Here is a 144,179-nt window from a genome sequence, read left to right as displayed (position 1 = left end):
AGTGATGTTATGCTCAACACAGTATCCATCTTTTGAAGCCAAAGCCAAGCTGCTGATCTCTGGATCAGCAGCTCCTCCATCCTGCACAACACACAAAGAAACACACACTCAACATTAGCCACAGGTGCTAGGCAAGTCAAACATCTTACAACATTTCCACATGCAGCAGGGGGCGTACCTGGGCTCCACACTGGCCATGGCCTCATCCAAGCTGGAGTCCCACTCAGACAGATGCAGCTACCTGCTAAACACACACAGACAAATACATGTTTAAATGTAGAAACACTGAGCAAGGATCAAGGATCAAGGAACTTTATTGTCATACCAGGACATTTGCATGTTATGGTACGAAATTGGTACTCAGGTCCCAGTTTTAAGCCATCAACAAGAGCGAAATATAAACATAAGGGCATTAGAATAGAAGAAATAAATATAAACATTAGAGAAATACAATAAACAGAGCAATGTTGACTTATGTGCTTTCTCTTACCCTCTGGTGATTCCCTAGAGCAGCTCATCCTTCCTGCCGAGAAGGCACATGCACACACACACTTTTGATATTAAAACTAGAATTTTCAACATTCAGCAACACTTCAAAGTGCAGCTGAGGGCCCACACTGGCCATGGCCTCATCCACACTGCTGAACACGCACCCTATACCCAACCCAGGGCCATCCACACCAAGTTACCCACAATTAAGCCTGACAACAGGACCCCCAACTCAACTCAACCCAACACTATCTGCTGATAGGCTTCCACATATACACAGTTGTGTCCAGATCTCAACTGCATATATGCTTCCACTTACAGACAACACCGACGCAACTGCCCAGCAAAAGCAAACACGCTCCAAAACTATGGAGGCCCGAGTTCCTTCCACACACTGAATCCATCCACAACTAAGCCTTGCAAACACTTGGCCAGTCCCAAACTCCTAAGCGCCTATACTGGTTACAAAGCCCATCTCAACCGAGCTAAAGACACAAGCCTGCACTTGCAACACTCAGATCACACACATGCATAAGCGTAAGGCCGATGAGCGACGCCAAGCGCGGCGCATTCTCCCGCCAAGCGCGGCGATTTCTCCCGCCAAGCGCGGCGCTTTCTCCCGCCAAGCGCAGCACATAAACAAACATGTTAGCCTCTGGTCACAAATCAACTCAAGCTCTGCATTTTAAACGTTCTGTGTGGGCCTTACCTGGCCTCCACGTCCGCCATTTTTCCTCTGGACTGCTCCGGACATGTGAACCTCATGTCTCGGGCTCACGCCTAAGTTCCAGCTCCACTAGGCCTGAATCGTCTCTCTTCTCTCAGCCACAGCTTTCACTGTGCACCAGGAAGCACAATAACAAATAACCTGCTAAACATGAACACACAGGCTTCTTCTGTCTACTGGTAATGAGTTCAGTTCGGTCCACTAACCAGAAAAAGAGCTTCGACAAAACAGAGCGTCACGAACGTATCGCGTATTCACCCGAGAAACTCGAGCAAGTGTTACCCCAACGCCTTTTAAGCCCCACTACATAAAATTCTGCCCTGCTATTGGCTGAGCCCTCTCCTCCCCGGTCACATGGGTGTGATTTGCGCATGGGCATCAGGTGCAACGGATTTTTGGCGCGGCTCAAACTGGACTCTGATTGGACGGAAGTAATGGCGGAAGTGGTAGGAGGGACCTGCGGTGACTGCCCTCTTAAAGCAGCAGTAACGTCTGAATGGGGGTCCAACACAGAACAGGTGTTTGAAATGGTCACAGGTTGCCAGGGGTTCACTTTCAGTCTGACTCCATGGCTTTATGTATTAAAGACTTCAACCAGAATCAGTTTTATTGGCCAGATTTATGCATACACACAAAAACAAAAAAGGAATTGGACTTCGACTTTCCTTTGCTCTCTGGAACTACAGAACAACACAAACAACAGAACAACTTCTTTTTTTCCCCACAAATACCAATAGTGTAGTGGGTCAGTCTGAATCTGGATAATGCAAACTATATATATATATATATATATATATATATATATATATATATATATATGTGTGTGTGTGTGTGTGTGTGTGTGTGTGTGTGTGTGTATATGTGTATGTATGTATGTATATCATATATATCATATATCATATAAGGTATGTTCAAAAGCAAACAACGTCAACCAGTGAATCTTCTGTCAATTGTCTTCCAACATGGTCATTATAACCATGTTACAATATGAAGTAGTATCAACAGTTTACCAAAAGCTCCCTACTTAAATTTCTTTCAAAGGTGTGTGTCACCTGTGGCCTTCCCATCACAACTACTCAGCAAAATCTCCAGTTATGTTTTTGCTCCACACATACACACAGAGTGAGCTCTCAGTAGGAAGAGCTCACTTGATTTTACTTTTATTAGTGTTTAAGGTTCATGAGGCATGTCTTATTGTTTCACTTCATGCACAGTAAAACTGTCAAATCCATTCAACAGTCCTCATTGGGAAATGTGTCTGCAAAAGAGTTAAGAAATATCAAAAGAGGCAACACAACAGAGTTTATTTGGACTTTTACACACATAATAAAGACCTCAAAACAAATAGTCTCATTAAAAGACATCATACAATCACAATCTAAAGAAAAAAATAAGTAAACTTACAAAAAACCAGTACACAAAATACAAAAACAGTAAAAAATATACAATATACAAATTTACATGATGTTGGAGGGGTGAAGAGTAGGATCCTGTGGGAGAGAGAAAAAACATGGACAAATGAAATGTTAGACCAGACCAGTCCACAACTAAACAGTAACTGTCACACTAAAGAATACAAATTGATCATATGATCAGTGACGACATCAGACACATCATTAGCTGATATATGTGAAAATATGCATTTAGCTGTTTTTGTAGGACACAGACGTCCTTAGGTTGATAGCAAGCTGGGGGAAAATACAAAAACTCAAAACCTAAACATCATCATCATCATCATCATCATCATCATCATAAAGAGGAGGAATCCAATCAGTAAATAAATCAGTTGGGTTTTCAACATCTGACAGAAGACGAGTCTCAGCCAGAGAGGCCATCTGGTGTGTGATTGACCTATAGACCTTACAATGAGACTTCTAATGCAGGGAATAATACAACATCCAATCAAACTGAACGCGCTCGCACCAATAAGGATACCAGTGATTCCTTGCAGTAGCGATAAATGGGCATAAAATGGCATCTGTAGCACGACGAGGTCCAAACCTCAGCTACGACTTTTCACCACCTCCAACTCCAACTGCATGTCGGGCAGTCCCATTAAACTGCAGCACAAAGTTTTCAGATATTTCTTGCAGAAAATCCTCTTCTGGTCCTGCTTTCTAGTGAAATTCGTGCAGAGATTTCTGTAGAAGAAAGGCCTTGTTTAGCTGTGGCTAAAATAATCTGTGAGGTTCCATTTTGGTTTGGTTGTGAAAAAGAAGATGAAAACAAATGGATGCCAATAATTATGTCCATCATATGTTTTATGTATGTAAATTTTATTTCACTATATGGAAGCATTTTTGTTGTTGTTCAATAACTCTGGACATTTTATTAAATATTCTGATTCTACAAAACCGCTTGATTTCCATTTATTTCTGAAGCTATTCTAAACTCTACTTAAAATTCAGCAGTGCCAATAACTTTGAGCAGGACTGTAAATAAAAGAACATATTTATTAACATGACATAATCAATACACAAACAAATTTGTCAAAAGTCCTGAACATAGACACTTTCAAAAAATCCAAAATATACATTTCTTGTATCTTGTGAACAGCTATATCACAGTCCATCAGCCAACAGCCCACCATACAAATCAAGTGACAATTAACGAGGCATCAGCTCCGAGCCTATGCATGGTAATGTTATCAGGATGTTAGCATGGACTCTGCAGGCTGTACCAGAGGCACATGCTTTAACACACAGTGTGAAGTATCCATGCTGTGTAGTGAATAAAACAGTAGAACTATAGATAACAAGTACACTGATTAAGACAGAGCATTCACCTGGGTCTTCTTCATGCAGCATAGCACATATGTTTGTCATGATGTAAACCAATAAAGAAGAAAACAGGGCAAAGAAAAAATGAAATGAGAAATGTTCTCTTGCATTGTAATGTTTGTCTAAGAACCATCTTCAGTAGTTTCAGCCACAAAGTGATCATGAGTACTTCAGTGCTGTAAAAGCAGAAAATCTAATAGTACCTATTCACATACAGCCCCACTTTAAAGGTGTGACTGTAGAGAGCGTTTGTAGCCGTGGAATAACTGAAGCAGGCACACACACACACAAAAGCCAGCACACAGGCTAAACAGGGCTGAGGTCAGAAGTCCAAGTCTCCCCACCACAAACCGTTAAAAAAAAAAGAAAAAAATTAAAAATAAAAAAAAAGAAAAAAATTGAAAATTAAAAAAAAAGAAAAAAATTAAAAATTACAAAAAAATAAATACATGGAGTTAACCATTCACTTATATTGTCTGTAAATTTGAATGTTGCAACAAGCATTTGGATTTAGTTCCAAAACCTCCACACTACCAGAGATTCAATTCTGCTGGGGAAATGCTGAACCCTGGAATCACCCTGTAAAATATCAATGAAGAGTTTGTTTTTAGTTGTGAAATCCACAGAGGTTAGACCCTCCAAATCCCCAGCAAAAACAATAGAGAAAACAGTCCAGGCTGGACAGACCTCAGAACTTCAGCGTCCCCCAAATGCCCAGGTTCATGGTGTCGATCACTTGATGGACTACAGGTTTGTTTAGAAACAGCTGTGAGTGATATGGAGAAAATCCACACTGACAATTATTTCTTTTAGGGGGGAAATATTTTAAAACCTCAGGTAAACTTACGACATGTAATATGTGAACGTCATTTGATGCCAGCGTAATAAAAGTAAAAAAAAAAAAAAAAGAATAACATTACAATATATATATAATTTTATATTTCAATGAGGTTATATATTGGGATGTAAAACATTTTTTGGAAATAAATAAAATGAATCACTTGGGGCCCCAAGGCTCATTTTTGCCCCACAAGGCTAATCCAGCACTGACAACAATGACTTTCCATATGTGTAAAAACAGCTGGTATTTAGTTCTAAATGAATGCACTACCAAGAAATACCACCAACCCACATGTACACAGGAGCAATGTTCAATTCATGTCCATCTGAAATAATGACAGCACCACACAGACGGCTGGTCTGATTGAAAAAACAGTGATACAGACGTCTGCTGCTGAGGGTCCACGTTAACTGTGTGAACCAATCACCGTCGGAAATCCAACGTATATGTGGTGGAAAAATACTTTCCTCCTTTTGAGAAGTGAAATAGAATTCTTTAGACAGTTATTGTCTTTTGATGCTTTATTATAAAATAAGGTTTACAGAGTAATCCATTTGTGCAGAAAGGACAGAGCTCACGCAGCATCAAATGCTACAGAGGTCTGACCCCAGGTTACAAGTTCCAAGAGTACTTATGCCTGTTTCTCACATACCAGCATGGCAAGGATGGCAGGGAGACAAAATAATCTGAAGGTCAACAAATAGAGATAAGTTGTGCTCGGAGACACCGGAGACATAACAGGTGTCCTCACAAAGTACAGTAAACAAAGTACATTAGGCCACTACAGGTCAAGTTATATGTACTTCACCCAGAATTGAATATACGAGTTCATGAGAATATACGAATACTTGATAAAAGAGTATATGGTTATATGATAAATTGACATTACAATTCCCCCTTTGGCCATAAAATGGCCACACCAAAGTATATACAAATTGATCATATGATCAGTGACTACATTCCTTTGGGTTTAAGTAAACACATCATTAGCTTATAAATGTTAAAATATGCATTTAGCTGTTTTTGTAGGACACAGACGTCCTTAGGTTGATAGCAAGCTGGGAAAAATACAAACAGTCAAAACATCAATATCATCATCATCACAAGTCTCAGCCAGAGAGGCCATCTGGTGTGTGACTGACCTATCAATAGACCTTACATTGTTGCTCTTGTTGGTGACACAGAGCTTTACTCTGTAGTCACTTGGTTGGAGCTTGGCATGCTACTGGTGGAGGAGGGCGCTCTTTCACCCCTCACTCTTATATTGCAGATGGTTCCACCGCAGCTGCAGGTTAGGGGCAGCGCACGGCGTGCACCCCAGTTGTCTTCCTCAGCGTCTGGATGAGTCAGTTTTCCCTAGACCGTTATTCTGGGTCTAAAGAATTTATGTGGCCTCCTTTGCTTTGATTCTCTGGTGGCTGGTTGTCGGCCTTTGGTTCAGGAACCCGTTTGCAGTGGCTGGCGTGTACCCATGCGGCCTTCTCCGCAACCTTTACAGCTGTCTCAGTGGTCAGCAGAACCTGGAACGGGCCCTGGAATCGCCTTGGTTTCCAGTGACGGCGTCTGTGGTCTTTGATGAGAACCCAATCTCCAGGCTGTAAGTTGTGGAGGACTGCTGTGGCTGCAGATGGCAGGGCACTTTTCACCTGTGAATGTAATGCTGATAAGGTTGTAGACAAGTTGGCACAGTATCTCAACATAGCATCATCACATGCACCTGTGGTAAGGGGAGGGCGCCTAACTGGACCTACTGGATGATATGAACAATGATGACGTCTGTCAAACCCAAGATAGTCTGACACTTCTTTCAGGGCTTGGTTGACAAAACCTGGTCCATTGTCACTGCTGATGACTGAAGGAATTCCCCACCTAGGAATAATTTCAGTTAGCAGTGCTTTAGCCACAGCTCCAGCATCCTGTTTGGAAGAGGGGAAAACTTCAACCCATTTGCTGAACATGTCAACAATTACAAGACAGTATCTTTTCCCTTCACTTGGTGTTAGTTCAATGAACTCCATCATTAAATGATCAAAGGGTTTGTCAGGAGGTGGATGACCAGCAGGTGGCATATGAAGAGCCCCTGATGCATTGTTGGCTGCACAAATGATGCATTTCCTGCAAAAGTCCTGTGTAAAAGTTGAAAAAGCACGTGTGTACCATGATGAATTAACAGCAGCACACATTCCCCCTTTGCCCACGTGGTCTCTCCCATGGGACAGTTTAGCATAACAGTGGAAAAGAGCACGTGGCAAACAAGGTTTGTTATCTGGACCCATCCACACTGAGTCTTTAAATGTGGCACCTGATTTTGACCACATGGTGGAAAGAGACTGCAGAACAGAAACATCAGCAGGTGAGCAGGTGTCAGGAGTGTTAGACAACATCAAACAGTTAACCGTGAAAGGTGAAGCAGACAATGCAGCAGCTTTAGCGGCTGCATCTGCTGCAGCATTTCCTGTAGAAATAGAGTCAGAACTGTTAGTGTGAGCTTCACATTTGATCACAGAGATGGATGCTGGAAGGAGGATGGCATCCAGCAATGCAGACACAAGTTTATGGTGTGAGATGGGCTTGCCAGAAGATGTAAGAAATCCTCTATGTGGCCAGAGGGCCCCAAAATTGTGCACCACTCCAAACGCATAACGCGAGTCTGTGTAAATATTCACAGTTTTACCTGAAGCCAGTTTACAGGCTTCAGTCAGAGCTACAAGTTCTGCAGCTTGTGCTGAAAAGTGTGGTGGCAGTTTGCCACTGAGCAAAATGTCATGTGGTGTCACTATTGCAAAACCCACTGGAGCAGCACCTGTGTCCACGTTGCGAGACGCCGAACCGTCCACAAACAGCTCCATGTCTGCATTTGGTATGGGCTGAGTGGAAAGATCAGGTGTGGGTGTGCAAACTTCATCAAGAATATGAAGACAGTCATGTGCTTCTCCATCTGCTGCAGTTGGGAGGAGAGTTGCTGGATTAAGTACACTGTACATCTTTTAACAGTAATGTTAGGCATATCAAGCAAAGTAGTGTGATATCTTAACCAGCGCTGTGCAGAGAGATGAGAGGTCTTCTGTGTGTGCAGAATGTGAGCAACAGCATGAGGAACCATAAGAGTCAAATCTCCATAACCCACAATATCACGTGATGCAACCACAGCCTTCTCTGCTGCAGCTACAGCACACAGACAGAGAGGGAGACCAGCGGCAACAGCATCAAGCTTGGTGGAAAAATAAGCTACAGCTCTCAGTCTACCCCCATGTTCCTGTGTCAAAACAGAGGACATGTATCCGTCCTTCTGGACAACAAATTGAGTAAAGGGAAGGTCAGGGTTTGGCAGTCCCAGTGTGGGAGCAGCCTTTGTCAGTTTGGTCAGTCCAGGTCAGTTTGTCATGTGCACAAAGATTGTTTCCATGAATCATGGAAGAGAGAGGTGCCTCTCTCTGAATAATTTAGTATCCACTGTCTGCCATATGACGTCATGCCTAAGAAACTCATTTGCTTTTTGGTGATTGGTTTTGGTACAGATTGAACTGCTTCAATATGTTTGGGAGAGAGAGATTTGCCCTCTGCTGTGATCACATGTCCCAAATATGTAACACAAGTCTGAACAAACTGCAGTTTTGACAAGCTAGCTTTATGGCCATTGTTTGCTAGGTGTTTTAGCAATGCTATTGTATCTGTTTTACATGCTTCCTGTGATGGACTACAAATCATCAACATACTGTAACAAGACAGAACCTAAAGGCAAATGGAGGCTCTGTAAACTGTCACGCAGTGCACTGTGGAATACTCCAGGACTTTCTGAATATCCCTGTGGACAGCGAGTCCAAGTGTAGCCCTTACCATCAAAAGAAAACGCAAAGCAGAATTGACTGTCTGGATGAACGGGAACGGAGAAAAAAGCATTTGTGAGATCAATGACAGAGAAATGAGCAGCATTAGGTGGAATTAATGACAGAATTGTATGTGGATTTGAAACTTGAGGCGCGTGTGCATGTATTGCAGCATTTACTGCTTGCAAATCTTGCACAAGTCGCCACTCAGTGGGTTGATCTGCGTCTGGGATTTTCTTAACCGGAAAAATTGGTGTTCTGACAGGGGAGTCATCGCACGGAACTATAACTCCAGCCTTTAAAAGTGAATCAAAAACAGACCTGATACCTTTTAGTGCTTCTGGTTTCAATGGATATTGTCTCATGCATGGTCTGTACTCTGATTTTGGGTGAACTACAAGAGGTGTGGCTCCCTCAATAAGCCCCACGTCATATTTGTGACACGCCCACAAACAGGGCGGCACCTCAGATAGTTCAGCCATGTCAACTGATGTGTCATGTAAAAGCATGCAAGGTGTGGTGTGTGTATTAGGAATCAAGCAAATGGTTCTGTCGACAAAGGCAGTAGATGGAAGTTTTGTTTTCTATACATCAGCCCTTTCACTGTACAGTGTTCTGGGATCCCCATTCATGGGCCTGAAATCAGAGAGGGTCTGTTGTCTGCGGAGCCATGGTCCCATATCCTGCCATGTCCAGTGGGCAGGTTTTGCCAGCGACACGTGTGGAGACGCACCATCAAACAGTTCATCTTGTGAACGAGAGACAGAGACAGAGACAGAGACAGCAGCAGCCTTCTTTGTCCAATAAATACATGTCATATTCAATTTCTGCACTTCTAGTGGCTTTCTGTTCCAAACTTTCTCAAACCTTTCACCTGGCCCTTCTGAAACATGTGCTGTGCAGTGTAGTGAATCAGGTGATATGTCCTGTAGTGTGTGAGCAAAGCTGGTCTTCATTGCAAGCAGTGTGTGAGTGTGTGTTAATGTGTGTGTGTTACCTCCTGTAGTCTGTGAGTCAGTGTCGCTGTGGTCAGATTGCTCCTCTCCTCCCGCCCTCACTTTGCAGCAGTTGTAGTCTGCACAGAGCCATTCTTCTGAGGACAGTCTTTAGCCCAGTGTCCTTGCTGATGACAGTCAAAACAGATGTTGGGGTCATATCGCCAGTGTCCATCTCCACCGTATTCACGTTCTCGTCCCCGACCTCCATGTGGCCGGCCGTGGCCACATCCTTGTCCGCCAGCCACAGGTTGAACACCCCTGTACATGGTCAAGGCTGCTGTGTGTAGGTCCTTGTTGACTTTGTCTGTCTTTCTCCTCTGTTGATAGTGGTCTCAGCATGTACAGCGTGTTGTCTGAGATCATTTAATCAAGCTTTGTCCCTTATTGCCAGATGTGTTCTCACCCAGCTGTGGGAGTTCTTCTCTCTGCTGTGACACAGTCCTGGTCTGTAAAGCATCAGGTTTAGATGTGGTTGAATCAGGGGATGAGGATGATGTTGGTGGAGGTGATGAAGTTTCTGTTAGACGTCTGGAGGATCCTTCCTGTTCCCAGATCCCCACCAGGCTCATGTGGCAGTGGAGGTGCGGTCGGAGGGCAGGAGTTGAGGTCACAATCCACCTTGACATATTGACTCACAGAGAACAGAAGGACAAGGTGTATTTTTTTTTTTTTTCCATAAGGAATGTCATGTACTTTTGTGTTTGTTTCTTTTCCCTACTGCTTCCTCTATCCACACTTTCATTGCTTTTTTGTTCTTTTCAATCTCCAAAGAAGTATACAACGTGCTAGTGTGTCCGGATTGTTTTTTGTCCTTTTTTCGTGTTTGTGCTCTTAATCTTCTCCTTCTTTCCCTCTCCTCTGCTTCTTTTCTCCACATGCTATATGTCTTCCAGTCTGCTTTAAACTGTTCATGCTTCTCTGGTTTACGTTTGGACAACGCTGCATGCTGCTCTGCACTTTTTTTTTCCTTTTGCCTCCAAACATGTCTTCAATTGATTCAATTGTCTCAGGCTAAAGCTGCCATTTCCTGGAAACCCCAAATCAACCCATTGTTTGAACTGATTCATGCTTCCAGGATTTTTCTCCATCATCAGTTTTATTATTGGTGGGAGGATTTTGGGAGTTGGCTCCACTTTGGACTTCACCTTACTCTGACTTTTACCCATCCTTTATCTCTGATTATTTTGTCTCTTGTATTCACAGAATAAACTGATCTCTGGATCAGCAGCTCCTCCATCCTGCACAACACACAAAGAAACACACTCAACATTAGCCACAGGTGCTAGGCAAGTCAAACATCTTACAACATTTCCACATGCAGCAGGGGGCGTACCTGGGCTCCACACTGGCCATGGCCTCATCCAAGCTGGAGTCCCACTCAGACAGATGCAGCTACCTGCTAAACACACACAGACAAATACATGTTTAAATGTAGAAACACTGAGCAATGTTGACTTATGTGCTTTCTCTTACCCTCTGGTGATTCTCTAGAGCAGCTCATCCTTCCTGCAGAGAAGGCACATGCACACACACACTTTTGATATTAAAACTAGAATTTTCAACATTCAGCAACACTTCAAGGTGCAGCTGAGGGCCCACACTGGCCATGGCCTCATCCACACTGCTGAACACGCACCCTATACCCAACCCAGGGCCATCCACACCAAGTTACCCACAATTAAGCCTGACAACAGGACCCCCAACTCAACCCATGCTGCCAACACTATCTGCTGATAGGCTTCCATATATACACAGTTGTGTCCAGATCTCAACTGCATATATGCTTCCACTTACAGACAACACCGACGCAACAGCCCAGCAAAAGCAAACGCGCGCTCCAAAACTACGGATGCCCGAGTTTCTTCCACACACTGAATCCATCCACAACTAAGCCTTGCCAACACTTGGCCAGTCCCAAACTCCAAAGCGGCTATACTGGTTACAAAGTAGTGCTGCACAATTAATCTAATCGCAATCGCGATGTCACGCTGTGCGATTACGTAACCGCATAAAAGACTGCGATTTGCGATTTAATGTCATGTTCAATGTAAAGCAAGGTGGAGTAATTGACGGCACATCCACACGCTGTGGGCAGCCGCAGGTATGGTCACGTGACTACCCGGCTTTCGGCAAACCGTAGTGAACGACATGGACGCTGAGGAGGAACATGAGGGACAAGCAGAGTTGGTAGGGAAAAAAAATGCTACTTCTGTTGTATGGCGATACTTTGGATTCAGGTATCACGACCCTGAACAGCAAGACGTGCTGTGTAAAACCTGCAAAGCTAAAGTCGCTACGTCTCCAGGTAATACGACCAATCTCTATCAACATTTGAGACAACAGAAAAATTCGATGAGCGCATGCAAATAAAAGCCCAACCAAGTAACGTGAAAGATAAAAGTGAAAACCGCCTGAAAGAACCACAACGTACTATCACGGATACATTTTGAAAATATCTTTATTTTCAAACTTTTTTTTATTTTTTGATATTAAGTTATTTGGAACAAACAGTCTGTAATCTTCAGGTTTTGTATTTTTGTGTGTGTCATGTGTGTGTTTTGAGTTGAGTAATACACAAACTATCATTATTCTGTGTTGTCCCTGATATTCAAGCAAGTGGACTCATGACACCATTCATTTAGAATATCGTAATCGCAATATTGTCCACAATAATCGCAATCGCACATTTTCATCAAATCGTGCAGCACTATTACAAAGCCCATCTCAACCGAGCTAAAGACACAAGCCTGCACTTCAACACTCAGATCTCTCTCACACATACATAAGTGTATGCTTAAGTTCTAGCTCCACTAGGCCTGAATCGTCTGAATATATATATATATATAGTTATCTTTTTGCACTACCCACATTCAGACTGACCCATTGCACCATTAGTAACTGGGGAAAATAAATAAATAAATAAATAAAATGAAATAAAATTGTTGATCCGTTGGTTGTGTGTTGTTGTTTTGTTGTTGTACTGCATGAGAGCAAGAAAAACCGGAGTCAAATTCCTTGTTTGTATGTACAAACTTGGCCAACAAATCTGATTCTGATTCTGAATCGACTCTCTGCTCTCAGCCACAGCTTTCACTGTACACCAGAACGTACAATAACAAATAACCCGTTAAACATGAACACACAGGCTTCTTCTGTCTACAGGTAACGAGTTCAGTTCGCTCCACTAACCAGAAAAAGAGCCAGCGTCACCCCTCACCTGCAAAAAAAAAAAAAAAAAATCATTCTGCCCTGCTATTGGCTGAGCCCTCTCCTTCCCGGTCACATGGGTTTGTTTAGCGCATGGGCAACAGGTACGACTGATTTTTGGCGTGGCTCAAACTGGACTCTGATTGGACGGGACTAATGGGTGAAGTGGTAGGAGGGACCTGCGGTGACTGCCCTCATAAAGCAGCAGCAACGTCTGAATGGGGGTCCAACACAGAACAGGTGTTTGGAATGAGCACAGATTACCAGGGGTTCACTTTCAGTCTGACTCCATGGCTTTATGCATTAAAGACTTCAATCAGAATCAGTTTTATTGACCAGATTTATGCATACACACAAGGAATCTGACTTTGGTTTTCCTTTGCTCTCAGGCACTACAGAACAACAACACAACTACTTTTTTTCCACAAATACCAAAAGTGCAGTGGGTCAGTCTGAATCTGGATAATGCAAACTACATACATATATATATATATATGTGTGTGTGTCATTTAAGGTATGTTCAAACAAAGTCAACCAGTGAATCTGCTGTTAATTGTCTTCCAACATGGTCATTATAACCATGTTACAATATGAAGTAGTATCAACAGTTTACCAAAAGCTTCCTACTTAAATTTCCTTCAAAGGTGTGTGTCACCTGTGGCCTTCCCATCACAACTACTCAGCAAAATCTCCAGTTATGTTTTTGTTCCACACATACACACAGAGTGAGCTCTCAGTAGGAAGAGCTCACTTGATTTTACTTTTATTAGTCAGTCACTGAACTGTGAAACAAGCTACATGAAGATGTCTTTCTTCTGATGATCACTCTAGAACTTTCTACTTAGCGACTCTGTGTGGTGCTGCAGTGGGTGATATCTGACACAGAGTTCTAAATTAAAATCTCTTACAGTTACAGCAGGACCGTTGAGGATGTAAGAGCTAAACTGGCTTAAGCACAGATGAACCATAGAGCATACAAATGATGTGCTAACTTACACCACAGGAACAGTGAGACACCACCAGGTATTGCTGAACGGACTCTTTCTCCACAGAGGCTGAGAGCGGTGGACGTAGCTGAGGGAGATCACCACTGGAAAATAAGGTCAGCAACAAGAGAATGTGAACAACAATGTGAACAACAGAAGAAAGGGATTGGTTTGAATCATATAAAAAGACACGAGTAAGCTTGACCACAGCTTACAGTACAGTATTCAATATGACAGAGAGAGTTCCTACCTGTGTGTAAGACGAGGAACCCTGCCATGACCTTCTGAGTCAGCAGCAGGCCATTAGACAGCTCACTGAACCACTGAGGAGCCTCGTCTGAAGAGCTGCAGTCACACAGGAAAACTGTTACTTCATTCATCAGCTCATCGATTCTAGTGTGTCTGTTCTCACAGCTGGTACAGCTGGTGTACTTAGGACAGTGGGACAGTTAGAGACAGTGCTTCTCTTTACCTGGCTGTGAGTATGTGGCAGGTGATGGTGGTGTTGTTGCCTCTGCTTAGGCAGACCTCCTGCAGCGTAAACCCAAAGGCCAACAGGTAGGCACACACTGTCAGAGCAAACTTCAACAGGAAACAGCCAAGGAAGTAGTTCTGGGTCTGGTCAAAGAGGAGTAACAGTTTAAAGGAGATTAAAAAGCACACAGAAGTACATGTATACATAACTAGTCATTCATGTTTGATCAATGGCCCCAAGTGTAGATGCAGTAAATACACAAGGTGCAGAAAGAGCAGCTGTTTGTTGTCTGTGGTATTTATCATTATCATTACTGCTTTTATGAAAGTTTTCTCCTGGAATATTTTTCTAGAGACTTCATTTGACTGGAAGAAGTTTCCACGATATCACTACACAGTATGTACACTAAATGCTACTAATTAATATTATATAAATGTTTGTCTAAGCTTTAGCAGTAATAATCCAGTAAGTGAGGCTTCTAGGTTCAGTAGATGTGGAAGATCTGAGAGGCAGGATCTCACCTTTCTTGGAATGAAATCTAGGTTCTTCCCTGTGGCAACTGCCATGACTGAACTGTCTGGAGGCTTCCCCAGAAGTGACACACTGAGAACACAAATGGGCCATTACTATAATGTATAAACACAGTGAAATAACACAGTGTTTTATTATGTGTGTACCTTAGAAGTGGGCAGCTGAAGCAGGACAGCCAGAGGATGTCAGTGGTGTTCATTGGAGGAGGAAGCTGAGCCAGACAGGCTAAGAACTACGGACAAACACCAGAAGCACTTCCTTCATTTATTTATTCAGAAATGTACATCACAATATTAATTAGGTCTTTAGCCTTTTAGCCTGTTAGCAATGATACACACAGAGAAATGTATTTGTACATATAAATCCATATAAATCCACATGCTGTGAGTTTGTGAAGTGCTCTCTCACCTGGATGATGACCAGACTGAGCTGACACTGCAGCAGGAAGAGGAAGCATTTGCGGATGCCATAGGTCGTGTGTCGCGCCTGGAAAAGATTCACCCAAAAAGCAAATGAATTCATATATAAGTGTCTCGTTCTGACTTAGTGTATCTGTGTGTGTGTGTGTGTGTCCAACCTGCTCTATGAGCTTGACCATGCTGACGCTCTCTCCTTGGTGGAAGGTGACAGAGCAGCCCAGACTGTTGAGCTGTCCTGAGAGCCTCAGAGGAGACAGACCCTCAGCGTCTCCGTTGAAGCCTCCTCCGGTGGCATAGCCAAATGTCTCCCACAAACACTGAGACGGGTACAGAGGGTCCAGAGCGATGCTGTGGAGAGAGGACGATGAAAAATCATGTGGATTGAGAATGAGAAGTACATAATTATTGTATAATCAGTCAAAACAATGTTGCTGGACTATGGCAAGCTGTTAAAGGGTCAGTACACACAAACTAGAAAATATTTTCCCATTTACCTCTAGTAGTGAGGTATCTGTCTTCATCTAGTACAATGGAGGTGAAAGGAATTGCATTTGTACTTGTTAGAATGGCCGTTCTGACAACAGAGACTTCAGAAAGAAGAAAATGCCAAGGCGAAGATGGAATATGCATAGACATATATTTATTTTCTAACAGCAGCACAGGTACGGCAGCAAACCATAGGTGAAACCTAACCAGCAACAACAGCAGATTTAAAATTGGCGCCCTTTTATACTGTGTTCTGGTAGGTGTGATTGGGTACATACATTCACAGGTGTTCCTAAACATACATTCATAAGCATAATTGACTTATATAAAAAATGTGAATACTATATTTAACCACAATATTTAAAATAACCTTCCTGCTGTAAACTAAACCCCAAAACAAACACCATAAATATAATTACAATAAATATATACATTTTACAATACAATACAATTTCCAGACTCCCCCCTTTCTTGTCCTGCCACTTGGTCGTACCCGGAACGTTCTTAACACGGTCCGCTGACCTAGGGGACTCTTTTCAGCAACGCACCCCAGAGCGAACACCAGACAGGTAAAGGTAAGTGTTAACCATAACTTAAACAATGTCTGTTCCAGCACTTGCACTATTTGCATCATCTTTCACAAAACTGCTTGAATATATGTTTCACAAAACTGCATTTACTCCGGAGTCCATCAATTTTGGACAGTCCGCTGCCAACGGAGTCTAAAGGACCTCTTCTCCTTTTCAGACAGAGCCGGACGGCCACCACGGTTTATTTGAATGAGATGTAGGAATCTCAGTGACAGGTATCCCTGAACCCTGACAAACAAGACTACAACTCTCTGCATGGCTAGATAGTATTACTATGAGTTTTCATTTTTTTAATAGCAGAAATATTGCTTCAGAATTTTTACTGGTTTTAATTGTGATAAAAATGAAAATCTAGTCTCATTAACATTGATTTTCAAATTTGAAAAAACAGGATGTACTTCATTAATGAGTGTATACCTGATGTCACTCTGTAGGAACAGGCGGCTGTTGCAGAAATTGGCGGAGCTTCCCAGACAGCATGTAACCTCCCTGTTCTCCTGCATGATCTTCATCATCTCACACATGGCTGTGAAGAGAACTCCACTGTAAGTAAATGTCTACAGTACTCTAAAGCAAACACTGAGTATATCGAAGACACAGATCTTTCATTCTTTCCTTGAAATAAGCCTCGTTGGTTATTAATCATCGCTTTTCCTTATTAGAATCTGTTTCACCATTGACGAGCAGAGGAAGACAATGGAGTCAGAGGACATCTTTAAAAAGTAAGATGAAAAAGTTTTCCAAAAAAGTGGAATTACCCATAAGCAGAGTGATTCATTCTATAAAACACATAAAGAATACTGACTGTCAGGGGTGCAGTCAGTGAAGAGTGGCACCAAAAGAGGCACATTATCAATGTTCTTCAGATGAGGACGGACCTGGTGGATCCCACGAGGTAGCTTGGCCTGACAAAGGGCAGGGAGAGAAAATGATTCAGACTAATGTAAAATAATTTCAAAACAAAGCACAATTTCCTGCTGGTTACCAAAGCATAAGACAGAGGAATCTGTCTGTATTATACAGCTGCATGAAAAACAGATACTGATATTTCTCCATTGTAGCTTCAGTGGTTTTAATAAAAGGTATTGTTACCCTGTTGCAGTTCACCCAGTGTGGACTAGAAAAAACAATGTGCTGTCAGCAGAGACACAGAGAGACATCAGATTAAGGAGTCCATTTATTGTCCAAATGAAAGAGTACTATACCTTGATCACTTCATCCAACATAAACTAGATACTATCAAATGTTTATTGGAGCTTGTGTGTGTTCACCTTGCTGCGGAGCTCATCCTCCATAGAAAAGTAAACAAAGCGGATGCAAGCTGTGACCAGGGCATCGATAAGCCGGACTGTGTCCAGCCTCGCCTGGAACTGAGACAACACCATTCCCATGAAGATCTGCCCACTCAGGGCCTGGACGCAGTCCTCACGCTCCACCCCCTCACCTATACCCTCTGCACACATGACAAGGGAAGACAGTCAAAGGAAAAGAGACAGGAAAATGAGTTGTGTTATTACTGTTTTATTACTTGAATTAATCCGTCCCTCCGTCACGAACTCTTACCATCTGAGCTCCAGCTGTTCCTACAGGAGTTGTATTTGGTGGAGGGCAGCTCCACTCCAGAGAAGAGGCTGGGACCGGGGGCCAGTTCTACACACTTCCCATTGAGTTGGCTTGACAGTGACACTTGCATGGGTTTGTAGGCAAAGGCTGAGCAGTAACCTGACAGACAGGCCCGCTGGTAGAAGTCCAGGACCTTCTTTCTGTAACACAAGAGCAGAGTGTAGAAATAAACACTCAGGTGGCAGCTTCTATTATTTTGTCCACCCTATTGATATCAGTGAGGGCAGGTTAAATAACAGAAACACCTCTGTATATACTGTACAGTTCAACAGCATCACAAACTGCAGCCTCCAAAATGATCAGAACGTTGAAGCAACGTCTCTAAAACAGTTTGAAGAAAACCTGAACATGATGAGCTTCATGGATAATAAAGTGGCAGCTGAGTGTAGATATGGATGATATCACCTGTGCTGTGCTTATGAAACTTTGATACTTGTGTCTGACTCAAGATTTACAGCCACAGAAGAGCGATCAGTGTGACGGCACCTGTCTGAGCCCGACAGGGGGTAGATATCAGTTCCATCCCAGAAGTCAGTGCAGGCTTCCAGGATGAGGTCAGCCGAGCCATGTGACAGCATCTGGATGTTATCTACAACAGAGAGGTTAGAGAAAGACAGTGAGAATAACATTAGCAGACATGAAAATACACAAGCACCTTTTTTTTTTTTTTTTTTTTAACTTGCTCATCTATTTGGTGAAGAGACAGACAAAGGACAAGTAACAGCAAAATACACCAAGTACATATAAGAAAAAAATCAGCTCTTTTCATTAAAAACTGTAAAATAAAAGAAAACAGAGCAGTAGAACGACACAGGTTGACTGAAGTGTGTATAGACTTACTGGAGGAGGAGTCTCGTACGAACAGAGAGATGAGGTGGGACATGGGAGGCTGGCGTTTGGTGAAGTAATGAAGGTGGCGGGAGGTTAACTCCTTGGTTTTCTCTCCAGATGGCAGCTGGTACAGAGTCAAGTGGTTCTCCTGTTTGAACAGTTCCCTGCACCGGGAGTGAATCCTGACACACAAACACAAACAAACACACAAAGGAAAAGATGAGGGTAATAGATAATAAGACATGATCTAATTTGGTTCTGAAAACTTCTCTTTCTTCCCACAAACAGCACATCATCTGATACTGATGATCAGTTTAAATGATGTTTCACACCAACCCGGAGCCTCTGCCTACAGTGAAACACCTAAACATTGGGAAATGGATGAATGTCTTTACTGGCCAACAACAACTCTGCACATCACTGCCATCATCTGGTGAGGAGTGGGACAGACGCTGAGTCTCAGCTGTTTAAACCTATGATTGTGATTGCTACAACCTGCTGCTTACAGCCACTGCTGACGGGAGCTCCACAGGGGACTGTCCTGTCCCCTTTACCCTGTCCACCTTGGACTTCAGGTACAGCATTCTGACCTGCCACCTACAGAAGCTCTCAGATCTCTGCAGCTGCTGGATGCATCAGGGGGGAGGATGTGTCACCAGAGGGCGGTGGCTGGTTTTGTGGACTGGTGTGAGCTGAACCACCTGCAGCTCAGCATCAGCAAAACAAAGCAGCTGGTGGAGGACTTCAGGAGACCCAGGACTCCTGCTACTCCTCTTTTCATTAGGGGACAGATGGTGGAGGTGGTACAGGAGAACAAAAACCTGGGTGTCCACTAGGACAGCAAACTGGATTTGAGCAGGAACTCAGGAATTCGCAGCTCTCTATAGGAAGGGCCCTTCAGGGCCATTTTTTAATTATGGTTCACTCTCAGTTCAGCCAGGTGCAGTACTCCCACTCCAGTCCATCAATCCATCATAGCAGCAACTTGCTTGTAGCCTTAATTTATCATGAAGACCATGTGAGAAATAGATCTTCTCACAGTGCTCGGAAATGTAATCTATGCAAGGACTTTATTCTGGGGTAAAATGTAATCTGGAGTTCATGCTGAGTGGGATGAAAGCCAGATCAGCTTTTACCTCTGAAGAAAAATCCTCTGAACCTCTGATCACTGTGTTTTCACATGACCTAACAAAAAGCCAAACTATGAGACAAACCAGGTCATGGTATTAACAGGTGGCTCTAAACCAACCAGATGTCAAAGCAGCACCATCATTCCAAGCTCACCTATGAGCCTGGAGAGCTCACAGAGCCCCCAGGGTACGTAGACAGGCAGTACAGAGCCGTGGCTCTCCTGCAGAGCCAGGTTGGACAGGTGGTCAGAGAAGCGGCAGAGCTGCTGGGTGACGCTGGCGTTGCAGAGGTTCAGCATGATGTTGAGGCCCAGTGGCTTGAGGGAGGGCAGGTGGCACTGCCAGGAGAGATGATCAAACTGGATGCTGGTTGGGTTCTGCTGGTCCTGTGACAGGCTCAGCATCTCCAGGTGGTAGTCACACACAAAGTCCTCTGCCTCCGCTTCTGGGCAGCCCATTGCAAAGTCCTGGAGACAAATGGGACAGAAATGAAAAGACCAACAACATCACAACATAGCAGGAATAGTAAAGTTACATCAGCTTACTGAATCAATAGCATGTTTCCTATTTTCACAACGGCTGGTACAGTTTCAGGTCTAAGCTTTACCTGGGCCTGGTCGTCCTCGCCTCCCTCAGTGTCGTGGCTGAAGCTCACGTTGGATCCAGAGTGGTGTTTGGTGCGACTGTGTGCGGGCTGGCAGGAACGCCGAAGCCGGGCCGTGTCAGATGAGCGAATGCTGTCGTGTGAGGTCTCGCTCGGCTCGGGCCCCTCCCCCAGCTGGGTGGAGGACTCTGCCGGTAGACAGAGCAGAGCCTGCCCCTCCTGGGCCTGTACAGCAGTCACAGTTAGTCAGGAGTGGATACAAGACTGTGCCTTATCAGGTGGTGAATTGGGGCTGCTGGTGAGGCTAAAAGGTGCCAGAGAAAACACAAACACACACCTCATCTAACTAACTATACATCTAACACCTACATCGAACTATGTGCAATTTTCCTCTTCATTTTCAACTGGGAGTTAAGTAACAGTAAGAATTTCCCTACGGGGATCAATAAAGTTATTCTGATCTGATTCTGATTCTGATCCCTGTCGTCATCCGTCTCCATTCGGCAGTAGGAGTTGACGGACAGGTCGTCTCTGAGATCATCCTGGCTGTTGTGAGGTGGTTCGACCCGTCCTCTGAAGAACAGCACGGTCTCTGGACTGGGGTTAGGCCACGACAGGATACCCTGTTTGTCCACACAACACAACACAGCACCTACACATACACACACAATATCTGCAAATTAGACACATACTGTCCACTCAGCAACAAGTCTATAAAATGGTTTCCATATCTATGGGCATAATGAGGGTTTCTGGCTTTTTATGGCCCAAATGTTGCCGTGGGCTACACCAGTCAATGGTAGAGTGTGTAAAAGGCTGGAAGTGTAGCACAGTGTCTGAGACTGTCCCTTTAAGACGCCAACCAGGTGTCTCCACACACAACGTAGCATCTCCTGCATAAATGAGTGCATATACACACTCAGATATATATAGTAAGCAAGAGAGCCGCTTAATACAATATACTAGAGAGGATAAACATGTCTGAATAAATAAATGCATAAAATTCATACCTATTAGTCATAAGTCATTGGTCATAAATAAAGTGACAATAATTAAAATGTAAAAAAAAAAAGCTTTAAGTAATAAGGAAGAAGCTGAATTTATAGCTCTGCCTAAAAAGCCCAAACCAGCTCTAAAACAGATAAATGTCTGTATGTTTCCACCTACAGACGACACTGACACAAACAAAGACTCTAAACTTACACTGACCTCAATGCTTTTCACACACACTGAATCCATCCACAACTGAGCCCTGACAATACTCAGCCAGACCCAAACTCCAATGCACCTGGATACAGAACAAAGCCCATCTAAACTGAGCTGAAGACAGGCCTGCACTTCCAACACTCACCCTAGCACTCTCTCTCTCTCACACACACACACACACACACACACACACAGAAATGAATGCATGCATGTGTAGAAACACTAAACAATGTTAACCAACATGCAACGTCTCACCTGGTCTCTCATGACCCTCCAAATAAGCTCTGCCATCCTGCAAGAGAAACACAAACAGGAAGCATCAGCACACAAACCACCTTTGAAACAGTCCTTGATTTTCTTTTTTTTTAATCCACTTACCACAAAGAGCTCTGACAACACACAAATGCAATGGTGTGTCCCTCACTCCCACAGGATGGCGCTCTATCCTCACCAGCAGCACCTTCACTGGCTCCACCTCACATACACCTACAACACACACTCTCTCTCGCTCACTCACACACACTAAAATTAGTGCAGGTCATAATCCGCTCTACGTACCCTCTCCTTTTCCTGTGCTTCCAGCTGGAGACGAGCGATTGTGACCTTGATCCCTGCATCTGAACTGGAGCCAGACGACCCTGGGGAAAAAGGGTCAAAGCGAGGAAAAGTGGCTGGAACAGCTTCACTCTCAATCCAAGCACCTCGGGGTGTATCATGTACAGCCTGTTCCCTTTTACCATCAGAAAGAGAGGAAACACTTGGACCAACAACTTCCTCCCCTAACTCAGCTGAAACAGGGTTAATAGGAACAAGCAGAACCTTCAACTCAGCAAGTTTTTCCACTATTGTGTTTTGAATTTCCTTTTTAAGACTAGTTTTCTGGACAGGGATGCCATAATGAGCTGTTATACAAAGCAAATCATCTTTACCACATGAATGAACTTTTTCAATGCAAGGATTATCAATGAAGTCCTGCAAGTCAAACATCCTTCTTACACAAATACCAAACTACAAGGACTCTTCAAAATTCTTTGGTTGGTTTATACTGACCCTGGGAAAAAGTATCCCTGAGGAGACCCCACTTGTGTTCCAACCTTAGTTGGTGGAAGCTCGGGATTTCAGCTCTGTAACACAAGCAACCAAAGCAAATGAACAGAGTCAGTGTAGGTGGCATCATTACAGTTAGTTTATTTGAAAACATCAAAATGGAACAAAATGGACAAAGTGGGGGAGATGTGGACCAGTGGTTGTGCCAAACAAAACCAAAAAAGTTCCAATAAAACCAGGCCTAGATTACTGACTACCTGAGAAAACAAAGGAAACAAAAGACCTGGCTGAGCTCGCTAAAAAGATAAAGAGAACAAAATACAGGGGGGTGGCACCAACCAATAACCCTAGTGTGTTTATACAACAATAATTCCTACATGCTGCTAAATGTACAGGGTCCCCCAAACTCACCTCTCCACAAACACCCACCACACTTACTCTACTGCCTGATGCCACCAGAGGAAAAAGGCAATCTGCACCTGGAACACTGTGAAGCAGGGCAGGGGAGGAGAAAGAGGAAAAAAAGCACACAGGCCATCCAGGCACATAACAGCTGTATGTGTTGTGTATGCTCACACACTCAGACACACACAGAGAAATGAATGCATGCATATCTGTAGAAACACTGACCAACATGCTCTCTCTCACCTTGTTTCTCATGGTCCTCTGGATCAGCTCCTCCATCCTGCACAGGACAAACACACAATACATCAGATCCAGGTACAAACAGTCAAACCTATTTGAAACATTCTGCTACACTTCCACATTCAGCAGGGGGCGTACCTGAGCTCCACCCTGGATATGGCCTCATCCAAGTTGGAGCCCCACTCAGCCACATACACCTGGAAAGAGAGAGACATTAATGGATATGTGTAAAAACACTGAACATCTGTCACTCTATCACATCTGGGTTTAAACTCAGCCTGGCGTCCACACACCACAGTCTAAAAGTCACAGTGCCAAACTCTAACATACATGTGGTCATACCAAACAAGTCAGACATATAAAGCCAACTATTACACACATCTACTTATTTAATTCATGTCTAAAGTCAAAGTGGTACAGCTAATGGTTACCTATAAGTCTTACTATTGCATCCAACACCTCACAGTTTAAACTCTTACACTATGGCACCCAGACACCACAGGCCAACAGCCAAAACATACAGCTCTCTAACATAGGTTTGGTCTGTTTAAACAAGAAAAGGACAGAGTTTTTAAAACTCTATCAAATCTAAGTGGTGCATCTAACACCTCACAGTTTAAAGCCTGAGAATCTGACATCCACACAGCACAGCCTGCACTGTTTCATCTACATATTAACTATTTGTCTAAAAATTGACCTAAAACTCAAATTATTACAACTACATTTACTCTCTGGCAGTCCTCACAGATGACTCCAAACAAAGAAAAGTCCTATACCTTGCAGAAAGGATGGACAGTGGAAAAGTTGCAGAAAGTTGATTTTTCTGATGAATTATCCTTTAACTGCATCCCAATAGCTGCAAATACTGCAGAAGATCTGATGGAACCCACATGGACCCAAGATTCAACCAGAAAACAGTCAAGTTTTGAACATTATTGAGCATGTCTGGGGTAAGATGAAGGAGGAGGCTTGGAGGATGAACTGTGGGAGTCCTGCAAGACAGTTTTCTTTGCCATTCCAGATGACTTTATCAATAAGCTATCTGAGTCATTGCCGAGACGTATGGATGCAGTCCTCCAAGCTCATGGGAGCCATACACGATATTAATTCTTTTTTCCAAGGCACCATGACTTTATGTTCTGATGTTATTGTAGCATGTTTGTGTATTCAAAATAAAGAATAATTTGTAAAGCACATTATTTTTGTATGCGACAAGACTTTTGTCCAAGCACAATCTGACCTTTCTGTCCTAATTAAATGGTAAAACTCAATGAATGATACAAAACTTTATTTTGGTATAACAGGCATAATCTAAAGAGCTTTGCCTTTCATATAAGCTATTTCTGATTCCAGTCAAGTTATTATTTGTTTTTTCTACAACTTGGATGAGTGACAAGACCTTTGTCATGGACTGTATATGCTTCCACCTACAGACAATACTGACACAAGAACAAACACTCTAAACCTACACTGACCCCAATGCTTTTCACACACACTGAATCCATCCACAACTGAGCCTTGACAATACTCAGCCAGACCCAAACTCCAATGCACCTGGATACAGAACAAAGCCCATCTAAACTGAGCTGAAGACAGGCCTGCACTTCCAACACTCACCCTAGCTCTCTCTCTCTCAGTAACACACACACACACACACACACAAATGAATGCATGCATGAGTAGAAATACTAAACAATGTTAACCAACATGCAATGTCTCACCTGGTCTCTCATGACCCTCCAAATAAGCTCTGCCATCCTGCAAGAGAAACACAAACAGGAAGCATCAGCACACAAACCACCTTTGAAACAGCCCTTGATTTTCTTTTCTAATCCACTTACCACAAAGAGCTCTGACAACACACAACAGCCACGGTTTGTCCCTCACTCCCACAGGATGGCGCTCTATCCTCACCAGCAGCACCTTCACTGGCTCCACCCCACATACACCTACAACACACACGGACTAAAATTAGTGCATGTATAAGTGTAGAAACACTACAATGTGGCTCTTGCTCACCTGGTCTCAAATGGTCCTCTCACTCAGCTCCTCCCTCCTGCTGAAAAACACAAAGACATTGGTTTTGGATACTAATCAAGTCAGTCCTTGAACTTGTAATATTTTGCTTGACTTCCAGCTGCAGCAGGGGCCTTACCTGAGCTCCACATTGCCCATGGCCTCAAAGTTGGATGGCCACTCAGCCAGAAGCAGCTGCACACAGAAAGAAAGGAGGAGACATTAATGCATGCATAAGTTTTATTCTCCATCAAGCAGCAACTATGTCTCACACACACTAAACCCACACTGACCCCAGTGCCATCCATATAGTGACAAATAGCCACAACTAAGCCTGACAACACTAAACTACACAACACAGCCTGTGTTTCTACACACACTGGTTCCATCCCTGCTTCAGCAGGCCGACAGTCACATGACCACTCTGACTGATGAGTCCTTGAAGTTTTTTTCTCCAGGTCTTCCACTCAGATGCAGTACACACACGGTTGCTGGGGAGTGTACACAAATGAATCCTTCAGTGTAGAAACACTGAGCAGTATTGGCCAACATGCATCCTCATGACTCTCTGGATCAGCAGCTCCTCCATCCTGCACAACACACAAAGAAACACACTCAACATTAGCCACAGGTGCTAGGCAAGTCAAACTCTGGAAGTTAAAACATATTACAACACTTCCACAGGCAGCAGGGGGCGTACCTGGGCTCCACACACAAACAAATACATGTTTAAATGTAGAAACACTGAGCAATGTTGACTTATGTGCTTTCTCTTACCCTCTGATGATTCTCTAGAGCAGCTCATCCTTCCTGCAGAGAAGGCACATGCACACACAGGCTTTGGATATTTAACCTGGAATTTTCAACATTCAGCAACACTTCAAGGTGCAGCTGAGGACCCACACTGGCCATGGCCTCATCCACACTGCTGAACACACACCCTACACCTAACCCAGGGCCATCCACACCAACAGTTACCCACAATTAAGCCTGGCAACAAGACATGCAACTCAACCCATGCTGCCAACACTATCTGCTAGTGATGGGTAGATGAGGCGTCATGACACATTGCCAAACTGTATTGATACTGTGTCACTGAATACTGACACCTGCTGGACCTTAAAAATCCCTACAGGCAACCTAGTTGACAGACTCAACTGACACTGATTTGATGACCTAGTATATACAATGATATAACTTAAGTTATTGTATTATATTTTGTATTATTTCATATCTTCATTTAAATTAAAAATCTTTGATATTTTTAGATACAGTCAATAAATAATGTGAACATGTATCATAACATGAAAATCTAAGTGAACGTGTTGTGAATGAGGATGCTTGTGGACTGGGATTTTCTTTTTTTTAAACAAATTTTTATTTAAAAAAAACCGTTTTGAAATTCAGTCTGTTACGCTTTTTTGATACAACTTCTCCAGCTGTAGAAAACACCCGCTCACACGGAACAGATGAGGATCCGATATGAGATCAAAATGGTCCCACACGGTGGAAACCTTTCTTTTGGCTTGAGGCTGCTCCATAATTATTGATTAATTTGACAATGAACAGCAAAAGATCAGAGATTCTTTTGGCAGATGCATCCCGTTAACATATGCGCTTCTTTATAAACAGTTTTGCGCGTCAGTGTCAGTTCCTATATCAGTCATGTGACTTTCTTTAAACGACAAGCGCAAGCGGGTTTTGGACTATGAGCTCGACGCATCGCTGTTGCCGGAGCCATCACTACTATCTGCCAATAGGCTTCCATATATACACAATTATGTCCAGACCACAACTGCATATATGCTTCCACCTACCGACAACACCGACGCAACGGCCCAGCAACAGCAAACGCGCGCTCCAAACCTATGCAGGCCGAGTTTCTTCCACACACTGAATCCATCCACAACTAAGCCTTGCCAACACTTGGCCTGTCCCAAACTCCAAAGCAGCTATACTGGTTACAAAGCCCATCTCAACCGAGCTAAAGACACAAGCCTGCACTTCAACACTCAGATCTCTCTCACATACACATACGCGCGCATAAGTGTAGAGCCGATGAGCGACGCCAAGCGCGGTGCTTTCTCCCAAATGGTCTCGGCTGCTCCGCTGGATCCCTTCGTCTGTCCTGCGGAAACCCGGCACATAAAAAAACATGTTAGCCTCTGGTCACAAATCAACTCAAGCTCTGCATTTTAAACGTTCCACTAGGCCTGAATCGTCTCTCTGCTCTCAGCCACAGCTTTCACTGTGCACCAGGAAGCACAATAACAAATAACCTGCTAAACATGAACACACAGGCTTCTTCTGTCTACAGGTAACGAGTTCAGTTCGATCCACTAACCAGAAAAAGAGCTTCAACAAAACAGAACGTCACGGATGTATCCTGTATTCCACAGCAAAATCGAGCAAGTGTTACCCCAACGCCTTATAAGCTGCACTACATAAGATTCTGCCCTGCTATTGGCTGAGCCCTCTCCTCCCCGGTCACATGGGTTTGATTAGCGCAGGGGCAACAGGTGCGACTGGTTTTTGGCGCGGCTCAAACTGGACTCTGATTGGACGGGACTAATGGGTGAAGTGGTAGGAGGGACCTGCGGTGACTGCCCTCATAAAGCAGCAGTAACGTCTGAATGGGGGTCCAACACAGAACAGGTGTTTGGAATGATCACAGGTTGCCAGGGGTTCACTTTCAGTCTGACTCCATGGCTTTATGCATTAAAGACTTCAATCAGAATCAGTTTTATTGGCCAGATTTATGCATACACACAAAAACATATATATAGATATAGATATAGATAGATATATAGGTATAGATAGATAGATATACATATAGATGTTATATAAGGTATGTTCAAAAGCAAAGTCAACCAGTGAATCTTCTGTCAATTGTCTTCCAACATGGTCATTATAACCATGTTACAATATGAAGTAGTATCAACAGTTTACCAAAAGCTCCCTACTTAAATTTCTTTCAAAGGTGTGTGACACCTGTGGCCTTCCCATCACAACTACTCAGCAAAATCTCCAGTTATGTTTTTGCTCCTCAGTAGGAAGAGCTCACTTGATTTTACTTAGTGTTTAAGGTTCATGAGGCATGTCTTATTGTTTCAGTTCATGCACAGTAAAACTGTCAAATCCATTCAACAGTCCTCATTGGGAAATGTGTCTGCAAAACAGTTAAGAAATATCAAACACAACAGAGTTTATTTAGACTTTTACACACATAATAAAGACCTCAAAACAAATAAAGTCTCATTAAAAGACATCATACAATCACAATCTAAAGAAAAAATGAAGTAAACTTACAAAAAACCAGTACACAAAATACAAAAACAGTAAAAACTATACAATATGCTAATTTACATGATGTTGGAGGGGTGAAGAGTAGGATCCTGTGGGAGAGAGAAAAAACATGGACAAATGAAATGTTAGACCAGACCAGTCCACAACTAAACAGTAATTGTCACACTAAAGAATACAAATTGATCATATGATCAGTGACGACATCAGACACATCATTAGCTGATATATGTGAAAATATGCATTTAGCTGTTTTTGTAGGACACAGACGTCCTTAGGTTGATAGCAAGCTGGGGGAAAATACAAAAACTCAAAACCTAAACATCAACATCATCATCATCATAAAGAGGAGGAATCCAATCAGTAAATAAATCAGTTGGGTTTTCAACATCTGACAGAAGACAAGTCTCAGCCAGAGAGGCCATCTGGTGTGTGATTGACCTATAGACCTTACAATGACACTTCTAATGCAGGGAATAATACAACATCCAATCAGACTGAACACGCTCGCACCAATAAGGATACCAGTGATTCCTTGCAGTAGCGATGAATGGGCATAAAATGACATCTGTAGCACGACGAGGTTCAAACCTCAGCTACGACTTTTCACCACCTCCAACTCCAACTGCGTGTCGGACAGTCCCATTAAACTGCAGCACAAACTTTTCAGATATTTCTTGCAGAAAATCCTCTTCTGGTCCCGCTTTCTTGTTAAATTTCAGAGATTTCTGTAGAAGAAAGGCCTTGTTTAGCCGTGGCTAAAATAATCTGGCTGTAAGGTTCCAGGGACATTTTGGTTGGGCGCGCCGCTCTGACAGGAACCAGGCTATCTCCTTCTTCCTGGCCGCTGGATTCTGCCGTTCGCCCAAACGCGAGATTATTATAAATAAAGAACAGTAGGTGGCGAAAATCCTGCAGCCGGTAGCAGCAGCAGGTCTCCGTTAAACAAAAGAAGAAGAAAACAATGACAACATCCGGTCTGTGGGCACGAGAAAATGGTCATTTTTTGTTTCTGCTTCTTTGTGATTTTGTATTTTGTTACGCTAAGTAGAGAAAGAAAATCTAAGTTATTTTTCAATTTCAAGGATTCCCTTAAGACCCACAAAAAAGTAAAATGTTTTTTGTATTTTAAAACGAAAATCAAATAAGCACTCTTTTTTATTTTTTTAAATATCAGCGTTTGAAGGAAAATTCAAATCCCAAAAGATACACGGACCCTTTTGTCTCTGTATGTTAATATTGTAGAGTCATAGAGTTTTGATATTTGTAATTTAAACTGAAACATTATCATCTAAATTTACACCAACCACGTGTTACGAACACGCTCCTCTTCTTAGCTGCGTGAAGAACTGATCGATTATATTCAGATGCGTAAGGTCATGAATGCAAATAAACTCCGCCAGGACAAGGAGGTGATTGGACAACTGCACCAAACGTAGCGGTGATTGGCTCCTGCCAGACCACATGTCAAACATGAAGCGCCGGTGGAAAAGCTCAGTTCTGAAGGTGCAGGCTTCTCCCTTTTGGCCCAAAAGGCCACACTACTGCCTGAATATACAAGACAGAACAAAATGATGGAGTCTACACTGTGTTAAAATTATTATGCGAGTGATCTTTTCTTGAAAATCTGGACGGCTGCTGTTCAGAAACAAATGCTGTTTTAGTGTGATGTATCTAAGACCTTGAGCTTTAATAAAACCCTTTTGTTGGAATCTACAAAGCTTTCTCATATCCTTTATCACAGACGACATGTATGTAAGCGTGGTGGAAATATACTTTCTTCCTGATGAGAAGTGAAATAAAATTCTTTAGACAGTAACTGTCCGTCACACTAAAGTATACAAATTGATCATATGGTCAGTGACTACATTCCTTTAGGTTTAAGTAGACACATCATTCGCTGATATATGCGAAAATATGCATTTAGCTGTTTTTGTAGGACACAGACGTCCTTAGGTTGATAGCAAGCTGGGGGAAAATACAAAAACTCAAAACCTAAACATCATCATCATCATCATAAAGAGGAGGAATCCAATCAGTAAATAAATCAGTTGGGTTTTCAACATCTGACAGAAGACGAGTCTCAGCCAGAGAGGCCATCTGGTGTGTGATTGACCTATAGACCTTACAGTGAGACTTCTAATGCAGGGAATAATACAACATCCAATCAGACTGAACACGCTCGCACCAATAAGGATACCAGTGATTCCTTGCAGTAGCAATGAATGGGCATAAAATGACATCTGTAGCACGACGAGGTTCAAACCTCAGCTATGACTTTTCACCACCTCCAACTCCAAATGCGTGTCGGACAGTCCCATTAAACTGCAGCACAAAGTTTTCAGATATTTCTTGCAGAAAATCCTCTTCTGGTCCTGCTTTCTAGTGAAATTCGTGCAGAGATTTCTGTAGAAGAAAGGCCTTGTTTAGCCGTGGCTAACATAATCTGTGAGGTTCCAAAGACATTTTGGTTTGGTTGTGAAAAAGAAGATGAAAACAAATGGATGCCAATAATTATGTCCATCATATGTTTTATGTATGTAAATTTGATTTGACTATATGGAAGCATTTTTGTTGTTGTTCAATAACTCTGGACATTTTATTAAATATTCTGATTCTACAAAACTGCTTGATTTCCATTTATTTCTGAAGCTATTCTAAACTCTACTTAAAATTCAGCAGTGCCAATAACTTTGAGCAGGACTGTAAATAAAAGAAGATATTTATTAACATGACATAATCAATACACAAACAAATTTGTCAAAAGTCCTGAACATAGACACTTTCAAAAAATCCCAAATATACATTTCTTGTATCTTGTGAACAGCTATATCACAGTCCATCAGCCAACAGCCCACCATACAAATCAAGTGACAATTAACGAGGCATCAGCTCCGAGCCTATGCATGGTAATGTTATCAGGATGTTAGCATGGACTCTGCAGGCTGTACCAGAGGCACATGCTTTAACACACAGTGTGAAGTATCCATGCTGTGTAGTGAATAAAACAGTAGAACTATAGATAACAAGTACACTGATTAAGACAGAGCATTCACCTGGGTCTTCTTCATGCAGCATAGCACATATGTTTGTCATGATGTAAACCAATAAAGAAGAAAACAGGGCAAAGAAAAAATGAAATGAGAAATGCTCTCTTGCATTGTAATGTTTGTCTAACAACCATCTTCAGTAGTTTCAGCCACAAAGTGATCATGAGTACTTCAGTGCTGTAAAAGCAGAAAATCTAATAGTACCTATTCACGTACAGCCCCACTTTAAAGGTGTGACTGTAGAGAGCGTTTGTAGCCGTGGAATAACTGAAGCAGGCGCGCACACACACACACACACACACGCACACACACACAAAAGCCAGCACACAGGCTAAACAGGGCTGAGGTCAGAAGTCCAAGTCTCCCCACCACAAACCGCACCAAAAAAAAAAAAAAAAAAAAAAAAAAATACATGGAGTTAACCATTCACTTATATTGTCTGTAAATTGTAATGTTGCAACAAGCATTTGGATTTAGTTCCAAAACCTCCACACTACCAGAGATTCAATTCTGCTGGGGAAATGCTGAACCCTGGAATCACCCTGTAAAATATCAATGAAGAGTTTGTTTTTAGTTGTGAAATCCACAGAGGTTAGACCCTCCAAATCCCCAGCAAAAACAATAGAGAAAACAGTCCAGGCTGGACAGACCTCAGAACTTCAGCGTCCCCCAAATGCTCCAGGTTCATGGTGTCGATCACTTGATGGACTACAGGTTTGTTTAGAAACAGCTGTGAGTGATATGGAGAAAATCCACAGTGACAATTATTTCTTTTAGGGGGGAAATATTTTAAAACCTCAGGTAAACTTACGACATGTAATATGTGAACGTCATTTGATGCCAGCGTAATAAAAGTTAAAAAAAAAAAAAAAAAGAATAACATTACAATATATATATAAATTTATATTTCAATGTGGTTATATATTGGGATGTAAAACATTTTTTGGAAATAAATAAAATGAATCACTTGGGGCCCCAAGGCTCATTTTTGCCCCACAAGGCTAATCCAGCACTGACAACAATGACTTTCCATATGTGTAAAAACAGCTGGTATTTAGTTCTAAATGAATGCACTACCAAGAAATACCACCAACCCACATGTACACAGGAGCAATGTTCAATTCATGTCCATCTGAAATAATGACAGCACCACACAGACGGCTGGTCTGATTGAAAAAACAGTGATACAGACGTCTGCTGCTGAGGGTCCACGTTAACTGTGTGAACCAATCACCGTCGGAAATCCAACGTATATGTGGTGGAAAAATACTTAAAAAAAGTTAAAATAAGGTTTACAGAGTAATCCATTTCTGCAGAAAGGACAGAGCTCACGCAGCATCAAATGCTACAGAGGTCTGACCCCAGGTTACAAGTTCCAAGAGTACTTATGCCTGTTTCTCACATACCAGCATGGCAAGGATGGCAGGGAGACAAAATAATCTGAAGGTCAAATAATAGAGATAAGTTGTGCTCGGAGACACCGGAGACATAACAGGTGTCTTCACAAAGTACAGTAAACAAAGTACATTAGGCCACTACAGGTCATGTTATATGTACTTCACCCAGAATTGAATATACGAGTTCATGAGAATATACGAATGCTTGATAAAAGAGTATATGGTTATATGATAAATTGGCATTACAATTCCCCCTTTGGCCATAAAATGGCCACACCAAAGTATATACAAATTGATCATATGATCAGTGACTACATTCCTTTGGGTTTAAGTAAACACATCATTAGCTGATAAATGTTAAAATATGCATTTAGCTGTTTTTGTAGGACACAGACGTCCTTAGGTTGATAGCAAGCTGGGAAAAATACAAACAGTCAAAACATCAATATCATCATCATCACAAGTCTCAGCCAGAGAGGCCATCTGGTGTGTGACTGACCTATCAATAGACCTTACATTGTTGCTCTTGTTGGTGACACAGAGCTTTACTCTGTAGTCACTTGGTTGGAGCTTGGCATGCTACTGGTGGAGGAGGGCGCTCTTTCACCCCTCACTCTTATATTGCAGACGGTTCCACCGCAGCTGCAGGTTAGGGGCAGCGCACGGCGTGCACCCCAGTTGTCTTCCTCACCGTCTGGATGAGTCAGTTTTCCCTAGACCATTATTCTGGGTCTAAAGAATTTATGTGGCCTCCTTTGCTTTGATTCTCTGGTGGCTGGTTGTCGGCCTTTGGTTCAGGAACCCGTTTGCAGTGGCTGGCGTGTACCCATGTGGCCTTCTCTGCAACCTTTCCAGCTGTCTCAGTGGTCAGCAGAACCTGGAACGGGCCCTGGAAACACCTTCGTTTCCAGTGACGGCGTCTGTGGTCTTTGATGAGAACCCAATCTCCAGGCTGTAAGTTGTGGAGGACTGCTGTGGCTGCAGATGGCAGGGCACTTTTCACCTGTGAATGTAATGCTGACAAGGTTGTAGACAAGTTGGCACAGTATCTCAACATAGCATCATCACATGCACCTGTGGTAAGGGGAGGGCGCCTAACTGGACCTGCTGGATGATATGAACAATGATGACGTCTGTCAAACCCAAGATAGTCTGACACTTCTTTCAGGGCTTGGTTGACAAAACCTGGTCCATTGTCACTGCTGATGACTGAAGGAATTCCCCACCTAGGAATAATTTCAGTTAGCAGTGCTTTAGCCACAGCTCCAGCATCCTGTTTGGAAGAGGGGAAAACTTCAACCCATTTGCTGAACATGTCAACAATTACAAGACAGTATCTTTTCCCTTCACTTGGTGTTAGTTCAATGAAATCCATCATTAAATGTTCAAAGGGTTTGTCAGGAGGTGGATGACCAGCAGGTGGCATATGAAGAGCCCCTGATGTATTGTTGGCTGCACAAATGATGCATTTCCTGCAAAAGTCCTGTGCAAAAGTTGAAAAAGCACGTGTGTACCATGATGAATTAACAGCAGCACACATTCCCCCTTTGCCCACGTGGTCTCTCCCATGGTCGTTCCCATCACAACTACTCAGCAAAATCTCCAGTTATGTTTTTGTTCCACACATACACACAGAGTGAGCTCTCAGTAGGAAGAGCTCACTTGATTTCACAAGCTACATGAAGATGTCTTTCTTCTGATGATCACTCTAGAACTTTCTACTTAGCGACTCTGTGTGGTGCTGCAGTGGGTGATATCTGACACAGAGTTCTAAATTAAAATCTCTTACAGTTACAGCAGGACCGTTGAGGATGTAAGAGCTAAACTGGCTTAAGCACAGATGAACCATAGAGCATACAAATGATGTGCTAACTTACACCACAGGTACAGTGAGACACCACCAGGTATTGCTGAACGGACTCTTTCTCCACAGAGGCTGAGAGCGGTGGACGTAGCTGAGGGAGATCACCACTGGAAAATAAGGTCTGCAACAAGAGAATGTGAACAACAATGTGAACAACAGAAGAAAGGGATTGGTTTGAATCATATAAAAAGACACGAGTAAGCTTGACCACAGCTTACAGTACAGTATTCAATATGACAGAGAGAGTTCCTACCTGTGTGTAAGACGAGGAACCCTGCCATGACCTTCTGAGTCAGCAGCAGGCCATTAGACAGCTCACTGAACCACTGAGGAGCCTCGTCTGAAGAGCTGCAGTCACACAGGAAAACTGTTACTTCATTCATCAGCTCATCGATTCTAGTGTGTCTGTTCTCACAGCTGGTGTACTTAGGACAGTGGGACAGTGGGACAGTTAGAGACAGTGCTTCTCTTTACCTGGCTGTGAGTATGTGGCAGGTGATGGTGGTGTTGTTGCCTCTGCTTAGGCAGACCTCCTGCAGCGTAAACCCAAAGGCCAACAGGTAGGCACACACTGTCAGAGCAAACTTCAACAGGAAACAGCCAAGGAAGTAGTTCTGGGTCTGGTCAAAGAGGAGTAACAGTTTAAAGGAGATTAAAAAGCACACAGAAGTACATGTATACATAACTAGTCATTCATGTTTGATCAATGGCCCCAAGTGTAGATGCAGTAAATACACAAGGTGCAGAAAGAGCAGCTGTTTGTTGTCTGTGGTATTTATCATTATCATTACTGCTTTTATGAAAGTTTTCTCCTGGAATATTTTTCTAGAGACTTCATTTGACTGGAAGAAGTTTCCACGATATCACTACACAGTATGTACACTAAATGCTACTAATTAATATTATATAAATGTTTGTCTAAGCTTTAGCAGTAATAATCCAGTAAGTGAGGCTTCTAGGTTTAGTAGATGTGGAAGATCTGAGAGGCAGGATCCCACCTTTCTTGGAATGAAATCTAGGTTCTTCCCTGTGGCAACTGCCATGACTGAAGTGTCTGGAGGCTTCCCCAGAAGTGACACACTGAGAACACAAATGGACCATTACTATAATGTATAAACACAGTGAAATAACACAGTGTTGTCAGTTCACAGTGTTTTATTATGTGTGTACCTTAGAAGTGGGCAGCTGAAGCAGGACAGCCAGAGGATGTCAGTGGTGTTCATTGGAGGAGGAAGCTGAGCCAGACAGGCTAAGAACTACGGACAAACACCAGAAGCACTTCCTTCATTTATTTATTCAGAAATGTACATCACAATATTAATTAGGTCTTTAGTCTTTTAGCCTGTTAGCAATGATACACACAGAGAAATGTATTTGTACATATAAATCCATATAAATCCACATGCTCTGAGTTTGTGAAGTGCTCTCTCACCTGGATGATGACCAGACTGAGCTGACACTGCAGCAGGAAGAGGAAGCATTTGCGGATGCCATAGGTCGTGTGTCGCGCCTGGAAAAGATTCACCCAAAAAAGCAAATGAATTCATATATAAGTGTCTCGTTCTGACTTAGTGTATCTGTGTGTGTGTGTGTGTCCAACCTGCTCTATGAGCTTGACCATGCTGACGCTCTCTCCTTGGTGGAAGGTGACAGAGCAGCCCAGACTGTTGAGCTGTCCTGAGAGCCTCAGAGGAGACAGACCCTCAGCGTCTCCGTTGAAGCCTCCTCCGGTGGCATAGCCAAACGTCTCCCACAAACACTGAGACGGGTACAGAGGGTCCAGAGCGATGCTGTGGAGAGAGGACGATGAAAAATCATGTGGACTGAGAATGAGAAGTAGTTTGTTACATAATTATTGTATAATCAGTCAAAACAATGTTGCTGGACTATGGCAAGCTGTTAAAGGGTCAGTACACACAAACTAGAAAATATTTTCCCATTTACCTCTAGTAGTGAGGTATCTGTCTCCAGCTAGTACAATGGAGGTGAAAGGAATTGCATTTGTACTGGACAATAAGTTTTGGGATGGAAGTAGGAATCTCAGTGACAGGTATCCCTGAACCCTGACAAACAAGACTACAACTCTCTGCATGGCTAGATAGTATTACTATGAGTTTTCATTTTTTTAATAGCAGAAATATTGCTTCAGAATTCAACATTTACTGGTTTTAATTGTGATAAAAATGAAAATCTAGTCTCATTAACATTGATTTTCAAATTTGAAAAAACAGGATGTACTTCATTAATGAGTGTATACCTGATGTCACTCTGTAGGAACAGGCGGCTGTTGCGGAAATTGGCGGAGCTTCCCAGACAGCATGTAACCTCCCTGTTCTCCTGCATGATCTTCATCATCTCACACATGGCTGTGAAGAGAACTCCACTGTAAGTAAATGTCTACAGTACTCTAAAGCAAACACTGAGTATATCGAAGACACAGACAGTGACACAGATCTTTCATTCTTTCCTTGAAATAAGCCTCGTTGGTTATTAATCATCGCTTTTCCTTATTAGAATCTGTTTCACCATTGACGAGCAGAGGAAGACAATGGAGTCAGAGGACATCTTTAAAAAGTAAGATGAAAAAGTTTTCCAAAAAAGTGGAATTACCCATAAGCAGAGTGATTCATTCTATAAAACACATAAAGAATACTCACTGTCAGGGGTGCAGTCAGTGAAGAGTGGCACCAAAAGAGGCACATTATCAATGTTCTTCAGATGAGGACGGACCTGGTGGATCCCACGAGGTAGCTTGGCCTGACAAAGGGCAGGGAGAGAAAATGATTCAGACTAATGTAAAATAATTTCAAAACAAAGCACAATTTCCTGCTGGTTACCAAAGCATAAGACAGAGGAATCTGTCTGTATTATACAGCTGCATGAAAAACAGATACTGATATTTCTCCATTGTAGCTTCAGTGGTTTTAATAAAAGGTATTGTTACCCTGTTGCAGTCCTCCAGGAAGCTGGGCACATCACTGTCTGTGGGCTGGAAATCTATTGATATCAGTGAGGGCAGGTTAAATAACAGAAACACCTCTGTATATACTGTACAGTTCAACAGCATCACAAACTGCAGCCTCCAAAATGATCAGAACGTTGAAGCAACGTCTCTAAAACAGTTTTAAGAAAACCTGAACATGAAGAGCTTCATGGATAATAAAGTGGCAGCTGAGTGTAGATATGGATGATATCACCTGTGCTGTGCTTATGAAACTTTGATACTTGTGTCTGACTCAAGATTTACAGCCACAGAAGAGTGATCAGTGTGACGGCACCTGTCTGAGCCCGACAGGGGGTAGATATCAGTTCCATCCCAGAAGTCAGTGCAGGCTTCCAGGATGAGGTCAGCCGAACCATGTGACAGCATCTGGATGTTATCTACAACAGAGAGGTTAGAGAAAGACAGTGAGAATAACATTAGCAGACATGAAAATACACATAAACACCTTTTTTTTTAACTTGCTCATCTATTTGGTGAAGAGACAGACAAAGGACAAGTAACAGCAAAATGCAACAAGTACATATAAGAAAAAAATCAGCTCTTTTCATTAAAAACTGTAAAATAAAAGAAAACAGAGCAGTAGAACGACACAGGTTGACTGAAGTGTGTATAGACTTACTGGAGGAGGAGTCTCGTACGAACAGAGAGATGAGGTGGGACATGGGAGGCTGGCGTTTGGTGAAGTAATGAAGGTGGCGGGAGGTTAACTCCTTGGTTTTCTCTCCAGATGGCAGCTGGTACAGAGCCAAGTGGTTCTCCTGTTTGAACAGCTCCCTTGCACCGGGAGTGAATCCTGACACACAAACACAAACAGTCACACAAAGGAAAAGATGAGGGTAATAGATAATAAGACATCATCTAATTTGGTTCTGAAAACTTCTCTTTCTTCCCACAAACAGCACATCATCTGATACTGATGATCAGTTTAAATGATGTTTCACACCAACCCGGAGCCTCTGCCTACAGTGAAACACCTAAACATTGGGAAATGGCTGAATGTCTTTACTGGCCAACAACAACTCTGCACATCACTGCCATCATCTGGTGAAAGTGGGACAGACGCTGAGTCTCAGCTGTTTAAACCTATGATTGTGATTGCTACAACCTGCTGCTTGCAGCCACTGCTGACGGGAGCTCCACAGGGGACTGTCCTGTCCCCTTTACCCTGTCCACCTCGGACTTCAGGTACGGCATTCTGACTTGCCACCTACAGAAGCTCTCAGATCTCTGCAGCTGCTGGATGCATCAGGGGGGAGGATGTGTCACCAGAGGGCGGTGGCTGGTTTTGTGGACTGGTGTGAGCTGAACCACCTGCAGCTCAGCATCAGCAAAACAAAGCAGCTGGTGGAGGACTTCAGGAGACCCAGGACTCCTGCTACTCCTCGTTTCATTAGGGGACAGATGGTGGAGGTGGTACAGGAGAACAAAAACCTGGGTGTCCACTTGGACAGCAAACTGGACTTGAGCAAGAACTCAGGAACTCGCAGCTCTCTATAGGAAGGGCCCTTCAGGGCCATTTTTTAATTATGGTTCACTCTCAGTTCAGCCAGGTGCAATACTCCCACTCCAGTCCATCAATCCAACATAGCAGCAACTTGCTTGTAGCCTTAATTTATCATGAAGACCATGTGAGAAATCGATCTTCTCACAGTGCTCGGAAATTGAATCTATGCAAGGACTTTATTCTGGGGTAAAATGTAATCTGGAGTTCATGCTGAGTGGGATGAAAGCCAGATCAGCTTTTACCACTGAAGAAAATCCTCTGAACCTCTGATCACTGTGTTTTCACATGACCTAACAAAAAGCCAAACTATGAGACAAACCAGGTCATGGTATTAACAGGTGGCTCTAAACCAACCAGATGTCAAAGCAGCACCGTCATTCCAAGCTCACCTATGAGCCTGGAGAGCTCACAGAGCCCCCAGGGTACGTAGACAGGCAGTACAGAGCCGTGGCTCTCCTGCAGAGCCAGGTTGGACAGGTGGTCAGAGAAGCGACAGAGCTGCTGGGTGACGCTGGCATTGCAGAGGTTCAGCATGATGTTGAGGCCCAGTGGCTTGAGGGAGGGCAGGTGGCACTGCCAGGAGAGATGATCAAACTGGATGCTGGTTGGGTTCTGCTGGTCCTGTGACAGGCTCAGCATCTCCAGGTGGTAGTCACACACAAAGTCCTCTGCCTCCGCCTCTGGACAGCCCATTGCAACGTCCTGGAGACAAATAAGGGGCAGAAATGAAAAGACCAACAACATCACAACATAGCAGGAACAGTAAAGTTACATCAGCTTACTGAATCAATAGCATGTTTCCTATTTTCACAACGGCTCGTACAGTTTCAGGTCTAAGCTTTACCTGGGCCTGGTCGTCCTCGCCTCCCTCAGTGTCGTGGCTGAAGCTCACGTTGGATCCAGAGTGGTGTTTGGTGCGACTGTGTGCGGGCTGGCAGGAACGCCGAAGCCGGACCGTGTCAGATGAGCGAATGCTGTCGTGTGAGGTCTCGCTCGGCTCGGGCCCCTCCCCCAGCTGGGTGGAGGACTCTGCCGGTAGACAGAGCAACCTTTCCAGCTGTCTCAGTGGTCAGCAGAACCTGGAACGGGCCCTGGAAACACCTTCGTTTCCAGTGACGGCGTCTGTGGTCTTTGATGAGAACCCAATCTCCAGGCTGTAAGTTGTGGAGGACTGCTGTGGCTGCAGATGGCAGGGCACTTTTCACCTGTGAATGTAATGCTGATAAGGTTGTAGACAAGTTGGCACAGTATCTCAACATAGCATCATCACATGCACCTGTGGTAAGGGGAGGGCGCCTAACTGGACCTACTGGATGATATGAACAATGATGACGTATGTCATACCCAAGATAGTCTAAGATAAGATAAGATAAGAGAATCCTTTATTAGTCCCTCAGTGGGGAAATTGCATTTAGCAACAGCAGGGATACAGTACAATAAGTGAAAGTGAGATATAAGTAAGAGGCCAATATGGCCAGAACAAGATTTAAATAAGGTAGAATAACTATGAGACAAGAAAATAGCTGCTGTAAAAAAATTAAAAAATATACCTACATAAATAAATAAATATGAGATGGAGATTGTTGAGTTGAGTGACTATAGTACACAAATATTGCACACTAATAACTGGGTTATTGCACATTGATGTATGGTAATCAGTATGTGTGTTAACAATGTTCGTTATAGAGTCTGACAGCAGCAGGAAGGAAAGATCTTCTAAATCTCTCCTTCACACACCGAGGGTGGAGCAGTCTGTCACTGAAGCTGCTCTGCAGAGCTGACAGGACGTTCTGCAGGGGGTGGGACTCGTGGTCCAGCATAGATGACAGTTTTGCTAGGACCCTTCTGTCTCCAACCTCACGCACTGAGTCCAGAGGACAGCCCAGGACAGAGCTGGACTTCCTGATGACTTTGTCCAGCTTCTTCCTCTCCTTCTCAGTTATGCTGCTGCTCCAGCAGACTACACCGTACAAGATGGCTGAAGCCACCACAGAGTCATAAAAGGTCTTTAGGAGTGTCCCCTGCACACCAAAAGACCGCAGTCTGACACTCCTTTCAGGGCTTGGTTGACAAAACCTGGTCCATTGTCACTGCTGATGACTGAAGGAATTCCCCACCTAGGAATAATTTCAGTTAGCAGTGCTTTAGCCACAGCTCCAGCATCCTGTTTGGAAGAGGGGAAAACTTCAACCCATTTGCTGAACATGTCAACAATTACAAGACAGTATCTTTTCCCTTCACTTGGTGTTAGTTCAATGAAATCCATCATTAAATGTTCAAAGGGTTTGTCAGGAGGTGGATGACCAGCAGGTGGCATATGAAGAGCCCCTGATGCATTGTTGGCTGCACAAATGATGCATTTCCTGCAAAAGTCCTGTGCAAAAGTTGAAAAAGCACGTGTGTACCATGATGCATTAACAGCAGCACACATTCCCCCTTTGCCCACGTGGTCTCTCCATGGTCGTTCCCATCACAACTACTCAGCAAAATCTCCAGTTATGTTTTTGTTCCACACATACACACAGAGTGAGCTCTCAGTAGGAAGAGCTGACTTGATTTCACAAGCTACATGAAGATGTCTTTCTTCTGATGATCACTCTAGAACTTTCTACTTAGCGACTCTGTGTGGTGCTGCAGTGGGTGATATCTGACACAGAGTTCTAAATTAAAATCTCTTACAGTTACAGCAGGACCGTTGAGGATGTAAGAGCTAAACTGGCTTAAGCACAGATGAACCATAGAGCATACAAATGATGTGCTAACTTACACCACAGGTACAGTGAGACACCACCAGGTATTGCTGAACGGACTCTTTCTCCACAGAGGCTGAGAGCGGTGGACGTAGCTGAGGGAGATCACCACTGGAAAATAAGGTCAGCAACAAGAGAATGTGAACAACAATGTGAGCAACAGAAGAAAGGGATTGGTTTGAATCATATAAAAAGACACGAGTAAGCTTGACCACAGCTTACAGTACAGTATTCAATATGACAGAGAGAGTTCCTACCTGTGTGTAAGACGAGGAACCCTGCCATGACCTTCTGAGTCAGCAGCAGGCCATTAGACAGCTCACTGAACCACTGAGGAGCCTCGTCTGAAGAGCTGCAGTCACACAGGAAAACTGTTACTTCATTCATCAGTTCATCGATTCTAGTGTGTCTGTTCTCACAGCTGGTACAGCTGGTGTACTTAGGACAGTGGGACAGTTAGAGACAGTGCTTCTCTTTACCTGGCTGTGAGTATGTGGCAGGTGATGGTGTTGTTGCCTCTGCTTAGGCAGACCTCCTGCAGCGTAAACCCAAAGGCCAACAGGTAGGCACACACTGTTAGAGCAAACTTCAACAGGAAACAGCCAAGGAAGTAGTTCTGGGTCTGGTCAAAGAGGAGTAACAGTTTAAAGGAGATTAAAAAGCACACAGAAGTACATGTATACATAACTAGTCATTCATGTTTGATCAATGGCCCCAAGTGTAGATGCAGTAAATACACAAGGTGCAGAAAGAGCAGCTGTTTGTTGTCTGTGGTATTTATCATTATCATTACTGCTTTTATGAAAGTTTTCTCCTGGAATATTTTTCTAGAGACTTCATTTGACTGGAAGAAGTTTCCACTATATCACTACACAGTATGTACACTAAATGCTACTAATTAATATTATATAAATGTTTGTCTAAGCTTTAGCAGTAATAATCCAGTAAGTGAGGCTTCTAGGTTCAGTAGATGTGGAAGATCTGAGAGGCAGGATCCCACCTTTCTTGGAATGAAATCTAGGTTCTTCCCTGTGGCAACTGCCATGACTGAAGTGTCTGGAGGCTTCCCCAGAAGTGACACACTGAGAACACAAAAGGACCATTACTATAATGTATAAACACAGTGAAATAACACAGTGTTGTCAGTTCACAGTGTTTTATTATGTGTGTACCTTAGAAGTGGGCAGCTGAAGCAGGACAGCCAGAGGATGTCAGTGGTGTTCATTGGAGGAGGAAGCTGAGCCAGACAGGCTAAGAACTACGGACAAACACCAGAAGCACTTCCTTCATTTATTTATTCAGAAATGTACATCACAATATTAATTAGGTCTTTAGTCTTTTAGCCTGTTAGCAATGATACACACAGAGAAATGAGAGAAATGTATTTGTACATATAAATCCATATAAATCCACATGCTCTGAGTTTGTGAAGTGCTCTCTCACCTGGATGATGACCAGACTGAGCTGACACTGCAGCAGGAAGAGGAAGCATTTGCGGATGCCATAGGTCGTGTGTCGCGCCTGGAAAAGATTCACCCAAAAAGCAAATGAATTCATATATAAGTGTCTCGTTCTGACTTAGTGTATCTGTGTGTGTGTGTGTGTCCAACCTGCTCTATGAGCTTGACCATGCTGACGCTCTCTCCTTGGTGGAAGGTGACAGAGCAGCCCAGACTGTTGAGCTGTCCTGAGAGTCTCAGAGGAGACAGACCCTCAGCGTCTCCGTTGAAGCCTCCTCCGGTGGCATAGCCAAATGTCTCCCACGAACACTGAGACGGGTACAGAGGGTCCAGAGCGATGCTGTGGAGAGAGGACGATGAAAAATCATGTGGACTGAGAATGAGAAGTAGTTTGTTACATAATTATTGTATAATCAGTCAAAACAATGTTGCCGGACTATGGCAAGCTGTTAAAGGGTCAGTACACACAAACTAGAAAATATTTTCCCATTTACCTCTAGTAGTGAGGTATCTGTCTCCAGCTAGTACAATGGAGGTGAAAGGAATTGCATTTGTACTTGTTAGAATGGCCGTTCTGACAACAGAGACTTCAGAAAGAAGAAAATGCCAAGGCGAAGGTGGAATATGCATAGACATATATTTATTTTCTAACAGCAGCACAGGTATGGCAGCAAACCATAGGTGAAACCTAACCAGCAACAACAGCAGATTTAAAATTGGCGCCCTTTTATACTGTGTTCTGGTAGGTGTGATTGGGTGCATACATTCACAGGTGTTCCTAAACATACATTCATAAGCATAATTGACTTATATAAAAAATGTGAATACTATATTTAACCACAATATTTAAAATAACCTTCCTGCTGTAAACTAAACCCCAAAACAAACACCATAAATATAATTACAATAAATATATACATTTTACAATACAATACAATTTCCAGACTCCCCCCTTTCTTGTCCTGCCACTTGGTCGTACCCAGAACGTTCTTAACACGGTCCGCTGACCTAGGGGACTCTTTTCAGCAACGCACCCCAGAGCGAACACCAGACAGGTAAAGGTAAGTGTTAACCATAACTTAAACAATGTCTGTTCCAGCACTTGCACTATTTGCATCATCTTTCACAAAACTGCATTTACTCCGGAGTCCTTCAATTTTGGACAGTCCGCTGCCAACGGAGTCTAAAGGACCTCCTCTCCTTTTATGACAGAGCCGGGTGGCCACCACGGTTTATTTGAATGAGATGTAGGAATCTCAGTGACAGGTATCCCTGAACCCTGACAAACAAGACTACAACTCTCTGCATGGCGAGATAGTATTACTATGAGTTTTCATTTTTTTAATAGCAGAAATATTGCTTCAGAATTTTTACTGGTTTTAATTGTGATAAAAATGAAAATCAGCTATTTTCAACCAAGCCCTAGTCTCATTAACATTTATTTTCAAATTTGAAAAAACAGGATGTACTTCATTAATGAGTGTATACCTGATGTCACTCTGTAGGAACAGGCGGCTGTTGCGGAAATTGGCGGAGCTTCCCAGACAGCATGTAACCTCCCTGTTCTCCTGCATGATCTTCATCATCTCACACATGGCTGTGAAGAGAACTCCACTGTAAGTAAATGTCTACAGTACTCTAAAGCAAACACTGAGTATATCGAAGACACAGACAGTGACACAGATCTTTCATTCTTTCCTTGAAATAAGCCTTGTTGGTTATTAATCATCGCTTTTCCTTATTAGAATCTGTTTCACCATTGACGAGCAGAGGAAGACAATGGAGTCAGAGGACATCTTTAAAAAGTAAAATGAAAAAGTTTTCCAAAAAAGTGGAATTACCCATAAGCAGAGTGATTCATTCTATAAAACACATAAAGAATACTCACTGTCAGGGGTGCAGTCAGTGAAGAGTGGCACCAAAAGAGGCACATTATCAATGTTCTTCAGATGAGGACGGACCTGGTGGATCCCACGAGGTAGCTTGGCCTGACAAAGGGCAGGGAGAGAAAATGATTCAGACTAATGTAAAATAATTTCAAAACAAAGCACAATTTCCTGCTGGTTACCAAAGCATAAGACAGAGGAATCTGTCTGTATTATACAGCTGCATGAAAAACAGATACTGATATTTCTCCATTGTAGCTTCAGTGGTTTTAATAAAAGGTATTGTTACCCTGTTGCAGTCCTCCAGGAAGCTGGGCACATCACTGTCTGTGGGCTGGAAACTGGCAGCAAAGGACCTTCTGCTTCATCCCGAGAATCTGAATCACATATGAAGACAGTCGGCAAAGTTAGAGATACTCTGTAAAACTCAAATGAACAGACATCACTCATGTCAGACCTGCACTTCTACAGGACTCCTTTCTGTTATTTCCCCTAAAAGAAGCATAAAGTAACATAAAATGGAAAATCTCATGTAAAGTTATACAATGTAATTCAAACTGTGATCACCCCATAGAACAGGGTAATGTCATAATTTGACAAGTTCTGATCCAGAAATCATGTGGGTTTACTCTTCAAATGATAAATCTATGTCTGTGTAATTAAACAGCAAGACTAAACACAGAAACCATGACAACCTACATTGATGTCCACATCACACCTGCAGACAGAAGGACAGTCATGAAGTGCACCCCAACAGTAAATGTAATAAAATGAATAATTTCCTCAGTTTGTGCAAACACAGGTTTGGTACCTTGGTTCAGGTCTTCGCGCAGGGAACCGTGACTGGGGCTGGATGGAGCTCCATCACAGGGACTGTCTCCGTTTGGGGTCAGAGAGATGTGGCAGTTCCAGCCCGTCTCTAAACCCATCTTCTCAGCAAAAACCTGCACAGACACAAAATAAATAAACACATACTCTCAAAATGCACATTTATTTTGGTGAATGTGGAAAAAACAATGTGCTGTCAGCAGAGACACAGAGAGACATCAGATTAAGGAGTCCATTTATTGTCCAAATGAAAGAGTACTATACCTTGATCACTTCAGCCAACATAAACTAGATACTATCAAATGTTTATTGGAGCTTGTGTGTGTTCACCTTGCTGCGGAGCTCATCCTCCATAGAAAAGTAAACAAAGCGGATGCAAGCTGTGACCAGGGCATCGATAAGCCGGAATGTGTCCAGCCTCGCCTGGAACTGAGACGACACCATTCCCATGAAGATCTGCCCACTCAGGGCCTGGACGTAGTCCTCACGCTCCACCCCCTCACCTATACCCTCTGCACACATGACAAGGGAAAATGAGTTGTGTTATTACTGTTTTATTACTTGAATTAATCCGTCCCTCCGTCACTGACTCTTACCATCTGAGCTCCAGCTGTTCCTACAGGAGTTGTATTTGATGGGGGTGGTGGAGGGCAGCTCCACTCCAGAGAAGAGGCTGGGACCGGGGGCCAGTTCTACACACTTCCCATTGAGTTGGCTTGACAGTGACACTTGCATGGGTTTGTAGGCAAAGGCTGAGCAGTAACCTGACAGACAGGCCCGCTGGTAGAAGTCCAGGACCTTCTTTCTGTAACACAAGAGCAGAGTGTAGAAATAAACACTCAGGTGGCAGCTTCTATTATTTTGTCCACCCTATTGATATCAGTGAGGGCAGGTTAAATAACAGAAAGACCTCTGTATATACTGTACAGTTCAACAGCATCACAAACTGCAGCCTCCAAAATGATCAGAACGTTGAAGCAACGTCTCTAAAACAGTTTGAAGAAAACCTGAACATGATGAGCTTCATGGATAATAAAGTGGCAGCTGAGTGTAGATATGGATGATATCACCTGTGCTGTGCTTATGAAACTTTGATACTTGTGTCTGACTCAAGATTTACAGCCACAGAAGAGCGATCAGTGTGACGGCACCTGTCTGAGCCCGACAGGGGGTAGATATCAGTTCCATCCCAGAAGTCAGTGCAGGCTTCCAGGATGAGGTCAGCCGAGCCATGTGACAGCATCTGGATGTTATCTACAACAGAGAGGTTAGAGAAAGACAGTGAGAATAACATTAGCAGACATGAAAATACACACAAACACGTTTTTTTTTTTTTTTTTAACTTGCTCATCCATTTGGTGAAGAGACAGACAAAGGACAAGTAACACAGCAAAATACACCAAGTACATATAAGAAAAAAATCAGCTCTTTTCATTAAAAACTGTAAAATAAAAGAAAACAGAGCAGTAGAACGACACAGGTTGACTGAAGTGTGTATAGACTTACTGGAGGAGGAGTCTCGTACGAACAGAGAGATGAGGTGGGACATGGGAGGCTGGCGTTTGGTGAAGTAATGAAGGTGGCGGGAGGTTAACTCCTTGGTTTTCTCTCCAGATGGCAGCTGGTACAGAGCCAAGTGGTTCTCCTGTTTGAACAGCTCCCTTGCACCGGGAGTGAATCCTGACACACAAACACAAACAGACACACAAAGGAAAAGATGAGGGTAATAGACAATAAGACATGAGCTAATTTGGTTCTGAAAACTTTCTTCCCACAAACAGCACATCATCTGATACTGATGATCAGTTTAAATGATGTTTCACACCAACCCGGAGCCTCTGCCTACAGTGAAACACCTAAACATTGGGAAATGGCTGAATGTCTTTACTGGCCAACAACAACTCTGCACATCACTGCCATCATCTGGTGAGGAGTGGGACAGACGCTGAGTCTCAGCTGTTTAAACCTATGATTGTGATTGCTACAACCTGCTGCTTGCAGCCACTGCTGACGGGAGCTCCACAGGGGACTGTCCTGTCCCCTTTACCCTGTCCACCTCGGACTTCAGGTACGGCATTCTGACCTGCCACCTACAGAAGCTCTCAGATCTCTGCAGCTGCTGGATGCATCAGGGGGGAGGATGTGTCACCAGAGGGCGGTGGCTGGTTTTGTGGACTGGTGTGAGCTGAACCACCTGCAGCTCAGCATCAGCAAAACAAAGCAGCTGGTGGAGGACTTCAGGAGACCCAGGACTCCTGCTACTCCTCGTTTCATTAGGGGACAGATGGTGGAGGTGGTACACGAGAACAAAAACCTGGGTGTCCACTTGGACAGCAAACTGGATTTGAGCAAGAACTCAGGAACTCGCAGCTCTCTATAGGAAGGGCCCTTCACGGCCATTTTTTAATTATGGTTCACTCTCAGTTCAGCCAGGTGCAGTACTCCCACTCCAGTCCATCAATCCAACATAGCAGCAACTTGCTTGTAGCCTTAATTTATCATGAAGACCATGTGAGAAATAGATCTTCTCACAGTGCTCGGAAATTGAATCTATGCAAGGACTTTATTCTGGGGTAAAATGTAATCTGGAGTTCATGCTGAGTGGGATGAAAGCCAGATCAGCTTTTACCACTGAAGAAAAATCCTCTGAACCTCTGATCACTGTGTTTTCACATGACCTAACAAAAAGCCAAACTATGAGGCAAACTAGGTCATGGTATTAACAGGTGGCTCTAAACCAACCAGATGTCAAAGCAGCACCGTCATTCCAAGCTCACCTATGAGCCTGGAGAGCTCACAGAGCCCCCAGGGTACGTAGACAGGCAGTACAGAGCCGTGGCTCTCCTGCAGAGCCAGGTTGGACAGGTGGTCAGAGAAGCGGCAGAGCTGCTGGGTGACGCTGGCGTTGCAGAGGTTCAGCATGATGTTGAGGCCCAGTGGCTTGAGGGAGGGCAGGTGGCACTGCCAGGAGAGATGATCAAACTGGATGCTGGTTGGGTTCTGCTGGTCCTGTGACAGGCTCAGCATCTCCAGGTGGTAGTCACACACAAAGTCCTCTGCCTCCGCCTCTGGACAGCCCATTGCAACGTCCTGGAGACAAATAAGGCGCAGAAATGAAAAGACCAACAACATCACAACATAGCAGGAACAGTAAAGTTACATCAGCTTACTGAATCAATAGCATGTTTCCTATTTTCACAACGGCTGGTACAGTTTCAGGTCTAAGCTTTGCCTGGGCCTGGTCGTCCTCGCCTCCCTCAGTGTCGTGGCTGAAGCTCACGTTGGATCCAGAGTGGTGTTTGGTGCGACTGTGTGCGGGCTGGCAGGAACGCCGAAGCCGGACCGTGTCAGATGAGCGAATGCTGTCGTGTGAGGTCTCGCTCGGCTCGGGCCCCTCCCCCAGCTGGGTGGAGGACTCTGCCGGTAGACAGAGCAGAGCCTGCCCCTCCTGGGCCTGTACAGCAGTCACAGTTAGTCAGGAGTGGATACAACACTGTGCCTTATCAGGTGGTGAATTGGGGCTGCTGGTGAGGCTAAAAGGTTCCAGAGAAAACACAAACACACACCTCATCTAACTAACTATACATCTAACACCTACATCGAACTATGTGCAATTTTCCTCTTCATTTTCAATTGGGAGTTAAGTAACAGTAAGAATTTCCCTACGGGGATCAATAAAGTTATTCTGATCTGATTCTGATTCTGATCCCTGTCGTCATCCGTCTCCATTCGGCAGTAGGAGTTGACGGACAGGTCGTCTCTGAGATCATCCTGGCTGTTGTGAGGTGGTTCCACCCGTCTGCTGAAGAACAGCACGGTCTCTGGACTGGGGTTAGGCCACGACAGGATACCCTGTTTGTCCACACAACACAGCACCTACACATACACACAAAATATCTGCAAATTAGACACATACTGTCCACTCAGCAACAAGTCTATAAAATGGTTTCCATGTCTATGGGCATAATGAGGGTTTCTGGCTTTTTATGGCCCAAATGTTGCCGTGGGCTACACCAGTCAATGGTAGAGTGTGTAAAAGGCTGGAAGTGTAGCACAGTGTCTGAGACTGTCCCTTTAAGACGCCAACCAGGTGTCTCCACACACAACGTAGCATCTCCTGCATAAATGAGTGCATATACACACTCAGATATATATAGTAAGCAAGAGAGCCGCTTAATATATATATATATATATATACTAGAGAGGATAAACATGTCTGAATAAATAAATGCATAAAATTCATACCTATTAGTCATAAGTCATTGGTCATAAATAAAGTGACAATAATTAAAATGTAAAAAAAAATAGCTTTAAGTAATAAGGAAGAAGCTGAATTTATAGCTCTGCCTAAAAAGCCCAAACCAGCTCTAAAACAGATAAATGTCTGTATGTTTCCACCTACAGACGACACTGACACAAACAAAGACTCTAAACTTACACTGACCTCAATGCTTTTCACACACACTGAATCCATCCACAACTGAGCCCTGACAATACTCAGCCAGACCCAAACTCCAATGCACCTGGATACAGAACAAAGCCCATCTAAACTGAGCTGAAGACAGGCCTGCACTTCCAACACTCACCCTAGCACTCTCTCTCTCTCTCACACACACACACAGAAATGAATGCATGCATGTGTAGAAACACTAAACAATGTTAACCAACATGCAACGTCTCACCTGGTCTCTCATGACCCTCCAAATAAGCTCTGCCATCCTGCAAGAGAAACACAAACAGGAAGCATCAGCACACAAACCACCTTTGAAACAGACCTTGATTTTCTTTTTTTTTTATCCACTTACCACAAAGAGCTCTGACAACACACGAACAATTGCAGTGTGTCCCTCACTCCCACACGATGGCGCTCTTTCCTCACCAGCAGCACCTTCACTGGCTCCACCTCACATACACCTACAACACACACTCTCTCTCTCTCTCACTCACACACTAAAATTAGTGCATGTATAAGTGTAGAAACACTACAATGTGGCTCTTGCTCACCTGGTCTCAAATGGTCCTCTCACTCAGCTCCTCCCTCCTGCTGAAAAACACAAAGACATTGGTTTTGGATACTAATCAAGTCAGTCCTTGAACTTGTAATATTTCACTTCACTTCCAGCTGCAGCAGGGGCCTTACCTGAGCTCCACATTGCCCATGGCCTCAAAGTTGGATGGCCACTCAGCCACAAGCAGCTGCACACAGAAAGAAAGAAGGAGACATTAATGCATGCATAAGTTTTACTCTCCATCAAGCAGCAACTATGTCTCACACACACTAAACCCACACTGACCCCAGTGCCATCCATATAGTGACAAATACCCACAACTAAGCCTGACAACACTAAACTACACAACAGAGCCTGTGCTTCCAACACTACCTGCTGATGGGCTTCCACACATATACAGCTGTGTCCGGATCCCAACTGCATAATGTGCTTCCACATACCAACACTGGTGCAACAGCCTGGAAATAGCAAACATACACTCTAAACTAGGGGTGTGCCATCTCAGTCACCTCACGATTCGATTACGATTCACAGTGCTACGATTCGATTATTCCCCGATTATCGATGCATCTCGATTAATCTTTTTTTCCCCACATAGAATGTTTCTTTTCTCAGTTACTTGTAAAATAATGTATATTTTTACATATCGATTCATTGAAGTAAAACACGTTTATCTCTCTAAAAACAATAATAATAATACTAAAAATATATATTGTGTGGCTGTACTGACATGATTCTGATTTGATTATTTTATTATGAACATGTACATGAAAAAAATATCTGTTAAAAAAAGAAAAGAAAAAATAGGGAAAGGAAATTGACAATATTTCCACTTCTATTACAATCTGATATCTTGATTTACATGTCCAGAAAGTAATCCTTTTAAATCTTATTGTATGTGAATGTCAGTCAGATTGTTTCTTATAAGGATTTTGGACACTATCCGGTCACTGCGCGTATTCTTACGTTTCCAGTCAACAGTGTTGACAGAATATGCAACACTCGACGCTAACCCCTCAGTACAGAGCCGAGCAGTTCGCGTCGAGTTTCGCAGTTTTTTCGCCGACGAACACAGAGCCGTAGGCAGCCGCTTCGCCATGCTTGAATTGTTTTGAAGGGGGACGGGCTTAGTCTGTGGAAGGGGCTTGTTGTGCCACCCAGATTTGCTTCCCTCCGTGCAGTTTTCCCCTGACACAGGTTCCTCTTCCACACGAAAACAGCATTGCACTCAAATTATGTCAAATTCCGCGATATTCCGCGTTAAAAATAGATTCAGATTTAATAGATTAATAGGTTTTAATCCAATTCCGCGATTCAGTGATCGCGGAAATCACAGGGCCCTATAATATGTCCGGGGGGCACGCGCTACTTTTTTTTCGTTCCGACCGCTGCATTTTCCTTCCGTTATTAAAAGAATCGATTTTTGAACATTTATGAATCGATTCTGAATCGTCAAGTGTCGCGTCACGATTAATCTATGAATCGGGCACACCCCTACTCTAAACCTAGTTGGACCCCAGTGCCCCCCCAACTAATCTAAGTCCCATCTAAAGTGCATTAAAGACAAAAGCAGGCACTTCCTTCTTTCTGATTTTAATACAAACATTCTCTCATTCAGACATGGATGCATGCATACTGGTAGAAACACTGCACAATGTGGCCTTCATGCACCTGGTCTCAAAGGGTCCTCTGGATCAGCTCTGCCCACCTGCAGCAAAAGCCTCAAAAGACTCATCTAAGTTGGAGTCCCACTCAGCCAGATGCAGCTACCTGCTGAACACAAAGGAACAACAAAAAAAAAAACAACAATAAAAAAACAATAAAAAAAATGATGTGTGCCTCCAATAGTGGAGGCACACATAATGGTTGATTCCCAGCTTTAGTTTTTGGCAGTGGACCCACACAATCAGTGAGGACTTTATCAAACGGCTCACCTGTCACTGGAATGGGATGCAAGGGAGCAGGGGGATCACCTGGTTTGGTTTGCCAACAACCTGGTATACATGGCAGGAACAACAATAGTTAACAACAACAGACTTGAGTCCTGGCCAAAAGAAATGTTTAAGGACTCTGTGATAAATTTTTGTAATGCCCATGTGTCCTGACCAAGAGTGGTCATGAGCTAAAGAGAGTACCTGTGTGTGGTAGACTGTAGGGACAACAACCTGTAAGGTCACGCTCCAGTCCTCACCAGCATCAGCGACGCATCAACAAGCCACCGTCAAGAAGGTAAGCCACTTTCTTTTTCTGAGCCTCTTCCTGCTTAACAACAGAAGAGAGACATTTTTGAGAGAGTTATATCAGTGTTTTGGGCTGAAATAAACTCTTTTCAGGTGGAGAGAGGTGACCCTGACTGATCAGGCTGGCTCTCGGCCTCAGTAAAGTGGCTGTCAGGGGACTGCCCTGTGACTAAGAAAGAATCAGACGGGTCAAGGTCATTATTCCTCGATGGGGCCCTGGTAACCACACATGCTGGGAAGATCTCAGGGTATTCTTGGGCAATGTCTGTCCCTGGGCTTGAATCAGGCACAACCTTACCCCCAGCTAAATCATTCCACAAAATAAAGTCAATCCCTTTTACTGGTAAAGCTGGAAGGACTGCAACTTTAAAGAGCCCACTGACCAGAGGAGACTGAAGATGTATATTATGCAGTGGAGCAGAGACAAATTTCATCCCCACACCCTGAACAGCTGCACTCAAGCCACAATATGACATAGGTGACAAAGATAAAATGCCTTCATGGATAATGGACTGGGATCCACCTGTGTGTCAGGATTTTTACTGGCTGCTGATCTTTTGGATCCCCACTTAATGAAACAAAGCCCTCAGAAATGAAAGGCTTAAAACAGGGGTCAGGCTTGTTGTCCTCAACTGATGTCTGGACGTGGACGTCCGACAGCCTCATGCTGTTGGAGATTAGAGGGTTGTTTATGCTTTAGTGATAGGCAATCAGCTATCAAGTGAGCTTTTTTCTGACAGTAGAAGCACTCAGGATGTACACGGGGAGGTGACCATGGACCCCTAGCCTTTTCAACCTTTTCAACAGGAGGGAGACCAGAACTAGACCCCGCTGGGCGTGACATAGGAACTTTGTCTGGGCGAGAAGATAAAAACACATTTTATCACCAGCTCATAAGCACGCAGTATGGATTCTTTAAGCACATTATAACACAAGCTATCTGTTAACGACAAGGAAGACAACCTCCTGTGCCTTACCTATGAGCTTGCAATGAAGCAGGACAGGCCACATCTCCTCAGGCCACTTTAGTGCTGTAGCAATCCTCTCAAATGCTGTAAAACAGGAGTCAACCTCCGCCTCCCAAAATGTGGGCACCAAGGATATATTCCTACTCACATCAAAGCTTGGCTTTGTCAGGACCAGTGGAGATACAGAATTGTCAGACCCTTGTGAAATCTGTACAGAAGAAATTTTCATGGCCTCCAATTCAAGCTGGCGTAACTTAATCTCTTTTTCAGCCTCTATCTCCAACTTGCAAACTTGTAATCTAAGGTCATAATCCGCTCTACGTACCCTCTCCTTTTCCTGTGCTTCCAGCTGGAGACAAGCGATTCTGACCTTGATCCTTGCATCTGAACTGGAGCCAGACGACCCTGGGGAAAAAGGGTCAAAGCGAGGAAAAGTGGCTGGAACAGCTTCACTCTCAATCCTAGCACCTCGGAGTGTATCATGTACAGCCTGTTCCCTTTTACCATCAGAAAGAGAGGAAACACTTGGACCAACAACTTCCTCCCCTAACTCAGCTGAAACAGGGTTAATAGGAACAAGCAGAACCTTCAACTCAGCAAGTTTTTCCACTATTGTGTTTTGAATTTCCTTTTTAAGACTAGTTTTCTGGACAGGGATGCCATAATGAGCTGTTATACAAAGCAAATCATCTTTACCACATGAATGAACTTTTTCAATGCAAGGATTATCAATGAAGTCCTGCAAGTCAAACATCCTTCTTACACAAATACCAAACTACAAGGACTCTTGAAAATTCTTTGGTTGGTTTGTATTGACCCTGGGAAAAAGTATCCCTGAGGAGACCCCACTTGTGTAAAAACCTTAGTTGGTGGAAGCTCGGGATTTCAGGTCTGTAACACAAGCAACCAAAGCAAATGAACAGAGTCAGTGTAGGTGGCATCATTACAGTTAGTTTATTTGAAAACATCAAAATGGAACAAAATGGAAAAAGTGGGGGAGATGTGGACCAGTGGTTGTGCCAAACAAAACCAAAAAAGTTCCAATAAAACCAGGCCTAGATTACTGACTACCTGAGAAAACAAAGGAAACAAAAGACCTGGCTGAGCTCGCTAAAAAGATAAAGAGAACAAAATACAGGGGGGTGGCACCAACCAATAACCCTAGTGTGTTTATACAACAATAATTCCTACATGCTGCTAAATGTACAGGGTCCCCCAAACTCACCTCTCCACAAACACCCACCACACTTACTCTACTGCCTGATGCCACCAGAGGAAAAAGGCAATCTGCACTGGAACACTGTGAAGCAGGGCAGGGGAGGAGAAAGAGGAAAAAAACACACACACAGGCCATCCAGGCACATTACAGCTGTATGTGTTGTGTATGCTCACACACTCAGACACACACAGAGAAATGAATGCATGCATATCTGCAGAAACACTGACCAACATGCTCTCTCTCACCTTGTTTCTCATGGTCCTCTGGATCAGCTCCTCCATCCTGCACAGGACAAACACACTCTACATCAGATCCAGGTACAAACAGTCAAACCTATTTGAAACATTCTGCTACACTTCCACATTCAGCAGGGGGCGTACCTGAGCTCCACCCTGGATATGGCCTCATCCAACTTGGATGTTGGAGCCCCACTCAGCCACATACACCTGGAAAGAGAGAGACATTAATGGATATGTGTAAAAACACTGAACATCTGTCACTCTATCACATCTGGGTTTAAACTCAGCCTGGCGTCCACACACCACAGTCTAAAAGTCACAGTGCCAAACTCTAACATACATGTGGTCATACCAAACAAGTCAGACATATAAAGCCAACTATTACACACATCTACTTATTTAATTCATGTCTAAAGTCAAAGTGGTACAGCTAATGGTTACCTATAAGTCTTACTATTGCATCCAACAGCTCACAGTTTAAACTCTTACACTATGGCACCCAGACACCACAGGCCAACAGCCAAAACATACAGCTCTCTAACATAGGTTTGGTCTGTTTAAACAAGAAAAGGACAGAGTTTTTAAAACTCTATCAAGTCTAAGTGGTGCATCTAACACCTCACAGTTTAAAGCCTGAGAATCTGGCATCCACACAGCACAGCCTGCACTGTTTCATCTACATATTAACTATTTGTCTAAAAATTTTCTGTTACCTACAACTGAAAATGTTACAATTACATTTACTCTCTGACAGTCCTCACAGATGACTCTAACCATTTAAACAAAGAATTAGCTAAAAGTCTTAAACCTAACATTGAAATGTTAACCTAAAGTGTGGAGCCAGTCAAGTTTAAACATGACACATTCTCCAAGGTCCATGCAGCCTTGAAATCAGTGTGTACATCACAAAGTAAGCACAACCAACAGACAACTGCCACTGGGTACAAATCAATCCTTTATTTGCAAACACACCGTCCGCAACACCAACAGGAGACAAAGCTCTATACAATTCTTCCTCTTCATGTCCCAGGACACACACCAACTGTCTCTGATCCAACACTTCCTGAATTGAAGACAGAAACAGAGACAGTGAGACACAAATGAACCCCTAAGTGTTTAAAAAAAAGAAAAAAAAAAAAAAAAAGACTGAGCGATGTTGAGCAACATGCTTGCTCTTACCTTGTCTCTCGTGGTCCTCTCCATCAGCTGCTCCATCCTGCACAAAGAAAGTAAACATGAGCCACAGGGAGAAAGAAAGTCTAACCTTGCATTTTGAAACATTTAGCAAAACCTCCAGATGCAGCAGGAGGCCTACCTGAGCTCCACTTTGACTGTGACCTCCTCCATGACCTTCATGCCAATCTTCATCAAGACAAACCTGCAGACCCACGCCACAATTGGAGCCCGACTCCACCAGAACCTGTTAAACACAGCCACACACAGACTCACACCTACAGGCCCAAGCACAGCACCTAAACACCGAGCCACACAGCTCCATCAACAATACACAACTATTGGCAGCTTCTACATCAAGAGCCAGCTACATCTAACACACACACACACACACACACTGACCCATGCGACCTCCACACATTGACAACTACCCACAGCCACATACACAACTACCCACAGCCACATACACAACACAGAGCTACACACTCATAGGCTTTCACATATACACAGTTGTGTCCAGATCACAACTGCATATATGCTTCCACCTACAGACGACACTGACACAAGCATAAACACTGTAAACCTACACCGACCTCAATGCTTTTCACACACACTGAATCCATCCACAACTGAGCCCTGACAATACTCAGCCAGACCCAAACTCCAATGCACCTGGATACAGAACAAAGCCCATCTAAACTGAGCTGAAGACAGGCCTGCACTTCCATCACTCACCCTAGCTCTCTCTCTCTCTCTCTCACTCAGCTCCTCCCTCCTGCTGAAAAAATACAAAGACATTGGTTTTGGATACTAATCAAGTCAGTCCTTGAACTTGTAATATTTTGCTTGACTTCCAGCTGCAGCAGGGGCCTTACCTGAGCTCCACATTGCCCATGGCCTCAAAGTTGGATGGCCACTCAGCCACAAGCAGCTGCACACAGAAAGAAAGGAGGAGACATTAATGCATGCATAAGTTTTATTCTCCATCAAGCAGCAACTATGTCTCACACACACTAAACCCACACTGACCCCAGTGCCATCCATATAGTGACAAATAGCCACAACTAAGCCTGACAACACTAAACTACACAACACAGCCTGTGCTTCCAACACTACCTGCTGATGGGCACACACGGTTGCTGGGGAGTGTACACAAATGAATCCTTCAGTGTAGAAACACTGAGCAGTATTGGCCAACATGCATCCTCATGGTTCTCTGGATCAGCAGCTCCTCCATCCTGCACAACACACAAAGAAACACACTCAACATTAGCCACAGGTGCTAGGCAAGTCAAACTCTGGAAGTTAAAACATCTTACAACACTTCCACAGGCAGCAGGGGGCGTACCTGGGCTCCACACACAAATACATGTTTAAATGTAGAAACACTGAGCAATGTTGACTTATGTGCTTTATTTGGAAAGATATAGACATATCTGTGTGTGTGTGTATATATATATATATATATGTATATTCTACGCACAATCTCGCTGAAAATACTTTATTTGTAAATACTTTGTGTCCTTTTTTTATGTTATTTTTATCCTTATTTTTATGGTAATTTATTTTTCTGTACCTTTCTACTGTGATCTCCTGAGCTGGTGCAACGTAATCTCGTTCCTAATACGTACCTGAACGTAGAAGGAATGACAATAAAGTTCTCTGACTCTGAATTCTCTTACCCTCTGATGATTCTCTAGAGCAGCTCATCCTTCCTGCAGAGAAGGCACATGCACACACAGGCTTTGGATATTTAACATGGAATTTTCAACATTCAGCAACACTTCAAGGTGCAGCTGAGGGCCTACCCTGGCCATGGCCTCATCCACACTGCTGAACAATTAAGCCTGGCAACAAGACATGCAACTCAACCCATGCTGCCAACACTATCTGCTAGTGATGGGTAGATGAGGCGTCATGACACATTGTCAAACTGTATTGATATTGTGTCGATCCTGTGTCACTGAATACTGACACCTGCTGGACCTTAAAAATCCCTACAGGCAACCTAGTTGACAGACTCAAATGACACTGATTTGATAACCTAGTATATACAATAATATAATTTAAGTCATTGTATTTTATATTGTATTTTTTCATATCTTCATTTAAATTTAAAATCTTTGATATTTTTAGATACAGTCAATAAATAATGTGAACATGTATCATAACATGAAAATCTAAGTGAACATGTTGTGAATGAGGATGCTTGTGGACTGGGATTTTCTTTTTATTAACAAATTTTTATTCAAAAAATAACGTTTTGAAATTCAGTCTGTTACACTTTGTTGATACAACTTCTCCAGCTGTAGAAAACACCCGCTCACACGGAACAGATGAGGACCCGATATGAGATCAAAATGGTCCCACACGGTGGAAACCTTTCTTTTGGCTTGAGGCTGCTCCATAATTGTTGATTAATTTGACAATGAACCGCAAAAGATCAGAGATTCTTTTGGCAGATGCATCCCGTTAACATATGCGCTTCTTTATAAACAGTTTGGCGCGTCAGTGTCAGTTCCTATATTAGTCATGTGACTTTCTTTAAACGATAAGCGCACCGACACGGGTTTTGCACTGAGTTCGACGCATGCGCCGACGCATCGCTGTTGCCGGAGCCATCACTACTATCTGCCAATAGGCTTCCATATATACACAATTATGTCCAGACCACAACTGCATATATGCTTCCACCTACCGACAACACCGACGCAACCTTCGTTCGTCCTGCGGAAACACACACAAATAATCAAACATGTTAGCCTCTGGTCACAAATCAACTCAAGCTCTGCATTTTAAATGTTCTGCGTGGGCCTTACCTGGCCTCCACGTCCGCCATTTTTCCTCTGGACTGCTACGGACAGTGAACCTCCTGTCTCGGGCTCCACTGGAGCCAAAGTGGAGCTGCTCCACTAGGCCTGAATCGTCTCTCTGCTCTCAGCCACAGCTTTCACTGTGCACCAGGAAGCACAATAACAAATAACCCGCTAAACATGAACACACAGGCTTCTTCTGTCTACAGGTAACGAGTTCAGTTCACTCCAATAGCCAGAAAAAGAGCTTCAACAAAACAGAACGTCACGGATGTATCCTGTATTCCACAGCAAAATCGAGCAAGTGTTACCCCAACGCCTTATAAGCTGCACTACATAAGATTCTGCCCTGCTATTGGCTGAGCCCTCTCCTCCCCGGTCACATGGGTTTGATTAGCGCATGGGCATCAGGTGCGACTGAGTTTTGGCGCGGCTCAAACTGGACTCTGATTGGACGGGACTAATGAGTGAAGTGGTAGGAGGGACCTGCGGTGACTGCCCTCATAAAGCAGCAGTAACGTCTGAATGGGGGTCCAACACAGAACAGGTGTTTGGAATGAGCACAGATTGCCAGGGGTTCACTTTCAGTCTGACTCCATGGCTTTATGCATTAAAGACTTCAATCAGAATCAGTTTTATTGGCCAGATTTATGCATACACACAAAAACATATATATATAGATATAGATATAGATAGATATATAGATATATAGGTATAGATAGATATAGATATAGATGTTATATAAGGTATGTTCAAAAGCAAAGTCAACCAGTGAATCTTCTGTCAATTGTCTTCCAACATGGTCGTTATAACCATGTTACAATATGAAGTAGTATCAACAGTTTACCAAAAGCTTCCTACTTAAATTTCCTTCAAAGGTGTGTGTCACCTGTGGCCTTCCCATCACAACTACTCAGCAAAATCTCCAGTTATGTTTTTGCTCCACACATACACACAGAGTGAGCTCTCAGTAGGAAGAGCTCACTTGATTTTACTTTTATTAGTGTTTAAGGTTCATGAGGCATGTCTTATTGTTTCAGTTCATGCACAGTAAAACTGTCAAATCCATTCAACAGTCCTCATTGGGAAATGTGTCTGCAAAACAGTTAAGAAATATCAAACACAACAGAGTTTATTTGGACTTTTACACACATAATAAAGACCTCAAAACAAATAAAGTCTCATTAAAAGACATCATACAATCACAATCTAAAGAAAAAATTAAGTAAACTTACAAAAAAACAGTACACAAAATACAAAAACAGTAAAAACTATACAATATGCTAATTTACATGATGTTGGAAGGGTGAAGAGTAGGATCCTGTGGGAGAGAGAAAAAACATGGACAAATGAAATGTTAGACCAGACCAGTCCACAACTAAACAGTAATTGTCACACTAAAGAATACAAAGTGATCATATGATCAGTGACGACATCAGACACATCATTAGCTGATATATGTGAAAATATGCATTTAGCTGTTTTTGTAGGACACAGACGTCCTTAGGTTGATAGCAAGCTGGGGGAAAATACAAAAACTCAAAACCTAAACATCATCATCATCATCATCATCATCATAAAGAGGAGGAATCCAATCAGTAAATAAATCAGTTGGGTTTTCAACATCTGACAGAAGACGAGTCTCAGCCAGAGAGGCCATCTGGTGTGTGATTGACCTATAGACCTTACAGTGACACTTCTAATGCAGGGAATAATACAACATCCAATCAGACTGAACACGCTCGCACCAATAAGGATACCAGTGATTCCTTGCAGTAGCAATGAATGGGCATAAAATGACATCTGTAGCACGACGAGGTTCAAACCTCAGCTATGGCTTTCACCACCTCCAACTCCAAATGCGTGTCGGGCAGTCCCATTAAACTGCAGCACAAAGTTTTCAGATATTTCTTGCAGAAAATCCTCTTCTGGTCCCGCTTTCTAGTGAAATTCGTGCAGAGATGTCTGTAGAAGAAAGGCCTTGTTTAGCCGTGGCTAAAATAATCTGTGAGGTTCCAAAGACATTTTGGTTTGCTTGTGAAAAATAAGATGAAAACAAATGGATGCCAATAATTATGTCCATCATATGTTTTATGTATGTAAATTTGATTTCACTATATGGAAGCATTTTTGTTGTTGTTCAATAACTCTGGACATTTTATTAAATATTCTGATTCTACAAAACCGCTTGATTTCCATTTATTTCTGAAGCTATTCTAAACTCTACTTAAAATTCAGCAGTGCCAATAACTTTGAGCAGGACTGTAAATAAAAGAACATATTTATTAACATGACATAATCAATACACAAACAAATTTGTCAAAAGTCCTGAACATTGACACTTTCAAAAATCACAAAATATACATTTCTTGTATCTTGTGAACAGCTATATCACAGTCCATCAGCCAACAGCCCACCATACAAATCAAGTGACAATTAACGAGGCATCAGCTCCGAGCCTATGCATGGTAATGTTATCAGGATGTTAGCATGGACTCTGCAGGCTGTTCCAGAGGCACATGCTTTAACACACAGTGTGAAGTATCCATGCTGTGTAGTGAATAAAACAGTAGAACTATAGATAACAAGTACACTGATTAAGACAGAGCATTCACCTGGGTCTTCTTCATGCAGCATAGCACATATGTTTGTCATGATGTAAACCAATAAAGAAGAAAACAGGGCAAAGAAAAAATGAAATGAGAAATGTTCTCTTGCATTGTAATGTTTGTCTAAGAACCATCTTCAGTAGTTTCAGCCACAAAGTGATCATAAGTACTTCAGTGCTGTAAAACCAGAAAATCTAATAGTACCTATTCACATACAGCCCCACTTTAAAGGTGTGACTGTAGAGAGCGTTTGTAGCCGTGGAATAACTGAAGCAGACACACACACACAAAAGCCAGCACACAGGCTAAACAGGGCTGAGGTCAGAAGTCCAAGTCTCCCCACCACAAACCGCACCAAAAAAAAAAAAAAAAAAAAAAAAATACATGGAGTTAACCATTCACTTATATTGTCTGTAAATTTGAATGTTGCAACAAGCATTTGGATTTAGTTCCAAAACCTCCACACTACCAGAGATTCAATTCTGCTGGGGAAATGCTGAACCCTGGAATCACCCTGTAAAATATCAATGAAGAGTTTGTTTTTAGTTGTGAAATCCACAGAGGTTAGACCCTCCAAATCCCCAGCAAAAACAATAGAGAAAACAGTCCAGGCTGGACAGACCTCAGAACTTCAGCGTCCCCCAAATGCTTCATGTTCATGGTGTCGATCACTTGATGGACTACAGGTTTGTTTAGAAACAGCTGTGAGTGATATGGAGAAAATCCACAGTGACAATTATTTCTTTTAGGGGGGAAATATTTTAAAACCTCAGGTAAACTTACGACATGTAATATGTGAACGTCATTTGATGCCAGCGTAATAAAAGTTAAAAAAAAAAAAAAAAAGAATAACATTACAATATATATATAAATTTATATTTCAATGTGGTTATATATTGGGATGTAAAACATTTTTTGGAAATAAATAAAATGAATCACTTGGGGCCCCAAGGCTCATTTTTGCCCCACAAGGCTAATCCAGCACTGACAACAATGACTTTCCATATGTGTAAAAACAGCTATTAGTATAGTATTTAGTTCTAAATGAATGCACTACCAAGAAATACCACCAACCCACATGTACACAGGAGCAATGTTCAATTCATGTCCATCTGAAATAATGACAGCACCACACAGACGGCTGGTCTGATTGAAAAAACAGTGATACAGACGTCTGCTGCTGAGGGTCCACGTTAACTGTGTGAACCAATCACAGTCGGAAATCCAACGTATATGTGGTGGAAAAATACTTTCCTCCTTTGGAGAAGTGAAAAAGAATTCTTTAGACAGTTATTGTCTTTTGATGCTTTATTATAAAATAAGGTTTACAGAGTAATCCATTTGTGCAGAAAGGACAGAGCTCACGCAGCATCAAATGCTACAGAGGTCTGACCCCAGGTTACAAGTTCCAAGAGTACTTATGCCTGTTTCTCACATACCAGCATGGCAAGGATGGCAGGGAGACAAAATAATCTGAAGGTCAAATAATAGAGATAAGTTGTGCTCGGAGACACCGGAGACATAACAGGTGTCTTCACAAAGTACAGTAAACAAAGTACATTAGGCCACTACAGGTCATGTTATATGTACTTCACCCAGAATTGAATATACGAGTTCATGAGAATATATGAATGCTTGATAAAAGAGTATATGGTTATATGATAAATTGGCATTACAATTCCCCGTTTGGCCATAAAATGGCCACACCAAAGTATATACAAATTGATCATATGATCAGTGACTACATTCCTTTGGGTTTAAGTAAACACATCATTAGCTGCTAAATGTTAAAATATGCATTTAGCTGTTTTTGTAGGACACAGACGTCCTTAGGTTGATAGCAAGCTGGGAAAAATACAAACAGTCAAAACATCAATATCATCATCATCACAAGTCTCAGCCAGAGAGGCCATCTGGTGTGTGACTGACCTATCAATAGACCTTACATTGTTGCTCTTGTTGGTGACACAGAGCTTTACTCTGTAGTCACTTGGTTGGAGCTTGGCATGCTACTGGTGGAGGAGGGCGCTCTTTCACCCCTCACTCTTATATTGCAGACGGTTCCATCGCAGCTGCAGGTTAGGGGCAGCGCACGGCGTGCACCCCAGTTGTCTTCCTCACCGTCTGGATGAGTCAGTTTTCCCTAGACCATTATTCTGGGTCTAAAGAATTTATGTGGCCTCCTTTGCTTTGATTCTCTGGTGGCTGGTTGTCGGCCTTTGGTTCAGGAACCCGTTTGCAGTGGCTGGCGTGTACCCATGTGGCCTTCTCTGCAACCTTTCCAGCTGTCTCAGTGGTCAGCAGAACCTGGAACGGGCCCTGGAAACACCTTGGTTTCCAGTGACGGCGTCTGTGGTCTTTGATGAGAACCCAATCTCCAGGCTGTAAGTTGTGGAGGACTGCTGTGGCTGCAGATGGCAGGGCACTTTTCACCTGTGAATGTAATGCTGACAAGGTTGTAGACAAGTTGGCACAGTATCTCAACATAGCATCATCACATGCACCTGTGGTAAGGGGAGGGCGCCTAACTGGACCTGCTGGATGATATGAACAATGATGACGTCTGTCAAACCCAAGATAGTCTGACACTCCTTTCAGGGCTTGGTTGACAAAACCTGGTCCATTGTCACTGCTGATGACTGAAGGAATTCCCCACCTAGGAATAATTTCAGTTAGCAGTGCTTTAGCCACAGCTCCAGCATCCTGTTTGGAAGAGGGGAAAACTTCAAGCCATTTGCTGAACATGTCAACAATTACAAGACAGTATCTTTTCCCTTCACTTGGTGTTAGTTCAATGAAATCCATCATTAAATGTTCAAAGGGTTTGTCAGGAGGTGGATGACCAGCAGGTGGCATATGAAGAGCCCCTGATGCATTGTTAGCTGCACAAATGATGCATTTCCTGCAAAAGTCCTGTGCAAAAGTTGAAAAAGCACGTGTGTACCATGATGAATTAACAGCAGCACACATTCCCCCTTTGCCCACGTGGTCTCTCCATGGTCGTTCCCATCACAACTACTCAGCAAAATCTCCAGTTATGTTTTTGTTCCACACATACACACAGAGTGAGCTCTCAGTAGGAAGAGCTCACTTGATTTCACTTTTATTAGTCAGTCACTGAACTGTGAAACAAGCTACATGAAGATGTCTTTCTTCTGATGATCACTCTAGAACTTTCTACTTAGCGACTCTGTGTGGTGCTGCAGTGGGTGATATCTGACACAGAGTTCTAAATTAAAATCTCTTACAGTTACAGCAGGACCGTTGAGGATGTAAGAGCTAAACTGGCTTAAGCACAGATGAACCATAGAGCATACAAATGATGTGCTAACTTACACCACAGGTACAGTGAGACACCACCAGGTATTGCTGAACGGACTCTTTCTCCACAGAGGCTGAGAGCGGTGGACGTAGCTGAGGGAGATCACCACTGGAAAATAAGGTCAGCAACAAGAGAATGTGAACAACAATGTGAACAACAGAAGAAAGGGATTGGTCTGAATCATATAAAAAGACACGAGTAAGCTTGACCACAGCTTACAGTACAGTATTCAATATGACAGAGAGAGTTCCTACCTGTGTGTAAGACGAGGAACCCTGCCATGACCTTCTGAGTCAGCAGCAGGCCATTAGACAGCTCACTGAACCACTGAGGAGCCTCGTCTGAAGAGCTGCAGTCACACAGGAAAACTGTTACTTCATTCATCAGCTCATCGATTCTAGTGTGTCTGTTCTCACAGCTGGTACAGCTGGTGTACTTAGGACAATGGGACAGTTAGAGACAGTGCTTCTCTTTACCTGGCTGTGAGTATGTGGCAGGTGATGGTGGTGTTGTCAGCTAAGGTGTTGTTGCCTCTGCTTAGGCAGACCTCCTGCAGCGTAAACCCAAAGGCCAACAGGTAGGCACACACTGTCAGAGCAAACTTCAACAGGAAACAGCCAAGGAAGTAGTTCTGGGTCTGGTCAAAGAGGAGTAAGAGTTTAAAGGAGATTAAAAAGCACACAGAAGTACATGTATACATAACTAGTCATTCATGTTTGATCAATGGCCCCAAGTGTAGATGCAGTAAATACACAAGGTGCAGAAAGAGCAGCTGTTTGTTGTCTGTGGTATTTATCATTATCATTACTGCTTTTATGAAAGTTTTCTCCTGGAATATTTTTCTAGAGACTTCATTTGACTGGAAGAAGTTTCCACTATATCACTACACAGTATGTACACTAAATGCTACTAATTAATATTATATAAATGTTTGTCTAAGCTTTAGCAGTAATAATCCAGTAAGTGAGGCTTCTAGGTTGAGTAGATTTGGAAGATCTGAGAGGCAGGATCCCACCTTTCTTGGAATGAAATCTAGGTTCTTCCCTGTGGCAACTGCCATGACTGAAGTGTCTGGAGGCTTCCCCAGAAGTGACACACTGAGAACACAAATGGACCATTACTATAATGTATAAACACAGTGAAATAACACAGTGTTGTCAGTTCACAGTGTTTTATTATGTGTGTACCTTAGAAGTGGGCAGCTGAAGCAGGACAGCCAGAGGATGTCAGTGGTGTTCATTGGAGGAGGAAGCTGAGCCAGACAGGCTAAGAACTACGGACAAACACCAGAAGCACTTCCTTCATTTATTTATTCAGAAATGTACATCACAATATTAATTAGGTCTTTAGCCTTTTAGCCTGTTAGCAATGATACACACAGAGAAATGTATTTGTACATATAAATCCATATAAATCCACATGCTCTGAGTTTGTGAAGTGCTCTCTCACCTGGATGATGACCAGACTGAGCTGACACTGCAGCAGGAAGAGGAAGCATTTGCGGATGCCATAGGTCGTGTGTCGCGCCTGGAAAAGATTCACCCAAAAAGCAAATGAATTCATATATAAGTGTCTCGTTCTGACTTAGTGTATCTGTGTGTGTGTGTGTGTCCAACCTGCTCTATGAGCTTGACCATGCTGACGCTCTCTCCTTGGTGGAAGGTGACAGAGCAGCCCAGACTGTTGAGCTGTCCTGAGAGCCTCAGAGGAGACAGACCCTCAGCGTCTCCGTTGAAGCCTCCTCCGGTGGCATAGCCAAACGTCTCCCACGAACACTGAGACGGGTACAGACGGGTACAGAGGGTCCAGAGCGATGCTGTGGAGAGAGGACGATGAAAAATCATGTGGACTGAGAATGAGAAGTAGTTTGTTACATAATTATTGTATAATCAGTCAAAACAATGTTGCTGGACTATGGCAAGCTGTTAAAGGGTCAGTACACACAAACTAGAAAATATTTTCCCATTTACCTCTAGTAGTGAGGTATCTGTCTCCATCTAGTACAATGGAGGTGAAAGGGATTGCATTTGTACTTGTTAGAATGGCCGTTCTGACAACAGAGACTTCAGAAAGAAGAAAATGCCAAGGCGAAGATGGAATATGCATAGACATATATTTATTTTCTAACAGCAGCACAGGTATGGCAGCAAACCATAGGTGAAACCTAACCAGCAACAACAGCAGATTTAAAATTGGCGCCCTTTTATACTGTGTTCTGGTAGGTGTGATTGGGTGCATACATTCACAGGTGTTCCTAAACATACATTCATAAGCATAATTGACTTATATAAAAAATGTGAATACTATATTTAACCACAATATTTAAAATAACCTGCCTGCTGTAACCTAAACCCCAAAACAAACACCATAAATATAATTACAATAAATATATACATTTTACAATACAATACAATTTCCAGACTCCCCCCTTTCTTGTCCTGCCACTTGGTCGTACCCAGAACGTTCTTAACACGGTCCGCTGACCTAGGGGACTCTTTTCAGCAACGCACCCCAGAGCGAACACCAGACAGGTAAAGGTAAGTGTTAACCATAACTTAAACAATGTCTGTTCCAGCACTTGCACTATTTGCATCATCTTTCACAAAACTGCTTGAATATATGTTTCACAAAACTGCATTTACTCCGGAGTCCTTCAATTTTGGACAGTCCGCTGCCAACGGAGTCTAAAGGACCTCCTCTCCTTTTCAGACAGAGCCGGGTGGCCACCACGGTTTATTTGAATGAGATGTAGAAATCTCAGTGACAGGTATCCCTGAACCCTGACAAACAAGACTACAACTCTCTGCATGGCTAGATAGTATTACTATGAGTTTTCATTTTTTTAATAGCAGAAATATTGCTTCAGAATTTTTACTGGTTTTAATTGTGATAAAAATGAAAATCAGCTATTTTCAACCAAGCCCTAGTCTCATTAACATTCATTTTCAAATTTGAAAAAACAGGATGTACTTCATTAATGAGTGTATACCTGATGTCACTCTGTAGGAACAGGCGGCTGTTGCGGAAATTGGCGGAGCTTCCCAGACAGCATGTAACCTCCCTGTTCTCCTGCATGATCTTCATCATCTCACACATGGCTGTGAAGAGAACTCCACTGTAAGTAAATGTCTACAGTACTCTAAAGCAAACACTGAGTATATCGAAGACATGAAATAAGCCTCGTTGGTTATTAATCATCGCTTTTCCTTATTAGAATCTGTTTCACCATTGACGAGCAGAGGAAGACAATGGAGTCAGAGGACATCTTTAAAAAGTAAGATGAAAAAGTTTTCCAAAAAAGTGGAATTACCCATAAGCAGAGTGATTCATTCTATAAAACACATAAAGAATACTCACTGTCAGGGGTGCAGTCAGTGAAGAGTGGCACCAAAAGAGGCACATTATCAATGTTCTTCAGATGAGGACGGACCTGGTGGATCCCACGAGGTAGCTTGGCCTGACAAAGGGCAGGGAGAGAAAATGATTCAGACTAATGTAAAATAATTTCAAAACAAAGCACAATTTCCTGCTGGTTACCAAAGCATAAGACAGAGGAATCTGTCTGTATTATACAGCTGCATGAAAAACAGATACTGATATTTCTCCATTGTAGCTTCAGTGGTTTTAATAAAAGGTATTGTTACCCTGTTGCAGTCCTCCAGGAAGCTGGGCACATCACTGTCTGTGGGCTGGAAACTGGCTAAGTCAGAGTGGGCTTCCTCCTCTGGCAGCAAAGGACCTTCTGCTTCATCCCGAGAATCTGAATCACATATGAAGACAGTCGGCAAAGTTAGAGATACTCTGTAAAACTCAAATGAACAGACATCACTCATGTCAGACCTGCACTTCTACAGGACTCCTTTCTGTTATTTCCCCTAAAAGAAGCATAAAGTAACATAAAATGGAAAATCTCATGTAAAGTTATACAATGTAATTCAAACTGTGACCACCCCATAGAACAGGGTAATGTCATAATTTGACGAGTTCTGATCCAGAAATCATGTGGGTTTACTCTTCAAATGATAAATCTATGTCTGTGTAATTAAACAGCAAGACTAAACACAGAAACCATGACAACCTACATTGATGTCCACATCACACCTGCAGACAGAAGGACAGTCATGAAGTGCACCCCAACAGTAAATGTAATAAAATGAATAATATCCTCAGGTTGTGCAAACACAGGTTTGGTACCTTGGTTCAGGTCTTCGTGCAGGGAACCGTGACTGGGGCTGGATGGAGCTCCATCACAGGGACTGTCTCCGTTTGGGGTCAGAGAGATGTGGCAGTTCCAGCCCGTCTCTAAACCCATCTTCTCAGCAAAAACCTGCACAGACACAAAATGAGCCACATAAACACATACTCTCAAAATGACAGCTTTTTGTTGTGGACTAGAATCAGATGCATGCTGGGAAATGCACATTTATTTTGGTGAATGTGGAAAAAACAATGTGCTGTCAGCAGAGACACAGAGAGACATCAGATTAAGGAGTCCATTTATTGTCCAAATGAAAGAGAACTATACCTTGATCACTTCAGCCAACATAAACTAGATACTATCAAATGTTTATTGGAGCTTGTGTGTGTTCACCTTGCTGCGGAGCTCATCCTCCATAGAAAAGTAAACAAAGCGGATGCAAGCTGTGACCAGGGCATCGATAAGCCGGACTGTGTCCAGCCTCGCCTGGAACTGAGACGACACCATTCCCATGAAGATCTGCCCACTCAGGGCCTGGACGCAGTCCTCACGCTCCACCCCCTCACCTATACCCTCTGCACACATGACAAGGGAAGACGATCAAAGGAAAAGAGACAGGAAAATGAGTTGTGTTATTACTGTTTTATTACTTGAATTAATCCGTCCCTCCGTCACTGACTCTTACCATCTGAGCTCCAGCTGTTCCTACAGGAGTTGTATTTGATGGGGGTGGTGGAGGGCAGCTCCACTCCAGAGAAGAGGCTGGGACCGGGGGCCAGTTCTACACACTTCCCATTGAGTTGGCTTGACAGTGACACTTGCATGGGTTTGTAGGCAAAGGCTGAGCAGTAACCTGACAGACAGGCCCGCTGGTAGAAGTCCAGGACCTTCTTTCTGTAACACAAGAGCAGAGTGTAGAAATAAACACTCAGGTGGCAGCTTCTATTATTTTGTCCACCCTCACTATTGATATCAGTGAGGGCAGGTTAAATAACAGAAAGACCTCTGTATATACTGTACAGTTCAACAGCATCACAAACTGCAGCCTCCAAAATGATCAGAACGTTGAAGCAACGTCTCTAAAACAGTTTGAAGAAAACCTGAACATGATGAGCTTCATGGATAATAAAGTGGCAGCTGAGTGTAGATATGGATGATATCACCTGTGCTGTGCTTATGAAACTTTGATACTTGTGTCTGACTCAAGATTTACAGCCACAGAAGAGCGATCAGTGTGACGGCACCTGTCTGAGCCCGACAGGGGGTAGATATCAGTTCCATCCCAGAAGTCAGTGCAGGCTTCCAGGATGAGGTCAGCCGAGCCATGTGACAGCATCTGGATGTTATCTACAACAGAGAGGTTAGAGAAAGACAGTGAGAATAACATTAGCAGACATGAAAATACACAAACACCTTTTTTTTTTTTTTTAACTTGCTCATCTATTTGGTGAAGAGACAGACAAAGGACAAGTAACAGCAAAATGCATCAAGTACATATAAGAAAAAAATCAGCTCTTTTCATTAAAAACTGTAAAATAAAAGAAAACAGAGCAGTAGAACGACACAGGTTGACTGAAGTGTGTATAGACTTACTGGAGGAGGAGTCTCGTACGAACAGAGAGATGAGGTGGGACATGGGAGGCTGGCGTTTGGTGAAGTAATGAAGGTGGCGGGAGGTTAACTCCTTGGTTTTCTCTCCAGATGGCAGCTGGTACAGAGCCAAGTGGTTCTCCTGTTTGAACAGCTCCCTTGCACCGGGAGTGAATCCTGACACACAAACACAAACAGACACACAAAGGAAAAGATGAGGGTAATAGACAATAAGACATGATCTAATTTGGTTCTGAAAACTTCTCTTTCTTCCCACAAACAGCACATCATCTGATACTGATGATCAGTTTAAATGATGTTTCACACCAACCCGGAGCCTCTGCCTACAGTGAAACACCTAAACATTGGGAAATGGCTGAATGTCTTTACTGGCCAACAACAACTCTGCTGTCCTGTCCCCTTTACCCTGTCCACCTCGGACTTCAGGTACGGCATTCTGACCTGCCACCTACAGAAGCTCTCAGATCTCTGCAGCTGCTGGATGCATCAGGGGGGAGGATGTGTCACCAGAGGGCGGTGGCTGGTTTTGTGGACTGGTGTGAGCTGAACCACCTGCAGCTCAGCATCAGCAAAACAAAGCAGCTGGTGGAGGACTTCAGGAGACCCAGGACTCCTGCTACTCCTCTTTTCATTAGGGGACAGATGGTGGAGGTGGTACAGGAGAACAAAAACCTGGGTGTCCACTTGGACAGCAAACTGGATTTGAGCAGGAACTCAGGAACTCTGCAGCTCTCTATAGGAAGGGCCCTTCAGGGACATTTTTTAATTATGGTTGACTTGCAGTTCAGCCAGGTGCAATACTCCCACTCCAGTCCATCAATCCAACATAGCAGCAACTTGCTTGTAGCCTTAATTTATCATGAAGACCATGTGAGAAATAGATCTTCTCACAGTGCTCAGAAATGTAATCTATGCAAGGACTTTATTCTGGGGTAAAATGTAATCTGAAGTTCATGCTGAGTGGGATGAAAGCCAGATCAGCTTTTACCACTGAAGAAAAATCCTCTGAACCTCTGATCACTGTGTTCTCACATGACCTAACAAAAAGCCAAACTATGAGACAAACTAGGTCATGGTATTAACAGGTGGCTCTAAACCAACCAGATGTCAAAGCAGCACCATCATTCCAAGCTCACCTATGAGCCTGGAGAGCTCACAGAGTCCCCAGGGTACGTAGACAGGCAGTACAGAGCCGTGGCTCTCCTGCAGAGCCAGGTTGGACAGGTGGTCAGAGAAGCGGCAGAGCTGCTGGGTGACGCTGGCGTTGCAGAGGTTCAGCATGATGTTGAGGCCCAGTGGCTTGAGGGAGGGCAGGTGGCACTGCCAGGAGAGATGATCAAACTGGATGCTGGTTGGGTTCTGCTGGTCCTGTGACAGGCTCAGCATCTCCAGGTGGTAGTCACACACAAAGTCCTCTGCCTCCGCCTCTGGGCAGCCCATTGCAAAGTCCTGGAGACAAATGGGACAGAAATGAAAAGACCAACACCATCACAACATAGCAGGAATAGTAAAGTTACATCAGCTTACTGAATCAATAGCATGTTTCCTATTTTCACAACGGCTGGTACAGTTTCAGGTCTAAGCTTTACCTGGGCCTGGTCGTCCTCGCCTCCCTCAGTGTCGTGGCTGAAGCTCACGTTGGATCCAGAGTGGTGTTTGGTGCGACTGTGTGCGGGCTGGCAGGAACGCCGAAGCCGGGCCGTGTCAGATGAGCGAATGCTGTCATGTGAGGTCTCGCTCGGCTCGGGCCCCACCCCCAGCTAGGTGGAGGACTCTGCCGGTAGACAGAGCAGAGCCTGCCCCTCCTGGGCCTGTACAGCAGTCACAGTTAGTCAGGAGTGGATTCAAGACTGTGCCTTATCAGGTGGTGAATTGGGGCTGCTGGTGAGGCTAAAAGGTGCCAGAGAAAACACAAACACACACCTCATCTAACTAACTATACATCTAACACCTACATCGAACTATGTGCAATTTTCCTCTTCATTTTCAATTGGGAGTTAAGTAACAGTAAGAATTTCCCTACGGGGATCAATAAAGTTATTCTGATCTGATTCTGATTCTGATCCCTGTCGTCATCCGTCTCCATTCGGCAGTAGGAGTTGACGGACAGGTCGTCTCTGACATCATCCTGGCTGTTGTGAGGTGGTTCGACCCGTCCTCTGAAGAACAGCACGGTCTCTGGACTGGGGTTAGGCCACGACAGGATACCCTGTTTGTCCACACAACACAGCACCTACACATACACACACAATATCTGCAAATTAGACACATACTGTCCAACACGTCTATAAAATGGTTTCCATGTCTATGGGCATAATGAGGGTTTCTGGCTTTTTATGGCCCAAATGTTGCCGTGGGCTACACCAGTCAATGGTAGAGTGTGTAAAAGGCTGGAAGTGTAGCACAGTGTCTGAGACTCTCCCTTTAAGACGCCAACCAGGTGTCTCCACACACAACGTAGCATCTCCTGCATAAATGAGTGCATATACACACTCAGATATATATAGTAAGCAAGAGAGCCACTTAATATATATATATATATATATATATATATATATATATATATAAACATGTCTGAATAAATAAATGCATAAAATTCATACCTATTAGTCATAAGTCATTGGTCATAAATAAAGTGACAATAATTAAAATGTAAAAAAAAAATAGCTTGAAGTAATAAGGAAGAAGCTGAATTTATAGCTCTGCCTAAAAAGCCCAAACCAGCTCTAAAACAGATAAATGTCTGTATGTTTCCACCTACAGACGACACTGACACAAACAAAGACTCTAAACTTACACTGACCTCAATGCTTTTCACACACACTGAATCCATCCACAACTGAGCCCTGACAATACTCAGCCAGACCCAAACTCCAATGCACCTGGATACAGAACAAAGCCCATCTAAACTGAGCTGAAGACAGGCCTGCACTTCCAACACTCACCCTAGCTCGCTCTCTCTCTCTCTCTCTCTCTCTCTCTCTCTCTCTCTCTCTCTCACACACTCACACACTCACACACTCACACACACACACACACACACACACACACACACACACACACACACACACACACACACACACACAGAAACGAATGCATGCATGTGTAGAAACACTAAACAATGTTAACCAACATGCAACGTCTCACCTGGTCTCTCATGACCCTCCAAATAAGCTCTGCCATCCTGCAAGAGAAACACAAACAGGAAGCATCAGCACACAAACCACCTTTGAAACAGACCTTGATTTTCTTTTTTTTTAATCCACTTACCACAAACAGCTCTGACAACACACGAACAATTGCAGTGTGTCCCTCACTCCCACACGATGGCGCTCTTTCCTCACCAGCAGCACCTTCACTGGCTCCACCTCACATACACCTACAACACACACTCTCTCTCTCTCACACACACACACTAAAATTAGTGCATGCATAAGTGTAGAAACACTACAATGTTGCTCTTGCTCACCTGGTCTCAAATGGTCCTCTCACTCAGCTCCTCCCTCCTGCTGAAAAACACAAAGACATTGGTTTTGGATACTAATCAAGTCAGTCCTTGAACTTGTAATATTTTGCTTGACTTCCAGCTGCAGCAGGGGCCTTACCTGAGATCACAACTGCATAATGTGCTTCCACATACCAACACTGGTGCAACAGCCTGGAAATAGCAAACATACACTCTAAACCTAGTTGTATCCCAGTGCCCCCCCAGAACTAATCTAAGTCCCATCTAAAGTGCATTAAAGACAAAAGCAGGCACTTCCTTCTTTCTGATTTTAATACAAACATTCTCTCACTCAGACATGGATGCATGCATACTGGTAGAAACACTGCACAATGTGGCCTTCATGCACCTGGTCTCAAAGGGTCCTCTGGATCAGCTCTGCCCACCTGCAGCAAAAGCCTCAAAAGACTCATCTAAGTTGGAGTCCCACTCAGCCAGATGCAGCTACCTGCTGAACACAAAGGAACAAAAAAAAAAAAAAACAATAAAAAAACAATAAAAAAATGATGTGTGCCTCCAATAGTGGAGGCACAGATAATGGTTGATTCCCAGCTTTAGTTTTTGGCAGTGGACCCACACAATCAGTGAGGACTTTATCAAACGGCTCACCTGTCACTGGAATGGGATGCAAGGGAGCAGGGGGATCACCTGGTTTGGTTTGCCAACAACCTGGTATACATGGCAGGAACAACAATAGTTAACATCAGACTTGAGTCCTGGCAAAAATAAATGTTTAAGGACTCTGTGATAAGTTTTTGTAATGTCCATGTGTCCTGACCAAGAGTGGTCATGAGCTAAAGAGAGTACCTGTGTGTGGTAGACTGTAGGGACAACAACCTGTAAGGTCACGCTCCAGTCCTCACCAGCCCAGAGACGCATCAACAAGCCACCGTCAAGAAGGTAAGCCACTTTCTTTTTCTGAGCCTCTTCCTGCTCAACAACAGAAGAGAGACATTTTTGAGAGAGTTATATCAGTGTTTTGGGCTGAAATAAACTCTTTTCAGGTGGAGAGAGGTGACACTGACTGATCAGGCTGGCTCTCTGCCTCAGTAAAGTGGCTGTCAGGGTACTGCCCTGTGACTAGGAAAGAATCAGACGGGTCAAGGTCATTATTCCTCGATGGGGCCCTGGTAACCACACATGCTGGGAAGATCTCAGGGTATTCTTGGGCAATGTCTGTCCCTGGGCTTGAATCAATCAGGCACAACCTTACCCCCAGCTAAATCATTCCACAAAATAAAGTCAATCCCTTTTACTGGTAAAGCTGGAAGGACTGCAACTTTAAAGAGCCCACTGACCAGAGGTGACTGAAGATGTATATTATGCAATGGAGCAGAGACAAATTTCATCCCCACACCCTGAACAGCTGCACTCAAGCCACAATATGACATAGGTGACAAAGATAAAATGCGTTCACGGATAATGGACTGGGATCCACCTGTGTGTCAGGATTTTTACTGGCTGCTGATCTTTTGGATCCCCACTTAATGAAACAAAGCCCTCAGAAATGAAAGGCTTAAAACAGGGGTCAGGCTTGTTGTCCTCAACTGATGTCTGGACGTGGACGTCCGACAGCCTCATGCTGTTGGAGATTAGAGGGTTGTTTATGCTTTAGTGATAGGCAATCAGCTATCAAGTGAGCTTTTTTCTGACAGTAGAAGCACTCAGGATGTACACGGGGAGGTGACCATGGACCCCTAGCCTTTTCAACCTTTTCAACAGGAGGGAGACCAGAACTAGACCCCGCTGGGCGTGACATAGGAACTTTGTCTGGGCGAGAAGATAAAAACACATTTTATCACCAGCTCATAAGCACGCAGTATGGATTCTTTAAGCACATTATAACACAAGCTATCTGTTAACGACAAGGAAGACACAACCTCCTGTGCCTTACCTATGAGCTTGCAATGAAGCAGGACAGGTCACATCTCCTCAGGCCACTTTAGTGCTTGTGTATATGTGTTTCCACCTACAGACGACACTGACACAAGCACAAACAATCTAAACTCACTCACACAGAGAAATGAATGCATGCATATCTGGAGAAACACTGACCAACATGCTCTCTCTCACCTTGTTTCTCATGGTCCTCTGGATCAGCTCCTCCATCCTGCACAGGACAAACACACTCTACATCAGATCCAGGTACAAACAGTCAAACCTATATGAAACATTCTGCTACACTTCCACATTCAGCAGGGGGCGTACCTGAGCTCCACCCTGGATATGGCCTCATCCAAGTTGGAGCCCCACTCAGCCACATACACCTGGAAAGAGAGAGACATTAATGGATATGTGTAAAAACACTGAACATCTGTCACTCTATCACATCTGGGTTTAAACTCAGCCTGGCGTCCACACACCACAGTCTAAAAGTCACAGTGCCAAACTCTAACATACATGTGGTCATACCAAACAAGTCAGACATATAAAGCCAACTATTACACACATCTACTTATTTAATTCATGTCTAAAGTCAAAGTGGTACAGCTAATGGTTACCTATAAGTCTTACTATTGCATCCAACACCTCACAGTTTAAACTCTTACACTATGGCACCCAGACACCACAGGCCAACAGCCAAAACATACAGCTCTCTAACATAGGTTTGGTCTGTTTAAACAAGAAAAGGACAGAGTTTTTAAAAGTCTATCAAGTCTAAGTGGTGCATCTAACACCTCACAGTTTAAAGCCTGAGAATCTGACATCCACACAGCACAGCCTGCACTGTTTCATCTACATATTAACTATTTGTCTAGAAATTGACCTAAAACTCAAATTATTACAACTACATTTACTCTCTGGCAGTCCTCACAGATGACTCCAAACAAAGAAAAGTCATATACCTTGCAGAAAGGATGGACAGTGGAAAAGTGGCAGAAAGTTGATTTTTCTGATGAATTATCCATTAACTGCATCCCAATAGCTGCAAATACTGCAGAAGATCTGATGGAACCCACATGGACCCAAGATTCAACCAGAAAACAGTCAAGTTTGGTGGAGGAAAAATCATGGTTTGGGATTACATCCAGTAAGGGTGTGCAAGAGATCTGCAGAGTGGATGGCAACATCAACAGCCTGAACTATCAAGAAATTCTTGCTGCCCATCACATTCCAAATCACAAGAGAGGGCAAATTCTTCAGCAGGATGGCACTCCTTCTCATCAAAGTTCCTGAAAGTGAAGCAGGTCAAGGTGCTCCAGGATTGGCCAGCCCAGTCTCCAGACATGAACATTATTGAGCATGTCTGGGGTAAGATGAAGAAGGAGGCTTGGAGGATGAACTGTGGGAGTCCTGCAAGACTGTTTTCTTTGCCATTCCAGATGACTTTATCAATAAGCTATCTGAGTCATTGCCGAGACGTATGGATGCAGTCCTCCAAGCTCATGGGAGTCATACATGATATTAATTCTTTTTTCCAAGGCACCATGACTTTATGTTCTGATGTTATTGTAGCATGTTTGTGTATTCAAAATAAAGAATAATTTGTAAAGCACATTATTTTTGTATGCAACAAGACTTTTGTTAAAGCAAAATCTGACCTTTCTGTCCTAATTAAATGGTAAAACTCAATGAATGATACAAAACTTTATTGTGGTATAATAGGCATAATCTAAAGAGCTTTGCCTTTCATATAAGCTATTTCTGATTCCAGTCAAGTTATTATTTGTTTTTTCTAAAACTTGGATGAGTGACAAGACCTTTGTCATGGACTGTATATGCTTCCACCTACAGACAATACTGACACAAGAACAAACACTCTAAACTTACACTGACCTCAAAGCTTTTCACAGGCACTGAATCCATCCACAACTGAGCCCTGACAATACTCAGCCAGACCCAAACTCCAATGCACCTGGATACAGAACAAAGCCCATCTAAACTGAGCTGAAGACAGGCCTGCACTTCCAACACTCATCCTAGCACTCTCTCTCTCTCTCTCTCTCTCTCACTCACACACACACACACACACAGAAATGAATGCATGCATGTGTAGAAACACTAAACAATGTTAACCAACATGCAACGTCTCACCTGGTCTCTCATGACCCTCCAAATAAGCTCTGCCATCCTGCAAGAGAAACACAAACAGGAAGCATCAGCACACAAACCACCTTTGAATCAGCCCTTGATTTTTTTTTTTTGAATCCACTTACCACAAAGAGCTCTGACAACACACAACAGCCACGGTGTGTCCCTCACTCCCACAGGATGGCGCTCTATCCTCACCAGCAGCACCTTCACTGGCTCCACCCCACATACACCTACAACACACACGGACTAAAATTAGTCCTCTCACTCAGCTCCTCCCTCCTGCTGAAAAACACAAAGACATTGGTTTTGGATACTAATCAAGTCAGTCCTTGAACTTGTAATATTTTGCTTGACTTCCAGCTGCAGCAGGGGCCTTACCTGAGCTCCACATTGCCCATGGCCTCAAAGTTGGATGGCCACTCAGCCACAAGCAGCTGCACACAGAAAGAAAGAAGGAGACATTAATGCATGCATAAGTTTTATTCTCCATCAAGCAGCAACTATGTCTCACACACACTAAACCCACACTGACCCCAGTGCCATCCATATAGTGACAAATAGCCACAACTAAGCCTGACAACACTAAACTACACAACACAGCTTGTGTTTCTACACACAGTGGTTCCATCCCTGCTTCAGCAGGCCGACAGTCACATGACCACTCTGACTGATGAGTCCTTGAGGTTTTTTTCTCCAGGTCTTCCACTCAGATGCAGTACACACACGGTTGCTGGGGAGTGTACACAAATGAATCCTTCCGTGTAGAAACACTGAGCAGTATTGGCCAACATGCATCCTCATGGTTCTCTGGATCAGCAGCTCCTCCATCCTGCACAACACACAAAGAAACACACTCAACATTAGCCACAGGTGCTAGGCAAGTCAAACTCTGGAAGTTAAAACATCTTACAACACTTCCACGTGCAGCAGGGGGCGTACCTGGGCTCCACACACAAATACATGTTTAAATGTAGAAACACTGAGCAATGTTGACTTATGTGCTTTCTCTTACCCTCTGATGATTCTCTAGAGCAGCTCATCCTTCCTGCAGAGAAGGCACATGCACACACAGGCTTTGGATATTTAACCTGGAATTTTCAACATTCAGCAACACTTCAAGGTGCAGCTGAGGGCCTACCCTGGCCATGGCCTCATCCACACTGCTGAACAATTAAGCCTGGCAACAAGACATGCAACTCAACCCATGCTGCCAACACTATCTGCTAGTGATGGGTAGATGAGGCGTCATGACACATTGCCAGACTGTATTGATACTGTGTCACTGAATACTGACACCTGCTGGACCTTAAAAATCCCTACAGGCAACCTAGTTGACAGACTCAACTGACACTGATCTGATGACCTAGTATATACAATAACATAACTTAAGTTATTGTATTTTATATTGTATTTTTTCATATCTTCATTTAAATTTAAAATATCTTTGATATTTTTAGATACAGTCAAATAATGTGAACATGTATCATAACATGAAAATCTAAGTGAACGTGTTGTGAATGAGGATGCTTGTGGACTGGGATTTTCTTTTTTAATATATTTTTATTTAAAAAAAACCGTTTTGAAATTCAGTCTGTTACGCTTTTTTGATACAACTTCTCCAGCTGTAGAAAACACCCGCTCACACGGAACAGATGAGGATCCGATATGAGATCAAAATGGTCCCACACGGTGGAAACCTTTCTTTTGGCTTGAGGCTGCTCCATAATTATTGATTAATTTGACAATGAACCGCAAAAGATCAGAGATTGTTTTGTCAGATGCATCCCGTTAACATATGCGCTTCTTTATAAACAGTTTGGCGCGTCAGTGTCAGTTCCTATATCAGTCATGTGACTCTTTAAACGACAAGCGCACCGACACGGGTTTTGCACTTTGAGCTCGACGCATCGCTGTTGCCGGAGCCATCACTACTATCTGCCAATAGGCTTCCATATATACACAATTATGTCCAGACCACAACTGCATATATGCTTCCACTTACCGACAACACCGACGCAACGGCCCAGCAAAAGCAAACGCGCGCTCCAAACCTATGCAGGCCGAGTTTCTTCCACACACTGAATCCATCCACAACTAAGCCTTGCCAACACTTGGCCAGTCCCAAACTCCTAAGCGGCTATACTGGTTACAAAGCCCATCTCAACCGAGCTAAAGACACAAGCCTGCACTTCAACACTCAGATCTCTCTCACACACACATACGCGCGCATAAGTGTAGAGCCGATGAGCGACGCCAAGCGCGGTGCTGTCTCCCAAATGGTCTCGGCTGCTCCGCTGGATCCCTTCGTCCGTCCTGCGGAAACCCGGCACATAAACAAACATGTTAGCCTCTGGTCACAAATCAACTCAAGCTCTGCATTTTAAACGTTCTGCGTGGGCCTTACATGGCCTCCACGTCCGCCATTTTTCCTCTGGACTGCTCCGGACACGTGAACCTCCTGTCTCGCGCCGAAGTTCCAGCTCCACTAGGCCTGAATCGTCTCTCTGCTCTCAGCCACAGCTTTCACTGTGCACCAGGAAGCACAATAACAAATAACCTGCTAAACATGAACACACACGCTTCTTCTGTCTACAGGTAACGAGTTCAGTTCGCTCCACTAACCAGAAAAAGAGCTTCAACAAAACAGAACGTCACGGATGTATCCTGTATTCCACAGCAAAATCGAGCAAGTGTTACCCCAACGCCTTATAAGCTGCACTACATAAGATTCTGCCCTGCTATTGGCTGAGCCCTCTCCTCCCCGGTCACATGGGTTTGATTAGCGCAGGGGCAACAGGTGCGACTGGTTTTTGGCGCGGCTCAAACTGGACTCTGATTGGACGGGACTAATGGGTGAAGTGGTAGGAGGGACCTGCGGTGACTGCCCTCATAAAGCAGCAGTAACGTCTGAATGGGGGTCCAACACAGAACAGGTGTTTGGAATGATCACAGATTACCAGGGGTTCACTTTCAGTCTGACTCCATGGCTTTATGCATTAAAGACTTCAATCAGAATCAGTTTTATTGGCCAGATTTATGCATACACACAAAAACATATATATATAGATATAGGTATAGATAGATATAGATAGATATAGATATAGATGTTATATAAGGTATGTTCAAAAGCAAAGTCAACCAGTGAATCTTCTGTCAATTGTCTTCCAACATGGTCATTATAACCATGTTACAATATGAAGTAGTATCAACAGTTTACCAAAAGCTCCCTACTTAGATTTCTTTCAAAGGTGTGTGACACCTGTGGCCTTCCCATCACAACTACTCAGCAAAATCTCCAGTTATGTTTTTGCTCCTCAGTAGGAAGAGCTCACTTGATTTTACTTAGTGTTTAAGGTTCATGAGGCATGTCTTATTGTTTCAGTTCATGCACAGTAAAACTGTCAAATCCATTCAACAGTCCTCATTGGGAAATGTGTCTGCAAAACAGTTAAGAAATATCAAACACAACAGAGTTTATTTGGACTTTTACACACATAATAAAGACCTCAAAACAAATAAAGTCTCATTAAAAGACATCATACAATCACAATCTAAAGAAAAAATTAAGTAAACTTAACAGTACACAAAATACAAAAACAGTAAAAACTATACAATATGCTAATTTACATGATGTTGGAGGGGTGAAGAGTAGGATCCTGTGGGAGAGAGAAAAAACATGGACAAATGAAATGTTAGACCAGACCAGTCCACAACTAAACAGTAATTGTCACACTAAAGAATACAAATTGATCATATGATCAGTGACGACATCAGACACATCATTAGCTGATATATGTGAAAATATGCATTTAGCTGTTTTTGTAGGACACAGACGTCCTTAGGTTGATAGCAAGCTGGGGGAAAATACAAAAACTCAAAACCTAAACATCAACATCATCATCATCATCATCATAAAGAGGAGGAATCCAATCAGTAAATAAATCAGTTGGGTTTTCAACATCTGACAGAAGACGAGTCTCAGCCAGAGAGGCCATCTGGTGTGTGATTGACCTATAGACCTTACAATGACACTTCTAATGCAGGGAATAATACAACATCCAATCAGACTGAACACGCTCGCACCAATAAGGATACCAGTGATTCCTTGCAGTAGCGATGAATGGGCATAAAATGACATCTGTAGCACGACGAGGTTCAAACCTCAGCTACGACTTTTCACCACCTCCAACTCCAAATGCGTGTCGGGCAGTCCCATTAAACTGCAGCACAAACTTTTCAGATATTTCTTGCAGAAAATCCTCTTCTGGTCCCGCTTTCTTGTTAAATTCATGCAGAGATTTCTGTAGAAGAAAGGCCTTGTTTAGCCGTGGCTAAAATAATCTGGCTGTAAGGTTCCAGGGACATTTTGGTTGGGCGCGCCGCTCTGACAGGAACCAGGCTTTCTCCTTCTTCCTGGCCGCTGGATTCTGCCGTTCGCCCAAACGCGAGATTATTATAAATAAAGAACAGTAGGTGGCGAAAATCTTGCAGCCGGTAGCAGCAGCAGGTCTCCGTTAAACAAAAGAAGAAGAAAACAATGACAACATCCGGTCTGTGGGCACGAGAAAACGGTCCATTTTTGTTTCTGCTTCTTTGTGATTTTGTATTTTGTTACGCTAAGTAGAGAAAGAAAATCTAAGTTATTTTTAAATTTCGAGGACTCCCTTAAGACCCACAAAAAAGTAAAATGTTTTTTGTATTTTAAAACGAAAATCAAATAAGCACTTTATTTTATTTTTTTAATATCAGCGTTTGAAGGAAAATTCAAATCCCAAAAGATACACGGACCCTTTTGTCTCTGTATGTTAATATTGTAGAGTCATAGAGTTTTGATATTTGTAATTTAAAGTGAAACATTATCATCTAAATTTACACCAACCACGTGTTACGAACACGCTCCTCTTCTTAGCTGCGTGAAGAGCTGATCAATTATATTCAGATGCGTAAGGTCATGAATGCAAATAAACTCCGCCAGGACAAGGAGGTGATTGGACAACTGCACCAAACGTAGCGGTGATTGGCTCCTGCCAGACCACATGTCAAACATGAAGCGCCGGTGGAAAAGCTCAGTTCTGAAGGTGCAGGCTTCTCCCTTTTGGCCCAAAAGGCCACACTACTGCCTGAATATACAAGACAGAACAAAATGATGGAGTCTACACTGTGTTAAAATTATTTTGTTATCTTTTCTTGAAAATCTGGACGGCTGCTGTTCAGAAACAAATGCTGTTTTAGTGTGATGTATCTAAGACCTTGAGCTTTAATAAAACCCTTTTGTTGGAATCTACAAAGCTTTCTCATATCCTTTATCACAGACGACATGTATGTAAGTGTGGTGGAAATATACTTTCTTCCTGATGAGAAGTGAAATAAAATTCTTTAGACAGTAACTGTCCGTCACACTAAAGTATACAAATTGATCATATGATCAGTGACTACATTCCTTTATGTTTAAGTAGACACATCATTCGCTGATATATGTGAAAATATGCATTTAGCTGTTTTTGTAGGACACAGACGTCCTTAGGTTGATAGTAAGCTGGGGGAAAATACAAAAACTCAAAACCTAAACATCATCATCATCATCATCATAAAGAGGAGGAATCCAATCAGTAAATAAATCAGTTGGGTTTTCAACATCTGACAGAAGACAAGTCTCAGCCAGAGAGGCCATCTGGTGTGTGATTGACCTATAGACCTTACAGTGACACTTCTAATGCAGGGAATAATACAACATCCAATCAGACTGAACACGCTCGCACCAATAAGGATACCAGTGATTCCTTGCAGTAGCAATGAATGGGCATAAAATGACATCTGTAGCACGACGAGGTTCAAACCTCAGCTATGGCTTTCACCACCTCCAACTCCAACTGCGTGTCGGGCAGTCCCATTAAACTGCGGCACAACGTTTTCAGATATTTCTTGCAGAAAATCCTCTTCTGGTCCTGCTTTCTAGTGAAATTCGTGCAGAGATTTCTGTAGAAGAAAGGCCTTGTTTAGCCGTGGCTAAAATAATCTGTGAGGTTCCAAAGACATTTTGGTTTGGTTGTGAAAAAGAAGATGAAAACAAATGGATGCCAATAATTATGTCCATCATATGTTTTATGTATGTAAATTTGATTTGACTATATGGAAGCATTTTTGTTGTTGTTCAATAACTCTGGACATTTTATTAAATATTGTGATTCTACAAAACTGCTTGATTTCCATTTATTTCTGAAGCTATTCTAAACTCTACTTAAAATTCAGCAGTGCCAATAACTTTGAGCAGGACTGTAAATAAAAGAACATATTTATTAACATGACATAATCAATACACAAACAAATTTGTCAAAAGTCCTGAACATAGACACTTTCAAAAAATCCAAAACATACATTTCTTGTATCTTGTGAACAGCTATATCACAGTCCATCAGCCAACAGCCCACCATACAAATCAAAAAATGAAATGAGAAATGTTCTCTTGCATTGTAATGTTTGTCTAACAACCATCTTCAGTAGTTTCAGCCACAAAGTGATCATGAGTACTTCAGTGCTGTAAAAGCAGAAAATCTAATAGTACCTATTCACATACAGCCCCACTTTAAAGGTGTGACTGTAGAGAGCGTTTGTAGCCGTGGAATAACTGAAGCAGGCACGCGCGCGCACACACACACGCGCACACACACACGCGCGCGCGCGCGCACACACACACACACACACACACACACACACACACACACACACACACACACACACACACAAAAGCTAAACAGGGCTGAGGTCAGAAGTTTAGGTTTGTTTAGAAACAGCTGTGAGTGATATGGAGAAAATCCACAGTGACAATTATTTCTTTTAGGGGGGAAATATTTTAAAACCTCAGGTAAACTTACGACATGTAATATGTGAACGTCATTTGATGCCAGCGTAATAAAAGTAAAAAAAAAAAAAAAAGAATAACATTACAATATATATATAATTTTATATTTCAATGAGGTTATATATTGGGATGTAAAACATTTTTTGGAAATAAATAAAATGAATCACTTGGGGCCCCAAGGCTCATTTTTGCCCCACAAGGCTAATCCAGCACTGACAACAATGACTTTCCATATGTGTAAAAACAGCTGGTATTTAGTTCTAAATGAATGCACTACCAAGAAATACCACCAACCCACATGTACACAGGAGCAATGTTCAATTCATGTCCATCTGAAATAATGACAGCACCACACAGACGGCTGGTCTGATTGAAAAAACAGTGATACAGACGTCTGCTGCTGAGGGTCCACGTTAACTGTGTGAACCAATCACAGTCGGAAATCCAACGTATATGTGGTGGAAAAATACTTTCCTCCTTTGGAGAAGTGAAATAGAATTCTTTAGACAGTTATTGTCTTTTGATGCTTTATTATAAAATAAGGTTTACAGAGTAATCCATTTGTGCAGAAAGGACAGAGCTCACGCAGCATCAAATGCTACAGAGGTCTGACCCCAGGTTACAAGTTACAAGAGTACTTATGCCTGTTTCTCACATACCAGCATGGCAAGGATGGCAGGGAGACAAAATAATCTGAAGGTCAAATAATAGAGATAAGTTGTGCTCGGAGACACCGGAGACATAACAGGTGTCTTCACAAAGTACAGTAAACAAAGTACATTAGGCCACTACAGGTCATGTTATATGTACTTCACCCAGAATTGAATATACGAGTTCATGAGAATATACGAATGCTTGATAAAAGAATATATGGTTATATGATAAATTGACATTACAATTCCCCCTTTGGCCATAAAATGGCCACACCAAAGTATATACAAATTGATCATATGATCAGTGACTACATTCCTTTGGGTTTAAGTAAACACATCATTAGCTGATAAATGTTAAAATATGCATTTAGCTGTTTTTGTAGGACACAGACGTCCTTAGGTTGATAGCAAGCTGGGAAAAATACAAAGACTCAAAACATCAATATCATCATCATCACAAGTCTCAGCCAGAGAGGCCATCTGGTGTGTGACTGTAGTCACTTGGTTGGAGCTTGGCATGCTACTGGTGGAGGAGGGCGCTCTTTCACCCCTCACTCTTATATTGCAGACGGTTCCACCGCAGCTGCAGGTTAGGGGCAGCGCACGGCGTGCACCCCAGTTGTCTTCCTCAGCGTCTGGATGAGTCAGTTTTTCCTAGACCATTATTCTGGGTCTAAAGAATTTATGTGGCCTCCTTTGCTTTGATTCTCTGGTGGCTGGTTGTCGGCCTTTGGTTCAGGAACCCGTTTGCAGTGGCTGGCGTGTACCCATGCGGCCTTCTCCGCAACCTTTACAGCTGTCTCAGTGGTCAGCAGAACCTGGAACGGGCCCTGGAATCGCCTTGGTTTCCAGTGACGGCGTCTGTGGTCTTTGATGAGAACCCAGTCTCCAGGCTGTAAGTTGTGGAGGACTGCTGTGGCTGCAGATGGCAGGGCACTTTTCACCTGTGAATGTAATGCTGATAAGGTTGTAGACAAGTTGGCACAGTATCTCAACATAGCATCATCACATGCACCTGTGGTAAGGGGAGGGCGCCTAACTGGACCTACTGGATGATATGAACAATGATGACGTCTGTCAAACCCAAGATAGTCTGACACTTCTTTCAGGGCTTGGTTGACAAAACCTGGTCCATTGTCACTGCTGATGACTGAAGGAATTCCCCACCTAGGAATAATTTCAGTTAGCAGTGCTTTAGCCACAGCTCCAGCATCCTGTTTGGAAGAGGGGAAAACTTCAAGCCATTTGCTGAACATGTCAACAATTACAAGACAGTATCTTTTCCCTTCACTTGGTGTTAGTTCAATGAAATCCATCATTAAATGTTCAAAGGGTTTGTCAGGAGGTGGATGACCAGCAGGTGGCATATGAAGAGCCCCTGATGCATTGTTGGCTGCACAAATGATGCATTTCCTGCAAAAGTCCTGTGCAAAAGTTGAAAAAGCACGTGTGTACCATGATGAATTAACAGCAGCACACATTCCCCCTTTGCCCACGTGGTCTCTCCATGGTCGTTCCCATCACAACTACTCAGCAAAATCTCCAGGTATGTTTTTGTTCCACACATAGAATAGAATAGAATAGAATAGAATAGAATAGAATAGAATATACTTTATTGATCCCTTTGGGAGGTCCCTTGGGGAAATTTGGGTACCAGCAGCAGTACAACACCAAAAAACACAGTAAAGCAGCAGTACAAAGTAAAAAAGTAAAAAGTAACTAAGTTAAGTTAGTTAACTAAGGTGCTGGTATAAAATAGAATGTAAATGAAATAAAATATAAAAGTAGAATAAACTCTTGAATAGTTAGTACTAAAATAGAACAAGTTTGGATTCAAGTAAAATTCAAGTAAAAAATTAAAATATAAAGTATATACAAACATTGCAAACAAACATTGCACTCTTAGATGTGGAAATAATAATAAATTACTGCACATGAGTTATTGCACATGGATAGTATTGTTATTGCCCATGGGTTATTGCACATGAATAGTAGTGTCCGGCAGGCTGTACTCCTTCCCTCTCCCTCTCCCCCTCCTGCCATATTCGGTGTTGTATAGTTTGATGGCTCTGGGGACAAAGGAGTCTCTGAGCCGGTTGGTCCGACTCTTGGGGAGGAGCAGCCTGTTACTGGTCAGGCTTCTCTGTGCACTGATGACAGTGTGCAGAGGGTGACTGGCATCGTCCATAATAGCCAGTAGTTTTTTTAGTGATCTCCTCTCTGCCACTGTCACCAGGGAGTCCAGCTTCATGCCGACCACAGAGCCCGCCCGCCTGATGAGTTTGTCCAGTCTGTTAGCACACCTTTTTGGCATGCTGCCCCCCCAGCAGACAACAGCATAAAAAAGTGTACTAGCCACCACAGACTGGTAAAACATCCACAGGAGTTTTCTACAGATGTTAAAGGACCCCAGTCTCCGCAGGAAGTACAGACGGCTCTGGCCCTTCTTGTATAGGTAATCTGTACAGTATGACCAGTCCAGCTTGTTGTCCAGCCACAGCCCGAGGTACTTGTAGTTGCCTACAATCTCCACCTCGTCGTCCTTGATGGTCACTGGCCGTGGTTGTGGGCTGGACTTCCTGAAGTCGATGACCAGCTCCTTAGTCTTGGAGGTGTTGAGCTGGAGATGGTTCATCTGACTCCAGGCAACAAAGTCACAGACTAGGTTCCTGTACTCCTCCTCTTCATCATCCCTGATACATCCCACGATGGCTGTGTCATCTGCAAACTTCTGGATGTGACACAACTCTGAGTTGTAGCAGAAGTCTGAGGTGTAGAGGGTGAAGAGGAGGGGGGCCAGCACCGTCCCTTGGGGTGCTCCTGTGCTGCTGATGACAGTGTCTGAAGTAGCGTCCTTTAGCCTGACAAACTGCGGTCTCTCTGTGAGGTAGTCAGCAATCCAGGACACCAAGTAGGGCTCTACTTGCATCCCCCTCAGTTTGTCCAGTAGCATCGGGGGCTGGATGGTGTTAAAGGCACTTGAGAAATCCAAAAAGAGGATCCTCACTGTGGATCCTCACTCACATACACACAGAGTGAGCTCTCAGTAGGAAGAGCTGACTTGATTTCACTTTTATTAGTCACTGAACTGTGAAACAAGCTACATGAAGATGTCTTTCTTCTGATGATCACTCTAGAACTTTCTACTTAGCGACTCTGTGTGGTGCTGCAGTGGGTGATATCTGACACAGAGTTCTAAATTAAAATCTCTTACAGTTACAGCAGGACCGTTGAGGATGTAAGAGCTAAACTGGCTTAAACACAGATGAACCATAGAGCATACAAATGATGTGCTAACTTACACCACAGGTACAGTGAGACACCACCAGGTATTGCTGAACGGACTCTTTCTCCACAGAGGCTGAGAGCGGTGGACGTAGCTGAGGGAGATCACCACTGGAAAATAAGGTCAGCAACAAGAGAATGTGAACAACAATGTGAACAACAGAAGAAAGGGATTGGTTTGAATCATATAAAAAGACACGAGTAAGCTTGACCACAGCTTACAGTACAGTATTCAATATGACAGAGAGAGTTCCTACCTGTGTGTAAGACGAGGAACCCTGCCATGACCTTCTGAGTCAGCAGCAGGCCATTAGACAGCTCACTGAACCACTGAGGAGCCTCGTCTGAAGAGCTGCAGTCACACAGGAAAACTGTTACTTCATTCATCAGCTCATCGATTCTTGTGTGTCTGTTCTCACAGCTGGTACAGCTGGTGTACTTAGGACAGTGGGACAGTTAGAGACAGTGCTTCTCTTTACCTGGCTGTGAGTATGTGGCAGGTGATGGTGGTGTTGTCAGCTAAGGTGTTGTTGCCTCTGCTTAGGCAGACCTCCTGCAGCGTAAACCCAAAGGCCAACAGGTAGGCACACACTGTCAGAGCAAACTTCAACAGGAAACAGCCAAGGAAGTAGTTCTGGGTCTGGTCAAAGAGGAGTAACAGTTTAAAGGAGATTAAAAAGCACACAGAAGTACATGTATACATAACTAGTCATTCATGTTTGATCAATGGCCCTGAGTGTAGATGCAGTAAATACACAAGGTGCAGAAAGAGCAGCTGTTTGTTGTCTGTGGTATTTATCATTATCATTACTGCTTTTATGAAAGTTTTCTCCTGGAATATTTTTCTAGAGACTTCATTTGACTGGAAGAAGTTTCCACTATATCACTACACAGTATGTACACTAAATGCTACTAATTAATATTATATAAATGTTTGTCTAAGCTTTAGCAGTAATAATCCAGTAAGTGAGGCTTCTAGGTTTAGTAGATGTGGAAGATCTGAGAGGCAGGATCCCACCTTTCTTGGAATGAAATCTAGGTTCTTCCCTGTGGCAACTGCCATGACTGAAGTGTCTGGAGGCTTCCCCAGAAGTGACACACTGAGAACACAAATGGACCATTACTATAATGTATAAACACAGTGAAATAACACAGTGTTGTCAGTTCACAGTGTTTTATTATGTGTGTACCTTAGAAGTGGGCAGCTGAAGCAGGACAGCCAGAGGATGTCAGTGGTGTTCATTGGAGGAGGAAGCTGAGCCAGACAGGCTAAGAACTACGGACAAACACCAGAAGCACTTCCTTCATTTATTTATTCAGAAATGTACATCACAATATTAATTAGGTCTTTAGCCTTTTAGCCTGTTAGCAATGATACACACAGAGAAATGTATTTGTACATATAAATCCATATAAATCCACATGCTCTGAGTTTGTGAAGTGCTCTCTCACCTGGATGATGACCAGACTGAGCTGACACTGCAGCAGGAAGAGGAAGCATTTGCGGATGCCATAGGTCGTGTGTCGCGCCTGGAAAAGATTCACCCAAAAAGCAAATGAATTCATATATAAGTGTCTCGTTCTGACTTAGTGTATCTGTGTGTGTGTGTGTGTGTCCAACCTGCTCTATGAGCTTGACCATGCTGACGCTCTCTCCTTGGTGGAAGGTGACAGAGCAGCCCAGACTGTTGAGCTGTCCTGAGAGCCTCAGAGGAGACAGACCCTCAGCGTCTCCGTTGAAGCCTCCTCCGGTGGCATAGCCAAACGTCTCCCACGAACACTGAGACGGGTACAGAGGGTCCAGAGCGATGCTGTGGAGAGAGGACGATGAAAAATCATGTGGACTGAGAATGAGAAGTAGTTTGTTACATAATTATTGTATAATCAGTCAAAACAATGTTGCCGGACTATGGCAAGCTGTTAAAGGGTCAGTACACGCAAACTAGAAAATATTTACCCATTTACCTCTAGTAGTGAGGTATCTGTCTCCATCTAGTACAATGGAGGTGAAAGGGATTGCATTTGTACTTGTTAGAATGGCCGTTCTGACAACAGAGACTTCAGAAAGAAGAAAATGCCAAGGCGAAGATGGAATATGCATAGACATATATTTATTTTCTAACAGCAGCACAGGTACGGCAGCAAACCATAGGTGAAACCTAACCAGCAACAACAGCAGATTTAAAATTGGCGCCCTTTTATACTGTGTTCTGGTAGGTGTGATTGGGTGCATACATTCACAGGTGTTCCTAAACATACATTCATAAGCATAATTGACTTATATAAAAAATGTGAATACTATATTTAACCACAATATTTAAAATAACCTTCCTGCTGTAAACTAAACCCCAAAACAAACACCATAAATATAATTACAATAAATATATACATTTTACAATACAATACAATTTCCAGACTCCCCCCTTTCTTGTCCTGCCACTTGGTCGTACCCAGAACGTTCTTAACACGGTCCGCTGACCTAGGGGACTCTTTTCAGCAACGCACCCCAGAGCGAACACCAGACAGGTAAAGGTAAGTGTTAACCATAACTTAAACAATGTCTGTTCCAGCACTTGCACTATTTGCATCATCTTTCACAAAACTGCTTGAATATATGTTTCACAAAACTGCATTTACTCCGGAGTCCTTCAATTTTGGACAGTCCGCTGCCAACGGAGTCTAAAGGACCTCCTCTCCTTTTCAGACAGAGCCGGGTGGCCACCACGGTTTATTTGAATGAGATGTAGAAATCTCAGTGACAGGTATCCCTGAACCCCGACAAACAAGACTACAACTCTCTGCATGGCTAGATAGTATTACTATGAGTTTTCATTTTTTTAATAGCAGAAATATTGCTTCAGAATTTTTACTGGTTTTAATTGTGATAAAAATGAAAATCTAGTCTCATTAATATTCATTTTCAAATTTGAAAAAACAGGATGTACTTCATTAATGAGTGTATACCTGATGTCACTCTGTAGGAACAGGCGGCTGTTGCGGAAATTGGCGGAGCTTCCCAGACAGCATGTAACCTCCCTGTTCTCCTGCATGATCTTCATCATCTCACACATGGCTGTGAAGAGAACTCCACTGTAAGTAAATGTCTACAGTACTCTAAAGCAAACACTGAGTATATCGAAGACATGAAATAAGCCTCGTTGGTTATTAATCATCGCTTTTCCTTATTAGAATCTGTTTCACCATTGACGAGCAGAGGAAGACAATGGAGTCAGAGGACATCTTTAAAAAGTAAAATGAAAAAGTTTTCCAGAAAAGTGGAATTACCCATAAGCAGAGTGATTCATTCTATAAAACACATAAAGAATACTCACTGTCAGGGGTGCAGTCAGTGAAGAGTGGCACCAAAAGAGGCACATTATCAATGTTCTTCAGATGAGGACGGACCTGGTGGATCCCACGAGGTAGCTTGGCCTGACAAAGGGCAGGGAGAGAAAATGATTCAGACTAATGTAAAATAATTTCAAAACAAAGCACAATTTCCTGCTGGTTACCAAAGCATAAGACAGAGGAATCTGTCTGTATTATACAGCTGCATGAAAAACAGATACTGATATTTCTCCATTGTAGCTTCAGTGGTTTTAATAAAAGGTATTGTTACCCTGTTGCAGTCCTCCAGGAAGCTGGGCACATCACTGTCTGTGGGCTGGAAACTGGCTAAGTCAGAGTGGGCTTCCTCCTCTGGCAGCAAAGGACCTTCTGCTTCATCCCGAGAATCTGAATCACATATGAAGACAGTCGGCAAAGTTAGAGATACTCTGTAAAACTCAAATGAACAGACATCACTCATGTCAGACCTGCACTTCTACAGGACTCCTTTCTGTTATGTCCCCTAAAAGAAGCATAAAGTAACATAAAATGGAAAATCTCATGTAAAGTTATACAATGTAATTCAAAACTGTGACCACCCCATAGAACAGGGTAATGTCATAATTTGACGAGTTCTGATCCAGAAATCATGTGGGTTTACTCTTCAAATGATAAATCTATGTCTGTGTAATTAAACAGCAAGACTAAACACAGAAACCTTGACAACCTACATTGATGTCCACATCACACCTGCAGACAGAAGGACAGTCATGAAGTGCACCCCAACAGTAAATGTAATAAAATGAATAATATCCTCAGGTTGTGCAAACACAGGTTTGGTACCTTGGTTCAGGTCTTCGTGCAGGGAACCGTGACTGGGGCTGGATGGAGCTCCATCACAGGGACTGTCTCCGTTTGGGGTCAGAGAGATGTGGCAGTTCCAGCCCGTCTCTAAACCCATCTTCTCAGCAAAAACCTGCACAGACACAAAATGAGCCACATAAACACACACTCTCAAAATGACAGCTTTTTGTTGTGGACTAGAATCAGATGCATGCTGGGAAATGCACATTTATTTTGGTGAATGTGGAAAAAACAATGTGCTGTCAGCAGAGACACAGAGAGACATCAGATGAAAGAGTCCATTTATTGTCCAAATGAAAGAGAACTATACTTTGATCACTTCATCCAACATAAACTAGATACTATCAAATGTTTATTGGAGCTTGTGTGTGTTCACCTTGCTGCGGAGCTCATCCTCCATAGAAAAGTAAACAAAGCGGATGCAAGCCGTGACCAGGGCATCGATAAGCCGGACTGTGTCCAGCCTCGCCTGGAACTGAGACGACACCATTCCCATGAAGATCTGCCCACTCAGGGCCTGGACGCAGTCCTCACGCTCCACCCCCTCACCTATACCCTCTGCACACATGACAAGGGAAGACAGTCAAAGCAAAAGAGACAGGAAAATGAGTTGTGTTATTACTGTTTTATTACTTGAATTAATCCGTCCCTCCGTCACTGACTCTTACCATCTGAGCTCCAGCTGTTCCTACAGAAGTTGTATTTGATGGGGGTGGTGGAGGGCAGCTCCACTCCAGAGAAGAGGCTGGGACCGGGGGCCAGTTCTACACACTTCCCATTCAGTTGGCTTGACAGTGACACTTGCATGGGTTTGTAGGCAAAGGCTGAGCAGTAACCTGACAGACAGGCCCGCTGGTAGAAGTCCAGGACCTTCTTTCTGTAACACAAGAGCAGAGTGTAGAAATAAACACTCAGGTGGCAGCTTCTATTATTTTGTCCACCCTATTGATATCAGTGAGGGCAGGTTAAATAACAGAAAGACCTCTGTATATACTGTACAGTTCAACAGCATCACAAACTGCAGCCTCCAAAATGATCAGAACGCTGAAGCAACGTCTCTAAAACAGTTTGAAGAAAACCTGAACATGATGAGCTTCATGGATAATAAAGTGGCAGCTGAGTGTAGATATGGATGATATCACCTGTGCTGTGCTTATGAAACTTTGATACTTGTGTCTGACTCAAGATTTACAGCCACAGAAGAGCGATCAGTGTGACGGCACCTGTCTGAGCCCGACAGGGGGTAGATATCAGTTCCATCCCAGAAGTCAGTGCAGGCTTCCAGGATGAGGTCAGCCGAGCCATGTGACAGCATCTGGATGTTATCTACAACAGAGAGGTTAGAGAAAGACAGTGAGAATAACATTAGCAGACATGAAAATACACAAACACCTTTTTTTTTTTTTTTAACTTGCTCATCTATTTGGTGAAGAGACAGACAAAGGACAAGTAACAGCAAAATGCAACAAGTACATATAAGAAAAAAATCAGCTCTTTTCATTAAAAACTGTAAAATAAAAGAAAACAGAGCAGTAGAACGACACAGGTTGACTGAAGTGTGTATAGACTTACTGGAGGAGGAGTCTCGTACGAACAGAGAGATGAGGTGGGACATGGGAGGCTGGCGTTTGGTGAAGTAATGAAGGTGGCGGGAGGTTAACTCCTTGGTTTTCTCTCCAGATGGCAGCTGGTACAGAGCCAAGTGGTTCTCCTGTTTGAACAGCTCCCCTGCACCGGGAGTGAATCCTGACACACAAACACAAACAGACACACAAAGGAAAAGATGAGGGTAATAGACAATAAGACATCATCTAATTTGGTTCTGAAAACTTCTCTTTCTTCCCACAAACAGCACATCATCTGATACTGATGATCAGTTTAAATGATGTTTCACACCAACCTGGAGCCTCTGCCTACAGTGAAACACCTAAACATTGGGAAATGGCTGAATGTCTTTACTGGCCAACAACAACTCTGCTGTCCTGTCCCCTTTACCCTGTCCACCTCGGACTTCAGGTACGGCATTCTGACCTGCCACCTACAGAAGCTCTCAGATCTCTGCAGCTGCTGGATGCATCAGGGGGGAGGATGTGTCACCAGAGGGCGGTGGCTGGTTTTGTGGACTGGTGTGAGCTGAACCACCTGCAGCTCAGCATCAGCAAAACAAAGCAGCTGGTGGAGGACTTCAGGAGACCCAGGACTCCTGCTACTCCTCTTTTCATTAGGGGACAGATGGTGGAGGTGGTACAGGAGAACAAAAACCTGGGTGTCCACTTGGACAGCAAACTGGATTTGAGCAGGAACTCAGGAACTCTGCAGCTCTCTATAGGAAGGGCCCTTCAGGGACATTTTTTAATTATGGTTGACTTGCAGTTCAGCCAGGTGCAGTACTCCCACTCCAGTCCATCAATCCAACATAGCAGCAACTTGCTTGTAGCCTTAATTTATCATGAAGACCATGTGAGAAATAGATCTTCTCACAGTGCTCGGAAATGTAATCTATGCCAGGACTTTATTCTGGGGTAAAATGTAATCTGAAGTTCATGCTGAGTGGGATGAAAGCCAGATCAGCTTTTACCACTGAAGAAAAATCCTCTGAACCTCTGATCACTGTGTTCTCACATGACCTAACAAAAAGCCAAACTATGAGGCAAACTAGGTCATGGTATTAACAGGTGGCTCTAAACCAACCAGATGTCAAAGCAGCACCATCATTCCAAGCTCACCTATGAGCCTGGAGAGCTCACAGAGCCCCCAGGGTACGTAGACAGGCAGTACAGAGCCGTGGCTCTCCTGCAGAGCCAGGTTGGACAGGTGGTCAGAGAAGCGGCAGAGCTGCTGGGTGACGCTGGCGTTGCAGAGGTTCAGCATGATGTTGAGGCCCAGTGGCTTGAGGGAGGGCAGGTGGCACTGCCAGGAGAGATGATCAAACTGGATGCTGGTTGGGTTCTGCTGGTCCTGTGACAGGCTCAACATCTCCAGGTGGTAGTCACACACAAAGTCCTCTGCCTCCGCCTCTGGGCAGCCCATTGCAAAGTCCTGGAGACAAATGGGACAGAAATGAAAAGACCAACACCATCACAACATAGCAGGAATAGTAAAGTTACATCAGCTTACTGAATCAATAGCATGTTTCCTATTTTCACAACGGCTGGTACAGTTTCAGGTCTAAGCTTTACCTGGGCCTGGTCGTCCTCGCCTCCCTCAGTGTCGTGGCTGAAGCTCACGTTGGATCCAGAGTGGTGTTTGGTGCGACTGTGTGCGGGCTGGCAGGAGCACCGAAGCCGGGCCGTGTCAGATGAGCGAATGCTGTCATGTGAGGTCTCGCTCGGCTCGGGCCCCTCCCCCAGCTGGGTGGAGGACTCTGCCGGTAGACAGAGCAGAGCCTGCCCCTCCTGGGCCTGTACAGCAGTCACAGTTAGTCAGGAGTGGATACAACACTGTGCCTTATCAGGTGGTGAATTGGGGCTGCTGGTGAGGCTAAAAGGTGCCAGAGAAAACACAAACACACACCTCATCTAACTAACTATACATCTAACACCTACATCGAACTATGTGCAATTTTCCTCTTCATTTTCAATTGGGAGTTAAGTAACAGTAAGAATTTCCCTACGGGGATCAATAAAGTTATTCTGATCTGATTCTGATTCTGATCCCTGTCGTCATCCGTCTCCATTCGGCAGTAGGAGTTGACGGACAGGTCGTCTCTGACATCATCCTGGCTGTTGTGAGGTGGTTCGACCCGTCCTCTGAAGAACAGCACGGTCTCTGGACTGGGGTTAGGCCACGACAAGATACCCTGTTTGTCCACACAACACAGCACCTACACATACACACAAAATATCTGCAAATTAGACACATACTGTCCACTCAGCAACAAGTCTATAAAATGGTTTCCATGTCTATGGGCATAATGGGGGTTTCTGGCTTTTTATGGCCCAAATGTTGCCGTGGGCTACACCAGTCAATGGTAGAGTGTGTAAAAGGCTGGAAGTGTAGCACAGTGTCTGAGACTCTCCCTTTAAGACGCCAACCAGGTGTCTCCACACACAACGTAGCATCTCCTGCATAAATGAGTGCATATACACACTCAGATATATATAGTAAGCAAGAGAGCCGCTTTATATATATATATATATATATATATATATACTAGAGAGGATAAACATGTCTGAATAAATAAATGCATAAAATTCATACCTATTAGTCATAAGTCATTGGTCATAAATAAAGTGACAATAATTAAAATGTAAAAAAAAATAGCTTTAAGTAATAAGGAAGAAGCTGAATTTATAGCTCTGCCTAAAAAGCCCAAACCAGCTCTAAAACAGATAAATGTCTGTATGTTTCCACCTACAGACGACACTGACACAAACAAAGACTCTAAACTTACACTGACCTCAATGCTTTTCACACACACTGAATCCATCCACAACTGAGCCCTGACAATACTCAGCCAGACCCAAACTCCAATGCACCTGGATACAGAACAAAGCCCATCTAAACTGAGCTGAAGACAGGCCTGCACTTCCAACACTCACCCTAGCTCTCTCTCTCTCTCTCTCTCTCTCTCTCTCTCTCACACACACACACACACACACACACACACAGAAATGAATGCATGCATGTGTAGAAACACTAAACAATGTTAACCAACATGCAACGTCTCACCTGGTCTCTCATGACCCTCCAAATAAGCTCTGCCATCCTGCAAGAGAAACACAAACAGGAAGCATCAGCACACAAACCACCTTTGAAACAGCCCTTGATTTTCTTTTTTTTTTATCCACTTACCACAAAGAGCTCTGACAACACACGAACAATTGCAGTGTGTCCCTCACTCCCACACGATGGCGCTCTTTCCTCACCAGCAGCACCTTCACTGGCTCCACCTCACATACACCTACAACACACACTCTCTCTCTCTCACTCACACACTAAAATTAGTGCATGCATAAGTGTAGAAACACTACAATGTGGCTCTTGCTCACCTGGTCTCAAATGGTCCTCTCACTCAGCTCCTCCCTCCTGCTGAAAAACACAAAGACATTGGTTTTGGATACTAATCAAGTCAGTCCTTGAACTTGTAATATTTCGCTTCACTTCCAGCTGCAGCAGGGGCCTTACCTGAGCTCCACATTGCCCATGGCCTCAAAGTTGGATGGCCACTCAGCCACAAGCAGCTGCACACAGAAAGAAAGGAGGAGACATTAATGCATGCATAAGTTTTACTCTCCATCAAGCAGCAACTATGTCTCACACACACTAAACCCACACTGACCCCAGTGCCATCCATATAGTGACAAATACCCACAACTAAGCCTGACAACACTAAACTACACAACACAGCCTGTGCTTCCAACACTACCTGCTGATGGGCTTCCACACATATACAGTTGTGTCCGGATCCCAACTGCATAATGTGCTTCCACATACCAACACTGGTGCAACAGCCTGGAAATAGCAAACATACACTCTAAACTAGGGGTGTGCCATCTCAGTCACCTCACGATTCGATTACGATTCACAGTGCTACGATTCGATTATTCCCCGATTATCGATGCATCTCGATTAATCTTTTTTTCCCCACATAGAATGTTTCTTTTCTCAGTTACTTGTAAAATAATGTATATTTTTACATATCGATTCATTGAAGTAAAACACGTTTATCTCTCTAAAAACAATAATAATAATACTAAAAATATATATTATGTGGCTGTACTGACATGATTCTGATTTGATTATTTTATTATGAACATGTACATGAAAAAAATATCTGTTAAAAAAAGAAAAGAAAAAAGAGGGAAAGGAAATTGACAATATTTCCACTTCTATTACAATCTGATATCTTGATTTACATGTCCAGAAAGTAATCCTTTTAAATCTTAGTGTATGTGCATGTCAGTCAGATTGTTTCTCATAAGGATTTTGGACACTATTCGGTCACTGCACGTATTCTTACGTTTCCAGTCAACAGTGTTGACAGAATAAGCAACACTCGACGCTAACCCCTCAGTACAGAGCCGAGCAGTTCGCGTCGAGTTTCGCAGTTTTTTCCCCGACGAACACAGAGCCGTAGGCAGCCGCTTCGCCATGCTTGAATTGTTTTGAAGGGGGAGGGGCTTAGTCTGTTGTGCCACCCAGATTTGCTTCCCTCCGTGCAGTTTTCCCCTGACACACGTTCCTCTTCCACACGAAAACAGCATTGCACTCAAATTATGTCAAATTCCGCGTTAAAAATAGATTCAGATTTAATATATTCATAGATTTTAATCCAATTCCGCGATTCAGTGATCGCGCAAATCATAGGGCCCTATAATATGTCCGGGGGGCACGCGCTACTTTTTTTCGTTCCGACCGCTGCATTTTCCTTCCGTTATTAAAAGAATCGATTTTTGAACATTTATGAATCGATTCTGAATCGTCAAGTGTCGCGTCACGATTAATCTATGAATCGGGCACAACCCTACTCTAAACCTAGTTGGACCCCAGTGCCCCCCCAAACTAATCTAAGTCCCATCTAAAGTGCATTAAAGACAAAAGCAGGCACTTCCTTCTTTCTGATTTTAATACAAACATTCTCTCACTCATGGATGCATGCATACTGGTAGAAACACTGCACAATGTGGCCTTCATGCACCTGGTCTCAAAGGGTCCTCTGGATCAGCTCTGCCCACCTGCAGCAAAAACCTCAAAAGACTCATCTAAGCTGGAGCCCCACTCAGCCAGATGCAGCTACCTGCTGAACACAAAGGAACAAAAAAAAAAAAAAAACAATAAAAAAAACAATAAAAAAATGATGTGTGCCTCCAATAGTGGAGGCACACATAATGGTTGATTCCCAGCTTTAGTTTTTGGCAGTAGACCCACACAATCAGTGAGGACTTTATCAAACAGCTCACCTGTCACTGGAATGGGATGCAAGGGAGCAGGGGGATCACCTGGTTTGGTTTGCCAACAACCTGGTATACATGGCAGGAACAACAATAGTTAACAACATCAGACTTGAGTCCTGGCAAAAAGAAATGTTTAAGGACTCTGTGATAAGTTTTTGTAATGCCCATGTGTCCTGACCAAGAGTGGTCATGAGCTAAAGAGAGTACCTGTGTGTGGTAGACTGTAGGCACAACCACCTGGTAGGTCACGCTCCAGTCCTCACCAGCCCAGCGACGCATCAACAAGCCACCGTCAAGAAGGTAAGCCACTTTCTTTTTCTGAGCCTCTTCCTGCTCAACAACAGAAGAGAGACATTTTGAGAGAGTTATATCAGTGTTTTGGGCTGAAATAAACTCTTTTCAGGTGGAGAGAGGTGACACTGACTGATCAGGCTGGCTCTCTGCCTCAGTAAAGTGGCTGTCAGGGTACTGCCCTGTGACTAGGAAAGAATCAGACGGGTCAAGGTCATTATTCCTCGATGGGGCCCTGGTAACCACACATGCTGGGAAGATCTCAGGGTATTCTTGGGCAATGTCTGTCCCTGGGCTTGAATCAGGCACAACCTTACCCCCAGCTAAATCATTCCACAAAATAAAGTCAATCCCTTTTACTGGTAAAGCTGGAAGGACTGCAACTTTAAAGAGCCCACTGACCAGAGGAGACTGAAGATGTATATTATGCAATGGAGCAGAGACAAATTTCATCCCCACACCCTGAACAGCTGCACTCAAGCCACAATATGACATAGGTGATAAAGATAAAATGCCTTCATGGATAATGGACTGGGATCCACCTGTGTGTCAGGATTTTTACTGGCTGCTGATCTTTTGGATCCCCACTTAATGAAACAAAGCCCTCAGAAATGAAAGGCTTAAAACAGGGGTCAGGCTTGTTGTCCTCAACTGCTGTCTGGACGTGGACGTCCGACAGCCTCATGCTGTTGGAGATTAGAGGGTTGTTTATGCTTTAGTGATAGGCAATCAGCTATCAAGTGAGCTTTTTTCTGACAGTAGAAGCACTCAGGATGTACACGGGGAGGTGACCATGGACCCCTAGCCTTTTCAACCTTTTCAACAGGAGGGTGACCAGAACTAGACCCCGCTGGGCGTGACATAGGAACTTTGTCTGGGCGAGAAGATAAAAACACATTTTATCACCAGCTCATAAGCACGCAGTATGGATTCTTTAAGCACATTATAACACAAGCTATCTGTTAACGACAAGGAAGACACAACCACCTGTGCCTTACCTATGAGCTTGCAATGAAGCAGGACAGGCCACATCTCCTCAGGCCACTTTAGTGCTGTAGCAATCCTCTCAAATGCTGTAAAACAGGAGTCAACCTCCGCCTCCCAAAATGTGGGCACCAAGGATATATTCCTACTCACATCAAAGCTTGGCTTTGTCAGGACCAGTGGAGATACAGAATTGTCAGACCCTTGTGAAATCTGCACAGAAGAAATTTTCATGGCCTCCAATTCAAGCTGGCGTAACTTAATCTCTTTTTCAGCCTCTATCTCCAACTTGCAAACTTGTAGTCTAAGGTCATAATCCGCTCTACGTACCCTCTCCTTTTCCTGTGCTTCCAGCTGGAGACGAGCGATTGTGACCTTGATCCTTGCATCTGAACTGGAGCCAGACGACCCTGGGGAAAAAGGGTCAAAGTGAGGAAAAGTGGCTGGAACAGCTTCACTCTCAATCCTAGCACCTCGGGGTGTATCATGTACAGCCTGTTCCCTTTTACCATCAGAAAGAGAGGAAACACTTGGACCAACAACTTCCTCCCCTAACTCAGCTGAAACAGGGTTAATAGGAACAAGCAGAACCTTCAACTCAGCAAGTTTTTCCACTATTGTGTTTTGAATTTCCTTTTTAAGACTAGTTTTCTGGACAGGGATGCCATAATGAGCTGTTATACAAAGCAAATCATCTTTACCATATGAATGAACTTTTTCAATGCAAGGATTATCAATGAAGTCCTGCAAGTCAAACATCCTTCTTACACAAATACCAAACTACAAGGACTCTTCAAAATTCTTTGGTTGGTTTGTATTGACCCTGGGAAAAAGTATCCCTGAGGAGACCCCACTTGTGTTCCAACCTTAGTTGGTGGAAGCTCGGGATTTCAGGTCTGTAACACAAGCAACCAAAGCAAATGAACAGAGTCAGTGTAGGTGGCATCATTACAGTTAGTTTATTTGAAAACATCAAAATGGAACAAAATGGAAAAAGTGGGGGAGATGTGGACCAGTGGTTGTGCCAAACAAAACCAAAAAAGTTCCAATAAAACCAGGCCTAGATTACTGACTACCTGAGAAAACAAAGGAAACAAAAGACCTGGCTGAGCTCGCTAAAAAGATAAAGAAAAGAAAATACAGGGGGGTGGCACCAACCAATAACCCTAGTGTGTTTATACAACAATAATTCCTACATGCTGCTAAATGTACAGGGTCCCCCAAACTCACCTGTCCACAAACACCCACCACACTTACTCTACTGCCTGATGCCACCAGAGGAAAAAGGCAATCTGCACCTGGAACACTGTGAAGCAGGGCAGGGGAGGAGAAAGAGGAAAAAAAAACACACACACAGGCCATCCAGGCACATTACAGCTGTATGTGTTGTGTATGCTCACACACTCAGACACACACAGAGAAATGAATGCATGCATATCTGTAGAAACACTGACCAACATGCTCTCTCTCACCTTGTTTCTCATGGTCCTCTGGATCAGCTCCTCCATCCTGCACAGGACAAACACACTCTACATCAGATCCAGGTACAAACAGTCAAACCTATTTGAAACATTCTGCTACACTTCCACATTCAGCAGGGGGCGTACCTGAGCTCCACCCTGGATATGGCCTCATCCAACTTGGATGTTGGAGCCCCACTCAGCCACATACACCTGGAAAGAGAGAGACATTAATGGATATGTGTAAAAACACTGAACATCTGTCACTCTGTCACATCTGGGTTTAAACTCAGCCTGGCGTCCACACACCACAGTCTAAAAGTCACAGTGCCAAACTCTAACATACATGTGGTCATACCAAACAAGTCAGACATATAAAGCCAACTATTACACACATCTACTTATTTAATTCATGTCTAAAGTCAAAGTGGTACAGCTAATGGTTACCTATAAGTCTTACTATTGCATCCAACACCTCACAGTTTAAACTCTTACACGATGGCACCCAGACACCACAGGCCAACAGCCAAAGCATACAGCTCTCTAACATAGGTTTGGTCTGTTTAAACAAGAAAAGGACAGAGTTTTTAAAAGTCTATCAAGTCTAAGTGGTGCATCTAACACCTCACAGTTTAAAGCCTGAGAATCTGACATCCACACAGCACAGTCTGCACTGTTTCATCTACATATTAACTATTTGTCTAAAAATTTTCTGTTACCTACAACTGAAAATGTTACAATTACATTTACTCTCTGACAGTCCTCACAGATGACTCTAACCATTTAAACAAAGAATTAACTAAAAGTCTTAAACCTAACATTGAAATGTTAACCTAAAGTGTGGAGCCAGTCAAGTTTAAACATGACACATTCTCCAAGGTCCATGCAGCCTTGAAATCAGTGTGTACATCACAAAGTAAGCACAACCAACAGACAACTGCCACTGGGTACAAATCAATCCTTTATTTGCAAACACACCGTCCGCAACACCAACAGGAGACAAAGCTCTATACAATTCTTCCTCTTCATGTCCCAGGACACACACCAACTGTCTCTGATCCAACACTTCCTGAATTGAAGACAGAAACAGAGACAGTGAGACACAAATGAACCCCTAAGTGTTTAAAAAAAAGAAAAAAAAAAAAAAGACTGAGCGATGTTGAGCAACATGCTTGCTCTTACCTTGTCTCTCGTGGTCCTCTCCATCAGCTGCTCCATCCTGCACAAAGAAAGTAAACATGAGCCACAGGAAGAAAGAAAGTCTAACCTTGCATTTTGAAACATTTAGCAAAACCTCCAGATGCAGCAGGAGGCCTACCTGAGCTCCACTTTGACTGTGACCTCCTCCATGACCTTCATGCCAATCTTCATCAAGACAAGCCTGCAGACCCACGCCACAATTGGAGCCCGACTCCACCAGAACCTGTTAAACACAGACTCACACCTACAGGCCCAAGCACAGTATCTAAACACCGAGCCACACAGCTCCATCAACAATACACAACTACTGACAGCCTCTACATCAAGAGCCAACTACATCTAACACACACACACTGACCCATGCGACCTCCACACATTGACAACTACCCACAGCCACATACACAACTACCCACAGCCACATACACAACACAGAGCTACACACTCATAGGCTTTCACATATACACAGTTGTGTCCAGATCACAACTGCATATATGCTTCCACCTACAGACGACACTGACACAAGCATAAACACTGTAAACCTACACCGACCTCAATGCTTTTCACACACACTGAATCCATCCACAACTGAGCCCTGACAATACTCAGCCAGACCCAAACTCCAATGCACCTGGATACAGAACAAAGCCCATGTATGCATAGCGAAGCGGCTGCTTACGGCTCTGTCTTCCCGAAGGATTTAAACTGCGAAACTCGACACGAACTGCTCGGCTCTGTACTGAGGGGTTAGCGTTGAGTGTTGCATATTCTGGCAACACTCCGTTGACTGGAAAAGTAAGAATACGCACAGTGACCATATAGTGTCCAAATAGAGCTGAAATAATACTTTCTTGTGGATGTTGTCTTCATGGATAGATGCAACTGCTCAACAGTCTCCCAAGCCATACTAGCCTCCCTCCATAACAATAGTCTGGATCTGAATGATGTCTGGGCAGTGGTCACAGATAATGCCGCCCACTGTCTGAAAGCATACTTGTCCGTCATCTCAATAAATTTAACTTAATTTCTATTTAACTTGTGTACATTTTAGTCATTTATATTAAAAACACACTGTTTTGGGTAGATTCCCAAAAACTATAATGGAAAAAACATAATTCCCCAAAGTTAAAACGGAAAAAACGGAATTTGGGGAAAAAATAAAACGGAATTTGGGAAAAAATAAAACCCTATATATGCTTCCACCTACAGACGACACTGACACAAGCACAAAGACTCTAAACCTACACTGACCTCAATGCTTTTCACACTCACTGAATCCATCCACAACTGAGCCCTGACAATACTCAGCCAGACCCAAACTCCAATGCACCTGGATACAGAACAAAGCCCATCTAAACTGAGCTGAAGACAGGCCTGCACTTCCAACACTCACCCTAGCACTCTCTCTCTCTCTCTCTCTCTCTCTCTCTCTCTCTCTCACTCAGCTCCTCCCTCCTGCTGAAAAACACAAAGACATTGGTTTTGGATACTAATCAAGTCAGTCCTTGAACGTGTAATATTTTGCTTGACTTCCAGCTGCAGCAGGGGCCTTACCTGAGCTCCACATTGCCCATGGCCTCAAAGTTGGATGGCCACTCAGCCACAAGCAGCTGCACACAGAAAGAAAGGAGGAGACATTAATGCATGCATAAGTTTTATTCTCCGTCAAGCAGCAACTATGTCTCACACACACTAAACCCACACTGACCCCAGTGCCATCCATATAGTGACAAATAGCCACAACTAAGCCTGACAACACTAAACTACACAACACAGCCTGTGCTTCCAACACTACCTGCTGATGGGCACACACGGTTGCTGGGGAGTGTACACAAATGAATCCTTCAGTGTAGAAACACTGAGCAGTATTGGCCAACATTCATCCTCATGACTCTCTGGATCAGCAGCTCCTCCATCCTGCACAACACACAAAGAAACACACTCAACATTAGCCACAGGTGCTAGGCAAGTCAAACTCTGGAAGTTAAAACATCTTACAACACTTCCACATGCAGCAGGGGGCGTACCTGGGCTCCACACACAAACAAATACATGTTTAAATGTAGAAACACTGAGCAATGTTGACTTATGTGCTTTCTCTTACCCTCTGATGATTCTCTAGAGCAGCTCATCCTTCCTGCAGAGAAGGCACATGCACACACAGGCTTTGGATATTTAACCTGGAATTTTCAACATTCAGCAACACTTCAAGGTGCAGCTGAGGGCACACACTGGCCATGGCCTCATCCACACTGCTGAACACACACCCTACACCTAACCCAGGGCCATCCACACCAACAGTTACCCACAATTAAGCCTGGCAACAAGACATGCAGCTCAACCCATGCTGCCAACACTATCTGCTAGTGATGGGTAGATGAGGCATCATGACACATTGTCAAACTGTATTGATACTGTGTCACTGAATACTGACACCTGCTGGACCTTAAAAATCCCTACAGGCAACCTAGTTGACAGACTCAAATGACACTGATTTGATAACCTAGTATATACAATAATATAATTTAAGTCATTGTATTTTATATTGTATTTTTTCATATCTTCATTTAAATTTAAAATCTTTGATATTTTTAGATACAGTCAATAAATAATGTGAACATGTATCATAACATGAAAATCTAAGTGAACATGTTGTGAATGAGGATGCTTGTGGACTGGGATTTTCTTTTTATTAACAAATTTTTATTCAAAAAATAACGTTTTGAAATTCAGTCTGTTACACTTTGTTGATACAACTTCTCCAGCTGTAGAAAACACCCGCTCACACGGAACAGATGAGGATCCGATATGAGATCAAAATGGTCCCACACGGTGGAAACCTTTCTTTTGGCTTGAGGCTGCTCCATAATTGTTGATTAATTTGACAATGAACCGCAAAAGATCAGAGATTCTTTTGGCAGATGCATCCCGTTAACATATGCGCTTCTTTATAAACAGTTTGGCGCGTCAGTGTCAGTTCCTATATCAGTCATGTGACTTTCTTTAAACGACAAGCGCACCGACACGGGTTTTGCACTGAGTTCGACGCATGCTCCGACGCATCGCTGTTGCCGGAGCCATCACTACTATCTGCCAATAGGCTTCCATATATACACAATTATGTCCAGACCACAACTGCATATATGCTTCCACCTACCGACAACACCGACGCAACGGCCCAGCAAAAGCAAACGCGCGCTCCAAACCTATGCAGGCCGAGTTTCTTCCACACACTGAATCCATCCACAACTAAGCCTTGCCAACACTTGGCCAGTCCCAAAATCCTAAGCGGCTATACTGGTTACAAATCCCATCTCAACCGGGCTAAAGACACAAGCCTGCACTTCAACACTCAGATCTCCCAAATGGTCTCGGCTGCTCCGCTGAATACCTTCGTTCGTCCTGCGGAAACACACACACATAATCAAACATGTTAGCCTCTGGTCACAAATCAACTCAAGCTCTGCATTTTAAATGTTCTGCGTGGGCCTTACCTGGCCTCCACGTCCGCCATTTTTCCTCTGGACTGCTACGGACAGTGAACCTCCTGTCTCGGGCTCACGCCGAAGTTCCAGCTCCACTAGGCCTGAATCGTCTCTCTGCTCTCAGCCACAGCTTTCACTGTGCACCAGGAAGCACAATAACAAATAACCTGCTAAACATGAACACACAGGCTTCTTCTGTCTACAGGTAACGAGTTCAGTTCGCTCCACTAACCAGAAAAAGAGCTTCAACAAAACAGAACGTCACGGATGTATCCTGTATTCCACAGCAAAATCGAGCAAGTGTTACCCCAACGCCTTATAAGCTGCACAACATAAGATTCTGCCCTGCTATTGGCTGAGCCCTCTCCTCCTCGGTCACATGGGTTTGATTAGCGCAGGGGCAACAGGTGCGACTGAGTTTTGGCGCGGCTCAAACTGGACTCTGATTGGACGGGACTAATGAGTGAAGTGGTAGGAGGGACCTGCGGTGACTGCCCTCATAAAGCAGCAGTAACGTCTGAATGGGGGTCCAACACAGAACAGGTGTTTGGAATGAGCACAGATTACCAGGGGTTCACTTTCAGTCTGACTCCATGGCTTTATGCATTAAAGACTTCAATCTGAATCAGTTTTATTGGCCAGATTTATGCATACACACAAAAACATATATATATATATATATATATATATATATATATATATATATAGATATAGATATAGATATAGATATAGATAGATATAGATGTTATATATGGTATGTTCAAAAGCAAAGTCAACCAGTGAATCTGCTGTCAATTGTCTTCCAACATGGTCATTATAACCATGTTACAATATGAAGTAGTATCAACAGTTTACCAAAAGCTCCCTACTTAAATTTCTTTCAAAGGTGTGTGTCACCTGTGGCCTTCCCATCACAACTACTCAGCAAAATCTCCAGTTATGTTTTTGCTCCACACATACACACAGAGTGAGCTCTCAGTAGGAAGAGCTCACTTGATTTTACTTTTATTAGTGTTTAAGGTTCATGAGGCATGTCTTATTGTTTCAGTTCATGCACAGTAAAACTGTCAAATCCATTCAACAGTCCTTATTGGGAAATGTGTCTGCAAAAGAGTTAAGAAATATCAAAAGAGGCAACACAACAGAGTTTATTTGGACTTTTACACACATAATAAAGACCTCAAAACAAATAAAGTCTCATTAAAAGACATCAAACAATCACAATCTAAAGAAAAAATTAAGTAAACTTACAAAAAAACAGTACACAAAATACAAAAACAGTAAAAACTATACAATATGCTAATTTACATGATGTTGGAGGGGTGAAGAGTAGGATCCTGTGGGAGAGAGAAAAAACATGGACAAATGAAATGTTAGACCAGACCAGTCCACAACTAAACAGTAACTGTCACACTAAAGAATACAAATTGATCATATGATCAGTGATTACATCAGACACATCATTAGCTGATATATGTGAAAATATGCATTTAGCTGTTTTTGTAGGACACAGACGTCCTTAGGTTGATAGCAAGCTGGGGGAAAATACAAAAACTCAAAACCTAAACATCATCATCATCATCATCATCATAAAGAGGAGGAATCCAATCAGTAAATAAATCAGTTGGGTTTTCAACATCTGACAGAAGACGAGTCTCAGCCAGAGAGGCCATCTGGTGTGTGATTGACCTATAGACCTTACAGTGACACTTCTAATGCAGGGAATAATACAACATCCAATCAGACTGAACACGCTCGCACCAATAAGGATACCAGTGATTCCTTGCAGTAGCGATGAATGGGCATAAAATGACATCTGTAGCACGACGAGGTTCAAACCTCAGCTACGACTTTTCACCACCTCCAACTCCAACTGCGTGTCGGACAGTCCCATTAAACTGCAGCACAAACTTTTCAGATATTTCTTGCAGAAAATCCTCTTCTGGTCCCGCTTTCTTGTTAAATTCCTGCAGAGATTTCTGTAGAAGAAAGGCCTTGTTTAGCCGTGGCTAAAATAATCTGGCTGTAAGGTTCCAGGGACATTTTGGTTGGGCGCGCCGCTCTGACAGGAACCAGGCTATCTCCTTCTTCCTGGCCGCTGGATTCTGCCGTTCGCCCAAACGCGAGATTATTATAAAGAACAGTAGGTGGCGAAAATTCTGCAGCCGGTAGCAGCAGCAGGTCTCCGTTAAACAAAAGAAGAAGAAAACAATGACAACATCCGGTCTGTGGGCACGAGAAAACGGTCCTTTTTTGTTTCTGCTTCTTTGTGATTTTGTATTTTGTTACGCTAAGTAGAGAAAGAAAATCTAAGTTATTTTTAAATTTCGAGGATTCCCTTAAGACCCACAAAAAAGTAAAATGTTTTTTGTATTTTAAAACGAAAATCAAATAAGCACTTTATTTTATTTTTTTAAATATCAGCGTTTGAAGGAAAATTCAAATCCCAAAAGATACACGGACCCTTTTGTCTCTGTATGTTAATATTGTAGAGTCACAGAGTTTTGATATTTGTAATATAAACTGAAACATTATCATATAAACTTCAACCAACCACGTATTACGAACACGCTCCTCTTCTTAGCTGCGTGAAGAACTGATCGATTATATTCAGATGCGTAAGGTCATGAATGCAAATAAACTCCGCCAGGACAAGGAGGTGATTGGACAACTGCACCAAACGTAGCGGTGATTGGCTCCTGCCAGACCACATGTCAAACATGAAGCGCCGGTGGAAAAGCTCAGTTCTGAAGGTGCAGGCTTCTCCCTTTTGGCCCAAAAGGCCACACTACTGCCTGAATATAGGCGGTCCGCTCTCACCCATCTTTCTATTTGACTGAATGTAATGACGGTGCATCTAAAATTCACTTTGCGTCCTCTGTGAATCCACCTGAACACACACACAACACTTCTTCTTTACAAATTCTCATTTTAATGATACAGAATTCAGTGGAAATATGAATAAACGTAACATCAAACCTGAACAGAGAAACATTTAAGTACTGATGTCAAATTGCTTTGCAACTTAAAAACATGCCAACTCCCTGATCGTGTTACAGTACGCCCAAATCTTCTCCCAGTGGAAGTTTGGGAAGGAATTAATGAGTGCTGTTTAAAAAAAAAAAAAAAAGAATAAAGGATTAAAGGTGACTATAGATAATGGTTTTCTTTACTGGCCTTACTGAAAGAGGATGGCTCACAAATCTTAAATCTCATCTTACAACACTTCCACATGCAGCAGGGGGCGTACCTGGGCTCCACACTGACCATGGCCTCATCCGAGCTGGAGTCCCACTCAGACAGATGCAGCAAGATACAACTGACGAGAAAACGGTCCTTTTTCGTTTCTGCTTATTTATGATTTTGTATTTTGTTACGCTAAATAGAGAAAGAAAATCTAAGTAATTCTTAAATTTCGAGGATTCCCTTCAGACCCACAAAAAATTAAAATGTTTTTTGTATTTTAAAACGAAAATCAAATAAGCACTCTATTTTATTTTTTTAAATATCAGCGTTTGAAGGAAAATTCAAATCCCAAAAGATACACGGACCCTTTTGTCTCTGTATGTTAATATTGTAGAGTCACAGAGTTTTGATATTTGTAATATAAACTGAAACATTATCATATAAATTTACACCAACCACGTGTTACGAACACGCTCCTCTTCTTAGCTGCGTGAAGAGCTGATCGTTTATATTCAGATGCGTAAGGTCATGAATGCAAATAAACTCCGCCAGGACAAGGAGGTGATTGGACCAAACGTAGCGGTGATTGGCTCCTGCCAGACCACATGTCAAACATGAAGCGCCGGTGGAAAAGCTCAGTTCTGAAGGTGCAGGCTTCTCCCTTTTGGCCCAAAATGCCACACTACTGCCTGAATATACAAGACAGAACAAAATGATGGAGTCTACACTGTGTTCAAATTATTATGCGAGTGATCTTTTCTTGAAAATCTGGACGGCTGCTGTTCAGAAACAAATGCTGTTTTAGTGTGATGTATCTAAGACCTTGAGCTTTAATAAAACCCTTTTGTTGGAATCTACAAAGCTTTCTCATATCCTTTATCACAGACGACATGTATGTAAGTGTGGTGGAAATATACTTTCTTCCTGATGAGAAGTGAAATAAAATTCTTTAGACAGTAACTGTCCGTCACACTAAAGTATACAAATTGATCATATGATCAGTGACTACATCAGACACATCATTCGCTGATATATGTGAAAATATGCATTTAGCTGTTTTTGTAGGACACAGACGTCCTTAGGTTGATAGCAAGCTGGGGGAAAATACAAAAACTCAAAACCTAAACATCATCATCATCATCATAAAGAGGAGGAATCCAATCAGTAAATAAATCAGTTGGGTTTTCAACATCTGACAGAAGACGAGTCTCAGCCAGAGAGGCCATCTGGTGTGTGATTGACCTATAGACCTTACAGTGAGACTTCTAATGCAGGGAATAATACAACATCCAATCAGACTGAACACGCTCGCACCAATAAGGATACCAGTGATTCCTTGCAGTAGCAATGAATGGGCATAAAATGACATCTGTAGCACGACGAGGTTCAAACCTCAGTTATGGCTTTCACCACCTCCAACTCCAAATGCGTGTCGGGCAGTCCCATTAAACTGCGGCACAACGTTTTCAGATATTTCTTGCAGAAAATCCTCTTCTGGTCCTGCTTTCTAGTGAAATTCGTGCAGAGATTTCTGTAGAAGAAAGGCCTTGTTTAGCCGTGGCTAAAATAATCTGTGAGGTTCCAAAGACATTTTGGTTTGGTTGTGAAAAAGAAGATGAAAACAAATGGATGCCAATAATTATGTCCATCATATGTTTTATGTATGTAAATTTGATTTCACTATATGGAAGCATTTTTGTTGTTGTTCAATAACTCTGGACATTTTATTAAATATTCTGATTCTACAAAACCGCTTGATTTCCATTTATTTCTGAAGCTATTCTAAACTCTACTTAAAATTCAGCAGTGCCAATAACTTTGAGCAGGACTGTAAATAAAAGAACATATTTATTAACATGACATAATCAATACACAAACAAATTTGTCAAAAGTCCTGAACATAGACACTTTCAAAAAATCCAAAATATACATTTCTTGTATCTTGTGAACAGCTATATCACAGTCCATCAGCCAACAGCCCACCATACAAATCAAGTGACAATTAACGAGGCATCAGCTCCGAGCCTATGCATGGTAATGTTATCAGGATGTTAGTATGGACTCTGCAGGCTGTACCAGAGGCACATGCTTTAACACACAGTGTGAAGTATCCATGCTGTGTAGTGAATAAAACAGTAGAACTATAGATAACAAGTACACTGATTAAGACAGAGCATTCACCTGGGTCTTCTTCATGCAGCATAGCACATATGTTTGTCATGATGTAAACCGATAAAGAAGAAAACAGGGCAAAGAAAAAATGAAATGAGAAATGTTCTCTTGCATTGTAATGTTTGTCTAACAACCATCTTCAGTAGTTTCAGCCACAAAGTGATCATGAGTACTTCAGTGCTGTAAAAGCAGAAAATCTAATAGTACCTATTCACATACAGCCCCACTTTAAAGGTGTGACTGTAGAGAGCGTTTGTAGCCGTGGAATAACTGAAGCAGGCACGCACGCACGCACGCACGCACGCACGCACGCACGCACGCACGCACGCACACACACACACACGCACACACACACACACACGCACGCACACACACACACACACACACACACACACACACACACACACACAAGCCAGCTCACAGGCTAAACAGGGCTGAGGTCAGAAGTTTAGGTTTGTTTAGAAACAGCTGTGAGTGATATGGAGAAAATCCACAGTGACAATTATTTCTTTTAGGGGGGAAATATTTTAAAACCTCAGGTAAACTTACGACATGTAATATGTGAACGTCATTTGATGCCAGCGTAATAAAAGTAAAAAAAAAAAAAAAAAAGAATAACATTACAATATATATATAATTTTATATTTCAATGAGGTTATATATTGGGATGTAAAACATTTTTTGGAAATAAATAAAATGAATCACTTGGGGCCCCAAGGCTCATTTTTGCCCCACAAGGCTAATCCAGCACTGACAACAATGACTTTCCATATGTGTAAAAACAGCTGGTATTTAGTTCTAAATGAATGCACTACCAAGAAATACCACCAACCCACATGTACACAGGAGCAATGTTCAATTCATGTCCATCTGAAATAATGACAGCACCACACAGACGGCTGGTCTGATTGAAAAAACAGTGATACAGACGTCTGCTGCTGAGGGTCCACGTTAACTGTGTGAACCAATCACAGTCGGAAATCCAACGTATATGTGGTGGAAAAATACTTTCCTCCTTTTGAGAAGTGAAATAGAATTCTTTAGACAGTTATTGTCTTTTGATGCTTTATTATAAAATAAGGTTTACAGAGTAATCCATTTGTGCAGAAAGGACAGAGCTCACGCAGCATCAAATGCTACAGAGGTCTGACCCCAGGTTACAAGTTCCAAGAGTACTTATGCCTGTTTCTCACATACCAGCATGGCAAGGATGGCAGGGAGACAAAATAATCTGAAGGTCAAAAGATAGAGATAAGTTGTGCTCGGAGACACCGGAGACATAACAGGTGTCTTCACAAAGTACAGTAAACAAAGTACATTAGGCCACTACAGGTCATGTTATATGTACTTCACCCAGAATTGAATATACGAGTTCATGAGAATATACGAATGCTTGATAAAAGAGCATATGGTTATATGATAAATTGGCATTACAATTCCCCCTTTGGCCATAAAATGGCCACACCAAAGTATATACAAATTGATCATATGATCAGTGACTACATTCCTTTGGGTTTAAGTAAACACATCATTAGCTGATAAATGTTAAAATATGCATTTAGCTGTTTTTGTAGGACACAGACGTCCTTAGGTTGATAGCAAGCTGGGAAAAATACAAACAGTCAAAACATCAATATCATCATCATCACAAGTCTCAGCCAGAGAGGCCATCTGGTGTGTGACTGACCTATCAATAGACCTTACATTGTTGCTCTTGTTGGTGACACAGAGCTTTACTCTGTAGTCACTTGGTTGGAGCTTGGCATGCTACTGGTGGAGGAGGGCGCTCTTTCACCCCTCACTCTTATATTGCAGACGGTTCCACCGCAGCTGCAGGTTAGGGGCAGCGCACGGCGTGCACCCCAGTTGTCTTCCTCAGCGTCTGGATGAGTCAGTTTTCCCTAGACCATTATTCTGGGTCTAAAGAATTTATGTGGCCTCCTTTGCTTTGATTCTCTGGTGGCTGGTTGTCGGCCTTTGGTTCAGGAACCCATTTGCAGTGGCTGGCGTGTACCCATGTGGCCTTCTCCGCAACCTTTACAGCTGTCTCAGTGGTCAGCAGAACCTGGAACGGGCCCTGGAATCGCCTTGGTTTCCAGTGACGGCGTCTGTGGTCTTTGATGAGAACCCAATCTCCAGGCTGTAAGTTGTGGAGGACTGCTGTGGCTGCAGATGGCAGGGCACTTTTCACCTGTGAATGTAATGCTGATAAGGTTGTAGACAAGTTGGCACAGTATCTCAACATAGCATCATCACATGCACCTGTGGTAAGGGGAGGGCGCCTAACTGGACCTACTGGATGATATGAACAATGATGACGTCTGTCAAACCCAAGATAGTCTGACACTTCTTTCAGGGCTTGGTTGACAAAACCTGGTCCATTGTCACTGCTGATGACTGAAGGAATTCCCCACCTAGGAATAATTTCAGTTAGCAGTGCTTTAGCCACAGCTCCAGCATCCTGTTTGGAAGAGGGGAAAACTTCAACCCATTTGCTGAACATGTCAACAATTACAAGACAGTATCTTTTCCCTTCACTTGGTGTTAGTTCAATGAAATCCATCATTAAATGATCAAAGGGTTTGTCAGGAGGTGGATGACCAGCAGGTGGCATATGAAGAGCCCCTGATGCATTGTTGGCTGCACAAATGATGCATTTCCTCAGCAAAATCTCCAGGTATGTTTTTGTTCCACACATACACACAGAGTGAGCTCTCAGTAGGAAGAGCTGACTTGATTTTACTTTTATTAGTCAGTCACTGAACTGTGAAACAAGCTACATGAAGATGTCTTTCTTCTGATGATCACTCTAGAACTTTCTACTTAGCGACTCTGTGTGGTGCTGCAGTGGGTGATATCTGACACAGAGTTCTAAATTAAAATCTCTTACAGTTACAGCAGGACCGTTGAGGATGTAAGAGCTAAACTGGCTTAAGCACAGATGAACCATAGAGCATACAAATGATGTGCTAACTTACACCACAGGTACAGTGAGACACCACCAGGTATTGCTGAACGGACTCTTTCTCCACAGAGGCTGAGAGCGGTGGACGTAGCTGAGGGAGATCACCACTGGAAAATAAGGTCAGCAACAAGAGAATGTGAACAACAATGTGAACAACAGAAGAAAGGGATTGGTTTGAATCATATAAAAAGACACGAGTAAGCTTGACCACAGCTTACAGTACAGTATTCAATATGACAGAGAGAGTTCCTACCTGTGTGTAAGACGAGGAACCCTGCCATGACCTTCTGAGTCAGCAGCAGGCCATTAGACAGCTCACTGAACCACTGAGGAGCCTCGTCTGAAGAGCTGCAGTCACACAGGAAAACTGTTACTTCATTCATCAGCTCATTGATTCTTGTGTGTCTGTTCTCACAGCTGGTACAGCTGGTGTACTTAGGACAGTGGGACAGTTAGAGACAGTGCTTCTCTTTACCTGGCTGTGAGTATGTGGCAGGTGATGGTGGTGTTGTCAGCTAAGGTGTTGTTGCCTCTGCTTAGGCAGACCTCCTGCAGCGTAAACCCAAAGGCCAACAGGTAGGCACACACTGTCAGAGCAAACTTCAACAGGAAACAGCCAAGGAAGTAGTTCTGGGTCTGGTCAAAGAGGAGTAACAGTTTAAAGGAGATTAAAAAGCACACAGAAGTACATGTATACATAACTAGTCATTCATGTTTGATCAATGGCCCCAAGTGTAGATGCAGTAAATACACAAGGTGCAGAAAGAGCAGCTGTTTGTTGTCTGTGGTATTTATCATTATCATTACTGCTTTTATGAAAGTTTTCTCCTGGAATATTTTTCTAGAGACTTCATTTGACTGGAAGAAGTTTCCACTATACCACTACACAGTATGTACACTAAATGCTACTAATTAATATTATATAAATGTTTGTCTAAGCTTTAGCAGTAATAATCCAGTAAGTGAGGCTTCTAGGTTCAGTAGATGTGGAAGATCTGAGAGGCAGGATCCCACCTTTCTTGGAATGAAATCTAGGTTCTTCCCTGTGGCAACTGCCATGACTGAAGTGTCTGGAGGCTTCCCCAGAAGTGACACACTGAGAACACAAATGGACCATTACTATAATGTATAAACACAGTGAAATAACACAGTGTTGTCAGTTCACAGTGTTTTATTATGTGTGTACCTTAGAAGTGGGCAGCTGAAGCAGGACAGCCAGAGGATGTCAGTGGTGTTCATTGGAGGAGGAAGCTGAGCCAGACAGGCTAAGAACTACGGACAAACACCAGAAGCACTTCCTTCATTTATTTATTCAGAAATGTACATCACAATATTAATTAGGTCTTTAGCCTTTTAGCCTGTTAGCAATGATACACACAGAGAAATGTATTTGTACATATAAATCCATATAAATCCACATGCTCTGAGTTTGTGAAGTGCTCTCTCACCTGGATGATGACCAGACTGAGCTGACACTGCAGCAGGAAGAGGAAGCATTTGCGGATGCCATAGGTCGTGTGTCGCGCCTGGAAAAGATTCACCCAAAAAGCAAATGAATTCATATATAAGTGTCTCGTTCTGACTTAGTGTATCTGTGTGTGTGTGTGTGTGTCCAACCTGCTCTATGAGCTTGACCATGCTGACGCTCTCTCCTTGGTGGAAGGTGACAGAGCAGCCCAGACTGTTGAGCTGTCCTGAGAGCCTCAGAGGAGACAGACCCTCAGCGTCTCCGTTGAATCCTCCTCCGGTGGCATAGCCAAACGTCTCCCACGAACACTGAGACGGGTACAGAGGGTCCAGAGCGATGCTGTGGAGAGAGGACGATGAAAAATCACGTGGACTGAGAATGAGAAGTAGTTTGTTACATAATTATTGTATAATCAGTCAAAACAATGTTGCCGGACTATGGCAAGCTGTTAAAGGGTCAGTACACACAAACTAGAAAATATTTTCCCATTTACCTCTAGTAGTGAGGTATCTGTCTCCATCTAGAACAATGGAGGTGAAAGGGATTGCATTTGTACTTGTTAGAATGGCCGTTCTGACAACAGAGACTTCAGAAAGAAGAAAATGCCAAGGCGAAGATGGAATATGCATAGACATATATTTATTTTCTAACAGCAGCACAGGTATGGCAGCAAACCATAGGTGAAACCTAACCAGCAACAACAGCAGATTTAAAATTGGCGCCCTTTTATACTGTGTTCTGGTAGGTGTGATTGGGTGCATACATTCACAGGTGTTCCTAAACATACATTCATAAGCATAATTGACTTATATATAAAAAATGTGAATACTATATTTAACCACAATATTTAAAATAACCTGCCTGCTGTAACCTAAACCCCAAAACAAACACCATAAATATAATTAAAATAAATATATACATAAGGCAATTTCCAGACTCCTCCCCTTCTTGTCCTGCCACTTGGTCGTACCCGGAACATTCTTTTCAGCAACGCACCCCAGAGCGAACACCCCAGAGCGAACACAAGACAGGTAAAGTGTTAACCATAACTTAAACAATGTCTGTTCCAGCACTTGCACTATTTGCATCATCTTTCACAAAACTGCTTGAATATATGTTTCACAAAACTGCATTTACTCTGGAGTCCATCAATTTTGGACAGTCCGCTGCCAACGGAGTCTAAAGGACCTCCTCTCCTTTTCAGACAGAGCCGGGTGGCCACCACGGTTTATTTGAATGAGATGTAGGAATCTCAGTGACAGGTATCCCTGAACCCTGACAAACAAGACTACAACTCTCTGCATGGCTAGATAGTATTACTATGAGTTTTCATTTTTTAATAGCAGAAATATTGCTTCACAATTCAACATTTACTGGTTTTAATTGTGATAAAAATGAAAATCTAGTCTCATTAACATTGATTTTCAAATTTGAAAAAACAGGATGTACTTCATTAATGAGTGTATACCTGATGTCACTCTGTAGGAACAGGCGGCTGTTGCAGAAATTGGCGGAGCTTCCCAGACAGCATGTAACCTCCCTGTTCTCCTGCATGATCTTCATCATCTCACACATGGCTGTGAAGAGAACTCCACTGTAAGTAAATGTCTACAGTACTCTAAAGCAAACACTGAGTATATCGAAGACACAGACAGTGACACAGATCTTTCATTCTTTCCTTGAAATAAGCCTCGTTGGTTATTAATCATCGCTTTTCCTTATTAGAATCTGTTTCACCATTGACGAGCAGAGGAAGACAATGGAGTCAGAGGACATCTTTAAAAAGTAAGATGAAAAAGTTTTCCAAAAAAGTGGAATTACCCATAAGCAGAGTGATTCATTCTATAAAACACATAAAGAATACTCACTGTCAGGGGTGCAGTCAGTGAAGAGTGGCACCAAAAGAGGCACATTATCAATGTTCTTCAGATGAGGACGGACCTGGTGGATCCCACGAGGTAGCTTGGCCTGACAAAGGGCAGGGAGAGAAAATGATTCAGACTAATGTAAAATAATTTCAAAACAAAGCACAATTTCCTGCTGGTTACCAAAGCATAAGACAGAGGAATCTGTCTGTATTATACAGCTGCATGAAAAACAGATACTGATATTTCTCCATTGTAGCTTCAGTGGTTTTAATAAAAGGTATTGTTACCCTGTTGCAGTTCACCCAGTGTGGACTAGAAAAAACAATGTGCTGTCAGCAGAGACACAGAGAGACATCAGATTAAGGAGTCCATTTATTGTCCAAATGAAAGAGAACTACACCTTGATCACTTCATCCAACATAAACTAGATACTATCAAATGTTTATTGGAGCTTGTGTGTGTTCACCTTGCTGCGGAGCTCATCCTCCATAGAAAAGTAAACAAAGCGGATGCAAGCTGTGACCAGGGCATCGATAAGCCGGACTGTGTCCAGCCTCGCCTGGAACTGAGACGACACCATTCCCATGAAGATCTGCCCACTGAGGGCCTGGACGCAGTCCTCACGCTCCACCCCCTCACCTATACCCTCTGCACACATGACAAGGGAAGACAATCAAAGCAAAAGAGACAGGAAAATGAGTTGTGTTATTACTGTTTTATTACTTGAATTAATCCGTCCCTCCGTCACTAACTCTTACCATCTGAGCTCCAGCTGTTCCTACAGGAGTTGTATTTGGTGGAGGGCAGCTCCACTCCAGAGAAGAGGCTGGGACCGGGGGCCAGTTCTACACACTTCCCATTGAGTTGGCTTGACAGTGACACTTGCATGGGTTTGTAGGCAAAGGCTGAGCAGTAACCTGACAGACAGGCCCGCTGGTAGAAGTCCAGGACCTTCTTTCTGTAACACAAGAGCAGAGTGTAGAAATAAACACTCAGGTGGCAGCTTCTATTATTTTGTCCACCCTATTGATATCAGTGAGGGCAGGTTAAATAACAGAAACACCTCTGTATATACTGTACAGTTCAACAGCATCACAAACTGCAGCCTCCAAAATGATCAGAACGCTGAAGCAACGTCTCTAAAACAGTTTGAAGAAAACCTGAACATGATGAGCTTCATGGATAATAAAGTGGCAGCTGAGTGTAGATATGGATGATATCACCTGTGCTGTGCTTATGAAACTTTGATACTTATGTCTGACTCAAGATTTACAGCCACAGAAGAGCGATCAGTGTGACTGCACCTGTCTGAGCCCGACAGGGGGTAGATATCAGTTCCATCCCAGAAGTCAGTGCAGGCTTCCAGGATGAGGTCAGCCGAGCCATGTGACAGCATCTGGATGTTATCTACAACAGAGAGGTTAGAGAAAGACAGTGAGAATAACATTAGCAGACATGAAAATACACACAAACACCTTTTTTTTTTAACTTGCTCATCTATTTGGTGAAGAGACAGACAAAGGACAAGTAACAGCAAAATGCACCAAGTACATATAAGAAAAAAATCAGCTCTTTTCATTAAAAACTGTAAAATAAAAGAAAACAGAGCAGTACACAGGTTGACTGAAGTGTGTATAGACTTACTGGAGGAGGAGTCTCGTACGAACAGAGAGATGAGGTGGGACATGGGAGGCTGGCGTTTGGTGAAGTAATGAAGGTGGCGGGAGGTTAACTCCTTGGTTTTCTCTCCAGATGGCAGCTGGTACAGAGCCAAGTGGTTCTCCTGTTTGAACAGCTCCCTTGCACCGGGAGTGAATCCTGACACACAAACAGACACAGAAAGGAAAAGATGAGGGTAATAGATAATAAGACATGAGCTAATTTGGTTCTGAAAACTTCTCTTTCTTCCCACAAACAGCACATCATCTGATACTGATGATCAGTTTAAATGATGTTTCACACCAACCCGGAGCCTCTGCCTACAGTGAAACACCTAAACATTGGGAAATGGATGAATGTCTTTACTGGCCAACAACAACTCTGTACATCACTGCCATCATCTGGTGAGGAGTGGGACAGACGCTGAGTCTCAGCTGTTTAAACCTATGATTGTGATTGCTACAACCTGCTGCTTACAGCCACTGCTGACGGGAGCTCCACAGGGGACTGTCCTGTCCCCTTTACCCTGTCCACCTCGGACTTCAGGTACAGCATTCTGACCTGCCACCTACAGAAGCTCTCAGATCTCTGCAGCTGCTGGATGCATCAGGGGGGAGGATGTGTCACCAGAGGGCGGTGGCTGGTTTTGTGGACTGGTGTGAGCTGAACCACCTGCAGCTCAGCATCAGCAAAACAAAGCAGCTGGTGGAGGACTTCAGGAGACCCAGGACTCCTGCTACTCCTCTTTTCATTAGGGGACAGATGGTGGAGGTGGTACAGGAGAACAAAAACCTGGGTGTCCACTAGGACAGCAAACTGGACTTGAGCAGGAACTAAGGAACTCGCAGCTCTCTATAGGAAGGGCCCTTCACGGCCATTTTTTAATTATGGTTCACTCTCAGTTCAGTCAGGTGCAATACTCCCACTCCAGTCCATCAATCCAACATAGCAGCAACTTGCTTGTAGCCTTAATTTATCATGAAGACCATGTGAGAAATAGATCTTCTCACAGTGCTCGGAAATTTAATCTATGCAAGGACTTTATTCTGGGGTAAAATGTAATCTGGAGTTCATGCTGAGTGGGATGAAAGCCAGATCAGCTTTTACCACTGAAGAAAAATCCTCTGAACCTCTGATCACTGTGTTTTCACATGACCTAACAAAAAGCCAAACTATGAGACAAACCAGGTCATGGTATTAACAGGTGGCTCTAAACCAACCAGATGTCAAAGCAGCACCGTCATTCCAAGCTCAGCTATGAGCCTGGAGAGCTCACAGAGCCCCCAGGGTACGTAGACAGGCAGTACAGAGCCGTGGCTCTCCTGCAGAGCCAGGTTGGACAGGTGGTCAGAGAAGCGGCAGAGCTGCTGGGTGACGCTGGCGTTGCAGAGGTTCAGCATGATGTTGAGGCCCAGTGGCTTGAGGGAGGGAAGGTGGCACTGCCAGGAGAGATGATCAAACTGGATGCTGGTTGGGTTCTGCTGGTCCTGTGACAGGCTCAGCATCTCCAGGTGGTAGTCACACACAAAGTCCTCTGCCTCCGCCTCTGGACAGCCCATTGCAACGTCCTGGAGACAAATAAGGGGCAGAAATGAAGAGACCAACAACATCACAACATAGCAGGAACAGTAAAGTTACATCAGCTTACTGAATCAATAGCATGTTTCCTATTTTCACAACGGCTCGTACAGTTTCAGGTCTAAGCTTTACCTGGGCCTGGTCGTCCTCGCCTCCCTCGGTGTCGTGGCTGAAGCTCACGTTGGATCCAGAGTGGTGTTTGGTGCGACTGTGTGCGGGCTGGCAGGAACGCCGAAGCCGGACCGTGTCAGATGAGCGAATGCTGTCGTGTGAGGTCTCGCTCGGCTCGGGCCCCTCCCCCAGCTGGGTGGAGGACTCTGCCGGTAGACAGAGCAGAGCCTGCCCCTCCTGGGCCTGTACAGCAGTCACAGTTAGTCAGGAGTGGATACAACACTGTGCCTTATCAGGTGGTGAATTGGGGCTGCTGGTGAGGCTAAAAGGTGCCAGAGAAAACACAAACACACACCTCATCTAACTAACTATACATCTAACACCTACATCGAACTATGTGCAATTTTCCTCTTCATTTTCAATTGGGAGTTAAGTAACAGTAAGAATTTCCCTACGGGGATCAATAAAGTTATTCTGATCTGATTCTGATTCTGATCCCTGTCGTCATCCGTCTCCATTCGGCAGTAGGAGTTGACGGACGGGTCGTCTCTGACATCATCCTGGCTGTTGTGAGGTGGTTCGACCCGTCCGCTGAAGAACAGCACGGTCTCTGGACTGGGGTTAGGCCACGACAGGATACCCTGTTTGTCCACACAACACAGCACCTACACATACACACAAAATATCTGCAAATTAGACACATACTGTCCACTCAGCAACAAGTCTATAAAATGGTTTCCATGTCTATGGGCATAATGATGGTTTCTGGCTTTTTATGGCCCAAATGTTGCCGTGGGCTACACCAGTCAATGGTAGAGTGTGTAAAAGGCTGGAAATGTAGCACAGTGTCTGAGACTCTCCCTTTAAGACGCCAACCAGGTGTCTCCACACACAACGTAGCATCTCCTGCATAAATGAGTGCATATACACACTCAGATATATATAGTAAGCAAGAGAGCTGCTTAATACAATATACTAGAGAGGATAAACATGTCTGAATAAATAAATGCATAAAATTCATACCTATTAGTCATAAATAAAGTGACAATAATTAAAATGTAAAAAAAAATAGCTTTAAGTAATAAGGAAGAAGCTGAATTTATAGCTCTGCCTAAAAAGCCCAAACCAGCTCTAAAACAGATAAATGTCTGTATGCTTCCACCTACAGACGACACTGACACAAACAAAGACTCTAAACTTACACTGACCTCAATGCTTTTCACACACACTGAATCCATCCACAACTGAGCCCTGACAATACTCAGCCACACCCAAACTCCAATGCACCTGGATACAGAACAAAGCCCATCTAAACTGAGCTGAAGACAGGCCTGCACTTCCAACACTCACCCTAGCTCTCTCTCTCTCTCTCTCTCTCACACACACATACACACACACAGAAATGAATGCATGCATGTGTAGAAATACTAAACAATGTTAACCAACATGCAACGTCTCACCTGGTCTCTCATGACCCTCCAAATAAGCTCTGCCATCCTGCAAGAGAAACACAAACAGGAAGCATCAGCACACAAACCACCTTTGAAACAGACCTTGATTTTCTTTTTTTTTAATCCACTTACCACAAAGAGCTCTGACAACACACGAACAATTGCAGTGTGTCCCTCACTCCCACACGATGGCGCTCTTTCCTCACCAGCAGCACCTTCACTGGCTCCACCTCACATACACCTACAACACACACTCTCTCTCTCTCTCACTCACACACTAAAATTAGTGCATGCATAAGTGTAGAAACACTACAATGTGGCTCTTGCTCACCTGGTCTCAAATGGTCCTCTCACTCAGCTCCTCCCTCCTGCTGAAAAACACAAAGACATTGGTTTTGGATACTAATCAAGTCAGTCCTTGAACTTGTAATATTTTGCTTGACTTCCAGCTGCAGCAGGGGCCTTACCTGAGCTCCACATTGCCCATGGCCTCAAAGTTGGATGGCCACTCAGCCACAAGCAGCTGCACACAGAAAGAAAGAAGGAGACATTAATGCATGCATAAGTTTTATTCTCCATCAAGCAGCAACTATGTCTCACACACACTAAACCCACACTGACCCCAGTGCCATCCATATAGTGACAAATACCCACAACTAAGCCTGACAACACTAAACTACACAACACAGCCTGTGCTTCCAACACTACCTGCTGATGGGCTTCCACACATATACAGTTGTGTCCGGATCCCAACTGCATAATGTGCTTCCACATACCAACACTGGTGCAACAGCCTGGAAATAGCAAACATACACTCTAAACTAGGGGTGTGCCATCTCAGTCACCTCACGATTCGATTACGATTCACAGTGCTACGATTCGATTATTCCCCGATTATCGATGCATCTCGATTAATCTTTTTTTCCCCACATAGAATGTTTCTTTTCTCAGTTACTTGTAAAATAATGTATATTTTTACATATCGATTCATTGAAGTAAAACACGTTTATCTCTCTAAAAACAATAATAATAATACTAAAAATATATATTATGTGGCTGTACCGACATGATTCTGATTTGATTATTTTATTATGAACATGTACATGAAAAAAATATGTTAAAAAAAGAAAAGAAAAAATAGGGAAAGGAAATTGACAATATTTCCACTTCTATTACAATCTGATATCTTGATTTACATGTCCAGAAAGTAATCCTTTTAAATCTTATTGTATGTGAATGTCAGTCAGATTGTTTCTCATAAGGATTTTGGACACTATCCGGTCACTGCGCGTATTCTTACGTTTCCAGTCAACAGTGTTGACAGAATATGCAACACTCGACGCTAACCCCTCAGTACAGAGCCGAGCAGTTCGCGTCGAGTTTCGCTGTTTTTTCGCCGACGAACACAGAGCCATAGGCAGCCGCTTCGCCATGCTTGAATTGTTTTGAAGGGGGAGGGGCTTAGTCTGTTGTGCCACCCAGATTTGCTTCCCTCCGTGCAGTTTTCCCCTGACACACGTTCCTCTTCCACACGAAAACAGCATTGCACTCAAATTATGTCAAATTCCGCGTTAAAAATAGATTCAGATTTAATATATTCATAGATTTTAATCCAATTTCGCGACTCAGTGATCGCAGAAATCATAGGGCCCTATAATATGTCCGGGGGGCACGCGCTACTTTTTTTTCGTTCCGACCGCTGCATTTTCCTTCCGTTATTAAAAGAATCGATTTTTGAACATTTATGAATCGATTCTGAATCGTCAAGTGTCGCGTCACGATTAATCTATGAATCGGGCACACCCCTACTCTAAACCTAGTTGGACCCCAGTGCCCCCCCCCAAACTAATCTAAGTCCCATCTAAAGTGCATTAAAGACAAAAGCAGGCACTTCCTTCTTTCTGATTTTAATACAAACATTCTCTCACTCAGTCATGGATGCATGCATACTGGTAGAAACACTGCACAATGTGGCCTTCATGCACCTGGTCTCAAAGGGTCCTCTGGATCAGCTCTGCCCACCTGCAGCAAAAACCTCAAAAGACTCATCTAAGCTGGAGCCCCACTCAGCCAGATGCAGCTACCTGCTGAACACAAAGGAACAAAAAAAAACAAAAAAAAAACAAAAAAATTATGTATGCCTCCAATAGTGGAGGCACACATAATGGTTGATTCCCAGCTTTAGTTTTTGGCAGTGGACCCACACAATCAGTGAGGACTTTATCAAACAGCTCACCTGTCACTGGAATGGGATGCAAGGGAGCAGGGGGATCACCTGGTTTGGTTTGCCAACAACCTGGTATACATGGCAGGAACGACAATAGTTAACAACATCAGACTTGAGTCCTGGCCAAAAGAAATGTTTAAGGACTCTGTGATAAGTTTTTGTAATGCCCATGTGTCCTGACCAAGAGTGGTCATGAGCTAAAGAGAGTACCTGTGTGTGGTAGACTGTAGGCACAACCACCTGGTAGGTCACGCTCCAGTCCTCACCAGCCCAGCGACGCATCAACAAGCCACCGTCAAGAAGGTAAGCCACTTTCTTTTACTGAGCCTCTTCCTGCTCAACAACAGAAGAGAGACATTTTGAGAGAGTGATATCAGTGTTTTGGGCTGAAATAAACTCTTTTCAGGTGGAGAGAGGTGACACTGACTGATCAGGCTGGCTCTCAGCCTCAGTAAAGTGGCTGTCAGGGGACTGCCCTGTGACTAGGAAAGAATCAGACGGGTCAAGGTCATTATTCCTCGATGGGGCCCTGGTAACCACACATGCTGGGAAGATCTCAGGGTATTCTTGGGCAATGTCTGTCCCTGGGCTTGAATCAATCAGGCACAACCTTACCCCCAGCTAAATCATTCCACAAAATAAAGTCAATCCCTTTTACTGGTAAAGCTGGAAGGACTGCAACTTTAAAGAGCCCACTGACCAGAGGAGACTGAAGATGTATATTATGCAATGGAGCAGAGACAAATTTCATCCCCACACCCTGAACAGCTGCACTCAAGCCACAATATGACATAGGTGACAAAGATAAAATGCCTTCACGGATAATGGACTGGGATCCACCTGTGTGTCAGGATTTTTACTGGCTGCTGATCTTCTGGATCCCCACTTAATGAAACAAAGCCCTCAGAAATGAAAGGCTTAAAACAGGGGTCAGGCTTGTTGTCCTCAACTGATGTCTGGACGTGGACGTCCGACAGCCTCATGCTGTTGGAGATTAGAGGGTTGTTTATGCTTTAGTGATAGGCAATCAGCTATCAAGTGAGCTTTTTTCTGACAGTAGAAGCACTCAGGATGTACACGGGGAGGTGACCATGGACCCCTAGCCTTTTCAACCTTTTCAACAGGAGAATGACCAGAACTAGACCCCGCTGGGCGTGACATAGGAACTTTGTCTGGGCGAGAAGATAAAAACACATTTTATCAACAGCTCATAAGCACGCAGTATGGATTCTTTAAGCACATTATAACACAAGTTATCTGTTCACGACAAGGAAGACACAACCTCCTGTGCCTTACCTATGAGCTTGCAATGAAGCAGGACAGGCCACATCTCCTCAGGCCACTTTAGTGCTGTAGCAATCCTCTCAAATGCTGTAAAACAGGAGTCAACCTCCGCCTCCCAAAATGTGGGCACCAAGGATATATTCCTACTCACATCAAAGCTTGGCTTTGTCAGGACCAGTGGAGATACAGAATTGTCAGACCCTTGTGAAATCTGCACAGAAGAAATTTTCATGGCCTCCAATTCAAGCTGGCGTAACTTAATCTCTTTTTCAGCCTCTATCTCCAACTTGCAAACTTGTAGTCTAAGGTCATAATCCGCTCTACGTACCCTCTCCTTTTCCTGTGCTTCCAGCTGGAGACGAGCGATTGTGACCTTGATCCTTGCATCTGAACTGGAGCCAGACGACCCTGGGGAAAAAGGGTCAAAGTGAGGAAAAGTGGCTGGAACAGCTTCACTCTCAATCCTAGCACCTCGGGGTGTATCATGTACAGCCTGTTCCCTTTTACCATCAGAAAGAGAGGAAACACTTGGACCAACAACTTCCTCCCCTAACTCAGCTGAAACAGGGTTAATAGGAACAACCAGAACCTTCAACTCAGCAAGTTTTTCCACTATTGTGTTTTGAATTTCCTTTTTAAGACTAGTTTTCTGGACAGGGATGCCATAATGAGCTGTTATACAAAGCAAATCATCTTTACCACATGAATCAACTTTTTCAATGCAAGGATTATCAATGAAGTCCTGCAAGTCAAACATCCTTCTTACACAAATACCAAACTACAAGGGATCTTCAAAATTCTTTGGTTGGTTTATATTGACCCTGGGAAAAAGTATCCCTGAGGAGACCCCACTTGTGTTCCAACCTTAGTCGGTGGAAGCTCGGGATTTCAGCTCTGTAACACAAGCAACCAAAGCAAATGAACAGAGTCAGTGTAGGTGGCATCATTACAGTTAGTTTATTTGAAAACATCAAAATGGAACAAAATGGACAAAGTGGGGGAGATGTGGACCAGTGGTTGTGCCAAACAAAACAAAAAAAGTTCCAATAAAACCAGGCCTAGATTACTGACTACCTGAGAAAACAAAGGAAACAAAAGACCTGGCTGAGCTCGCTAAAACGATAAAGAGAACAAAATACAGGGGGGTGGCACCAACCAATAACCCTAGTGTGTTTATACAACAATAATTCCTACATGCTGCTAAATGTACAGGGTCCCCCAAACTCACCTCTCCACAAACACCCACCACACTTACTCTACTGCCTGATGCCACCAGAGGAAAAAGGCAATCTGCACCTGGAACACTGTGAAGCAGGGCAGGGGAGGAGAAAGAGGAAAAAAAGCACACAGGCCATCCAGGCACATTACAGCTGTATGTGTTGTGTATGCTCACACACTCAGACACACACAGAGAAATGAATGCATGCATATCTGTAGAAACACTGACCAACATGCTCTCTCTCACCTTGTTTCTCATGGTCCTCTGGATCAGCTCCTCCATCCTGCACAGGACAAACACACTCTACATCAGATCCAGGTACAAACAGTCAAACCTATTTGAAACATTCTGCTACACTTCCACATTCAGCAGGGGGCGTACCTGAGCTCCACCCTGGATATGGCCTCATCAAAGCCAGAGCCCCACTCAGTCACATACACCTGGAAAGAGAGAGACATTAATGGATATGTGTAAAAACACTGAACATCTGTCACTCTGTCACATCTGGGTTTAAACTCAGCCTGGCGTCCACACACCACAGTCTAAAAGTCACAGTGCCAAACTCTAACATACATGTGGTCATACCAAACAAGTCAGACATATAAAGCCAACTATTACACACACACCTACTTATTTAATTCATGTCTAAAGTCAAAGTGGTACAGCTAATGGTTACCTATAAGTCTTACTATTGCATCCAACAGCTCACAGTTTAAACTCTTACACTATGGCACCCAGACACCACAGGCCAACAGCCAAAACATACAGCTCTCTAACATAGGTTTGGTCTGTTTAAACAAGAACAGAGTATTTAAAACTCTATCAAGTCTAAGTGGTGCATCTAACACCTCACAGTTTAAAGCCTGAGAATCTGACATCCACACAGCACAGCCTGCACTGTTTCATCTACATATCAACTATTTGTCTAAAAATTGACCTAAAACTCAAATTATTACAACTACATTTACTCTCTGGCAGTCCTCACAGATGACTCCAAACAAAGAAAAGTCATATACCTTGCAGAAAGGATGGACAGTGGAAAAGTTGCAGAAAGTTGATTTTTCTGATGAATTATCCTTTAACTGCATCCCAATAGCTGCAAATACTGCAGAAGATCTGATGGAACCCACATGGACCCAAGATTCAACCAGAAAACAGTCAAGTTTGGTGGAGGAAAAATCATGGTTTGGGATTACATCCAGTAAGGGTGTGCAAGAGATCTGCAGAGTGGATGGCAACATCAACAGCCTGAACTATCAAGAAATTCTTGCTGCCCATCACATTCCAAATCACAAGAGAGGGCAAATTCTTCAGCAGGATGGCACTCCTTCTCATCAAAGTTCCTGAAAGTGAAGCAGGTCAAGGTGCTCCAGGATTGGCCAGCCCAGTCACCAGACATGAACATGATTGAGCATGTCTGGGGTAAGATGAAGGAGGAGGCTTGGAGGATGAACTGTGGGAGTCCTGCAAGACAGTTTTCTTTGCCATTCCAGATGACTTTATCAATAAGCTATTTGAGTCATTGCAGAGACGTATGGATGCAGTCCTCCAAGCTCATGGGAGTCATACATGATATTAATTCTTTTTTCAGAGGCACCATGACTTTATGTTCTGATGTTATTGTAACATGTTTGTGTATTCAAAATAAAGAATAATTTGTAAAGCACATTATTTTTGTATGCGACAAGACTTTTGTCCAAGCACAATCTGACCTTTCTGTCCTAATTAAATGGTAAAACTCAATGAATGATACAAAACTTTATTGTGGTATAATAGGCATAATCTAAAGAGCTTTGCCTTTCATATAAGCTATTTCTGATTCCAGTCAAGTTATTATTTGTTTTTTCTCCAACTTGGATGAGTGACAAGACCTTTGTCATGGACTGTATATGCTTCCACCTACAGACAATACTGACACAAGAACAAACACTCTAAACTTACACCGACCTCAATGCTTTTCACACACACTGAATCCATCCACAACTGAGCCTTGACAATACTCAGCCAGACCCAAACTCCAATGCACCTGGATACAGAACAAAGCCCATCTAAACTGAGCTGAAGACAGGCCTGCACTTCCAACACTCACCCTAGCACTCTCTCTCAGTAACACACACACACACACACACACAGAAATGAATGCATGCATGAGTAGAAATACTAAACAATGTTAACCAACATGCAACGTCTCACCTGGTCTCTCATGACCCTCCAAATAAGCTCTGCCATCCTGCAAGAGAAACACAAACAGGAAGCATCAGCACACAAACCACCTTTGAAACAGCCCTTGATTTTCTTTTCTAATCCACTTACCACAAAGAGCTCTGACAACACACAACAGCCACGGTGTGTCCCTCACTCCCACAGGATGGCGCTCTATCCTCACCAGCAGCACCTTCACTGGCTCCACCCCACATACACCTACAACACACACGGACTAAAATTAGTGCATGCATAAGTGTAGAAACACTACAATGTGGCTCTTGCTCACCTGGTCTCAAATGGTCCTCTCACTCAGCTCCTCCCTCCTGCTGAAAAACACAAAGACATTGGTTTTGGATACTAATCAAGTCAGTCCTTGAACTTGTAATATTTTGCTTGACTTCCAGCTGCAGCAGGGGCCTTACCTGAGCTCCACATTGCCCATGGCCTCAAAGTTGGATGGCCACTCAGCCAGAAGCAGCTGCACACAGAAAGAAAGGAGGAGACATTAATGCATGCATAAGTTTTATTCTCCATCAAGCAGCAACTATGTCTCACACACACTAAACCCACACTGACCCCAGTGCCATCCATATAGTGACAAATAGCCACAACTAAGCCTGACAACACTAAACTACACAACACAGCCTGTGTTTCTACACACACTGGTTCCATCCCTGCTTCAGCAGGCCGACAGTCACATGACCACTCTGACTGATGAGTCCTTGAAGTTTTTTTCTCCAGGTCTTCCACTCAGATGCAGTACACACACGGTTGCTGGGGAGTGTACACAAATGAATCCTTCAGTGTAGAAACACTGAGCAGTATTGGCCAACATGCATCCTCATGACTCTCTGGATCAGCAGCTCCTCCATCCTGCACAACACACAAAGAAACACACTCAACATTAGCCACAGGTGCTAGGCAAGTCAAACTCTGGAAGTTAAAACATATTACAACACTTCCACAGGCAGCAGGGGGCGTACCTGGGCTCCACACACAAACAAATACATGTTTAAATGTAGAAACACTGAGCAATGTTGACTTATGTGCTTTCTCTTACCCTCTGATGATTCTCTAGAGCAGCTCATCCTTCCTGCAGAGAAGGCACATGCACACACAGGCTTTGGATATTTAACCTGGAATTTTCAACTTTCAGCAACACTTCAAGGTGCAGCTGAGGGCACACACTGGCCATGGCCTCATCCACACTGCTGAACACACACCCTACACCTAACCCAGGGCCATCCACACCAACAGTTACCCACAATTAAGCCTGGCAACAAGACATGCAACTCAACCCATGCTGCCAACACTATCTGCTAGTGATGGGTAGATGAGGCATCATGACACATTGTCAAACTGTATTGATACTGTGTCACTGAATACTGACACCTGCTGGACCTTAAAAATCCCTACAGGCAACCTAGTTGACAGACTCAACTGACACTGATTTGATGACCTAGTATATACAATCACATAATTTAAGTCATTGTATTTTATATTGTATTATTTCATATCTTCATTTAAATTTAAAATATCTTTGATATTTTTAGATACAGTCAAATAATGTGAACATGTATCATAACATGAAAATCTAAGTGAACGTGTTGTGAATGAGGATGCTTGTGGACTGGGATTTTCTTTTTTAATATATTTTTATTTAAAAAAAAACGTTTTGAAATTCAGTCTGTTACGCTTTTTTGATACAACTTCTCCAGCTGTAGAAAACACCCGCTCACACGGAACAGATGAGGATCCGATATGAGATCAAAATGGTCCCACACGGTGGAAACCTTTCTTTTGGCTTGAGGCTGCTCCATAATTATTAATTAATTTGACAATGAACCGCAAAAGATCAGAGATTGTTTTGTCAGATGCATCCCGTTAACATATGCGCTTCTTTATAAACAGTTTGGCGCGTCAGTGTCAGTTCCTATATCAGTCATGTGACTCTTTAAACGACAAGCGCACCGACACGGGTTTTGCACTTTGAGCTCGACGCATCGCTGTTGCCGGAGCCATCACTACTATCTGCCAATAGGCTTCCATATATACACAATTATGTCCAGACCACAACTGCATATATGCTTCCACTTACCGACAACACCGACGCAACGGCCCAGCAAAAGCAAACGCGCGCTCCAAACCTATGCAGGCCGAGTTTCTTCCACACACTGAATCCATCCACAACTAAGCCTTGCCAACACTTGGCCAGTCCCAAACTCCTAAGCGGCTATACTGGTTACAAAGCCCATCTCAACCGAGCTAAAGACACAAGCCTGCACTTCAACACTCAGATCTCTCTCACACACACATACGCGCGCATAAGTGTAGAGCCGATGAGCGACGCCAAGCGCGGTGCTTTCTCCCAAATGGTCTCGGCTGCTCCGCTGGATCCCTTCGTCCGTCCTGCGGAAACCCGGCACATAAACAAACATGTTAGCCTCTGGTCACAAATCAACTCAAGCTCTGCATTTTAAACGTTCTGCGTGGGCCTTACATGGCCTCCACGTCCGCCATTTTTCCTCTGGACTGCTCCGGACACGTGAACCTCCTGTCTCGCGCCGAAGTTCCAGCTCCACTAGGCCTGAATCGTCTCTCTGCTCTCAGCCACAGCTTTCACTGTGCACCAGGAAGCACAATAACAAATAACCTGCTAAACATGAACACACACGCTTCTTCTGTCTACAGGTGACGAGTTCAGTTCGCTCCACTAACCAGAAAAAGAGCTTCAACAAAACACAACGTCACGGATGTATCCTGTATTCCACAGCAAAATCGAGCAAGTGTTACCCCAACGCCTTATAAGCTGCACTACATAAGATTCTGCCCTGCTATTGGCTGAGCCCTCTCCTCCCCGGTCACATGGGTTTGATTAGCGCAGGGGCAACAGGTGCGACTGGTTTTTGGCGCGGCTCAAACTGGACTCTGATTGGACGGGACTAATGGGTGAAGTGGTAGGAGGGACCTGCGGTGACTGCCCTCATAAAGCAGCAGTAACGTCTGAATGGGGGTCCAACACAGAACAGGTGTTTGGAATGATCACAGGTTGCCAGGGGTTCACTTTCAGTCTGACTCCATGGCTTTATGCATTAAAGACTTCAATCAGAATCAGTTTTATTGGCCAGATTTATGCATACACACAAAAACATATATATATAGATATAGGTATAGATAGATATAGATATAGATGTTATATAAGGTATGTTCAAAAGCAAAGTCAACCAGTGAATCTTCTGTCAATTGTCTTCCAACATGGTCATTATAACCATGTTACAATATGAAGTAGTATCAACAGTTTACCAAAAGCTCCCTACTTAGATTTCTTTCAAAGGTGTGTGACACCTGTGGCCTTCCCATCACAACTACTCAGCAAAATCTCCAGTTATGTTTTTGCTCCACACATACACACAGAGTGAGCTCTCAGTAGGAAGAGCTCACTTGATTTTACTTTTATTAGTGTTTAAGGTTCATGAGGCATGTCTTATTGTTTCAGTTCATGCACAGTAAAACTGTCAAATCCATTCAACAGTCCTCATTGGGAAATGTGTCTGCAAAACAGTTAAGAAATATCAAACACAACAGAGTTTATTTGGACTTTTACACACATAATAAAGACCTCAAAACAAATAAAGTCTCATTAAAAGACATCATACAATCACAATCTAAAGAAAAAATTAAGTAAACTTAACAGTACACAAAATACAAAAACAGTAAAAACTATACAATATGCTAATTTACATGATGTTGGAGGGGTGAAGAGTAGGATCCTGTGGGAGGGAGAAAAAACATGGACAAATGAAATGTTAGACCAGACCAGTCCACAACTAAACAGTAATTGTCACACTAAAGAATACAAATTGATCATATGATCAGTGACGACATCAGACACATCATTAGCTGATATATGTGAAAATATGCATTTAGCTGTTTTTGTAGGACACAGACGTCCTTAGGTTGATAGCAAGCTGGGGGAAAATACAAAAACTCAAAACCTAAACATCAACATCATCATCATCATCATCATAAAGAGGAGGAATCCAATCAGTAAATAAATCAGTTGGGTTTTCAACATCTGACAGAAGACGAGTCTCAGCCAGAGAGGCCATCTGGTGTGTGATTGACCTATAGACCTTACAATGACACTTCTAATGCAGGGAATAATACAACATCCAATCAGACTGAACACGCTCGCACCAATAAGGATACCAGTGATTCCTTGCAGTAGCGATGAATGGGCATAAAATGACATCTGTAGCACGACGAGGTTCAAACCTCAGCTACGACTTTTCACCACCTCCAACTCCAAATGCGTGTCGGGCAGTCCCATTAAACTGCAGCACAAACTTTTCAGATATTTCTTGCAGAAAATCCTCTTCTGGTCCCGCTTTCTTGTTAAATTCATGCAGAGATTTCTGTAGAAGAAAGGCCTTGTTTAGCCGTGGCTAAAATAATCTGGCTGTAAGGTTCCAGGGACATTTTGGTTGGGCGCGCCGCTCTGACAGGAACCAGGCTATCTCCTTCTTCCTGGCCGCTGGATTCTGCCGTTCGCCCAAACGCGAGATTATTATAAATAAAGAACAGTAGGTGGCGAAAATCTTGCAGCCGGTAGCAGCAGCAGGTCTCCGTTAAACAAAAGAAGAAGAAAACAATGACAACATCCGGTCTGTGGGCACGAGAAAACGGTCCATTTTTGTTTCTGCTTCTTTGTGATTTTGTATTTTGTTACGCTAAGTAGAGAAAGAAAATCTAAGTAATTTTTAAATTTCGAGGACTCCCTTAAGACCCACAAAAAAGTGAAATGTTTTTTGTATTTTAAAACGAAAATCAAATAAGCACTTTATTTTATTTTTTTAATATCAGCGTTTGAAGGAAAATTCAAATCCCAAAAGATACACGGACCCTTTTGTCTCTGTATGTTAATATTGTAGAGTCACAGAGTTTTGATATTTGAAATATAAACTGAAACATTATCATATAAACTTACACCAACCACGTGTTACGAACACGCTCCTCTTCTTAGCTGCGTGAAGAGCTGATCCATTATATTCAGATGCGTAAGGTCATGAATGCAAATAAACTCCGCCAGGACAAGGAGGTGATTGGACAACTGCACCAAACGTAGCGGTGATTGGCTCCTGCCAGACCACATGTCAAACATGAAGCGCCGGTGGAAAAGCTCAGTTCTGAAGGTGCAGGCTTCTCCCTTTTGGCCCAAAAGGCCACACTACTGCCTGAATATAGGCGGTCCGCTCTCACCCATCTTTCTATTTGACTGAATGTAATGACGGTGCATTTAAAATTCACTTTGCGTCCTCTGTGAATCCACCTGAACACACACACAACACTTCTTCTTTACAAATTCTCATTTTAATGATACAGAATTCAGTGGAAATATGAATAAACGTAACATCAAACCTGAACAGAGAAACATTTAAGTACTGATGTCAAATTGCTTTGCAACTTAAAAACATGCCAACTCCCTGATCGTGTTACAGTACGCCCAAATCTTCTCCCAGTGGAAGTTTGGGAAGGAATTAATGAGTGCTGTTTAAAAAAAAAAAAAAAAGAATAAAGGATTAAAGGTGACTATAGATAATGGTTTTCTTTACTGGCCTTACTGAAAGAGGATGGCTCACAAATCTTATATCTCATCTTACAACAATTCCACATGCAGCAGGGGGCGTACCTGGGCTCCACACTGACCATGGCCTCATCCGAGCTGGAGTCCCACTCAGACAGATGCAGCAAGATACAACTGACGAGAAAACGGTCCTTTTTCGTTTCTGCTTATTTTTGATTTTGTATTTTGTTACGCTAAGTAGAGAAAGAAAATCTAAGTAATTCTTAAATTTCGAGGACTCCCTTCAGACCCACAAAAAATTAAAATGTTTTTTGTATTTTAAAACGAAAATCAAATAAGCACTCTTTTTTATTTTTTTAAATATCAGCGTTTGAAGGGAAATTCAAATCCCAAAAGATACACGGACCCTTTTGTCTCTGTATGTTAATATTGTAGAGTCATAGAGTTTTGATATTGTAATATGTAATTTAAACTGAAACATTATCATCTAAATTTACACCAACCACGTGTTACGAACACGCTCCTCTTTTTAGCTGCGTGAAGAGCTGATCCATTATATTCAGATGCGTAAGGTCATGAATGCAAATAAACTCCGCCAGGACAAGGAAGTGATTGGACAACTGCACCAAACGTAGCGGTGATTGGCTCCTGCCAGACCACATGTCAAACATGAAGCGCCGGTGGAAAAGCTCAGTTCTGAAGGTGCAAGCTTCTCCCTTTTGGCCCAAAAGGCCACACTACTGCCTGAATATACAAGACAGAACAAAATGATGGAGTCTACACTGTGTTAAAATTATTATGCGAGTGATCTTTTCTTGAAAATCTGGACGGCTGCTGTTCAGAAACAAATGCTGTTTTAGTGTGATGTATCTAAGACCTTGAGCTTTAATAAAACCCTTTTGTTGGAATCTACAAAGCTTTCTCATATCCTTTATCACAGACGACATGTATGTAAGTGTGGTGGAAATATACTTTCTTCCTGATGAGAAGTGAAATAAAATTCTTTAGACAGTAACTGTCCGTCACACTAAAGTATACAAATTGATCATATGATCAGTGACTACATTCCTTTATGTTTAAGTAGACACATCATTCGCTGATATATGTGAAAATATGCATTTAGCTGTTTTTGTAGGACACAGACGTCCTTAGGTTGATAGTAAGCTGGGGGAAAATACAAAAACTCAAAACCTAAACATCATCATCATCATCATAAAGAGGAGGAATCCAATCAGTAAATAAATCAGTTGGGTTTTCAACATCTGACAGAAGACAAGTCTCAGCCAGAGAGGCCATCTGGTGTGTGATTGACCTATAGACCTTACAGTGAGACTTCTAATGCAGGGAATAATACAACATCCAATCAGACTGAACACGCTCGCACCAATAAGGATACCAGTGATTCCTTGCAGTAGCAATGAATGGGCATAAAATGACATCTGTAGCACGACGAGGTTCAAACCTCAGCTATGGCTTTCACCACCTCCAACTCCAACTGCGTGTCGGGCAGTCCCATTAAACTGCGGCACAACGTTTTCAGATATTTCTTGCAGAAAATCCTCTTCTGGTCCCGCTTTCTAGTGAAATTCGTGCAGAGATTTCTGTAGAAGAAAGGCCTTGTTTAGCCGTGGCTAAAATAATCTGTGAGGTTCCAAAGACATTTTGGTTTGGTTGTGAAAAAGAAGATGAAAACAAATGGATGCCAATAATTATGTCCATCATATGTTTTATGTATGTAAATTTTATTTCACTATATGGAAGCATTTTTGTTGTTGTTCAATAACTCTGGACATTTTATTAAATATTGTGATTCTACAAAACTGCTTGATTTCCATTTATTTCTGAAGCTATTCTAAACTCTACTTAAAATTCAGCAGTGCCAATAACTTTGAGCAGGACTGTAAATAAAAGAACATATTTATTAACATGACATAATCAATACACAAACAAATTTGTCAAAAGTCCTGAACATAGACACTTTCAAAAAATCCAAAACATACATTTCTTGTATCTTGTGAACAGCTATATCACAGTCCATCAGCCAACAGCCCACCATACAAATCAAAAAATGAAATGAGAAATGTTCTCTTGCATTGTAATGTTTGTCTAACAACCATCTTCAGTAGTTTCAGCCACAAAGTGATCATGAGTACTTCAGTGCTGTAAAAGCAGAAAATCTAATAGTACCTATTCACATACAGCCCCACTTTAAAGGTGTGACTGTAGAGAGCGTTTGTAGCCGTGGAATAACTGAAGCAGACACACACACACACACACACACACACACACACACACACACACACACACACACACACACACACACACACACACACACACACACACACACACACACACACACACACACACACACACACACACACACACACACACACACACACACACACACACAAAAGCTAAACAGGGCTGAGGTCAGAAGTTTAGGTTTGTTTAGAAACAGCTGTGAGTGATATGGAGAAAATCCACACTGACAATTATTTCTTTTAGGGGGGAAATATTTTAAAACCTCAGGTAAACTTACGACATGTAATATGTGAACGTCATTTGATGCCAGCGTAATAAAAGTAAAAAAAAAAAAAAAAGAATAACATTACAATATATATATAATTTTATATTTCAATGAGGTTATATATTGGGATGTAAAACATTTTTTGGAAATAAATAAAATGAATCACTTGGGGCCCCAAGGCTCATTTTTGCCCCACAAGGCTAATCCAGCACTGACAACAATGACTTTCCATATGTGTAAAAACAGCTGGTATTTAGTTCTAAATGAATGCACTACCAAGAAATACCACCAACCCACATGTACACAGGAGCAATGTTCAATTCATGTCCATCTGAAATAATGACAGCACCACACAGAGGGCTGGTCTGATTGAAAAAACAGTGATACAGACGTCTGCTGCTGAGGGTCCACGTTAACTGTGTGAACCAATCACAGTCGGAAATCCAACGTATATGTGGTGGAAAAATACTTTCCTCCTTTTGAGAAGTGAAATAGAATTCTTTAGACAGTTATTGTCTTTTGATGCTTTATTATAAAATAAGGTTTACAGAGTAATCCATTTGTGCAGAAAGGACAGAGCTCACGCAGCATCAAATGCTACAGAGGTCTGACCCCAGGTTACAAGTTCCAAGAGTACTTATGCCTGTTTCTCACATACCAGCATGGCAAGGATGGCAGGGAGACAAAATAATCTGAAGGTCAAAAAATAGAGATAAGTTGTGCTCGGAGACACCGGAGACATAACAGGTGTCTTCACAAAGTACAGTAAACAAAGTACATTAGGCCACTACAGGTCATGTTATATGTACTTCACCCAGAATTGAATATACGAGTTCATGAGAATATACCAATGCTTGATAAAAGAGTATATGGTTATATGATAAATTGACATTACAATTCCCCCTTTGGCCATAAAATGGCCACACCAAAGTATATACAAATTGATCATATGATCAGTGACTACATTCCTTTGGGTTTAAGTAAACACATCATTAGCTGATAAATGTTAAAATATGCATTTAGCTGTTTTTGTAGGACACAGACGTCCTTAGGTTGATAGCAAGCTGGGAAAAATACAAACACTCAAAACATCAATATCATCATCATCACAAGTCTCAGCCAGAGAGGCCATCTGGTGTGTGACTGTAGTCACTTGGTTGGAGCTTGGCATGCTACTGGTGGAGGAGGGCGCTCTTTCACCCCTCACTCTTATATTGCAGACGGTTCCACCGCAGCTGCAGGTTAGGGGCAGCGCACGGCGTGCACCCCAGTTGTCTTCCTCAGCGTCTGGATGAGTCAGTTTTTCCTAGACCATTATTCTGGGTCTAAAGAATTTATGTGGCCTCCTTTGCTTTGATTCTCTGGTGGCTGGTTGTCGGCCTTTGGTTCAGGAACCCGTTTGCAGTGGCTGGCGTGTACCCATGCGGCCTTCTCCGCAACCTTTACAGCTGTCTCAGTGGTCAGCAGAACCTGGAACGGGCCCTGGAATCGCCTTGGTTTCCAGTGACGGCGTCTGTGGTCTTTGATGAGAACCCAGTCTCCAGGCTGTAAGTTGTGGAGGACTGCTGTGGCTGCAGATGGCAGGGCACTTTTCACCTGTGAATGTAATGCTGATAAGGTTGTAGACAAGTTGGCACAGTATCTCAACATAGCATCATCACATGCACCTGTGGTAAGGGGAGGGCGCCTAACTGGACCTACTGGATGATATGAACAATGATGACGTCTGTCAAACCCAAGATAGTCTGACACTTCTTTCAGGGCTTGGTTGACAAAACCTGGTCCATTGTCACTGCTGATGACTGAAGGAATTCCCCACCTAGGAATAATTTCAGTTAGCAGTGCTTTAGCCACAGCTCCAGCATCCTGTTTGGAAGAGGGGAAAACTTCAAGCCATTTGCTGAACATGTCAACAATTACAAGACAGTATCTTTTCCCTTCACTTGGTGTTAGTTCAATGAAATCCATCATTAAATGTTCAAAGGGTTTGTCAGGAGGTGGATGACCAGCAGGTGGCATATGAAGAGCCCCTGATGCATTGTTGGCTGCACAAATGATGCATTTCCTGCAAAAGTCCTGTGCAAAAGTTGAAAAAGCACGTGTGTACCATGATGAATTAACAGCAGCACACATTCCCCCTTTGCCCACGTGGTCTCTCCATGGTCGTTCCCATCACAACTACTCAGCAAAATCTCCAGGTATGTTTTTGTTCCACACATAGAATAGAATAGAATAGAATAGAATATACTTTATTGATCCCTTTGGGAGGTCCCTTGGGGAAATTTGGGTACCAGCAGCAGTACAACACCAAAAAACACAGTAAAGCAGCAGTACAAAGTAAAAAAGTAAAAAGTAACTAACTAAGTTAAGTTAGTTAACTAAGGTGCTGGTATAAAATAGAATGTAAATGAAATAAAATATAAAAGTAGAATAAACTCTTGAATAGTTAGTACTAAAATAGAACAAGTTTGGATTCAAGTAAAATTCAAGTAAAAAATTAAAATATAAAGTATATACAAACATTGCAAACAAACATTGCACTCTTAGATGCGGAAATAATCATAAATTACTGCACATGAGTTATTGCACATGGATAGTATTGTTATTGCCCATGGGTTATTGCACATGAATAGTAGTGTCCGGCAGGCTGTACTCCTTCCCTCTCCCTCTCCCCCTCCTGCCATATTCGGTGTTGTATAGTTTGATGGCTCTGGGGACAAAGGAGTCTCTGAGCCGGTTGGTCCGACTCTTGGGGAGGAGCAGCCTGTTACTGGTCAGGCTTCTCTGTGCACTGATGACAGTGTGCAGAGGGTGACTGGCATCGTCCATAATAGCCAGTAGTTTTTTTAGTGATCTCCTCTCTGCCACTGTCACCAGGGAGTCCAGCTTCATGCCGACCACAGAGCCCGCCCGCCTGATGAGTTTGTCCAGTCTGTTAGCACACCTTTTTGGCATGCTGCCCCCCCAGCAGACAACAGCATAAAAAAGTGTACTAGCCACCACAGACTGGTAAAACATCCACAGGAGTTTTCTACAGATGTTAAAGGACCCCAGTCTCCGCAGGAAGTACAGACGGCTCTGGCCCTTCTTGTACAGGTAATCTGTACAGTATGACCAGTCCAGCTTGTTGTCCAGCCACAGCCCGAGGTACTTGTAGTTGCCTACAATCTCCACCTCGTCGTCCTTGATGGTCACTGGCCGTGGTTGTGGGCTGGACTTCCTGAAGTCGATGACCAGCTCCTTAGTCTTGGAGGTGTTGAGCTGGAGATGGTTCATCTGACTCCAGGCAACAAAGTCACAGACTAGGTTCCTGTACTCCTCCTCTTCATCATCCCTGATACATCCCACGATGGCTGTGTCATCTGCAAACTTCTGGATGTGACACAACTCTGAGTTGTAGCAGAAGTCTGAGGTGTAGAGGGTGAAGAGGAGGGGGGCCAGCACCGTCCCTTGGGGTGCTCCTGTGCTGCTGATGACAGTGTCTGAAGTAGCGTCCTTTAGCCTGACAAACTGCGGTCTCTCTGTGAGGTAGTCAGCAATCCAGGACACCAAGTAGGGCTCTACTTGCATCCCCCTCAGTTTGTCCAGTAGCATCGGGGGCTGGATGGTGTTAAAGGCACTTGAGAAATCCAAAAAGAGGATCCTCACTGTGGATCCTCACTCACATACACACAGAGTGAGCTCTCAGTAGGAAGAGCTGACTTGATTTCACTTTTATTAGTCACTGAACTGTGAAACAAGCTACATGAAGATGTCTTTCTTCTGATGATCACTCTAGAACTTTCTACTTAGCGACTCTGTGTGGTGATGCAGTGGGTGATATCTGACACAGAGTTCTAAATTAAAATCCCGTACAGTTACAGCAGGAACGTTGAGGATGTAAGAGCTAAACTGGCTTAAACACAGATGAACCATAGAGCATACAAATG

At 43.1% G+C, this 144,179-nt stretch overlaps 2 protein-coding genes, 1 long non-coding RNA gene and 3 pseudogenes across 3 annotated transcripts; all 6 read right to left on the bottom strand.

The window, feature by feature from the left end:
- Nucleotides 1-13,736: 13,736 nt before the first annotated feature.
- Nucleotides 13,737-32,499, bottom strand: LOC121175591 (annotated as a pseudogene).
- Nucleotides 32,500-35,081: 2,582 nt separating this feature from the next.
- LOC121175590 lies at nucleotides 35,082-51,218 on the bottom strand (annotated as a pseudogene).
- A 14,888-nt stretch (nucleotides 51,219-66,106) lies between these two features.
- On the bottom strand, nucleotides 66,107-75,823 carry LOC121175589 (annotated as a pseudogene).
- A 14,432-nt stretch (nucleotides 75,824-90,255) lies between these two features.
- Nucleotides 90,256-98,494, bottom strand: LOC121175587 (transmembrane protein 94-like). The gene is made up of 19 exons (XM_041029406.1): nucleotides 98,468-98,494; nucleotides 98,146-98,232; nucleotides 97,613-97,834; nucleotides 97,160-97,472; nucleotides 96,006-96,179; nucleotides 95,657-95,759; nucleotides 95,102-95,310; nucleotides 94,810-94,991; nucleotides 94,413-94,545; nucleotides 93,862-93,977; nucleotides 93,575-93,674; nucleotides 93,207-93,315; nucleotides 91,864-92,053; nucleotides 91,695-91,772; nucleotides 91,433-91,518; nucleotides 91,261-91,342; nucleotides 90,722-90,882; nucleotides 90,500-90,594; nucleotides 90,256-90,353 (listed from the first exon to the last, which is right to left on the bottom strand). The coding sequence occupies exons 1-19, from the start codon at nucleotides 98,492-98,494 to the stop codon at nucleotides 90,256-90,258; spliced, it is 2,565 nt and encodes an 854-aa protein (XP_040885340.1).
- A 2,833-nt stretch (nucleotides 98,495-101,327) lies between these two features.
- On the bottom strand, nucleotides 101,328-104,116 carry LOC121201062. The gene is made up of 5 exons (XR_005896584.1): nucleotides 104,077-104,116; nucleotides 103,862-103,910; nucleotides 102,935-103,014; nucleotides 101,537-101,659; nucleotides 101,328-101,395 (listed from the first exon to the last, which is right to left on the bottom strand). It is a non-coding gene; the product is annotated as an uncharacterized LOC121201062 (long non-coding RNA).
- A 12,962-nt stretch (nucleotides 104,117-117,078) lies between these two features.
- LOC121175586 (transmembrane protein 94-like) lies at nucleotides 117,079-123,741 on the bottom strand. Its single transcript, XM_041029405.1, has 15 exons — nucleotides 123,713-123,741; nucleotides 123,322-123,632; nucleotides 122,050-122,225; nucleotides 121,710-121,812; nucleotides 121,164-121,363; nucleotides 120,872-121,053; nucleotides 120,406-120,505; nucleotides 120,006-120,114; nucleotides 118,687-118,876; nucleotides 118,518-118,595; nucleotides 118,256-118,341; nucleotides 118,084-118,165; nucleotides 117,545-117,705; nucleotides 117,323-117,417; nucleotides 117,079-117,176 (listed from the first exon to the last, which is right to left on the bottom strand). Exons 2-15 carry the CDS (start codon nucleotides 123,621-123,623, stop codon nucleotides 117,079-117,081), a joined length of 1,962 nt encoding a protein of 653 aa, XP_040885339.1. The 5' UTR covers nucleotides 123,624-123,632; nucleotides 123,713-123,741.
- Nucleotides 123,742-144,179: the final 20,438 nt, after the last annotated feature.

This window comes from Toxotes jaculatrix, chromosome 21, assembly GCF_017976425.1.
Source record: "Toxotes jaculatrix isolate fToxJac2 chromosome 21, fToxJac2.pri, whole genome shotgun sequence".
NCBI classification, from domain to species: domain Eukaryota; kingdom Metazoa; phylum Chordata; class Actinopteri; family Toxotidae; genus Toxotes; species Toxotes jaculatrix.
The sequence above is the reverse complement of the archived record's forward strand: the minus strand, read 5'-3'. Positions and strand labels throughout refer to the sequence as shown.

What these genes read in the sequence shown, in the direction of transcription:
- LOC121175587 (XM_041029406.1), bottom strand. Translation starts at nt 98,494, where the DNA reads ATGCTACGTTGTGTGTGGAGACACCTG. An exon ending in TCAGTCTGGTCATCATCCAG is followed by an intron (nt 91,519 to 91,694) that starts GTGAGAGAGCAC and finishes GTTTGTCCGTAG; the next exon opens with TTCTTAGCCTGTCTGGCTCA. An exon ending in TAGATTTCATTCCAAGAAAG is followed by an intron (nt 90,883 to 91,260) that starts GTGGGATCCTGC and finishes CTCTTTGACCAG; the next exon opens with ACCCAGAACTACTTCCTTGG.
- LOC121175586 (XM_041029405.1), bottom strand. Translation starts at nt 123,623, where the DNA reads ATGGGCTGTCCAGAGGCGGAGGCAGAGGACTTTGTGTGTGACTACCAC. An exon ending in TCAGTCTGGTCATCATCCAG is followed by an intron (nt 118,342 to 118,517) that starts GTGAGAGAGCAC and finishes GTTTGTCCGTAG; the next exon opens with TTCTTAGCCTGTCTGGCTCA. An exon ending in TAGATTTCATTCCAAGAAAG is followed by an intron (nt 117,706 to 118,083) that starts GTGGGATCCTGC and finishes CTCTTTGACCAG; the next exon opens with ACCCAGAACTACTTCCTTGG.